Consider the following 144,179-nt stretch of genomic DNA (forward strand, 5'->3'; position numbering starts at 1 on the left):
TAAAACTTTCATATAAATATTTTAATTACTCTCCATGTCTAAAAGAACTTTCAGTTAAGAGGCTGGTATCTGCAGTTTATTGGGCTACCACAGAATCTTTGGGAAGGTTTTCCAAAGAGCAAATCTAAATTATGAGCAAACAGGGAACTCACATAAACAATCTCTTTCTACTTTTATTTCCAGAGCAAAAATCTTGAAGTGGTGGACAGGGGTTTCATGGTTATATTTTATGATGATTATGAAAATAATTAATTGAGTCAAGAGTGGAATATACGTGGTTTGGCATGAAAAATGTAATGTCTCTCCCAGCCGAAAGAGTGATTGGGGACAGAAAAAGAGGAAGAATCGCTTTCTCTGTAATTCGAGACTTTTTACTGCAAAAGACAAAACTGAGAAAACTTTTTATATAAATTTACATATATTTTTAATATCAATATTTACCTCAGTCCAATTTGATTAACAGGAGTTAAGGGGAAATGAGCAAAAGTAATTGGATTTGCATAGAATTTAAATTTATAGTTACTGGTTGCTGGCAATGCTATTTTTAGTGACACTTACTTAGCCTTATTCATGCCTATCCACTGCATTCTATGCTTTCTTAAATCCACTATATGTTCAGAATTGCCATAAGAAGGAAAGAATGAAAATCCAAGCAATATACAACAGCCTGAGGATACATAGCTTCACTCAGAGGGCCATTCAGTGGAATATGGTGGACTCTTGATTTTTTTCAATTTTATTGAGATATAATTGACATATAACATTGTATAAGTCTATGATATACAACATATGATTTGATATATGTATATACTGTGAAATGATTACCACCATAAGGTTAGTTAACATCTGTCACTTCATATAGTTACAGACTTTTTTCTTGTGATGAGAACTTTAAGATCAACTCTCTTAGCAACTTTCAAATACACAATACAGTATTGTTAACTATAGTCACCCCACTGTATGTTACATCCCAAAACTTACTTATCTTATACCTTTGACCATCTTCATCCAATTTTCCTACCCCCCACCCCCCGAAACCCATAATTTTTTAGGGGAAAGAACTTGTAGGGGAAGTTAGGTAGTGTGTGAAAAAAACTTTCAACACTTTTTGTCTGTATTTACATCATATGTTGAACTTTATCACTTTAATGAGATTGACATTGAAGGAGTAGAAGGTGATGCCATATAATAGGTATCGACCAATCTACTGACCGAAGTTAGCACTCCAGATATTAGCAGGCTCCAATACTGACTAGGATAAGGAGGCTTGCTAGTGTCCATATGTGTCAGAGGGGAAATAGCACTGTGGTCGTGGCTCAGAGCACCCAGAAGACATGATTCCTTAGCCACAGATGTCCCTGTTCCTTACTGACAACATGGAAAACTTGGCAAGGATGCTTGGATTTGTAATTAAATTTTAGGAAATTAACTTGCTTCCTGATAAATGTTCCTGTAATCAGGAAACATGTTGATTTTCTAAAATTAGCTTTTTTCTTCCTTTGAAGAAAAGAGATTTTGGATGTTGTGGGTTTTTTGGTCTGTCTCCTCCATTCCTTACATCTGTAGTCAAATGAAGTAGACTGTTTGAATTCTTCAATAAATTAATATAAATTCTTTATCTGGTTGTAACAAAAGTGACTATTATTAAGAGATCATCTGGGCTGTTAAGAGATGTCTTTTTGTTATATAATAAAGTCTTGCTTTAACTAGATAGGTGGGGTTTTTTAAAAGTCAAGATTAAAAAGCAGAGTGGCATTATTTGAGGTTCTTCATGGTTTGCTGCCTGATGGACTTATGCATCCAGTTGGCAATAGAGATCTGAAGTCACAATACAAATCTATCCTGGTCCCAACCGCGGTTTGGCACCATCTGGTGGCACTTATCCACCACAGCTTAAATATGGAGTGGTGGGCATTCCAGGAGAGGCCCAACGATTTCCAGGAATCTTCTGGTTGTTTGGCTCCTTTTTCACTGGCTCTAACTTGGAGAGACTGGGCTAGGAAGATACTGACTATGCAGGGAGCCACTCTTCACCTTATCACCTACTTTGCCAGACAATGTTGCCTGTCATTTCCAAGGTAAGAATTTTTACCTGTTCTTTGAGAAAATAATAGGAACCAAGTATCCATTGCACAATCTTGGCGCCATTGTGTGAAAGGATTTTACTTTAATTTAAAGGTATGAAAAATAGCAGAGGACAAGAGCAAAATCCTGAGGCATGGTTCCAGATGATTCTTCCATGTATTCCCAGGTTTGATATAATGGTAAGGGAATGGGCAGCCAGCAGGATAAGAAGTGTACTGTGTCCTTGGGCATGGATTCCTCATAGAAGGGGAATGCGTCCCCACTTCTCTTTTGGTGTGAAATAATTGGGTTAACACCACAACTCAACGCCTGGAAAGACTGAGCAAAGGGTCCCTTGTATTGTTTGAACTGACCCTTATTTTGAACACCTTCTATAGTACCTAACTTTTCTGACTGTTAGAGTCATTGTTTTTTAAAGGCACTATTATACTTTAATACATAAAATTTTACAGAGAATTTTTTAAATTCCTAATCTCACCACCCCCCAAAAAGTGATTCTTTAAAAGAATAAATAAATGTGTTTCAAAAATTCAAATAGTGCTAAGAATAATAAGATGAAAATTAATCAGCCTTTTTCTTTTCACCTTCTCCCTCAAATAACCACTGTCAGTTATTACTAAGCTTCTTTTATACTCTTGCAGTTATATACACATACCTGAACAGTTCTGCATTTTACTTTTTTCACTTAATAATATATTTTGGAAATCTTTCTGTATCAACACAGGTACATACAGATCCACCTCGCTGAAGAAAACTACATAGAGACAATCATTCGCTGCCTTAGCCTAGTTTCCACCCAAGAGCAGAGCCTGAGATAAAGCTTTTTGTTCAAGTAGTTTATTGGAAGTGACTCCAGGATCATGAATGAGTGGTAGAGGAAGTATGGTAGCCAACTCCCAAGACCGCCCAATGTTCCCCACCCCTTGGTACTCACACTCCTGTGGAGTCTCCTCCCATATTGCACCAGAGTTGATCTATGTCGCTGACAGCGTACAGCAGACGTGATGACAGGTCCCTTCTAAAGCTAAGTGATAAAACACACTGTAGCTTCCTGCTTGCACTCTCCCTTGTCCTCTCTCTTGGATCACTCGCTCTGGGGAAAGCCAGCTGCCATAAGGTGAGCCGCAGTCCACATGGGGAAAAACTCCTGCTCACAACCACGTGAGTAAGTTCAGAGGTGGATCCTCCAGCCCCAGTCGAGCCTTCTGATGGATACGGCCCTGGCTGACATTTGAACTAAATCCTCATGAGAGATCCTGAGCTGGAAACAGCCAGCTGAAGCGGATTCTGATTTGTTGACTGTGGAAACTGTGAGAACAAAAATTTGTTATTTTAAGTCACTAAGTTTTGAGGTAACTTTTAACACAGCAGTAGATAACTAATACAGGAAGTCAACCAGAGAGGGAGGGAAAGTCAATGTAAGGATATGTTCATTGCTGCTATGGTCAATGGATGCTCCATTCAGCAGGACTTTCTGAGGAACCTTATGAACTGCATGTCAAGCATTCCATCAGCCCCATCCTTCACTGGTCAAGTGTGCTCCATGGGTGTTGACTCTCCAGCATTTCCAGGATACACACGTGTGAGTGCCAAGTGGGTTCTTACAGGCTTCCCATGCCACATTGTGAGACACATGACGTGGCTCAAAGCAAGACTGGCGGGTTGTGCCTGTGCAAACCTGCTTGAAAACTGCTCGAAACTGCAGGCTTCACAGCTAGAGGAGTGGACAAGATACAACTACACACTTATAACCATACACATCAAAGATACGTCCCCTCCCCTTTCTTTCTGCAATCTATGCTACATGGCTCATTTTTAACAGAACATTCTTTTTTGGTGTTTTTTTAAAAAAATACTGAAACTGAATACATTTGCCACACTTTTTCCTTCATGTGAAAAGTCAAGGTTTTATTGTTAATGTGTCTATGCTTAACTCTATATGAATTTATAAAGTAACTATTTTTCCCTTCAATTTGCAATCCATTAAATTAATAAAGGGTCACGTATGCTAATGGATAGGACTAAAACGAATCAAAAGAATTTCAAGCCTCCACATTGTTCATCCACTTCTCTGAGATCCCTTTGGAGTCTGTGACTAACTAAAGCAAGAGAAATTTTGCACTTTGGGTGCCCATTATGAGCTGAGATGAATCACCACTTCCTTTGACACATCAGAAATTGCAGTTCAATTCAACTGTGAGAGATGTTGAAATGTTGATATTTTTCTCTTAGTTTGAATTTTGTATGAACTTTCTTTGATCATATGGCTTCTCAAAACCACCTTTCTATTTTTTGGAGGTCAATCTTAAACATAGGAAGACATTTACCTGCACCAGGGAAAACAAGGTCCTTCTTCTTCAATGGGGCACTCTGAGCTTGTGAATCTTTCTCGTCTGAAATTGGATGGAGAGATCTGTTGGCAGAAACAGCCTTTAAAATAAAGGTAACAGTGACTCAACTTCTGAAGTAGAGCCAGGTTCTCAGGCTGCAGGGTGCTGGGGTTAGCAGAGAGAGAACTCATTTCAGGAGAGCACAGGAAGCTACTTAATGTTGCTTATGAGTCAGAAGAGAGTTGGATCCGTGATGACTGAACTCTTATGTAGTTACATATATTCGCAGATACCTTAATATGTGTGTGTAAAACATGTATGTGTGTATTTTTATTCATCTGTGTTCTATGGTTTGCTTTGATAGGAACCCCTCATCCCCATCCTTCCTCAGCTTTTTGAAGACCGTAGTAATGAGTCACTGCTGTCTATTGCTTTCAAACTAAGGACTTTCTAGGTCAGAGATTTTTTTTTAACCTTCTCCTTAATTCACTCCCCTCGGTGGGATTTTATATAAGTGTATGTAGTTCAGAGACTTCTTGAATGAGGAAAGAAAAGTTAATCTATATTCACAATACATCTGCTATGTGCTTGGAACTTTATACACTATTTTATTTAGTCCATAAACAGGCATAATACTTCGCTCTGAAAAATGTGAAAATGGCAACAGGGGCTTAGTTATGCTAAGAGACTTCTCCAACATAAACTAGGATGTGGCAGGCTGGAAGTGAAGTCAGGGATTTCCTGTTCACATAACCCGTGGTCTTCCCACCACAACGTACTCTCTCTAATTCTTTGTAATCATGGCCTTTGCCAAGGTTCAATGCTGTGCCAGGTCACTACTTCTCTGTATAATTGTTTCTTCTGAAAAATGAGATATTTAACGCTGAGAGCCAGTCCAGTTCCAACACTATTTAACTTCATTTTGTTTTCCATCAGGGGCTTTTAAGGTCCGGCCATTCATAACAAAAATGCTGAATAACACACATAATAATACACATTATTCACATGTGTATGTGAATAATACACATACACATACACAAGCCATGCTTGGGACTACTAGATCTGCCATTATTGAGACATTGATTACTGCCCTATTTTTCAGAGACTTGTCCATTTGTTTGGACTTTTAGAAATAGTTTTGCAAACAGAGAAGCCTCATATAATCTGTGCTCAGCTGGGAATCAATATAGGTTTTCTTTATCTGACTGTGGGCCTTCAGGCCAGATGTCTTGGGAAAATTTTAGGGAATTCTGCTTGATAAACCAATTCCACTAGTGAGAACAGAGCCTTCTCTTTGGGGCCTCTAGCCCCCTCTTTCCATCTTTGGAAGCAAAGAGGAATAGGCAAACAGCTGGAAAAAGCAGGATCTCATCCCAACACTCTTACAGTCATCACTATATCTATATATTGTGCCCTCTTAATTCTAATAGGTGCCCCCCACATGCGGAAGTTAGGTGATATTTCTGGCAGTTTCAAGATAAGTTATTTTGTTGGAGATGATCTTTGAAGTAGTACTAAAAGGTAATATTTCCAGGGGTCATTACTACTTTAATAGGACTTTAATAATCCTACTTATTTTCCTGGAAGAGAAAGAACCCATCTTCCCATCTTACAAGAGGCACTGGGGTGTCTTCTGGCCAATTGTTGGCATGAAGAGCTGTCTTGAAAAAGAATTTTGATCAACTCCATCCCTTTTGCTCTATTAGCCAATCCACATGTTTTTAAAGATACATTTTGAAAATCAAAGAAATAGAAAATGTTATCACTGCCAATTTCTCTTTGATAAGCCAGTGAAGAAAGTTAAAAGAGCAAATGACAATGAAGTGAAAACTCACGTAGATTAACTGAATGCAAAGATTATTTCTTAAGGTTCTGTACATGATACTCTTAGCCTTGTTTGGCTTGAACAAGATAAATTAAGTATCAGGCTTTGCATATATCTTTGCTTTGCAGTTACATTTCTCTCCTTGGAATTAGAAGCCAAAATTCTGTGTTCAGGTTATGAGGGTAATCTGGCTGAAAACATACTGGAATCAAAGATAACTTTTTGCTAAATAGAATCAGTTAGATTCTAACAACAAAAAACTCTTCTTTCTAAGTAAAATCGAGACAATTCTTGAGACAACAGTAATTAACTGTCTCATAACTGGATTTTTAAGATCTTAATTTGGTCAAATAAAGGAGGAATTGAATAGGTTCACTTTATTAAAATTAGCTCCCAAATAATTCTGTGATACAGACGAAAGAGCCACAAAATAAACAATCACTACTAGTAACAACTACTACTATTTTTACTACTAATAATTACAATTTATTGTGCCCGACCATGTATCAGACACCATGTATAATGAAGCACTGTTTCTCAGCAGTGCTGTGTCTTTTTTTTTCTACTCTTTGTGTTCTAATTTGTGCTTCTGGAGGTATTTACAAATTAGCCTGATGTTTTTTTCGATAGTGGCACATAACTGGTGATTAACATTGTGCAATATTAAACAATTCATATTCATGTGGGAAATTCAATTACTGATATCTTACATCAGCAACTAGCTGAACATTGAACTCTAGAATTGTGTTCTTTTAATATTAGGAAATTTAATTTTATTTTCAAACAACCAAATAAAAAGTTCAGCCTGATTTAAATACTTTTGATTCAAATGCTGGATATCACTACTTTTAATTTGCATTTGAATTCTCATAGTTATGAATATTTAGAAGACAACTTGAAACATTTATGAAAATGATTTTTTTTTCATTTTTTGCATTTACTGTAATTTATATTTGTATAAAATACATTAACATTTTGTACATTTTGAATATGATTATATTTATTTTTAAATCTTTTAGATCCCATAAGTAGAACACAAATTATGAGGAAGTGTTGATGACAACACAGCTAGTAACCTTACAGAATTAAAGGCCAAAAAAATTGGAATTAATATAAAATGATTTATATGTGCTTTTATTTATATATACTCATCCAAATATTGTCAAAGCAACACTCATACATGAGCAATCATGATTAAATTCATACGTCTTTGACATGTTGCCACTAAACTATAGTTTGATGAATATTTTAAAACTTTGGTTGTGATGAGGCATATTTGTCAGGGTAGACATATAGGACTCATTTTATTTGTTTGTTTCTGTTATTTGTAACTTCTAAATATTTAGGGCTCTGTTGAATTGACCTTCATTTGTATTCTTGCTCAGGGCCCTACAAATGTTAAGGGTGGGCTTGGGGAGAGGCACTTCCACTCCTGTAACATTCTCCAGGTCCCTGCCCTTAGTGCTGGACTTAGAGATCCCCTAATCAGACCCCTGTATTTTACAGATGGAGGAACCCTGACGGTTGGCTTCAAGCCTAAGCCAAACCATCACGTCGTCTGCATAGACCAGGAAATGGAGGCCCCTGAAGCAGGCGGAGTGGCATGTTCCTTGCGCTTAGCTGGAGGACTGCCAGGTCCTCTCTTGCAAACAGTTCACTCATCTTAGACTGAAAGCATGGGCCGCGATAGCCAATTGTATGAGGTTAGCTTATTCCTCAGGCTCGCAGGCAGCTCACATGGGCAGCAGGCCCCTAACCAGGAGCCCTCTCCAATTGCCGACCCTCTCTCTCTAACTTATGTATCTTTTAACAAAGCATTGTGTTGAGGCCACCCCTAGGAATAGTGCAGTATCCTGGGGCTAGAAGCAGCTAAAATGGTATCACTGAGAAGGTGGTGACCAGAGTCTAGGAGAGAGATGAGTGTGGAGATGGCTGCCTGAGAGTGGCCTTTAATGGATGGACACATTCAAAGTGACCTCAGAAGGAAGGAACGGGGAGAAAAATTCCATATCTTCCACCTATTTTCCTCCATCTCTGGCCAGGGCTCCCCATTGGTCAAACCTAGCTGGAGGTGAGAAGGCACAGAAACCCTGAAGATGTAATACTTACCAGTCAAGACAGAGCATATGAAAAGGGGTGGCATGCATTTGCAGGGGCAAATGGGTGAGATTTGGTACAGCAAGTGAGTCTTTTTATCATATATTTTGGATCTTTTGATTGTCTTGCTAAGCAGAATAAGTAGTGGCTGGAGGGACCAGAGCACTCTAATACCTGAGCAAACAGGGCCCCTGTGCAGGTTGGAGTGACTTCCTCCACAATATCTGAGACCCTTCCAGTGCTTGGGACCAGCTGGGACCAGCAGAGCCACCCAGGAAGGGTGCTCTGAGAGCAGATCGAGACCTGTGTGGGCCTGGTCTTTGTTTCTTTCCATCAGGGCACTTTTTTTTTTTTTTTTTTTTTTTTTTTTACATTTTTACATAGCTACTTTTATTCTTAAACCTATCTAATTTCTCCAAAAAATCTTCTCTGATTTCACAGTGTATGTTAGTCTTCACTTTTACCAGCCTAGCACCCTATAGTATGTTTTTACTTTATAGTCTTTTTTTTTTGTGTGTGTGTTAGTTTCTGCTTTATAACAAAGTGAATCAGTTATACATATACATATGTTCCCATATCTCTTCCCTCTTGCGTCTCCCTCCCTCCCACCCTCCCATTCCCACCCCTCCAGGCTGTCACATAGCACCGAGCCAATATCCCGTGCCATGTGGCTACTTCCCACTAGCTATCTACCTTACTACGTTTGTTAATGTGTATATGTCCATGACTCTCTCTCGCCCCGTCACAGCTCACTCTTCACCCTCCCCATAACCTCAAGTCTGTTCTCTAGGAGGTCTGCGTCTTTATTCCTGCCTTACCCCTAGGTTCTTCATGACATTTTTTTTTCTTAAATTCCATATATGTGTGTTAGCATACGGTATTTGTCTTTTTCTTTCTGACTTACTTCACTGTGTATGACAGACTCTAGGTCTATCCACCTCATTACAAATAGCTCAATTTCGTTTCTTTTTATGGCTGAGTAATATTCCATTGTATACATGTGCCACATCTTCTTTATCCATTCATCCGATGATGGGCACTTAGGTTGTTTCCATCTCCGGGCTATTGTAAATAGAGCTGCAATGAACATTTTGGTACATGACTCTTTTTGAATTTCGGTTTTCTCAGGGTATATGCCCAGTAGTGGGATTGCTGGGTCATATGGTAGTTCTATTTGTAGTTTTTTAAGGAACCTCCATACTGTTCTCCATAGTGGCTGAACCAATTCACATTCCCACCAGCAGTGCAAGAGGGTTCCCTTTTCTCCACACCCTCTCCAGCATTTATTGTTTCTAGATTTTTTGATGATGGCCATTCTGACTGGTGTGAGATGATATCTCATTGTAGTTTTGATTTGCATTTCTCTAATGATTAATGATGTTGAGCATTCTTTCATGTGTTTGTTGGCAGTCTGTATATCTTCTTTGGAGAAATGTCTATTTAGGTCTTCTGCCCATTTTTGGATTGGGTTGTTTGTTTTTCTGTTATTGAGCTGCATGAGCTGCTTGTAAATTTTGGAGATTAATCCTTTGTCGGTTGCTTCATTTGCAAATATTTTCTCCCATTCTGAGGGTTGTCTTTTGGTCTTGTTTATGGTTTCCTTTGCTGTGCAAAAACTTTTAAGTTTCATTAGGTCCCATTTGTTTATTTTTGTTTTTATTTCCATTACTCTAGGAGGTGGGTCAGAAAGAATCTTGCTGTGATTTATGTCATAGACTGTTCTGCCTATGTTTTCCTCTAAGAGTTTGATAGTTTCTGGCCTTATATTTAGGTCTTTAATCCATTTTGAGCTTATTTTTGTGTATGGTGTTAGGGAGTGATCTAATCTCATACTTTTACATGTACCTGTCCAGTTTTCCCAGCACCACTTATTGAAGAGGCTGTCCTTTCTCCACTGTACATTCCTGCCACCTTTATCAAAGATAAGGTGTCCATATGTGCATGGGTTTATCTCTGGGCTTTCTATCCTGTTCCATTGATCTATATTTCTGTTTTTGTGCCAGTACCATACCGTCTTGATAACTGTAGCTTTGTAGTATAGTCTGAAGTCAGGGAGCCTGATTCCTCCAGTTCCTTTTTTTGTTCTCAAGATTGCTTTGGCTATTCGGGGTCTTTTGTGTTTCCATACAAATTGCGAAATTTTTTGTTCTAGTTCTGTGAAAAATGCCAGTGGTAGTTTGATAGGGATTGCATTGAATCTATAGATTGCTTTGGGTAGTAGAGTCATTTTCACAATGTTGATTCTTCCAATCCAAGAACATGGTATATCTCTCCATCTATTTGTATCATCTTTAGTTTCTTTCATCAGTGTCTCATAGTTTTCTGCATACAGGTCTTTTGTCTCCTTAGGTAGGTTTATTCCTAGATATTTTATTCTTTTTGTTGCAATGGTAAATGGGAGTGTTTTCTTGATTTCACTTTCAGATTTTTCATCATTAGTATATAGGAATGCCAGAGACTTCTGTGCATTAATTTTGTATCCTGCCACTTTACCAAATTCATTGATTAGCTCTAGTAGTTTTCTGGTAGCATCTTTAGGATTCTCTATGTATAGGATCATGTCATCTGCAAACAGTGACAGCTTTACTTCTTCTTTTCCGATTTGGATTCCTTTTATTTCCTTCTCTTCTCTGATTGCTGTGGCTAAAACTTCCAAAACTATGTTGAATAAGAGTGGTGAGAGTGGGCACCCTTGTCTTGTTCCTGATCTTAGTGGAAATGCTTTCAGTTTTTCGCCATTGAGGATGATGTTTGCTGTGGGCTTGTCGTATATGGCCTTTATTATGTTGAGGAAAGTTCCATCAGGGCACTTTTTGATGTTCTATTCCACACACAAACAGGCATCAGAAGCTCGGAGTAGCTCTGGGACTTGTGCTGTGGGATTGTCGCTAGTGATCCTTGCCAGACCCCAGTTCCAGGGTGGGGGCCGGACAAGTGGCTCACTCTGCTGACTCGTGTAGTTCTTTTACGGGATCACGTGAAATTGGGCCACCAGCATGGTGGTGACAGACTGACTTGATGTGACTCTCACTCAGGTTAGACACAGGATGAGTTCAGGACTCTATTTTACTGCTGACCCTTGGCTCAAGCAGCATGTGTGGCCTCTCAATTGTCAAGGTTCCAATCAGGGTGCCACCTTCATCTCTAGAACTCATGAGTGGTGGGCATGGCAGAAGGCATCCTTTGGCTTGTGTATCCCCCACCTCTGGTACCCAGAGCAGTCTCCCACCCCCTCTGAAGGCTCCATGCCATATATTGGTCAGTGCCCCAGACCAGGCCACACCTGTCTGGCTAATAGACTTCAAGACCAATGCACTACAAGCCAATGGGTCCATGTCCGCTCTTATCTCTGGAACTGTGATGTGCTCTCAGGTCTGTCTGAGACTATGCCAGGTAAGGATGACAATCCTTGCACAATGGGACCACTCTTCTCATTTCAATCACTGGCCTCTTGCCTGTCCTTCTCACTGGCGACACTGTGTGGAAGGCAAGGGTACAGGTGACACTGAAAGAGAGAACATTCTAAGAATACATTAAGGACTAAAGAGTTCAAGAGAAGATATGGTTGGAAAACGTTTTGCTCTATATTTAAGCTATAAAGCTCTGGATGGTAAATTTAACATCATCGTGAATAAATTATTGTTCTAATTTTCCTGCATAGATGGGGTAAGACTTACATTTGTGGGCTTCTCCAACAAAGCACAGAAACACTTTCTAAGTCACTGGAAGCCAACATTCACAGGCAGCACAATAGATAGCACAGTATTTAAAGTAATGATATAACCAGCATTAAATAAAAGGTATTGAACAACTGCAGAGGCAAGAAGAGCTTTTGTTTCCCACATATAAAGAACCAGCATTACAACAGCACTGCTACCATATGCTTGTGGTAAGAGATATGAAATTGTCCAGAAACTTTGTCAATAAAAAACAGGAAAAGATGGTTCCCAGATCTGAACAGAAGAAACGGTGCCTGGATACCACAAAGCATCTTTATTGAACCGATTAAACAATAAGAAATTACATAAGTACTTCTTCTCTCCCGTTTATTCTAAATCTTCATCAATAAAATACTATTCCTCCCACCGACCCATGACTTTTATAATGCATTTTAGTCTAGATGTGGATATAGACAAAGGATCCAAAAAAAATTATTTGCCTAGAAGGAGCTCTGTGGAGGACCCTAAGGAGCTTTCTCCCTTAGTGACCGGGAACAGGGGGCAAGGTTAATACTGATTACAAAGGGAGTAGATATAATGTTGATGTAATGAGATCACTGACCCAAAAGACTGAAAGCTGGGTTCAAGTCTGGGCTCTACTTCTTACTAGCTGTGTGGCCTTTTTTTTTTTTTTTTAAATAAATTTATTTATTTTTGGCTGTGTTGGGGCTTCGTTGCTTTGTGCGGGCTTTCTCTAGTTGCGGTGAGCGGGGGTTACTCTTCATTGCGGTGCACGGGCTTCTCATTGCGGGGACTTCTCTTGTTGCGGAGCATGGGCTCTAGGCACGCAGGTTCAGTAGTTGTGGCTTGCGGGCTCTAGTTCAGGCTCAGTAATTGTGGCGCGTGGGCTTAGTTGCTCAGCGGCATGTGGGATCTTCCCGGGCCGGGGCTCGAACCCGTGTCCCTTGCATTGGCAGGCAGATTCTTAACTACTGCGCCACCAGGGGAGCCCTGTGTGGCCTTATTTTTTTCTTTTCTTTTTTGCAGTACGCGGGCCTCTCACTGTTGTGGCCTCTCCCGTTGCGGAGCACAGGCTCCGGACGCGCAGGCTCAGCGGCCATGGCTCACGGGCCCAGCCGCTCCGCGGCATGTGGGATCTTCCCGGACCGGGGCACGAAGCCGTGTCCCCTGCATCGGCAGGCGGACCCTCAACCACTGCGCCACCAGGGAAGCCCTGTGTGGCCTTTCAAAGTGAACTGGACATCACAAATTCTCAGCTTATTCATATATAGAACTGTAGTAATAATATGTGCCCTCCTTACCAAATAGGTTTAGTTTACTGACAACAGAAATTCATGTTTAAGAACAAACTTTGTAAACTTTACAGTGATTTGAAATAGGTATTTTGAAATAGCAAATTTTGTATAAAAACAACGAAAATTCTTTTCTCTTTAAAGTAATTCAACACTCTGTATGCACATTCTGTTTATTTTATTCTAATTAGTGAAAAAATAGTCTCTCTAAGGTCACCTTTTCCTTTCAGTGGTTCAAAGCAGCATTCATTAGGCCTCTTTATGTAATGGAACAGTCAAAATTGCATTAAAATTATTAAAAAGCCATTTCCCATCAAAGGCTATTTGATTTGGGCTTTCCAAACCACTGACAATTTCACTGTTGTGTGTTTTCAGCAGAACTATGCATTTAAAGCTTATATATAAGCTGAAATTCTCCCCCAGGATATCAAGAACACCACAACTTTCCTTTGGTGTCATTTGTGTTATGATTTTAATTATTTCTTGACATTTCAGAAGTGAAAGCTTTGGCCTCCACTCTCTATGACTTCAAAAGATGGATCCCATTAGATCAATAAGTGGGCCAAGGGACCGAGGGGGTAATTTATACTGCCATTGCCATTTAATTTTCTTTTAGCCTGGGGTCTCTTTTAAGCAGGAGAACGCAAAGATGAAGTGCTGCTGTCTAAGCAGAAAGCCAAGTGGAGAAAAGACTGGGCTCTATTTTCATTATTTGGCTGAGAAAAATAAACCTCTCTTTGTCTATCTATGTCTCTAATTTATTACAGTTCTTCATTGCAAAGTATTTCCAAAGATTAAAGTCCACAGTCCATTTGTCATTGTAGAGTTAGTGTCTTAGCCCTTGTCTCCTTGCAACAAGTTTACCTGGTTTAGACCTCATGTCAAAAGTCATGAACACACAGCCATGAACTCTGGAAGGGAAGTCAAGGGGTATTGATTTTGGGGATCCTAACCAACTTACCCCTAAGTTCTTGCATACTGTGAAATCAGCACGTGATATAAATGAGGGTGATGTACTACCACAATATCACAGATGTAAACAAACACACTACTGTGGTTTACTAATAGAAATAAAGTTCTCTCTGTTTCTGACCTCAGTCAGACCATTATTAGAAGGTTGTGAAATAGACTCATTTGGAGATACTGTAATTAAAAGTAAGAAAACCTAAGAAGTATTCAGAAGTCAAAAATGACTATAAGATTAGGAAGATCCTTTGATGAAGGCCTGAAGGTCTACTTTGGGTTAATGGAGACATATGAAAGGGATTTAATAGTAGCCTTTGGGCTTCCCTGGTGGTGCAGTTGTTGGGAGTCCGCCTGCCGATGCAGGGGACACGGGTTCGTGCCCTGGCGTGGGAGGATCCCATGTGCTGCGGAGCGGCTGGGTCCGTGAGCCATGGCTGCTGGGTGTGCGCGTCTGGAGCCTGTGCTCCGGAGCACGAGAGGCCACAACAGTGAGAGGTCCACGTACCGCAAAAAAAAAAAAAGAAAAAAAATAGTAGCCTTCAAATAAGAGAAGGTTTTTAACAGGAGGCAATAAGTTTTTTCCTTATCTTCCTGATAGGCCTTTATTACTTTGCTTGAATATATTCTTTCCATCTTCTCGCCAACTCTGTTTTTTGCAACCTTAAAAGTCAGTTTCTTCTTAACCCTGAAGACATTCATTTCAAATTTATAACAAATTTAACTTGCCACCATGACATACGTAGGGCCTTATATATACAACTCCATCCCCAGAATCTGTAATTTCTGTCCACTCAACCCACCTTTCAGTCACTGCTTCCTTCCACTCACTATCCTGTCCTTTCCTCTCAACTACTTAACATGACTCCTACCCCAGGGTCAATCATCTTGCCACAAGGACTTCCAGGCCCAACTGGCCCTCTAGTCTCTGTATCTCTGCTCTCCCACAGCTGGAGATATTTAATCCTTGCCTGAAGACCGTCTTAGTTGAACCTCCAGGTCTTCCTCACCAATTTATCCAGTTAGTAACAAGTTAGTCGCGCTTTCATCCAAATACTTCTTGTTCCTTCCTCATTATGCTTAACTCTGGTTCGGGTCGTGGTAAGCATTTTTCTGCAGCAAGAGTCAGCATACCAGAGTGGTGAAAATGTTCACACCCTGAATTTAAACAGTTTGCCCCTTGCTAGCTCTGTGACCTGGGACAAATTACTTAATCTCTCTAAATCTCTCTAAAGGAAAGATATTGGTAGCATCAATCTACAGAGGCAGACTTAACATGAAACTATCAAAGCTTAAGCTTTAGGGTTCTTCTCTTGCACAGGTTCCCTTCAAAGTCTTGGGAGGAAGAGCACTAGTAATGTGTTTTACTTAGTCATATCTTCTTGAAAATTTTGCAACAGTATGATATGTTTGATGTCTGTCTTCCTTCGTTGTAATTCCTGTCATTGTATGGTATACAGACTGGCCACAGACATTTCTGGGATCCAGGTACAGGGAAGTTTAGTTGGTCATATATTTAACTTGAGTGTAGAAAGATATAAGTACGTGTTTCACAATCACTTTGTCATGTATGATTAAATTTTACTTGCTTCCAGAAATATTCTTACTTTACTGCAGAGTATGGCATCAGAAGTATGTGGATACAGGAGAAAAATCAAGTTGTGAAATGTACAAATCCAGAAGATAATTTGCATAAAACTCTTCCAATTAGATTTATAAAATTTATATTAGAGGGTTCCAATCCTGTAGAGGGCTATTCAAAGGAGCATAGGAATATAGTCAGTAAGATGGCAAATACCAATATGAATGTACCATATGCTTTTTGCTAAATATCATTCAAAAAAGATATTTTGATATATATCATTCAACATAGATATTTCCAGAATTCCCGTGTCTGTAGGACACAAACCAATAGTAGCAGTATTAATACAGAAAGCAATTATATCTGTAACAAATATTAAAGAAATTTGATAGGGCTTTTCCCAAATTTTACAACCATCTTAAAAAGTTATATTACCAAGATCAATTTTCAGCTTAATAAAAATTGATAATGAGTGTCTAACTCATTATCAATAATGAGTTATGAAGTTGAACGAAGCTTTTCTAAGTAAGCAATAGTTTAAAAAAGAAAACAAACTTTGACAAACGCTGCTAGAGAAAATTTTCTGTTCTCTGTATCTGTTATCTATTGCCTGGATAATGCTGTGTGCCAACTGCAAAATCTCAGTGGCATTCACGGATAAGCATTATTGTTCATGAGACTGGAGGAAGATGGGGGTTGACCAGATGGCTCTCTTGATCTTAGCTTCATTTCTTCATACGTTTGGGGATCAGCTAACTGTAGGCTGATCTAGGCTGGCTCTTGGCTATGACAACCACGGTGATGAGGCTCTGCTTCACGTCTCTCATCCTCCAGCAGGCTGGTCTCATTGTAAAGGTAGAGGTGCAAGACAAAGGAAGCTCAATTGTGCAAGTGCTTTTCAAGTCTTTTCCTGCTTCCAATTTGTTAACATCCCACTGACCAAATCAAGTTACATGGTTAAGCCCAAAGTCAAAGTGGTAGGGCATTACAAAGTTACGTGACAAGGGTGTGAATATAAGCAGTAGTGAAAATGGGGGTCCTTTTAAAAATTGATTCATTTAAATATAAACATTATAAAATGCTTCAAAGGTATGGTGCAATCACTTCTGACATTCCCAGATTTATTTTGCAAAGTACTAATTACATAGAGTCACAGTAGAAAATGATTATAGATATGAAATTTTAAAATTAGGATTTAGAAATAATATACATTGACTTTTAAACATTAGATATTACACAAATTACCCCCTTCCTGATAAAAATTTACCATCAAAATTTACCATTCTGTTTTATTTATTGTGTTACTTACAGTCTTACCTTTAAACTGAAGAGATAGTACCTGTGTAGAGGCATTTGAGGGATGTACAGATTTCATCAATGTTATTAACAGAACTTTATTATTATTTATTATTAGTGGTTGGCATTATTGTGGTAATTATTTTTCATTTCTTACTATTTAATAGCAGAAAGTAGAATGAGCTAAAAGGTGGAAGGGGGAAGATGAATAGCTGAACTGATATGTTAGGGCTGGGATGTTGAGAAAGGTGCTTGCCTCAACAAGCAGCCAAAGTGTGGCATGATGTTACTAGACTGAACACAGAAGCCACGATCACCCTTTACTCCAGGACTTGAGGGGGAGCTAGTTGCACTGAGGGAATTACCAGAGGCAGCTCTCCTTCTCACCGGCATGTAACCAATAGCTCTCCATTTGAATCCAGCCCCTTCTAACCTGATCTCCAAGGTGCAAAAAGAGTGTATTTTCCTAAGGCACAAATATGATTATATTACTCCCTAGTTTTTATGGTTATTGCAGTGGCCTCCACATTGAAACTCATTAGTGCTCCCTGTTCAGACAGGGACTCACATCTCTAGTCTCAACTCTTAGTACACCTCTTTATTCTATTTTTAAAACAAACAAAAGCCAACAGATCAAACAAGGAGAGAAAAGGTGTTTTCCAACCCCTAATTGTCCTGCAGTGTCTTCTTCTGATCACTTGGGCATACCATGCCCTCTGCATGAAAAAGTTTCCCTCTGACCCCCCTCCCCCTACCCAGCCCTGCACCCAACATAAGCATATATTTCCTTCCCTCTCCTGCCTTTCCTATTCTTCCTTCAGGGCTGAACTCAGATCATACTTTCTCCAGAAAGTCTTCCTGGAAAGCAGCCTTCCTCAAACTTGCTTATTGTCTACCCTCTGGGAGCTCATAGACCTGTGCATTTAACCCATCGTAGCCTTTATCACTCTGCACTGAAATTGTCTCTATATGTGCCTGTTTCTCTTCTAGATGCAAGACTCTTATGGCCAGGGATTGTGCCCTGCTCAGGATGGTAACCCAAACCCAAGCTTGGCATAGTGCCTGACACAAGAGAGGGACCAAATATTTGTTGTTTTAAACTAAGCATCAGTGGAGAAAAATAGGGATAATTACATTCTTATATTATTGTAACCAGAGATCTTCTGAATGTAGTCAAAAGAATCAGCGCTACTCTCAACCCTTCTTGCTTAGTCATCTGTTCTTTCAGTTTTGTCAAATAAGGACAAAATGCCTCCAATATTCTAAAGATAAGGGAACAGACATTGTGCCTTTTCATGCCTGAGGACACAGTGACTCATAACAGGATGCTAGTGTATGCTGGAAACACCATCTCTCTGTACTGTTAAACCCACTGTCCTTTACAATCAGCTGTGTTTATCTCCAGATGTGTTCTTTTGCTATAAGTCATCAATGTATAGCCTGAGCTGGGAAGCACATTTATTCTCTCAGGCTACCTGCTACTGGAATAGATCATGTTCAGGGAATTCTTCTGTAGCTGATCTCAGTATTTGTCTAGATCTAGGCTTTAAATAATTAAAAAAATCAGAACATGTGTGTGTGTGTAGGAAAAAGAGGGTGTGTGTGTGAGTGAGTAAGAGAGATGTAAAGAGGAAAAAAATAAAAAAAAATATGCCTTCTATCATAGCAATAGGAAAAAATCTATTATCTTGGATTTAAGGTTAGGAGTGTGTCCCATTTTCCATTGCTGGGTAAGGAATCACCTCAAAACAAGTATCTCCCTGATTGCAAATGGGGCTGCACATTTTTCTATTGTTATGCTAACTAGCTGTATTTCTTACAGTACTCAACTTTTGGTTTCAGGACCCATTTACACATTTAAAAATATTGAGGACCTCAAAGCTTTTGTTTATGTGGATCTATCTTTTGATATTTTTACCATATTACAAATTAAAACTAAGAAGTCTTAAAATATGCACTTATTAATGAATTGAAAAAACCTATTATATGTTTTCAAATATAAAATTTTAATGAAAAATAATTGCTTCTAAAACCAAAAATAATTTGAGAGGAGTGGCATTGTTTCATATTTTTACAGCTTTAATCTGAAACTTGTTAGAGGACAACTGGATTCTCGTATTTGCTTTGGTACGCAAACGACTACAACGTGTTGTTTTAGTTGAATTATAAGAAGAAAATTCACTATCTCACAGATGTGTAGCTGGAAAAGGAAGAATATTTTAATAGCCCTTTCTGAAAATTGTAGGTTTTTTTTTTTTTTTTTTTGATACTGCACAAAACTCACCAAGTGGCTACTTCTTAAAGGTTACTTTGAAAACAGAATCTGAAACCATAGTAATGAAATTTTGGTGTTCTTTTCAGTAAAATCCATTGGCATTTCTAGGACTTTCAATATATTTTTCTACCCATGCATGATTTTAAAATATCATGCCTAGGGCTTCCCTGGTGGTGCAGTTGTTGAGAGTCCGCCTGCCGATGCAGGGGACACGGGTTTGTGCCCCGGTCCAGGAGGATCCCACATGCCGCGGAGCAGCTGGGCCCGTGAGCCATGGTCGCTGCACCTGCCTGTCCGGAGCCTGTGCTCTGCAATGGGAGAGGCCACAACAGTGAGAGGTCTGCGTACCACAAAAAAAAAAAAAAAAAAAAAATCATGCCTAAGCCACTTAGAAAATATTAACTCGCTGAGTTATTTAAAACTTCCAAACATTATCACATTTCATTACAAAGTATCAAAAACTCAAATTTGTTAATATTATCACCAACCTCATCAGAAAAGTGTTGAAGAACTGGCAAGCAGTCAAGTTTACCATAGTAGTTACACATTTTCCAATATTCTGATTTTTCACTTGAAAACTCAGATTTTTGGTCACTGGCAACAAATATAATTGTTTTCATTAAAGTGAGAGCTTACTCAGTTCAGTTTCAAGAAAATGTCTTCCAAATACCTAAGTTCGAATAACCATAATTTGTCAATTCCTTCAAGTATAATGTTGTTCCATGAAAAAAAATGGCGAGTTCCTCTTGCAGTTTAAACAATCACAAAGTGCTTTCTCGAGATACTATTATACTTCAGTATTCAGCAAAAGTGCTTTTTTGTTTTTGTTTTTGTTTTGCGGTACGCAGACCTCTCACTGTTGTGGCCTCTCCCGTTGCGGAGCACAGGCTCCGGACGCGCAGGCTCAGCGGCCATGGCTCACGGGCCCAGCCGCTCTGCGGCATGTGGGATCTTCCCAGACTGGGACACGAACCTGTGTCCCCTGCATCGGCAGGCGGACTCTCAACCACTGTACCACCAGGGAAGCCCAAGTGCTTTGTTCATACTTCTTATTTTGTCACACAGCAAACTAACAAGGTGTGTCCTCAAGGACTGAGATTTAGTAAAATTGATAACATAATGTTACTGCTTCATCGAGAATATTCTTCATTAAAATTGGCCTTTTTGTTTTGTGTTGTTTTATTTTGTTTTGTTTACCATGAGTGCACAGTGGTGAAAAACACAGTGATCACAAGTTTGGTGCTGCTGTTTTGGTTTACGCTAAAGCGCCAGTAGTTTGCTCACCATTGCTTTTGTACAATGTCAACACAGAGGGGTTAGTATCCAAAAATATAAACAACTCATACAACTCAATAGCGAAAAAGCAATCCAATTAAAAAATGGGCAGAAAATCTGAATAGACATTTTTTCAAAGAAGACATACAGATGGCCAATGGGCACATGGAAAATGCTCACCATCACTAATCATCAGGGAAATGCAAATCAAAACCACAAAAAGATATCACCTTATACCTGTCAGAATGGCTATCATTAAGAGGACAGGAACTAACAAGTGTTGGCAAGGACTGGAGGACATTATGCACTGTTGGTGGGAAGGGAAGTTAGTACAGCCACTATGGAAAACCGTATGGAAGTTCCTCAAAAAATTAAAAGTAGAACTATCATATGATCCAGCAATTACACTTCTGGGTATTTCATTCAAAAAAATGGAAACACTAATTGGAAAAGATATATGTACTCCCATGTTTATTGCAGCATTATTTACAATAGCCAATATATGGAAACAACCTAAGTGTCCATTGATGAATGAATGGATAAAGATGTGATAGATACACACACACACACACACACACACAGGAATATTATTCAACCATAAAAAAAGAATGAAGTCTTGCCATTTGTGCAAACTTAGATGGACCTCAAGGGCATTATGCTAAGTGCAATAAGTCAGACATGGAAAGACAAATACTGTATGATCTCTCTTGTATGTGGAGTCTAAAAAATATATTAAAATTTTTACATAAAACAAGTTTGTAGATACAGAGTAGAGAACAGATTGGTGTTTGCCATAGTCAGGGGATGAGAGATGGGAGAAACGGGTGAAGAGAGGGAAAAAAGGATTTGATTCTAGAGACATTGCTTTATTAAACTTTGTCTACCTTCTCCATACTTCTAAATAGAAAACAAATATGAGTTAATGCCTGACCCTGAGATTCCATCACAACTCTCACTGAAAATGTCATCTTAGAGTTTGGCACTTGTGTAGTTTTATTTATTACTTCTGATTTGGATTCCTTGCTAAAAATTTATTTTAACAATATGTCATTTTACCAATATGTTTCACCATATAATAATTAAAATATGCTCCCTAATGATGGAGAGTACAATTTTTTAAATCCTAAAAAGTGAAAATGAAAACTCACTGCCAGTGTTTATAAAGAACAGAGTAGTTTTAAGTGCATTATTGCCATACTACACATGAGAGAGAAATATGTCGATGATACAATTGTAAGTAATGAGATCTTCAACTGTCAACCAGTCTGACCTAGCAAGGTACTTCTATTTGTCATAACTAAAAATTCCTGATGGTAGAGCTTGATCTTGGGTCTTGCCAAAGCCTTATTCGGACTTGGGAGAAGTGCATTTACCCCACTCCAGCTGTGGTTAGCTTCCCTGTCTCACTTAAAAAGGTAAAAAAAAAAAAAAATTGAAGAAGCACTTAAGGTCACAGCCTGAAGCACTGGCTCACTAAAAAACTGAGATTTAATCATAAGATTATAGAACACTTCCCCTTACCAGTATCTTATCATCACATCAACAGGGCTCCAGAATAATAACAACTGGAAGAGCTGCAAGGCTCGGACTTGATTTAAGAAGGAATTTCTAGGAGAGCCCAAAAAAACAGGGGGACAAAAACAAATACACTAGAGGAATTTAAACCCTCTGCCACCTACAGTTACAGAAAACATTAAATATAACCCAAGTCCTAACTGTATTATGAAACCACACAACAAAGGCCTTTAGCTCAGTTCTTATTGCCCAGTGAATCACTACTCTAAGCATGTCTTTCAACAAAAAATAAAAAGGCAAGTTAAAAGGCACAGTCTAAAGAGACAAAGGAATCATCAGAACCAGACTCAGATATGACACAGATGTTGTAATTATCAGAGAGAGAATTTAACTAATTATTAATATGTTAAGCATTCTAATGGAAAATGTAGACAACATTCAAGAATAGATGGCTAATGTAAGTAGACAGGCAGAAACTCTAAGAAAGAATCAAAAGGATATGCTAGAAAAAAAACTGTAACAGAAACAAAGAATGGATTTGATGGGTTCATCATTAGACTGGACCTGGCCATGGGAAGAATCAGTGAGTTTCAAGACATATCAATTGAAACTTGCTAAAGTGAAATGCAGAGAAAAAAGATTGGGGAAAAAAACCTATACAAACAAACCCTGGAACATTCAAGAACAGTGGGACAATTTTTGAAGATGTAATACGTTTATAATTGGAATACCAAAAAGAAAAGAGTGAACAGAAGAAGTATTTGAAATAAAAATGGTCAATAATTTTCCAAAATGAATGACAGACACCAAACCATAGACCCAGGAAGCTCAGAGAATATCAAGCAGGATAAATACCAAAAAGAAACAAAACCCAAAACAAACCTCACATAAGCATATCATATTCAAATAGCAGACAGCCAAAGCCAAAGAGAAAGCCTTGAAAAAACCAGAGGAGAGAATCGGGAAGACGGTGGAAGAGTAAGACGCGGAGTTCACCTTCCTCCCCACAGATACACCAGAAATACAACTACACGTGGAACAACTCCTACAGAACACCTACTGAACGCTGGCAGAAGACCTCAGACCTCCCCAAAGGCAAGAAACCCCCCACGTACCTGGGTAGGGCAAAAGAAAAAAGAATAAACAGAGACAAAAGGATAGGGACGGGACCTGCACCAGTGGGAGGGAGCTGTGAAGGAGGAAAGGTTCCCACACACTAGGAAGCCCCTTCACAGGCTGAGACCGCGGGTGGCGGAGGGGGAAGCTTCGGGGCCGCGGAGGAGAGCACAGCAACAGGGGTGCGGAGGGCAAGGCGGAGAGATTCCCGCACAGAGGATCAGGGCCGACCGGCACTCACCAGCCCGAGAGCCTTGTCTGCTCACCCGCTGGGGCGGGCGGGGCTGGGAGCTGAGGCTCGGGCTTCGGTCGGAGCACAGGGGGAGGACTGGGGTTGGCGGCGTGAACACAGCCTGCAGGAGGTTAGTGTGCTACGGCCAGCTGGGAGGGAGTCCGGGGAAAAGTCTGGAGCTGCCGAAGAGGCAAGAGACTTTTTCTTCCCTCTTTATTTCTTGGTGCGTGAGGAGAGGGGATTAAGAGCGCTGCTTAAAGGAGCTCCAGAGACGGGCGCGAGCCACGGCTAACAGCGCAGACTCCAGAGACGGGCATGAGACACTAAGGCTGCTGCTGCCGCCACCAAGAAGCCTGTGTGCGAGCACAGGTCACTATCCACACCCCCCTTCCGGGGAGCCTCTGCAGCCCGCCACTGCCAGGGTCCCGTGATCCAGGGACAACTCCCCCGGGAGAACACACGGCGCGCCTCAGGCTGGTGCAACGTCACGCTGGCCTCTGCCACTGCAGGCCCGCCCTGCATCCGTGCCCCTCCCTCCCCCCCGGGCCTGAGTGAGCCAGAGCCCCCGAAGCCGCGGCTCCTTTAACTCCGTCCTGTCTGAGCAAAGAACAGACGCCCTCCGGCGACCTACTCGCAGGGGCGGGGCCAAATCCAAAGCTGAGCCCCGGGAGCTGTGCGAACAAAGAAGAGAAAGGGAAATCTCTCTCAGCAGCCTCAGAAGCAGCAGATTAAAGCTCCACAATCAACTTGATGTACCCTGCATCTGTGGAATACATGAATAGACAACGAGTCATCCCAAATTGAGGAGGTGGACTTTGAGGGCAAGATTTATGATTTTTTCCCCTTTTCCTCTTTTTGTGAGTGTGTATGTGTATGCTTCTGTGTGAGATTTTGTCTGTATAGCTTTGCTTTCACCATCTGTCCTAGGGTTCTATCCGTCTGTCTTTTTTTTTTTAAAACTTTTTTCTTAATAATTATTTTTTATTTTAATAACTTTATTTTATTTTATCTTACTTTATTTGATTTTATCCCCTTCCTCCCTTCCTTTCCTCCTTCCTTTCTTTCTTTCTTTTACTTTTGCTCCCTTTTATTCTGAGCCGTGTGGATGAAAGGCTCTTGGTGCTGCAGCCAGGAGTCAGTGCTGTGCCTCTGAGGTGGGAGAGCCAAATTCAGGACACTGGTCCACAAGAGACCTCCCAGCTCCACATATCAAACGACGAAAATCTCCCAGAGATCTCCATCTCAACACCAGCACCCAGCTTCACTCAACGACCAGCAAGCTACAGTGCTGGACATCCTATGCCAAACAACTAGCAAGACAGGAACACAGCCCCGTCCATTAGCAGAGAGGCTGCCTAAAATCATAGTAAGTCCACAGACACCCCAAAATACACCACCAGACGTGGACCTGCCCACCAGAAAGACAAGATCTAGCCTCATCCACCAGAAGACAGGCACTAGTCCCCTTAACCAGGAAACCTACACAACCCACTGAACCAACTTTAGCCACTGGGGACAGACACCAAAAACAATGGGAACTGTGAACCTGCAGCCTGCAAAAAGGAGACCCCAAACAGAGTAAGATAAGCAAAATGAGAAGACAGAAAAACACACAGCAGATGAAGGAGCTAGATAAAACCCCACAAGACCTAACAAATGAAGAGGAAATAGGCAATCTACCTGAAAAAGAATTCAGAATAATGATAGTAAAGATGATCCAAAATCTTGGAAATAGAATAGAGAAAATGCAAGAAACATTTAACAAGGACCTAGAAGAACTAAAGGTGAAATAAGCAATGAAGAACAACACAATAAATGAAATTAAAAATACTCTTGATGGGATCAATAACAGAATAACTGAGGCAGAAGAACGGATAATTGACCTAGAAGATAAAATAGTGGAAATAACTACTGCAGAGCAGAATAAAGGAAAGAGAATGAAAAGAACTGAGGACAGTCTCAGAGAACTCTGGGACAACATTAAACACATCAACATTCGAATTATAGGGGTTCCAGAAGAAGAAGACAAAAAGAAAGGGACTGAGAAAATATTTGAAGAGGTTATAGTTGAAAATTTCCCTAATATGGGAAAGAAAATAGTTAATCAAGTCCAGGAAGCACAGAGAGTCCCATACAGGATAAATCCAAGGAGAAACATGCCAAGACACATATTAATCAAACTGTCACAAATTAAATACAAAGAAGACATATTAAAAGCAGCAAGGGGAAAACAACAAATAACACACAAGGGAATCCCCATAAGGTTAATGGCTGATCTTTCAGCAGAAACTCTGCAAGCCAGAAGGGACTGGTAGGACATATTTAAAGTGATGAAGGAGAAAAACCTGCAACCAAGGTTACTCTACCCAGCAAGGATCTCATTCAGATTTGATGGAGAAATTAAAACCTTTACAGACAAGCAAAAGCTGAGAGAGTTCAGCACCACCAAACCAGCTTTACAACAAATGCTAAAGGAACTTCTCTAGGCAAGAAACATAAGAGAAGGAAAAGATCTACAATAACAAACCCAAAACAATTAAGAAAATGGGAATAGGAACATACATATCGATAATTACCTTAAATGTAAATGGATTAAATACTCCCAACAAGAGACACAGACTGACTGAATGGATACAAAAACAAGACCCATATATATGTTGTCTACAAGAGACCCACTTAAGACCTAGAGACACATACAGACTGAAAGTAAGGGGATGGAAAAAGATATTCCATGCAAATGGAAACCAAAAGAAAGCTGGAGTAGTAATTCTCATAACCGATAAAATAGACTTTAAAATAAAGACTATTAGGAGAGACAAAGAAGGAAACTACATAATGATCAAGGGATTGATCAAAGAAGAAGATATAACAATTGTAAATATTTACGCACCCAACATAGGAGCATCTCAATACATAAGGCAAATACTAAGAGCCATAAAAGGGGAAATCGACAGTAACACAATCATAGTAGGGGACTTTAACACCCCACTTTCACCAATGGACAGATCATCCAAAATGAAAATAAATAAAGAAACACAAGCTTTAAATGATACATTAAAAAAGATGGACTTAATTTATATTTATAGGACATTCCATCGAAAAATAACAGAATACATATTTTTCTCAAGTGCTCATGGAGCATTCTCCAGGATAGATCATATCTTGGGTCACAAATCAAGACTTGGTAAATTTAAGAAAATTGAAATTGTATCAAGTAATTTTCCGACCACAACGCTATGAGACTAGATATCAATTACAGGAAAAGATCTGTAAAAAATACAAATACATGGAGGCTAAACAATACACTACCTAATAGCAAAGTGATCACTGAAGAAATCAAAGAGGAAATCAAAAAATACCTAGAAACAAATGACAATGGAGACACTACGACCCAAAACCTATGGAATGCAGCAAAAGCAGTTCTAAGAGGGAGGTTTATAGCAATACAATCCTACCTTAAGAAACAGGAAACATCTCGAATAAACAACCTTAACTTGCACCTAAAGCAATTAGAGAAAGAAGAACAAAAAAACCCCAAAGTTAGCAGAAGGAAAGAAATCATAAAGATCAGATCAGAAATAAATGAAAAAGAAATGAAGGAAATAATAGCAAAGATCAATAAAACTAAAAGCTGGTTCCTTGAGAAGATAAACAAAGTTGATAAACCATTAGCCAGACTCATCAAGAAAAAAAAGGAGAAGACTCAAATCAATAGAATTAGAAATGAAAAAGGAGAAGTAACAACTGACACTGCAGAAATACAAAAGATCATAAGAGATTACTACAGGCAACTCTATGCCAATAAAATGGACAACCTGGAAGAAATGGACAAATTCTTAGAAATGCACAACCTGCCAAGACTGAATCAGGAAGAAATAGAAAATATGAACAGACCAATCACAAGCACTGAAATTGAAACTGTGATTAAAAATCTTCCAACAAAGAAAAGCCCAGGACCAGATGGCTTCACAGGCGAATTCTATCAAACATTTAGAGAAGAGCTAACACCTATCCTTCTCAAACTCTTCCAAACTATAGCAGAGGGAGGAACACTCCCAAACTCATTCTACGAGGCCACCATCACCCTGATACCAAAACCAGACAAGGATGTCACAAAGAAAGAAAACTACAGGCCAATATCACTGATGAGCATAGATGCAAAAATCCTCAACAAAATACTAGCAAACAGAATCCAACAGCACATTAAAAGGATAATACACCATGATCAAGTGGGGTTTATTCTAGGAACACAAGGATTCTTCAGTATATGCAAATCAATCAACGTGATACACCATATTAACAAATTGAAGAAGAAAAACCATACGATCATCTCAATAGATGCAGAGAAAGCATTTGACAAAATTCAACATCCATTTGTGATAAAAACCCTGCAGAAAGTAGATATAGAGGGAACTTTCCTCAACATAACTATTTAAGGTAATAACATTAACAAAGTATTTGATGATTATAACATATAGATAAGAAAATTAATGACACCAATGTCATAAGAGATGGAAGGTAAGAATTGGGAATAACCTGTTATAAGATACCTTCCCTACCTGTGAAGTGGTATAGTGTTTTTACACTGAGAATATTTGTAAATGCATATTGCAAACTCCAAGGCAACCACTGAAATTTTTAGAAAGAACTATAATTGATATACCATGACATTAAATACAATGGAATTATGTAAAATGCTCAATTAAAACCAGAAAAGGCAGAAAAAGGAGGAAAGGAAAAAAACAAAGAACAAGTACAATGAAATAAAAAATAATTACAAACATGATAGGTATTTATCCAACTATATCAATACTCACTTTAAATGTGAATGGTCTAAATTTACCAATTAAAAGTCAGAGATTCTCGTAATGGATAAAAAAATAAAACTCAATTATATGTTGTCTACAAGAAACTCACTTAATATAAGGACTCAGGTAGGTTAAGAGTAAAAGCATGGATAAGGCTATTCAGACTAAATCAAGACATTAGTCTTACATTTAATTAATTAATTAATTAATAATTTTGAAAAGTTTCTCTTCCTCCTTCCCCTCTCCATTTCAGGATCATGAAGGAAAAGGAATATGGTCATGTCTTTTATTTCCTGGTGCTCTATCTGCTTTTCTCTTCCATCATCTGAGTCTTCCAGAGTTGGGACGGGAGAAGAGAGGCTTAAAGGAATAGGGCCAAGATGCAGATATTCAAATACTGGCTGTTTCCCAGGCATAGATGTAGGTTCCTTGGGAACCTCTGAACTGCAGTTTCTCAACACGGGCAATACACTCCCTGGCTGAAATCTTGTGACCCCTACTCAGCTCCTGTCTCTAGTGGTTTACCCCTGTAGTCACCTTGTCCTTGCAGGAGATCCCCACTGGGAGGAGTGGTTTCAAGAAGCTTGAGACTCTCTACCTTGGGAGGTACCTACTTGGCTAATGGGAGCTATGTTCTTGCCATAAAATTTTCTGTAAATGGGGCTGCTCTCACCACTTCCCTGGCTCATTGCCTTGCTATTACAAGCTATTCCCACTAGCCCCCTGCCTTTAGAGTTCTTCAGGTAGAAGAAGGGACCAGTTCTATGCCTACATTTCCTATCCCTGGGGAACATGCATCATGTTCTCCTCAGAGCTGTTCAACTGAGTTCACTCCTCACCTGGTGGTTGAATAGAGATGGTCTGCAAATTTCCAGAGTTTAGGTAATTCTTCTTTAGGAGGTCCCCAAAGGCTTAAGGCGGGAAAGGGAGAAAAATGTTAAGTGTTCTCCACTTCCATGTAAGCTCTTTACTGAATTCTCTCAAAGAATCTCCAGTCTTCTCTTACAAAGGCTGGAGGTATACATTGCAGTAGAGAGGCAAAGGATGGTTTAGCTACTTCTCAGTGGGTCCATAGAAATAAGGTCTTGCAGTTTTCTTTAGAAACAGGTTAATTGTCACCCATTCTCCATAGCTTTAGAGATATAGAAGTATTCTAGGACAACAGAATAAATTTCATTTCTACTGAGTTTTCTCTCCCTGAGTAATGCCTACAACTGCTAAATAAGTAACTACATATAATCTATATTGCTAGGCAATATTCTAAGACCTTAACATGTGTGAACCTATTTAATCTTCACTGTAACTCTATGAAGTGTGGCTGTTTGCCATTTTACAAATGCATACAATAAGATACAAATGAATTAAGCAAGTTGCTCAACATTAGCCAGGTAGTAGTTGCCAGAGCTGGAACCCAAAGCCCTCTAGTCTGCCTCAAAATTCACGCTCTTAACCCATAAGCCATCCTGCCACATCAGCATATCATCCAGTAGTTCCCAGGATTTCTTAGTCCATAAATAATTATGGAATTTTTGCACTGCTGACAGGAAGTGTGAATTGATAGTAAAGATCACAAGAGAACTGAAGAGTTACTTAATAAACAGCAGCAATGTATTGAGTGCTCCTGTGCACTGCAAAGTTACAGGACTATAGGGGAAGACCCAAACAGACATGGGTTCTACCTTGATGGAAGTTATATTTTGAAGCAGTCTTTCTCAAACTGTTGGTTATAACCATTACTAGGTAGCAAAATCAGTTTTGTGCAACAAGACCTACATTAGTTTTTTTTTTTTTAACTAATATAGAATGGAATAGAAATTATTAGAGGCTATCACATGTAGTAAGGGTGAGTTTTGTTTCAGTCATATATTTGTGTATGTGTACTGGATAATAATATTGGAAAACTATATATTATTTCTTATTGTAATTGTGTGTCAGAAAAAGGCATTGGACTTCACAGGGCAGTCTTGAAGATTAAATGAGATCATTATATATATATATGTATATATATATGTATATATATACATATATATATATACATACACACACATACACACACACACACACACACACACACACACACACACACACATAAAGTTGATGCCTTATCCTTCCAGAATATAAGGATTCAGGTCATTTTATAGAGAGATATATAAACAGAAAGATAATATCAATTCAAAAATGATGTAAAGAGACAAGAAAATAGTGACATGTATCAGAGCCAGAAATGTCTTCCTCAGATGCATTCCATGAAGTTCTAAATACTTGTAAACTGGGGAACTCAATTTTGGCTTTAATTTTTGTAGTTAAAAAAAAAAAGAACAAGAAAGGGAACCATGATCAGCTCCATCATATCAGTTACCTAAAAGATCAATGCTCAGGGTTACTTGTAGCACCCACAAGAAGGCCAGAGAGAAGTTTTTCTCCAGGATTCTCATTAGGAAGAGACTCTACAATGCAATACACAGTTTCACTACAAGAAGTAAACACTTAGCTCCATGACAAACTACAGGTAATTAATTAAGGCTATTCGTTTCCTTCCTGTCCTATAATACTCTCTAGGCTCAGATACACAAAGGAGAGAAATGGCATATAACTCTTAAGAAAAGCCAGGGAGAATGCCATTTGAATATAACTTAAAATCGACACAGAACCTACACTCCGGAATTGTCAAGGCTAAATAAACTTTCTTAGGAATTTGTTCTTCAGGCAATAACAATTATACAAATTTTGACAGGAATTCATACAATTTTAATATGTAAATACAACTTTGTTTCTTAAACTTAGCAAAATTTATACTCATAAGAAATAAAACTTCCTTAAAACACATTCACCATAAGTTGAATAGAAACAAAAACTTACTACTTAGTAAGTATGCAAAAATGTGGCACTCTTCAAGTAGCAAAAAATGAGCTATTTTTATCTCTTGTTATGAGTATTTCTTAAACCCAGTTCCACAGATAAAATGTCAAATGACTAACCTAGGTTACTCATAATCATAATTAAATAATGATGAAAACCAATTTCCCTAGAGGAGAAAATGTTTGAAAGTTTTACAGGATGCAGAACCAGTCTATTGGAATGGGCTGCTCTGGGGTTGGTTGGTAGGTTGTCATGATCTAGAGAAAGGATTTGGCAGGATTTTCACTTTCAAATCTTTATCCTGTTGCCTACAAATATACCAGCTTCCTGAGAAGTAGTACATGGTTAGAATATATGCTAAACAAATGCCCTTGCTTGATTACTAGCTGGCATGGGTCCTTAATCACTATCTTCATGCCAGTCCTAGTGACACGTTCCTGTGCGAGCATGGGGACAGCGCCAGGTTACTCAGTCCGTGGCTGCATTTCCCCGATTCCATCTTAGGCCCCTCTTGGTCTTCCAAAGACCAAGCCAGCAACATAGTGGAGCTATCTGAAGGAGCATAAGTCCCTGTGCATGGAAGGAATTTCCAAAGGAGTGGGATTTGTCTTAGTCCAGTTTCATAAAACAACAAGTTCTGTCTCCTTATGTGGTTATCTAATTGAGAGTCCCTGAAAATTCTATTTTCTTTCACTTGGTTTTAGAGAGCATCCAACTGTGTGACGTGGACAGGTTTGGAAGGCTAAAGTGTGCCTCACACATGCCTCCAGAAGAACCTGGTTACAGCATCTGCCAGCTCGTCTGTTTACAGCATGACCCTGATAAGGGTAAGTAACAATAATGTTTAGATTCCTTATGTAACTGGTGAATTGAATGGGTTTATCTTGGGGAACAGTTGGGAATTGACTGCATTTTCCTCTCATCATGGCCTGTAGGCATCTCCATTGTCAGACATTCCTTCGAAATCATCTTAGGTCCTGTAGCTTTTAGTTATGCCTCTTTCCAGTAATTAGGACTTGCTTTCAGGCTTTAATCCAGCCCAGTCCAAAGTAAAACTTCAATCTTTTACTCTTACAGTCAATATAATAATCTTACAATGGCTTGGGAACTGCAGTGAGGAGGAGGGATGGCCCGTTTTTCCTACTGCCTTTCCATCTCTGCTATTTGCTTGTCTTGCTTCTTTCTCTGGTGTGATGCAGCCAGAAGGTAGGAGTAGGGGAAAGACACAAACCCGAGTTTCTTCTGACTGGTGCAGTCATGGTCCGACGGCAGGTGCCTATGTGAGGCAGGAGAGCTAGATGCCCCTTGAGCACATTGTGAGTGTCTATGGGAGGCTCCCTGTGTAGTTTTCTGAAATGGTGAATGACTCTTGGTTAATTTCCAAACATGGCAAGGCATTGGGTTGGCTAGAAACTTCTTTCAGGTTTTTCCGTAAGATGTTACGGAAAAACCTGAGTGAACTTTCTGACCAATCCAATACAATTCTTCCCTTTATTTATTCAGTAGCTGCATTCCTGAAATATCAGAGTATGTTAAAAAGGCACCAAAAATACTGGGTGTTTATGTGTGCAATGGAGTTAAGTTCTGGGTTCAGAGAAGTATAAAGAGGCTTTTCCCCAGTGGGACATTTGAAGGTTATGGGGGAAGTGGAACAATTCTCTGCTGTGTGGGATAGTCCGATGCATTGCAGAATGTCGGGCATCCCTACCTCCACCCACTAAGTATCAAAGGCAGCACCCAGCCCCCCAGCATTGTGACAGACAAAACTACCTCTTCAAATTTCCAGAAACACCCCAACGGGGAATTGCATTGCCCTCATTGAGACGTCTAGCAGCTACTTTTTGAGCATGGGGACATATTACTGCCTGTTCTCCACTCTGAGCCTTTAGCTGAATCTTGAAGACAAAGGTCCTGATTCAGGAAACCAGTACTAGGAGTTTGAGATTAAACTACACATACTGTGCTATGCACTGAGAATACTGATTCTCACAAAATTGTGATAGATTAAACTTTTGCAAGTGAGAAAACTCAGGGGAGTTCAATAATTTATCTGAGGTCGTTCAGCTAACAAATGGCAACATCAGAATTTGAATCACAGTCTCCTTTTTTTTTTTAAACAGCTTTATGGGAGTATAATTGCTTTAAAACGGCATGCTAGCTTCTGCTGTGTAACAAAGTGAATCAGCTATACATATACTTATATGAATCACAGTCTTCTGACTCCAATGCATTAAAATAACTAAATTGGACTTACGTGAGAAAGAGCAAAGAAAAAACACAAATCACACTATAAAATGGAGCCAGGGATAAAGTTTATATTCATAAAATGCCTGCCGTAAAGTTCAATAGACTGCCTAAGGATGGACCACAAATTTTGCCCTGAAATAAAACGAGGGAAACATTTTCAGCTACATGATTCACAAAATCTAAAAGATAAACTAAAGAGAATCAGTATCCTTAATTTTCCTCTTACTTTTCTTTCTAACTTTTGTGGTCCTAATTATCTACTGCCCTCACTGAGCATTTAGTATGTTGTAGTTTGTACAGTTATTTACCTCTCTATGCATGTTTTCTCTCCCCACCTAATAATTGTAGACTCTTCAGAGCAGAGACTATTCCTTACTGCTTTGTATATTTTAGTGCACACATCATACAAGGTCTGTAATCCAATGAGTCTTTTTTTTTCATTTTGTTGTTGTTATAAGAAACTCTAATATAGAGCATAGAAAATAGAGCTGTCCTAATTGAAGCAGAGGTAGAGGTCCAAGCCCTTTTTCTTACCTTCCCCTCCACCTACCTGCACACACATGCACACACAGGCACACACACGTCCCTTCCCCAGCCCACCCCTGCTGCAAACGCACCAAGCTCCATGGAGCACACTTTTAGGAGGGGAGAACTGGCAGTTTTAGCAGGATGAAGAGCAGTGGCGTTCCTTGGGCAGCCTCTCTTCCTGAACCCCAGGAATTCCTCCCTCCCCTGTCTTTTCTGGCTACAGTGGAAAAGCATTTTTCTTGTCTCTTGCTGTTTCATCAGACCTTGTTGGTTTGAACTCAGCCAGCTCCTCTCTAAATTGTCCCTTCATTAACTTCCCAACAGTCTTACCCCATGAGTGTGCTATCTGCTTCCTGAGGGGCTCCATCTGACAAACAGCAATTCACCAAAAATCAATGAAAACCCGTTTGCCAAAAGCTAACTTGCTGACTTATAGAGGTTGTTATCTGCAAGATTTTCTCTTTGCTGTAGTTCCCCTACCTCTCCTCCCCAGTCCCCACTCCAACCCCTGCATCTGCCCAGCCTCTCTCTCTTCTGCATCTTCACACTGTCTTAGACTCACTTTACATTATCATCTGGTAGTTTGGGAGGAAACTAACTTTTAGTCAGCTGGCTTTAAATTTGCCTTTGGCTAATTGATTTTCAGTGAACTGGTAATTTGGAGGCTTGCTCTTTCTGAAAATTAGCTGTCTGTAAATTTGACTTTTTGAGGACTTCCTCTGAGCTCGTTTTGAAAAGTATTGTAGAAGGTTGATTTTGTGAAGAGCGATGGTGCTGTTGATGGCACTCTTAACTTCCTAACTTCTCTAGAGCCTGCATTCTCCTCTCCATCCTCAGCATTGCTCACTGGTATCCTGACCTATCTCTTGCCTGGCGCCAAACCATCTGCCACATGCTGCTAACTTCTTTCTAAATGCAGATCTAACTATATCTCCTATCTGCTTAGACTAGTCCAACAGGTTCTTAATACCTAGAGGATCGATGCTAAATGCTCATATTTGGCAATAAACTCTTTTTTGACACTCTGGTTCCTGATTACTCCAGTCTAATCCCGTGCCGCACTCACACCCTGCATTACCATCTATTGAGCAACTTGCAGTGCACAGCAACCCTTCTAGGCTTGGAGGAACTTGTTCATGCTGTTCTTCCTGCTTGGAATACCCTTTATACCCCATCCTCCTGTTAACGTATGTCTTCCTTGTTTTGATCAGGGATCATTGCATTAGCGAGGTTTCAGTTGCTATAGGCTAGGTGATAAATGATCCCCAAATTTTGGTTGATAACAGCCATCATCCCTTATCTCATGCTCTCAAGTCTGCAGGTCAGCTGGGGCAGCTCTGTTTCAGGCTGTGGCTTAAGTTTACATCCATTCCTCCTGTCTCTCATGATGGGACCTATGGCTACCCGGGGCCTATTTTTCTCCTGGTGGATCGCAGGTCAAGAGAAGCACTCAATCAGTAAAGTACATTTAAAGGTCTTTAACATTCCAGTTTTCAGTGTGAGGCATATTGCCAAGCACAAAGTCAATGGAATGGAAAAGTTTACTTTGCCTGTTTGACAGTCAGAGTCACAGTTACGTCTCATGGAAAATTTTGTAGATGCATAATTCTGTTATAGAGAGGTAGTGAAGACCTGGGAACTATAATTCAATTGGTCCTAATCATCTTCTCCACGGAGCTTCCCCTAACTACCCCAGGCCCTCAATGAAAGAGCTGCTTCTTTCTCTGTGGATCCACTCCACAACAGACATAATTCTATGATAGCATCTTAACAGTAAATATCTGTCCTCTTCTATCGGATGGTAAATTCTTGCTTTATTCATCTTTGTGTTTTTAAGGTTTATCACAAACACTGGCAGACATTAATAAATCATTGTTGAATCAGTTATCTAATTTTGTCACTAGGTACATTGAGCAAAAGAGCACAAGTGAGTGTAAAGACTCTAAATGAACCATGTAAACCTTTGACCACAGAGAGAAAAACAAGCTGTAGGTCATTTAATCAAGTTCATAAAGAGAGGAGGGCCTCTTTTTACCCATCTGTCTTTGAGTACATGCAATGAAGATAGCCAAAGCAAAGAGGAGACTTTGGGGACAATGTACGTGGTTTCTTGTGAGCACGTGGGGCAAATGCTCAAGACTGGTTTAATCCAGACATGGGTGGACATGGTGGGAGAGAGGGACAGGGGAAGTGTGGTGAGGGGCTGTCAGGAGGAGGAAACCTCAGCTGAGAAAATAGTCTTGAGACCGTATTTATGAGAACACTTTGTGGAGCTCTTTAAATGGGGAAGTAGCTACTTTATAAGCAAAAATCAGGCCTCTGAAAAAAGAAAAAGGTTCATTGGTTATACGTTTTTTGTAGTTAGTGCAACAAACAAAAATATCTCGGAAATATTGTATAGTGTTTATTTGTAAGATGAGATTAAATAAATTTGTGAAACCTCATTTTAATTAATATAATTTATTATGTTTTAGAGAGGCCATAACATATATTCACATGAATGCAATTTCCAATGTTTACTCAAGCTCTTTTCTATGAGTATCGATTATAATTTCTGGTTTTTTACCAAGTAATCACTTATTATGTTTCATTTAGTTAAAGTGGATTGTGCAAGATGGGGGAAAGATGATTGAATCAAAAAGAAACTAAAAATTTTAAAATGAAAATATCAAACTCTTCTAATTACTTTATTCTCCACGATACTATTTTTTCACTCTCTGCCCCCCAGGTCCAGGAAAGGAGGCATAAGAGTGGGGAGAAATAACTTACTGTAATTCTCTGGATTTGGGTTTATTTTTCATCATTTTTAAACTTGCAAGTTTTCTCTGTGGAGTTAGGTTGCCTAGAAGCCAAGAAAGACCTCAAAGTAAGTGTTCAGATTGCCTAACAAAAATCTATTTTCCTTTGGGCATTAGTTTTTCATCTTTTCTATTGGAAGACAAAAGCTCTCTTAACTTGCCCTAAAGTCCCAAACTTCTGGGAAGAGTTTGCTTGCTTTTAGTGTCTTTTCTTCCTGGCCTCAACCCATCTGGATCCAATTTCCACCACCTTCACTTGGCTGAATCTGCTGTCATCAGAATCACCACAAACCTCCTTGTCACTCTCTGGGGTCAGCACTTAAAAATCAGCGTTCCTCATCCACCTGGCTTAGCGTTGTTTTCTCCTCTCCAGACTGTTTTTTCCATGACTTATCTGGACTCCCAACCCTACCGGCATGGCTTCAGTTTCCATGAAGACACCCTCACCCCTGGCTGCCCAGTCTCCCAGCCCCCCAGCTCCAGGTCAGTGTAGTCACAGGCAACCAGTCATATTCACGTAGTGGTTTTCAATGAGACTCAAATTCAGTTTGTTCCACACATAGTGATATCACCATCCACACAGCTGACCAAATCAGAAATGTGGAAACCTTTCTTGACTCCTTTTTCTCCTTTGTCCATTACTTCCAATCAGTGATTAATGGATTTTCTTTCCTTAACATCTCTTGAATCAACCTGTATCTTTTTGTCTTAACTGCCTTTGCCTAAGGTCAGACTCTCATTATGTCTCACCTGACTTACTGCTACAGGCTTGTAACTGATCAGCTCACCCCCAGTCTCAGCAGCCCTCAAACCATGGTCTATGCTGCAACTAGGATTTTTTTTCTTTAATACAAACATGATTTTATTACATCCCTGCTTTAAGCCTTTCCATAGTTCCCTACTGTCCTCATAATAATTCTTAACTTCGTATAAAAGACCCTCATGGGCTCCCCTGGTGGCGCAGTGGTTGAGAGTCCGCCTGCCGATGCAGGGGACACGGGTTCATGCCCCGGTCCGGGAGGATCCCACATGCCGTGGAGCGGCTGGGCCCGTGAGCCATGGCCGCTGAGCCTGCATGTCCGGAGCCTGTGCTCTGCAACGGGAGAGGCCACAACAGGGAGAGGCCCGCATACCGCAAAAAAAAAAAAAAAAAAGACCCTCATGATAACAACTCAAATATGTCCCTGGTCCCATCAGGTATTATGCCCTCCAAGCCATTTCCCACAAAAAATTAACTTCTCCAGACATCCTGAATGGCTTCCATTTCCTAAAATGCATCATACTTTCTCTTGCCAGGCGTTAAATGTGCTGCTTCCTTTGTCCTCCACACACACCCCTCCCTGCATCAACTCAAACATCGCCTCCTTAGGTTCTCCTTCCTGACTCCCACCCCCAAGGACAGCCCACCCTGAGCACCCTGCCTGATTATTTGTTATTATTCCTGTTACTCTGTAATTTCGGACGAGGCAAGGAGGGTATCTTATTCATCACTGAATCTCTGGTGCTTGTTAAATATTTGATGAGTGAACATAAACATGAGGATAGAAGAACAAGTTCGATATGAAGCTAGATGTATGAGGATGAAGTTAAGCTATTTTGATTATCCTTTGAGAAGGAGAACATAGTGTTCAACAGCTTGATGGCTTCTATAGAAGCTCTTTACCTTACCACTTCCAAAAGGTAGCTTAAAGAAGTCAATCTACCATTGCTTAAACAACACACGTGGTAAGCTGCTCTTAATGCATCCCTTTACTTTGTCTGGTTCTCTGTAAAATTTTTGCTTTCATTCCAGAGGTTAGATTAATCTTGTGCATTTATCTGTAGTACCTAAGTTTTGCTGTTGTCCACTCTGAACTCCTGTGGTCCTCATGCATAATGGCTGTACGACGTAGTTAGTTAGGAGCACAGACCCTGGAATGGGGGTCTTGCCTTCTCCACTTATTGCTGTGTGACTTTTACCAAGTTACTTAAATTCCTGTGCCTAGTGTCCTCACCTGTGAAATGGAGATAATAGGATTGTTTGAGAGGTTTAAGTGAGTTACTAGATGTAAAGTACTAAGAATAGGATCTGGTACCTAGTAACACTATACACGCATTATTATTATTTATGTACAATTAATGCTGTCAATACAGTCTCTTATTCTTTAACTGTATTGCCTCTCTCATATTCAGCAGTAACTCCTTGTGGACAGGTACCATGGTTTAAACTTCTTTATACTCCTGAAAGCACCTAGACTAGGACGAGGTTCATAGTAGTTCACTAAATTTTGATTATGCTTTGATTAGTAACCTGGGTATACTCATTCACCAACTCAGGATACAAGTCTATTCCCACTTCTTAGCTGCATGCAGTTAATCCAGGCTCTTCTGTTTGCCCTCCGGGACTTATGTTATCCCAAAAGAGTCAGCTCCACTTCTAAACACAAGGCAGTGGCTACCCTGTGTCTACTCAGATCCTGTACACTCTGGCGGCTGGAATTGCATTAGCACAGGATGTCCTCGCTGGCCCAGATCCCTAGGCAAGCCTTGGTGGAGCCCATGCTGTGCCCCAAGGTCAGGCCTGCACGCTCAGTTATTGTTCCCAAGGACTACGCTCTGGACAAGTCCGCAAGGGCTTCCTATGATGAACAAGCCTTGTTTAAGAATCAGCCCCAGGCCATGACCTTTGGTCCTCAGCTTAAATCATTCCTCTTTCCCTTAAGGACTCATAGATTTTTTTTTTTTTTCTGCCCTCAGGTTCTGGTTAGGGCCACCTTGTTCCATCGTGGCCTATTTCCCTAACTTCAGTTTTTAAGGGAGTCAGGGTGATGGGACAGGGGAGGGAAGTTGACGCTGTCCTTTCCTTCCCCAAAGATTTTTGGGCTCATTATGCAAATTCATTCACCCCTTCCCTAAACTTTGCACACAGAAGGTCAGGGCCATATTAAAAAATCAAATAAACAAAAAATCAGAACCTGCAAAAAACCAAAATTACTCAAAAGTTGAAAGAATCTGAATCATACACTCGAGGGGCAAGGCATGTCTCTAGGCCATTCAGAATCTTCTCAACTCTCCCTCCCAGCAACCCTCCATCAGAGAAGTTCTGGTCAAGGTGACTTGGTAGACTCTGGAGTCAGTGAATGAATAGGTGGCTGCTAGACCTCCATTCAAGGTTATTTTTAACAGCCACCTTTTGAAAGACATAATCGTTCTGATTCTTTCCTTCTTTTTCCTCATTTAGTCTTTAATGCAACACAAAAGCAAGAGAATTAGAAGACTCTATAAAATGCTAAAAAGCAAAACGGTAAAACCCTGTTAGGACAAGTTGGACCTAGCAGGGACCATTCTAGTTTTAACAGTGTGAAATTAAAATGTAATTTTATTTCAGTTCTGGGTTTTTTTGTTTTTTTTTTTTGCGGTACACGGGCCTCTCACTGTTGTGGCCTCTCCCATTGCAGAGCACAGGCTCACGGGCCCAGCAGCTCCGTGGCATGTGGGATCTTCCCGGACCGAGGCACGAACCCGTGTCCCCTGCATCGGCAGGCAGACTCTCAACCACTGTGCCACCAGGGAAGCCCCTGTTCTGGGTTTTGAATTAGTCATGATGTATACAAATGAGTATTGTGGGGAAAATATGCAAAGCAAGGATGCTGCCTCAAGCAGCTCTTCATCTGGGAGAGTCAGTGCCATCTTTCACCAAGAAAAGATACTGAACTACATTCACTCTATTCACTTAGGAGAATTGTAATTATTATCATTATTATTATTATTTGTATATCACTCACCTCTATCGAGCTGCACAGAAAACACTGGAATGTCTGAATATCAGTAAGAAATGAGTTTACAATATCAAGTTCCAGATTTGATGACAGAGGTAAGAAAAGTATGGAAAGGCTCTGTTGCCTGTTTCCACTTGCATGCAAGAAAAAGCAGGAAGTTTTCCTACTAGAGAAAGAAGGGCTTATAAGACAGTGCTGTGTGTGTATGCCTTTCCCCCTGTTAGTCACAGTTACGATGCTTCTGAGGTTGTCTCTGGAAAACCACATCATCATTTATTCTTCCCACTCACATGCTCATCTCCTCACTCCTGGAATTAATGTTGAAGCCAGGTTTTATGGGGGCCTTGTAAGTCCCCTGAGGAAGCCAGGGAAAGAGGAGGGGGGTGTCTGTGGACCCTGAGAGGGCCTGACTGAGCCTGGAGAGAGTGAAGGAGGGCACAGAGGAGATATCGGCAGTTACGTCCCACTCTTAGAACTGGGATAGTATTTTTAGAAAAATAGAATGATGTATTTCATTTCCTCCTTTGAATCCTGTTCCCTTGAAGTCCCTCAACTGAGTTCTGAAGCTCTGTAGGAAAGGAGAGGACAGATCCCTCCAAGAGCAGGAGGTCTGCCATCAGCCTTGCCTCTTAAAGGTGGATTCCTTCTGGCTAGAGCAAGACAACAGCGCTGAAGCACAGTCTTTATGAAAATGCAAAAAGATACTTTAACTCATTCACCTTATTTATTAAACATTTCAAAATCCTGGCCTGGTAGATCTGATCCTCCAGTTTTGGGGAAGGGAATTCTTCACCTGAGAGGAAGAGTGGGAACGTCTGACCCTTCCAGGGAAAGTCTGGCTTGTGGGAGAAAGATGAACAGAGAAGACTAGAAACGGGTAAAATGACACCATTTCCAGGTGTCCTGTCTCTGAGCAAAAGTCCTGGGTGTAGAAAGAATGCTGAATAATTTAAAGGCAGTGCAACACACACACAGGCGCGCGCACACACACACACACACACACACACACCACCACCACCACCACCACCACCACCACCACCAACAACAACAACAAATAGAGACTTTTGCACCTCTCTTCTTTGAGGAGCCACAACTGGGTGACCATAGGGTCGGAGTGGAGGGTCTGAGTCCAACTTGCCAGAGTCCGCATCAAACTCATGGCATGGATGTATTTAAATCACCTTGAGTTCCCTGGGAGGGATGGGGAAGGTAGGCAGTGGTCCTGGTCGACCAGCTCAGGTGAAGGAGGGGTGTCACTGCGGGACAGGCAAAATGCTGCTGGATCCAAGGCCACAAACTTCACTCAAGTGGGAGTTACCGCCCGACCTCAGGAACAGAAATGGAACCAGTAAGAGTTGAGATAGGGCCCAGTGAGCAGGGAGAGGCGCTGAGGAAGCTCGGTTCATTACCTGAAGAATTTAGCTTCCTATTCCCGTAGGTTGTACAGTAATCAGGCGGAAGGGACATCATGTGGAAACCAGAAGAGCTGAGGGCCTTGCTAGTGTCTGTGCAAAGACCCTCCCATAACCCCCTTATCTGTTGCTATAAGGTTATGCAAGCTTTCCGTTGCCCACTGTACGGGGTGGGGGTTCTGTCTGTCTGGTGGGGTCCATCTGTCTAGAGCCCTCGAGTGGGGGAGGAGGCCATTCCTGAAAGACAGTTATGTAAGAAAATATTGGTATTGTTAGATCAAGTTTGGCTTTCCAAGTGGGGCTCAACGTTTTTCCCTACAGCTCCGATAAGTAGGAGCTCATGAGAAAGATCCGATGAGTTCTAGAAAAGGAAGAGATTCTATTGTGCTTGACTATCTGAATGAACCTGCATCTCTGCTACACGTCTCTGAAATACCCAGAAGGCAGTTTCTACGCTCTCTTAAAGTGATTGACTCTCCGCAGGTAACGGAATTTGCCTCCAAAAATGTCAGCCGGTGGATGGGTGTGCACAGTTTCCTCCAGGGAAGGTAACTTCCTGATTGGCTGCTTTTCACTTCATATGCTCTAAATGTTTTTCCCTCTCAGACGCATCCTGTTTGCTAAAGGAGCTAGCTGTACTAGGGAGAAAAGGATTGCTACTAGTTCCACTGTTTCTTCAGTCAAAACAATGCAAAAGTCTTTAAAAAAATAGTCTTTGGCCACTTCTCTGGCGGGAACTGATCGTGCTGGCAGGGAGGTAGCCCGGGTGGGGCTGGGGAGTCAGCGGCCCAGGCTTGTGCAGTCTGTGCTGGCTGCAGCCCGCCTGCAGCTCTGCTACTTGGGGAACTTTAGGGCTGTGGCTCGATTCCTCCTTAGTGACACCTGCTTCCTGCTGCTGTGACTTAATAACTTCTGCAGTTTAGTTACATTGCCCGTGTGTGCTTTCCTTTTAGATTTTTATTTTGTTTCATTAAGATTCAGCTCCTTCAGGCAGGTTTCATTTGACTTTGGTTAGTTGAGGAGTGAAACAAGATCAAGGGAATAGATTAAATACAGACCTATAATGGTCTTCATTTCTGGTTTTTTTTTTTTTTTTTTTTTTTGCGGTACGCGGGCCTCTCACTGCTGTGGCCTCTCCCATTGCAGAGCACAAGCTCCGGACGCGCAGGCTCAGCGGCCATGGCTCACGGGCCCAGCCGCTCTGCGGCATGTGGGATCTTCCCGGACCAGGGCACGAACCCGTGTCCCCTGCATTGGCAGGCGGACTCTCAACCACTGCGCCACCAGGGAAGCCCTCTGTATTTGGTTTTTACAAAGTGTAGAGAAGTTGGGTCATGAAAAAAGCTCACGTTTGGAAAATTATTTGGGGGTAGGACATGCCCCAGTAATTGCCTGGTTATCACACTTTATCAGGGCTTGTTGTATGTGTAAAATTGTGTGTATAAACGGTAATATGTCACTTTCTTTCCCTTCCTCGTCCCAATAATAAATAACAAGTTCTCCTTTGAATAAGATGCTCTAAGCGATTCAGCATACTAAGTCATGTATGAGTGACTGCTATTCACTCACCCCTCCCTCATGGACTCAAAAAGCATTTACTGAGCACCCACTGTGTTCCAGGTATGTCATAGGTAATGGACCTGCAGAGGTCAGCGAAATCTAATTCTAGGCTTCAAAGAGTTCACAGTCTCATTAAGGAGAAAAGTGTTCCAGGAAAGATAATGAACATCGTGACTATCTCGCTACAGCCAAATGGTAAGACACATGTAAGCAATACAGCAGCCTACGTTACGTGCCATCTGCGTCTGTGAGCTGGAAATTTTCATTCTGGACAAGTTGTACATAAAATACAGAGGCCAGATCTGGATCCATGTCATGATGCCACTCCCTAACTTACGGACACCAAGACAAACCTTTTTGACTAATCTACAAGACGTTTTTAGATTACACAAAAGAAAAAGTTGTAGGTGCCGGGGAGCAAAGAATGTCAGGGAAGTTCCTCTAAAATATCATTGTCCAGGAAACGATCCAGGTGACCGTAGCGCATGGCAAGAGTGACCCTAGTTGGTGACAAGTGACATGTGTTTGTTGCCTTTAGAGCTTCTTCTCAATTTTGTCCCCCTAATCCTCACTGTTGTCTGCCCCTTCCTTCCTATCTGTCTTTACTTCCTAATGACATGCTTTCTTCTTCCACTTCTAAACTTTCATCTAACTCCATTTTCCAAATTTGAAAATACATTTTTTATCTACCTCACTATCACCCACTTTTTAAATACCAGATTAATTTTTCCCCTAAACACTTCTGCCTCACCCTCCCTCCACTGCCTTGAATAGGGAGTCAGGAGAATTGAGTTTTAACATCAGTTCTGCTGCTGCCTAGCAATGCGACAGCTTTGGATAACTTCCTAACCTTGTGTGGTCTCATTAGCCCAATCTGTCAAAGAAGGGGACCTGCATCACTGGTCTCTAGGCTCTTTTCTGGGTCTATGATCTCATGGTTTCATGAATTTTCCTAGAAAAGTCCCAGAAGCTTTGTTAATGTTTTTTCAGTCATTCTTTGAAGTCCCTAAGCACATTTTCCTCTCTTTCTTTGGGTAAAACTTGCAAACACAGAACCACGTGGATCTCTATGACCATTAATCTTTTGGGGATGTTGGCGCCCCAGAGCTAAAAAAGAGGAATGAGGGGTTTCCTAGATATTTTCAGACACACGGAAATATTCAGTACTGAAGTCTATGCTTTTTTTCACGGTCATACTTACTGCCATTCTCTCTGGCATTTTCTTTCTTTTTTTTTTTTAACATCTTTATTGGAGTATAATTGCTTTACAGTGGTGTGTTAGTTTCTGCTTTATAACAAAGTGAATCAGTTATACATATGTCCCCATATCTCTTCCCTCTTGCATCTTCCTCCCACCCTCCCTATCCCACCCCTCCAGGCGGTCACAAAGCACCGAGCTGATCTCCCTGTGCTATGCAGCTGCTTCCCACTAGCTATCTATTTTACTTTTGGTAGTGTATGTATGTCGATGCCACTCTCTCACTTTGTCCCAGCTTACCCTTCCCCCTCATGTTTTGTTTGCAAAAGAACACAACGATGTCATGAAAGATATGGCCATGTATTGTATTGGAAAAATCCTTGCCATCATATTGATAATGATAATAATAAAGCTAAAATTGATTAAGTTTCCTGAGCGCAGGGCATCACACTAAGCACTTTATGTGTAGTACTTCAATTAATCCCACAGCAGCCCTGCATCAGATGTGCTAGAGGGACATTGTAGGATCATATTTGTGGGAGGTCTCAATCTATCTACCAATGATACATTCTAATGATTTTTTCATGAATTTTCCAGTGATATACTTGAATGAGTCTCTGTTTCAGTGCTAGAAAATATTCTCATGAGTGTGGGTTACTGTATGTGGAGATTATAAATTATTGGTGTCAGTCAGAAGGTAGATAGATGGAGTGATAATAGGTAGGAGATATTAAAGACTCTCTCTATAAACCCTGAAAGATAAAGAGGAAAGGTTGCTAATTAAAAATGTTGTGAATCTTAATCTGATGACTGAAATATCAATCAGAGGAAAACTGTGTATAGTGTTAAATGAGAATTATATGTCAAGGCAGGGAACCAGAGTTTAAGAAGGTGAGTGGGTATTACTGGAAACCATTGGAAAAATCCCCTACATGGGTCTGAGGCCCTCTTGGCACTACCGTGTCCAATTTTTCCTTCTAAAGTAACAAGTTGGTTTCAAAAGGCTATGACTTTATCTATTATTAAACAAGTTGTGCCAAAGGTATCCATATTATTTCAAGAGCAAAGCTAAACCAAACCAACCTTCTTTCATTACATATAAGTTTTATATTTATATAATATATATATATATTATATTTTTCCCTGTGTAGTCCAAATATGACAGAAAACAATTGCTTGGCTATCACTGTGGGTTCACAACATGGCAAAGGTAATAAGAGGGTTAGAAGACTACCATCTCCAACCATGTGTAAGAACAGATCCCTGGGACTTCCCTGGTGGTGCCGTGGTTGGGAATCTGCCTGCCAATGCAGGGGACATGAGTTCGAGCCCTGGTCTGGGAAGATCCCACATGCTGCGGAGCAACTAAGCCCGTGTGCCATAGCTACTGAGCCTGCGCTCTAGAGCCCATGAGCCACAACTACTGAGCCTGTGTGCCACAACCACTGAAGCCCATGTGCCTAGAGGCCGTGCTCTGCAGCAAGAGAAGCCACTACAATGAGAAGCCCACGTACCACAACTAGAGAAAGCCTGCGCGCAGCAACAAAAACCCAACCTAACCAAAAATAAATAAATGAATGAATGAATTAAAAAAAAAAGAACAGATCCCCAGTTATTCTCACAGTGGATTGCCCTCAGTCTGTATTAGGGTGAAGGACCCATCTAGGTTCACACCTCCTGACAAATGAGTGATGCCACCTGAGGGCCTAGAAATGTTAGCATCAAAAAAGAATCCTCTCCATTTGTATGGCATTACATACAAAGGAGTAATGTAGGAATAAAAGGAAAATGAAACCTTTTTTTTAAAGATTTTTTTTGATGTGGACAATTTTAGAAATCTTTATTGAATTTGTTACAATATTGCTTCTGTTTTACGTTTTAGTTTTTTGGCTGCGAGGTGTGTGGGATCTTAGCTCCCCAACCAGGGATTGAACCTGCATCCCCTGCATTGGAAGGCAAAGTCTTAACCACTGGACCGCCAGGGAAGTCCCAAGAATCAAACCTTTTAACGAACCCCTTGGTATCTTACATTTTCTAAAATATGGCAATTAAAAAGATCGACAGCCAATATAGCCAATAGGGTAGAGGCATCCTTAATTTTGGCAGTCTCTAAAACTGTGGGGCAGCTCCACAGCCCAGACAGAAGGTAAGACCCATCCTAGCCTAAGAGTCTAACACCTGGGATACAAGGTAGATACTATAAGCTACCACTATTTGACAATCTGACTGCACCCAATTGCGAGGCTAAATGTTTTGTGCAACACTTCACAATGGAAGAGTCCAATTACAACTTTTATCCTGAAATCCCAAGAATTTTCTCTGTCATCTTCTTATTCATGGATCTCAGAGATGGCCATAGACTCATTTCTCACCAAAGCATAAATGAGTATAGATAGCCCTCTCCCTCCTCTATACCTTTGGTTCTCTGGGTTCAAATGGACACCGAAGGAATAGGAAGAGGATATAATCAAGTCACTTAGAAATGAAAAACCCCAGTCCATTTTTCTTTTAGGTTTTCACCTTGACTAAGTTCTAGGTACAAATCAAAATTAAGGAGGAATTCTAGGGAAATGTAATAAATACTGGTAGCTTAAAGTATCTACCTTGTATCCCAGGTGTTAGACTCGGGCTAGGATGGGTCCTACCTTCTGTCAGGGCTGTGGAACTGCCCCACTGTTTTAGAGACTGCCAAAATTAAGGATGCCTCCACCCTATGGGCTATATTGGCTGTTGATCTTCAGTTGACTAAAGCTCTATTCAAATTCAATGTAAAAAAAGATGATCAGTCCTATTTTAGTTATGAGAAATCTGAAGCTTATAATTAAATTAATTTGCTAATCCAGACTTTAACCAAGGGTCTGTATTTATTCTCAAGTGAGTCCTCCAAACCACCCAAGTTTTTGGCTCTTTTAGGGTGTATTTATCGCTTCAGCCTTGAGGGTGGTTTTGGCACAGAGTAAACATGGCAAATCGCTCTTTCATGGCCTCATCTACAGAACCGGGATAACACTCCATGTACAAGCTAAAGGCTGGGATTTGGCAAGTCCTTTTCTTGAGCACAAAGGCTAATATCACGAAGGATACCTTTTCCAGGACTTAGCTCCTAGATGCTAATCATCTAAAAGGCTCATCATCGAAAGCAAATTTATATTAGTACATATAACCTAAAAGGGCTGTAAAGAATAAATAAATCTGGGGTTATCATCTCCTGGAAGTTGAAAAGAATACTTATAGAAGAGAGGGTGCCTGTATAGTGAAGGCATATTCCTTTATGAGTCATTCCTAATAGTAAAGGTTTCATAAAATATGATGGAAACAGAGAAAATGAATTGATTTTAAAATGTATGAGGCTGGTTTAAAATGGGTTCCAGTATTGCACTCTCTTGAATACTTTAGATTTATCTCCCTTTCTGCCCTAGAATTAAGATCGCCTCAGTGTTTGATTGAGGCCCTTCAAGTACAAAGCACATGTAACATATTCCTGTTTCCGAAGGAAATTCAGCTCATAGCTAAATAACCGTTCTGGCATCAGCCTATAAATAAATAATATTGGTGTATCTCATATGGCTATGAAGTAGTTAAATAATAAAAAGTTATACTTGCAACAGAAGAAGTGGAGTTGATAAATTTGGGAAGAAAAGTATTCTATGTGAGCTATAATTTTTTGAGAGAAAATTAGAATCCTTTTCATGTTGGAACAAATCTAGAAGCTTTTCTTCCCTTTTTTGAAAGTACACAGTAAAATAAATACTCTTCTTGCCACTAGTAATAATAACGTCACAGAGAGAAATGTAGGCATGGATAGATGAAGCTACTCCTGACTAATAAGCTGCAGACAGCATTTGCAGGATATATTAAGCAAGAACAATCCTTAGATTCCAGCATTTCATCTTCCATGCAGTGGCCAGACACAGAAATACAGTGTCTTAAAACACTATTCTTAAGGTGTGACTTTTCGTCAACTTTCTAATACAAAGAACTTAGAATTCTCTGCAATTGGTATTGAAAGCTATGTTACAAAAAGAAGTTTTCTTCCAACACAGACCTCATAAGAAACAAACGGTATAGGAAGCAAAAGAGAACCCAAAATACTATAAAAAACACAAAATAAAGTGGTGGATCCAAAATAGACATGAGATAAAGTAGCCAGTAGACACAAGCTTTAAAATAATCCAGAGGTTGTAGTTAGCAGGTAAAACTTTAAGTAAATATGCTTAATAAGTTAAAAAACAGAATGTAGAGGGAAATATGAACAAAATGGATGAAAAGATGGAGGGTTACAATAGAGAATTAGAATCCATGAAAAACAATAAAAAAAATTCTAGAAATGCAAAATACAGAGCAGGCTGAACATAGAAGACAGTATTTATACTGTCAAAATGGGTCAATATTCAAGAAGCACAGACAGAAGAAAGAAGGAAGGAACAAAATAAAACATATAGGAGATATGAGACATGATTAAAATGCTAACTGACATATAACTGGAGTCTCAAAAGGAGAGGAGAGAGATTGGGACAAAAGAACTACTTGAAGACATTTTGGCCGAAAGCTTTTCAAATCTGACAAAAAATTACCCACAGATTCAAGAAATTCAGTGGACTCCAAGCAAGATAAATACAAAGAAAACTTCAGCTCTTATTATTTTAAAAAATAATGATGAGAAAATCTTTAAAACATAGGAAAAAACACACCACCATCAGAAAAATAACAGTAAGAAATACCACTGATCAAATCTAAATACTAGAAGATTTTATTAAAGAACTGAAAACCTAAACAAAATAATGCCTTCTAACCCAGGATTCTACACAGAGTGAAAACATCCTTCAAAAAAATGAAGAAGAAACTTTTTCAGATAACCAAAACTGAGAGAATCGTTGCTAGTAGATCTACAATAGAAGAAATACTGAAGAACATTTTTGACGTCGAAGGATAATGGTCCCAGATGATGGAATGGATGTTCAAGTGTTTATGACTTGGGTAGAAGAAAAAAATGTGACAGCAATAGCAAAAAATGATAGTAAGGGGATAAAAGCAGTTAAACTATTATCATCTCCTTGTAGTATTTAGGAAATAGTAAAAGTAGCCTGCAGTCATGGTTGCATTTTGTAATTGCAGGGTAATCTCTAAAATAGTGTTACAAAAATGTATAGCAAAAAAAGCTAATAAAGAAGATAAAATTCAATAATAAAATGTAATTTATTAATGCAGAAAGTAGTATCCTTAGTCAGGAAAGAATGAAAGAATCATATGACTCTGACTTTTTTTAAAATACAAGATTGAACTATTTGAACTAAGAGCTTTCGCTTTGGATGTTTTTATGTTATTTTAATACTGTTAGAAGCAACACTTACTTATTGCAGTGTTTATTTTCTGTCCCACTCCATACCAGTATGCACACAACCTGGGACTATTGTTCTCTTTCAGTCAGTTTAAATTATACACTCATGTGCATTTAGCTTCCACCACCTTCTCAATTCACTTGACACTTTATGTATTACCTAGTTTACAACACCAAGATGCATAAGTATGCAACACCTCCAATAGCCAGAGACAAGCTCATAAAGAATCTGGCCAGCACAAAATTTACTATTTGTTTTACCAAAATTATATCCTATTCCTCTACTAAATATCATCAGAAGGTGAGTATTATTCCTCTCTTAATATATTAAAAAGAACTTGAGAAAGTAATGTTGATCGAGGGACCATCGGAAGGCAGTAAAAGGATTTAAATTCCAGAGCTTTGAAATCCAAATCTCTACTTCTCACCCTAGCTTTTCCTTTTATTCATTTCCAAGTTTGTAAATGCAGAGGTTTTTAAATTGTATCATAAATACTGGGAGTGTAGCCATGCTCTTTCTGGTTTCTAGCATCAATTTTCTTATTCCTTTTGTACAGGCCAAGACTTACCGAATTCTTGGAGGGATTTATAGAGCATTTATGAATATAGATTTTTCAAGTCTTGTCTCAGAGCTAACTGCATCATAATCTTTGTGGGTGTGTTCAGTAATTTTTGTTTTGAGATACAGAAATCACTCTTTCAGGCTATGTTGTTTTTTTAAAAAAACACAAACAAGCAAATGTTTCTACCTACTGAAAATGTACTTGTGCTGTACAAACAATTTTCTTTGAAGCACATAGCAGATCATACTGTTGGAAAGACAATAGACTTCCCGCCCATAGAGTCATCACTGGGTGAATCTCTACTAAGCGTGTCTGTTTGATAGGCCCAGTTATCTATCTATCTGAGTATGTTATTAAGGTGACTGCATACTTTCACAAATATGTGACTCAAACTGATTTCTAAGTTACTGGGGTTTTCTAGGAATTACTATTCTTGTACCTATTTTCAAATTTGCTGGAGGATTTGAAGAGTTGAAAGGAATGCAGTTACATTGGCTGGCTTTCTGAATAGGTCAACGAGTCTCAGAATTTATCTTTATTTGGGCTTTATTGCTCACATTCATAATCTAATTTTTCTTCCAAAAATAAAGTTTGGAGGGAATAATTTATTCCATGAAGCAAAAGTCAGAAAGTAACAAAACAATGTTTTGTTACTAAGGTGAGAAAGGTCATCTGGGGCTTCCCTGGTGGCGCAGTGGTTGAGAGTTCGCCTGCCGATGCAGGGGACGCGGGTTCGTGCCCCGGTCCGGGAAGATCCCACATGCCGCGGAGCGGCTGGGCCCGTGAGCCATGGCTGCTGAGCCTGCGCGTCCGGAGCCTGTGCTCCGCAACGGGAGAGACCACAACAGTGAGAGGCCCGCGTACCGCAAAAAAAAAAAAAAAAAAAGAAAGGTCACTTGGACAAGAGGAAGAAAGATGATGAGTTTTTATGAAAATGAAAAACATCTCCTTCACTGTCCAGTCTTCCTTTCTCAGGCAGCTGTCCTCGCCCACCTTCCCACAGGTGAAGATAGACTCTTGAGTAGGGTGGCATGTTTTTATACCAGCCCAGGTGAGCCCTGAAAGGAGTGAAACAAGACATGAACTGGGCTGTCACGAGTATCCCACTGAACTGCACCGTGTCTCTTGCTAAAAAATCCACTTGTGGATCGTGACCTCCAAGCTTGTTTTAACCTTTACTTCCCAGACAGCAGAGGCAACTTGCCGACATCTAAGCACAGACCAAACTTGAAAATACTTAGCTCTGACCCAGCCATAAGCCAGAGTTCCAGAGGGATCCTTAAAATTATACAACTGACCTGGCGCTGTGAAGCAATGGCGCCATCTACAGAGAAATGTGTGAAAAAAACCCCACAGAGCTGCAAGTCTGATTGAGCGGGGAGGGAGAGGTATAATAATTTTTTTTTTAAGTGTAACACTTTACAGTATATTTTATATGTGCATTTGGTAAGCTAATGTTACCATTACATTTAAAGGGCAGCTGTGTATTTTTCATCATTGATAGTGTATTTTAAAATGTGAAAAAGAGGTGTACAAAAATAAAATAGAAAAGATAATGAAGTTGGAATGAACACATCACAGTCCATGTAGCACATGGATCATGGTAAATGAAATGGGGTCCTGAAGCCAGCAGTGGTGTTGTTGGTCTCCTGAGTCCTCATCTTCCAGATTGTAGCAGAGGAAGCAGTTTCTAGTCAGGCCGTTTATATCTTATGAGAGTAATCCCTGCAAATTCAGGCCACAGCCTCTTCCTCCAGCCTTTCCAAAATTGTTGGGAGTCACCCCAGAACTTCTAATTGACCTCTTTTTTACATAAGCTGACTAGAGGCTGTTTTGTTGCCTTCAACCTTACCCTAACTCTGTGTGACGACACACAGAGGTGAAATAGGTTACTGATGGAGTGAGGCCCGGGTCAAGGGGGCCTCTGCTGTAGCTACCACAGAAAACCAAATGCTCCCATGGCCCAGAATCCCTGAAGAGGCAGCAGCACTTTCCTGCAAAGGCAGCACAAGCAGCAGAAGTAGGGCCTCCTCTTCGGTTTCATTTATGCTCTTAGATGATTATAAAGTGACAGGAAGGTAGATAAATAGGTGTGATAGATGTGTCTCCCACATCCCAGGCTGATGCGAGATCACGATGGGGCCTGACCTCAAAGGTGTGTGGGAAATGTAGTCTTTAGCTTCCAGACTACAGTGTGCAGTAAGGTCTATTCCCTGTCGGTGGGAATGCAGGTAGTGAGCCAGTCTTCAGTGCTGGCCTCATGTGGTTTCTCTTTAGGCTTCACCAAACTCCTCTTTGTTCTCATTTCAGAGGCAGTTTTGTTTAGCAAGGGCAGCTGGTGATGTACCCTGTTTTCCAAGCTTCACTCATTCTTGCACCACAGTCAGGCCTAATACTTGTTTAATATTTTTAAAAGTCTCTGAATATTTTAACTTAAGCATTTTCCTACGCAAGTATTCTGAGAAATCACGAGCTTGATGTACCCATTATATTTTTTCTAGGACCCATTAAGATAAACCACCACAGATTCATCTTGTGTGCCACTGCTGAGCACCCTGGTGCGTGGAAAGAGTGCAGACTCTGGAGCTAGGGCTTATCCTGCTCTACCTCTGTTAACCTCTCTAAGCTTTGGCCTCCACCTTCCCAGGAGGATCCAGTCAGAACACTTGTAAATGCTTGCCAGATCAGTCAGCCAGTGGCTCTGAAAATGATACTGTTAGGCATTTTCTAATTTTTCAAAGGCTCTAATATAGTCATTGATCGCTCCAGAAATGCAAAAAATAATCAAGTTTTGAGGTATTTAAATATATGCTATTTGACAGTTATTTTCTATATGCTATCGTAGGATTTCACTCAGTAAGGAAACGTGGGGCGTAGTTTATAATAAAGCCAACATGGTGTCAGAATAAAACATGCTAAGGGCTTCTCTTGTGGTGAAGTGGTTAAGAATCCGCCTGCCAATGTAGGGGACACAGGTTCAAGCCCTGGTCGGGGAAGATCCCACATGCCACGGAGCAACTAAGTCCGTGCGCCACAGCTACTGAGCCTGCGCTGTAGGGCCTGCGAGCCGCAACTACTGAAGCCCATGCACTACAACTACTGCAGCCCGTGCTCTGCAACAAGAGAAGCCGCTTCAATGAGAAGTTCATGCACCACAATGAAGGGTAGCCCCCGTTCGCTGCAACTAGAGAAAGCCCACGCAGCAACGAAGACCCAACACAGCCAAAAATAAATAAATTAAAAACAAACAAACAAACAAAAAACACGCTAAAATCACTTTCATTCATCTAGCTTCATGTTTACAGCTGTGTACATTTTTCTATGTATCTTGGACACCGAAAAGAGTTTATAATAAAAGGAGAGAACTGACAAGACATTTCATACTTGGACATAGGTGGATTAAGCTAGAGAAATGACATACTTTACTGAAAGAATGCACAACAAATGCAGAGTAGATATCTAGGTAGAATGAAGAGAGCAAGAAAAAGATTTATACAATACTGTGTTCTGTGAATCTCCTTATAGAATATTATCTTCCAAATTCAAGAGTCTTTTATTTTGTACCATAACACAAATGGAAAATTACCCTTCATTCAAGGTTCTCAGTTGGCAGTTTTCCCCACTGATTTAAGTAAAGATTATAGTTTTTGATTATAGATTTTTCCCCTTGTCACATGATTTTTTTTCTTTCCTTTTGGCTTCATGTAAATATTTGCTTCTCTAACATTATATCATCATAGACACAGACATTTTAAATGTAGACATTCTTCTTTCAAATACCTGGAAAATGTAAGTACTTTGCATCTCAGAAATATGTAATGATGATGTAGAGAGGGAATTGAAGTAAAATTTAACTCAAGAAAGAAAATATGCAAACATTAGCAGTTATGTATACAAGAGTTATGTGAAAAGGAGTACAATAGAAAGTCTCTAAAAATACATAAAAGCTGAAAGAAACAAAGGACACATTTAAAAAGGTACCACTGGAGACAGATCTTTCCATCTAAAGAGAAACTTACTCTTAAAGTTTGTTTACATTTCTAAGTGGCTCAAAGTGGTGACTAAATAAATTATAATGAAAACACTAAGAAACCTGAGTGTGTCCCAGCAGTATCGCCTTGAGAATGAATAAAGGTAGGGTGGGCAAAAACCTGGATCCTGCTGGTAAAGATAGTCACAGAGGCATTTGGCTTTTCTGTGGCACCTCTTACAGGGGTCCCACAGCTGAGTTCCTCATTCTCCAGTGTTAAACATAGGACATCCATTTTCATGGAATGGATCATGGTGGAAGTGGTGTGCTCCTGGAGCCAGCAGTGGGGGTTGGCTTCCCAATTCCCTACCCATCAATGTTAGGTGCCAAATATCTGGCTTTAAAAAAAAAAGACTTATTTTGCTTAAACATACTAGGCTAGAGTCTATGTGTTCTGTATCTGGTAACTGAATCCCAACTGATACAGGATGACAGTGCAATAGATCAGATTAATAATAGAAAATGTGAGTAATTTTTAAAAAATTTTCTTGAGGAAGAATTGTGGTTCATTTCCAGAAAATTTAGAATAAAATCAACAACGATGTGCTTTTATGTTTTAGTGGATTCCTGCCTAGCACTGGGAAACTGAAGAAAATATAACTGTATTTAGTTCTAGAGGTGTATGTAGTAGAATAGACAGTGGAATATTACTGAGAATTTACAGAAATAAAAAGAATCATAAGAGAATACCATAAAAAGGGTATGCCCCAACATTAGCTAACTTGGTCAGAATTAACAAATCCCTAGAAAGACACAAACTACTGAAACTGATTTAAGAAGAAATAGAAAAATGGAATAGACCTAATATAAGTGAACAGATTGAATTAATAATCAAAGAAAAGTCCAGGCCCAGATGGCTTCGTTGGTGAGTTCTACTAAACGTTTAAAGAGAAATTAACATATTTGCAAATGCTCCTCAAAACAAAACAAAACAAAAACATAAGAGGAGGCACAACTTCCCAATGCATTCATGAGGCCAGTATTACCCTGATACCAAAAGCAGACAAAGACATCACAAGAAAAGAAAATTACAGACCAATATCTCTTATGAATGCATATGTAAAAATCTTCAACAAAACACTAGCAAACTAAATTCAGCGGCATATAAGGATTATTTGATTATGGTAAGTGAGATGTATTCCAGGAATGCAAGATTAATTCAGCACATGAAAATCATTCAATGTAAACCCTCATATTATTTGAATAAAGGACAAAAACCACATGAACATGTCAATAGATGTTACAGGAATAGAAGGGGACTTATCTAACCTGATAAAGGACATTAATGTAAAACCTACAATTAATATCATACTTTATGGTGAAATACTGAAAGCTTTCCCCCCAAATCAGGAACAAGACAAGCTGTCCATTCTTATTACTTCTATTCAACATTGTTCTAGAGGTTCTAGCCAAGACAATTAGACAAGAAAATGAAAAGTCATCTAGATGGGAAATGAAAAAGTAAAACTACTTCTATTTACAGAAAACACAATCTTATACATAAAACGTCCTAGGAATCCACAAAAAATATTTTGAGCTAATAATTCAACAAGATAGCAGGGTGCAAGATCAATATACAAAAATCAGTTGAATTTCTGTACAACAGCCATGATCAATTAGAAAAGAAATTTTTAAAAAATTTCATTTATAGTCACATCAAAAAGGATAAAATATTTAAGAATAAATTTTGTAAAAAAAATACAAGAATAGTACACTGAAAACTATAAAATGAAATAAATTAAGGAAGATATTAAATAAATAGAAAGGCATCCTGCGCTCATGAACCTGAAAGACTATTGTTAAGATGGCAATACTACCCAAGTTGATGTACATATTCAATGCAATCTTCATCAAAATTCCAATTACATTTTTTACAGACATTGACAAACAATCTAAAATTTATATGGAAATGTAAGGGACCCAGAATAGCCAAAATATCTTGAAAAGAAAGAACAAAGTAGGAGTGTTCATGCTTTCAGATATCAAAACATATTACAAAGCTACATTAATCAAGATAGTGTGGTATGGGCATTAAAATTAACACGTATATCAATGGAAGAAAATTGTGGGTCAAGAAATAAATCTAAACATCCTGGTCAGTTGATTATTGGTCAATGTGCTTAATCCATTCAATGGGGGGAAGAATTGTCTTTTCAATAAAAGGCACTGAGACAACTGTGCAATTCCTTGCACAATTCCTTGCATAATTTCTTCATGTGCAATCCATATGCAAATGAAGGAATTTGGACTCATACCTCAAAATGGATTGAAGATCTAAATGTAGGAGCTAAAACTCTAAAACTCTTGGAAGAAAACTTAGATGTAATTCTGTTACATTGGATTAGGTGATTTTTTTTTAATATTATCACATAAAACACAAAGTAACCCAAGAAAATACAGATAAATTTGACTTCATCAAATGAAAAAAGACTTTTGTCTATCAAAGGACTCTATCAAGAAAGAGAAAAGATAACCTCAAAATGAGTTGAAGATTTGTAAATCATAAATCTGTTAAGGAGCTATATCCAGAATATATAATGAATTACTTCAGCTCAAAAATAAGAAGATAAATAATCTAAGTAAAATATGGACAAAAGATTTGAATAGACGTTTCTCTAAAGGAGATATACAAGTTGACAAAAAGCATATGAAAAGATGCACAATATCATTAGTCATCAGTGAAATGCAAATCAAAAGTACAAGGAAATACCACTTCGTACTCACTAGGGTGTTTATGATAAAAAAAAATTAGAAAGTAACATGTACTGGTGAAATTATAGAGAAATTACAACTCTTGAACATTGTTGGTGGGAGTGTAAAATGGTTCAGTTACTGTAGAAAATATCAATAGTTTGGCAGTTCTTCAAAAAGTTAAATGTAAAGTTACTTTATGACCCAACAATTCCATCCTATGTATATATATCCAAGAGAATTGAAAATATATGTTCAAACAGAAACTCATATATGGATGTTCATAGCAGCATCATTCATAATAGAAGAAAACCCGAATGTCCATCAACAGATGAATTGAAAAACAAGATGTGGTATATCCAGTCAATGGAATATTGTTTATCCATAAAAAGGGATGAACTAACATGTGACAACATGATGACACTTATAAACATTATACTATGTGAAAGAAACCAGACACAAAGGCCACATATTGTACGGCTTCATTTTTATGAAATGTCCAGAAAAGGCAAACCTATAGAGACAGAATATAGATTAGAGGTTTCCAGAGGCTGGAAGAAGGTCACAGTGGAGAATGACTGCTAATAAGTACAGTATTTTTAACTCAGGGCCATGAAAATATTCTGAAATTAGTTTTTGGCAATAATTGCATAACTTTGTGAATATATTGGAAACTACTAAATTTCATACTTTTAAGTGGTAAATTTTATGGTATGTGAAATACATTGGAATAAAAAAAAAAATCCAGGTCTCCTTTAAAAGCAAAGGCAAAACTTTTTGCTAAGCATTAAGAAAAATAGTTTTTCCTTACTGAAACGGAGTTTTCTCCATTAGTCCTGTAAAGGAGATTAATGTCTGCAAGAGATTTACACATTTTCAAGTTTACAACGAATCATATTCATTACTTATTATCTCAGCATAGTAGTCCTTTCTTCTGAGGAAGTGAGAGAGCTAAATCTGCAGTATGTCCCAAGGTGCTGAACAGTCCAGCACCCTGTACGTCGAGAGGGAGGAGTTCTTTATATAAACACTAGAGGTCGCTGTACACTTGTAGAAATGATAAATTTCATCAAACCACTAGACTTCTAAGATTTTGGTGTTTTTTAAAAAAATTTATTTATTTAATTTATTTATTTTTGGCTGTGTTGGCTCTTTGTTGCTGCGCGCGGTCTTTCTCTAGTTGCTGTGAGCCGGGCTACTCTTTGTTGAGGTGCTCAGGCTTTTCATTGCAGTGGCTTCTCTTGTTGTGGAGCATGGGCTCTAGGCGCACTGGCTTCAGTAGTTGTGGCTTGTGGGCTCTAGAGCACAGGCTCAGTAGTTGTGGCTCACGGGCTTAGCTGCTCCGCAGCATGTGGGACATTCCCGGACCAGGGCTCGAACCCGCGTCCCCTGCACTGGCAGGCGGATTCTTAAACACTGTGCCACGAGGGAAGCCCCTAAGATTTTGTTTTTAATGGCCATTCAGTGTAAATTATAAAATAAACCATACGGCCCATGAGTATCATAGTAAATTGTGTTTTAAAATTTCTATTAATCAATATGATCAGAAAGTAAAGCTTTTAGGTAAAAATAAAAATATATCAATAATAATAATTTTAAATAAATAACATACTCTCATTTCCAAAGGATTTTCATACATATCATCTCAGTTTTTTTTTTTTTTTTTTTTTTTTTTTTTTTTTTTTTTGCGGTACGCGAGCCTCTCACTGTTGTGGCCTCTCCTGTTGCGGAGCACAGGCTCCGGACGCGCAGGCCCAGCGGCCATGGCTCACGGGCCCAGCCGCTCCGCAGCATGTGGGATCCTCCCGGACCGGGGCACGACCCCGCGTCCCCTGCATCGGCAGGTGGACTCTCAACCACTGCGCCACTAGGGAAGCCCCTCATCTCACATTTTTTAGCATCATCCTTGGGTGGGAGGAAGTAAGGATGGATATTATCATGCTTCCTGGTACACATGAGGAAAGCAGGGGCCTTGGGAGTAAGGAGACTTATCCACATCACGTGGCTGATGAGGAGTGGCAGAGAGAGAAGAGTGCCACAGCCATTCCTACTGCGTCATATTGACATGCAGAAGAAAATATAACGATTTTTAAAATTCCGAGTAACTATTTATAACAGTGACTTCCTCTTTGATTTGGGAGCTGGTAATCACCCTTTCTTCCTGCCATACGTAAAATCTCAAAAGTTTAAAATCAGTCCATGTGCTAAACGTGAATTACAAATGACACTTTGACCAAATTACCCAGGAATTCTGAGATCTCTGGCAATGGTCTCTTCCAGCACAACTAATTAAAATATATATATATATTTTTGATACAGCAGGTTCTTATTAGTTATCTATTTTATGCATATTTGTGTATATATATCAAACTAAAAATATTTTAAACAGAGGTGAATATTCCATTAAACAGACCTGGCAATTTTTGACATTTCTTTTCCATGAATAGTTTGAAGCACTGAGCCATCCCCCACTCTTTTCTTTATCCAAAGTTCATAGACGATCTACTGTACAGGATAAGCATCACCATAAGAGGCAGGAGGAAGAGGATGACAAGGATGAAGGTAGTATAGATTTTCTGGTGCCCAGGGCTGGTCCACTCTTCCAAGCAGCAGATGTGTTCTTTTTCATATAAGAAGTTATACTTAATCTTTAAAATAAACACGATTCAGTTAGAAGAGCCAGAGGCAGCATCAAAAGAACACAAAGCAGGACTTCCCTGGTGGCGCAGTGGTTGAGAGTCCGCCTGCTGATGCAGGGGACACGGGTTCATGCTTTCCATGAGGATCCCACATGCGGCGGAGCGGCTGGGCCCGTGAGCCATGGCCGCTGAGCCTGCACGTCCGGAGCCTGTGCTCCGCAATGGGAGAGGCCACAACGGTGAGAGGCCCGCGTACCGCAAAAAAAAAAAAAAAAGAACAAAAAGCAGCCAAATACTACTGTAATGCAGCATTTTTCAGATCCTTACATATTTACCGTGGGTACATATTTCAAATGAGAGACAATTTTGATTGTTCTTTTGTTGGGAGGTGTGGGGTTTTTTCCACTCCACTGCTTAAATTCTTAAGAGGTTCATATTTCCTTTTTTATTTTAAATGGAATTGAGGTCCATAGCCTGTTCACTTTTTTTTATCTTTCTCATCTTTTGACATGATAGTCGTTAAGTTTTTAGTTGGGTGAAAGAAAGAACACTACAATGATCAAAGTATGTATGAAAAGAATACTTTGTACTAGCATGCCAGCTAATTTACTGTTACATTATTTTGCTCCCTCAGTTGTTGAAGAGACCAATTCTGACATGGCATCAGACTTCTTCCAATTGAATTCGTACTGCAAGTCTGTATTTTATTACTGCTATTTCAGATTGCAATGATCAGGTTGCTTGCAAAGATTTCAGAGAGGCAAGTGGTAGCTTGTAGATTCTGAGATGAATGAGAAACTGGGATTCAAACTATTGCCAATGTATGAATATTCAGACCAAATTATAAGCCTTTGAGCTGTATATTTTACAGAAAGGCAATTTCTGTTTATTAATACTATTTCTAACAGACTGGTCTCATGGGTTCAAAAAATTAATAATAACAGTATTAATACAGAAACTAACACAGCATTGTAAAGCAATTATACTCCAATAAAGATGTTTAAAAAATATCAATAGTAATAGAAAATGCTAATAAGGGACAAACCAAACATTTAAAGAATATTCAAAAGTCACATATCTGGGTAATAGGAATTAAAGTTAGAGAATTTATGGAAACTGTTGTAGTTTGAGTCACTCTGGAGCTTTCCAGGTGAAGAATACTTAGGTCTTAAGACATATTTCTGCCTCCATTCCCAGAGGATTTTCACCAGTCTTCAAAGTCAATTGAATGGGGGAAACAAGCTTTCTGGTATAGTTATCAAAAGTATGAAAATTCAAGTTCTGATCTAGGTGTTATTTTTCAAATACAACTAAGAATGAAAACACTGACTGAACAATAATTTCAAGATCCACGTTCTCTGAGAAGAGGATATTATGGTGAAACTCATTCTGACTCCATGTAGGCAGAGCCCACTGGGCCAACAACCATGGGGGCCACGTATTGACACATTCTAAAGCACAAGGCGAGACTGACAGTCTCTGAACAGGTGCACGTTCCCCTGGGGACAAGCAAAGGCCTTCTGAGGGCACGCTCACGTGGTTTCATGGGAACCAATCTCAGATCTTCTATTTCCAAGCACATACTTCTCTAAAACTCCACTGCCAAAGAGAATGCCTGGGGTTGAAGTGTCATGCTGAGTGTACATTCTCAGTTCCTCTTTCATAATCACCCTTCTTTCAATTTTCACAAGTCATATCTCTCACCCAACCCCAATCTCACTATGGGCCCACCAAAGCAAGACGTGGTTCAAACCATTTGATGTCAGTGAAGCCACCTTGATCGAGGCACCATAAATCCATGATGGGGCTTTGTGCCTCTCCCTGTATTTCTATTCAGGGGAAAACTTGGCATTGGAAAAAATGTGTTTTGACAGGTGATGACGTTGTGAATTCCCATTTTCTGTACAGTGAAGGGGCTGAAGTAATGGGGCAACTTTAAGCTAACCACCTCATTGCTTCCATTCCCTGAAAGTTGTCAAATACATCACTCCGGAGAGAGAGCCAGTGAGAGCAAAGCAAAGAGAACATCAGTGGAAATGGTGAAGTTAGTGGTGCTTCATTTCATCCAACTGAGGGATTAAGGCTTTTTGTATGCTCGCACTCTCGCTAATAGGACTTAGGAATGAGAAGGTGGCTGTGGGAAAGCATGTTAATACGTTTATTTGATTTGCAAAATGAAATCGTACCTTTTCTTGACAGAAAGCAAATCTGATTAGGCTGATCTGTGACAGAGAGGACTGGCTTTGCCAATTAGATTTTATGCATTTTCTACAAATGAAATGATTTATATATTTAAAATATATAAATTTTATATATTTATATATAAAATTATTTATATATATGATAACATAATTTTATTTAAAAAATGGACACATCTCCTTGTGTTCTATGGGTCAGAAATGGACCCCACGTGGGAACTGGGTTGGGTCATTTATAAAAGGGCTTCATTGGTGTGGGTTTCCTGCTGGAGATAAGGGCAGCCTCAGAGAAAGGAGCTGGTCACGTCCAGTTGTGTGTGGAAGCTGAAAGGTCTTCACTAGCAGCTGGCTAAAGGGAGTAGCCGTTGGAAGCCTCAGGGTTGTTATTTGTGAGAAACCCATGAAGTAAAGAATCAGTCGTGGGAAACGGTCATATGCAGAATAAGGGGATAGTATCCCCTCTGCATACTGTAGGATTCTAGGCCTAAAGATGGCTCAAACTGGGGGAAGGAAGACGTTTTAAATTGATTGAGGGTATGGACTTTTGTGATTGTGACACTGGACTAGACATTTTGATAAGGGAACTAACTCTATTCAGTGACCCGTCACTGTTCTTATGACTGAAAGTGACCAGAGGAATTTTATTCTCTGAATGACCGCAAGAGTTACAGGGCCCGCTCAAGGCTTCATCCACCACATTTCATCAGAGGACTGGAAAGACTGCATTTTTGTAGGTGGCAAGGGATAGAATAGAACTGCCTTCTGCTCTTACCTGTGGAATCCAGCTCATTCAATATACCAGTTGCATCAAACGTCAAGCCACTTTTTAAATGTACCCTTGCCTGAGGGCTCATTTCATACCCTTGCCAGTGGATACTGAGTGCCCAGTAAAGTTTCACATTTGCTTATGTCAATTTAAAAGGTACAAAAGACACGTAGTTTCAAAAATTATCTTAGAGGGTATGTGAGCAACCCCCTAGTGTCCTTAATGACTACTGTCCACGCTAGATCTTCCAGGCAGGACGAATTCAAGTACACCCCAATGGAGAGACCGGGTCACCAAAAATGGTGCAGTGCTTCCTTCACTGTGAATTACCAGAAGCCTGGGCCCATCTGACAAAGATGTTGGGGAAGCAGAGAGGTTGGAACATCCTTTTACATGTTCCAGTTCAGATTTCAATTTGTCAATGAATAAGCAGGCAGGTGAGAAACGGCTTACGAAGGAGAATCAACCAATAAGTAGATAAGAGGTTACAAATTTTTCATGTGTCTTAAAAATAAAAGAAAAGTCTAGAGCGAGCATTGAACTCTTAAAACATAACAAGACACTGAAGAACACTAGGAAAGGCATGTTCTGCTGGCAGGAAAATGTAGAATGTGTCCCTGGTACATTTTATTTTAAACATTAAAGTCTTAATGATGTAAGATCTGGATAAAGCAGAAGAAAAAATCTTAAAGCAAATTATTTTATTCCACTTGAGAAACTTCCAGTGAAATAACTGAGATCATACAAATTTGCTGTAACACTCTTGCAGGAAGGAAAATGATTATAACTAAGAGGGGAGGGAAGACATTTCAATAGTGTGATTGATTACCAATCCCAGCCCTGAATCTACCTCAAGTCGTTGCACATGCCACATGGGGGAGCCTATGATGACTGCCACCAGCCAGACCATATGTGCAAAAACGTTAAAATCATCAGAATACAACTCGGCAAAGCCAAATACATCTGTGCTTAATTCTCTAACCATAAAGACTCCTTATGTTCAATGCACCCCATCACCTGTGCCCTGGAGCAGTGCAATGGTTTCCTCATACATTCTCACCTCCACTCCTTCACTACCCTCAATATTGCTGCTGGAATAGTCTTCCTGAAATACGTTTTAAATGTTAAAACGTGCCTAAAAGATAAAGCCCAAGTGCCTTAAAATGGTCCCCGAGGTTCTCTGCACTCTCACTTGCCTGTCTGTCTTTGACATTTCTGTCCGTGTTCTTCATGCCCGAGTCCTCTGCTGAGGAATTTACAGAGTTGCTTTTGGTTCCCATTTTCCAGAATACATTGTGCTGCTCCACGCCTGGATGCTGTCACCCTGGATTGGCACCCTATCCCCACTATCGAACTGTGGACCCATTTTCTAGGACTTGACTCAGAAGTCATCTTCTTTTGGAAACCTTTGAAGGCCACCACCATTTTCAGATAGAACTGACCACTGTTGTCTCCATGTGCCCTCCAGAGTAGCACCTTTGTTGCCCTTACTGGTTTCTTCTCAACTTCCTCTGAGCAAGGACAATGCCATTTGTTTTTTTGTGTTTGTTTCCCCAGATAAAATTCCCAGGGAAATTCCTGGCCCTCAGTAGCTGTGGATCAAGCACCTACTGCTTCTTTGTTGAATGGATGAATAACTTAAACATGATATAGAGAACCTTCTACAACATCTTAAAATTGAAAGCACATTCATCTTAAGCATAATTATGGGAGCATTATTTTATTGTTTACAAAACAAACACTTGTAACATCAGAAACCAGGGTGCTCTTTCCAGATTTCCTGTCTTCCATGAGTTTGTTGAGAGGATTACTTTAATGATGCATCCCTGAGCAAGGAACAAAAGAGAATCTCAATGGATTAGGGAAAGGCCAGAACCAAGAGCCCCAACATGGATTTTGAAGAAAATTTCCCAGCTCAAGCACTGCTTGTTCTTTCTATTTTGAGTGGAAGCATTAAGAAAACACTGTATTATAAAAGAACAGGGCTTCCCTGGTGGCGCAGCGGTTGAGAGTCCGCCTGCTGATGCAGGGGACATGGGTTCGTGCCCCGGTCCGGGAAGATCCCACATGCCGTGGAGCAGCTGGGCCAGTGAGCCATGGCCGCTCAGCCTGCGCGTCCGGAGCCCGTGCTCTGCAACGGGAGAGGCCACAGCAGTGAGAGGCCCACGTAACTCAAAAAATAAATAAATAAAATAAAAAGAACAAAATAATGCCATTTGCAGCAGCATGGATGGACCTAGAGATTGTCATACTGAGTGAAGTAAGTCAGAGAAAGACAAATATCATATATCACTTATATGTGGTATCTAAAAAAAAGGGTACAGATGAACTTATCTACAAAACAGAAATAGAGTTACAGATGTAGAAAACAAACTTATGGTAACCACGGGGTAAGAGGGGGAGAGATATATACAATGGAATATTACTCAGCCATAAAAAAGAACAAAATAATGCCATTTGTGGCAACATGGATGGACCTAGAGATTGTCATACTAAGTGAAGTAAGTCAGACAGAGAAAGACAAATATATGATATCACTTATACACAGAATCTAAAAAAATGGTACAAATGGACTTATTTAACAGAAATAGAGTCACAGATGTAGAAAACAAACTTATGGTTACCACAGGGAAAGGCGGGGGGATGGATAAATTGGGAGATTGGTACTGACATATACACGCTACTATATATAAAATAGATAACTAATAAGGACCTACTGTATAGCACAGGGAACTCTACTCAGTACTCTGTAATGACCTATATGGGAAAAGAATCTAAAAAAGAGTGGATATATGTATATGTATAACTGATTCACTTTGCTGTACACCTGAAACTAACACAACATTGTAAATCAACTATACTCCAATAAAAATTAAAACAAAGAAACGAAAACACTGTACTGCCATGGGTTTCAAGGAACTGAGACTCAATCCGAAATTGAGGTTTATGAGAAAGATACACATGAACTGACACCACCTCTAGAAAGTCATTATGAATCAATAATTCAAGATAGTACTACGGCTCACAAATCAATGTCTCTGTCTCTGTCCCTCTCTCTCTCTTCATCGCTATACACATCTATTCTCTTCTAGTCCAATCGTTATTTTATTGTATTATCTCATATCCAATCATTTTTCCAATCTTTAGTAGAAATTCTGGAGGAATTGAGTCCAGTTGGCTTAGCTCATTGCCAGAAGGAACCTTAACTCCTGCAGAGTGGAGGGACAGGGAGAAGATTCTTACAGTTTCCAAGTGCCAAGAAGAAGACTCAATAGAGAGACTGCAAGAGGAAACTGACAGCAAAGAAGATGAGCCATTTTTCTCCAGAATTCTTGTTAGACTTAGGGAAGGAGATGGAAGCTGCCCAGCTGGCTCTGAGAGGAGGCATGTCCATTTGGGCTGCTATAACAACGTGCCATGGATGGGGTGACTTATAAACAACAGAGATTTATTTCTCACGGTTCTGGGAGTTGGAAGCCCGAGATCAGAGTGCCAGCATGGTTTGGTGAGGACCCTCCTCCGGGTTGCAGACTTCTCACTGTATTCTCACTTGGCAGAAAGGGCGAGAGAGCTCTGTGGCATCTCTTTTACAAGAAGACAAATCCCATTCATGAAGGCTATACCCTCCTGACCTCTCATTTTTTCTTTCTCTTTATCAATTGAAAATTTTATGAGATAATTATAGATTCACATGCAGTTGTAAGAAATAATACAGAAAGATCCCTTGTATACTTTGCCCAGTTTCCCCCAATGGTAACATTTTGTAAAACTACAGTAAACTATCACAACCAAGATATTGACGTTAATACAATCCACTGATTTTATTCAGGTTTTCCAACTTTACCTGTACTCATCTCAGTGTGCGTGTGTTCTATAGATTTTATTAATAGGTTCAAGTACCTGCCATCACAGCCAAGATACTGAACACTTCCAACACCACAAAAGTCCCTCCTGTTGCCCTTTTATAACCACACCAATATGCCCCTCCCACCTCTGTCCCTCCCTGCCCCAACCACTGGCAACCACTAGTCTGTTTTCCATTTCTAAAATTTTCTCATTTCAAAAATGGCATATAAATTGAGCAATATAGTAAATAATCTTTTGGGATAGGCTCTTTTCTTTTTTTTAATTAATTAATTAATTCATTTATTTTTGGCTGCGTTGGGTCTTCATTGCTGGGTGTGGGCTTTCTCTAGTTGCGACGAGCAGGGGCTACTCTTCATGTGGTGCGCAGGCTTCTCATTACAGTGGCTTCCCTGGTGGCGCAGTGGTTAAGAATCTGCCTGCCATTGCAGGGGACACGGACTCCATCCCTGATCTGGGAAGATCCCACATGCCATGGAGCAACTAAGCCCATGCACCACAACTACTGAGCCCACGTGCCACAACTACTGAAGCCCGTGCGCCTACAGCCTGGCTCTTTTCTTTTAGCAGAGTCCCCTGGACATGCATCCAAGTTGTTGCATTTTTCAAGTTTGTTCCTTTGTATTGCTGACTAATACTCCACAGAATATATGTACCACAGTTTGGTTAATCATTCATCTACTGAAGACCATCTGGGGTATTCCAGTTTTTGACTATTACCGAAAAAGCAGTTATGAATATTCACATATAGGTTTGGGTGTGAACACAACTTTTAATTTTTCTGGGATAAATACGCAAGAATGGAATCCCCTGGCTGCATGGTAATTGCATATTTAGTTTTATAAGAAATTGCCACATTATTTTCCAGAACGGCTGTGTCATTTGATATTCCTGCTGGCAATGTATAAGTGATCCAGTTTCTCCACATCCTTGCCAACATTGTGTTGTCACTATTTTTTCTTTTAGCCATTCTGATAGATGTGTATTGATATCATGGTTTCAGTTTTCATTCTCCTGATTTCTAACAATGCTGAACATCTTTTCATGTGTTCGTTTCCCATCTGTATATCCTCTTTGATGAAATTTCTCTTCATGTGATTTGTCCATTTTCTAATTGGACTGTTTGTCTTTGCGCTGCTGAGTTTTGAGAGTTTATATATTCTATTGATAGATACTAGTTTTTTGTCAGATATATACTTTGTACATATTTTCTCCCTGTCCGTAGCTGGTCTTTTCATCTCTCTACATGGGCTTTAACAGAGCAAGTGTTTAATTTTTTTTTATTTTTTTACATCTTTATTGGGGTATAATTGCTTTACAATGGTGTGTTAGTTTCTGTTTTATAACAAAGTGAATCAGTCATACATAAACATATGTTCCCATATGTCTTCCCTGTTGCGTCTCCCTCCCTCCCACCCTCCCCATCCCACCCCTCCAGGCTGTCACAAAGCACCGAGCCAATATCCCTGTGCCATGCAGCTGCTTCCCACTAGCTATCTACCTTACTGCGTTTGTTAGTGTGTATATGCCCATGACTCTCTCTCGCCCTGTCACAGCTCACCCTTCCCCCTCCCCATAACCTCAAGTCCGTTCTCTAAGAGGTCTGCGTCTTTATTCCTGCTTTACCCCTAGGTTTTTCATGACTTTTTTTTTCTTAAATTCCATATATATGTGTTAGCATACGGTATTTGTCTCTCTCTTTCTGACTTACTTCACTCTGTATGACAGACTCTAGGTCTATCCACCTCATTACAAATAGCTCAATTTCGTTTCTTTTTATGGCTGAGTAATATTCCATTGTATATATGTGCCACATCTTCTTTATCCATTCATCCGATGACGGGCATTTAGGTTGTTTCCATCTCCGGGCTATTGTAAATAGAGCTGCAATGAACATTTTGGTACATGTCTCTTTTTGAATTATGGTTTTCTCAGGGTATATGCCCAGTAGTGGGATTGCTGGGTCATATGGTAGTTCTATTTGTAGCTTTTTAAGGAACCTCCATACTGTTCTCCACAGTGGCTGTATCAATTTACATTCCCACCAACAGTGTAAGAGGGTTCCCTTTTCTCCACACCCTCTCCAGCATTTATTGTTTCTAGATTTTTTGATGATGGCCATTCTGACTGGTGTGAGATGATATCTCATTGTAGTTTTGATTTGCATTTCTCTAATGATTAGTGATGTTGAGCATTCTTTCATGTGTTTGTTGGCAGTCTGTATATCTTCTTTGGAGAAATGTCTATTTAGGTCTTCTGCCCATTTTTGGATTGGGTTGTTTGTTTTCTTGTTATTGAGCTGCATGAGCTGCTTGTAAATTTTGGAGATTAATCCTTTGTCGGTTGCTTCATTTGCAAATATTTTCTCCCATTCTGAGGGTTGTCTTTTGGTCTTGTTTATGGTTTCCTTTGCTGTGCAAAAGCTTTGAAGTTTCATTAGGTCCCATTTGTTTATTTTTGTTTTTATTCCCATTACTCTAGGAGGTGGGTCAGAAAGGATCTTGCTTTGATTTATGTCATAGAGTGTTCTGCCTATGTTTTCCTCTAAGAGTTTGATAGTTTCTGGCCTTACATTTAGGTCTTTAATCCATTTTGAGCTTATTTTTGTGTATGGTGTTAGGGAGTGATCTAATCTCATACTTTTACATGTACCTGTCCAGTTTTCCCAGCACCACTTATTGAAGAGGCTGTCCTTTCTCCATTGTACATTACTGCCACCTTTATCAAAGATAAGGTGTCCATATGTGCGTGGGTTTATCTCTGGGCTTTCTATCCTGTTCCATTGATCTATATTTCTGTTTTTGTGCCAGTACCATACCGTCTTGATGACTGTAGCTTTGTAGTATAGTCTGAAGTCAGGGAGCCTGATTCCTCCAGTTCCTTCTTTCGTTCTCAAGATTGCTTTGGCTATTCGGGGTCTTTTGTGTTTCCATACAAATTGTGAAATTTTTTGTTCTAGTTCTGTGAAAAATGCCAGTGGTAGTTTGATAGGGATTCCATTGAATCTATAGATTGCTTTGGGTAGTAGAGTCATTTTCACAATGTTGATTCTTCCAATCCAAGAACATGGTATATCTCTCCATCTATTTGTATCATCTTTAATTTCTTTCATCAGTGTCTTATAATTTTCTGCATACAGGTCTTTTGTCTCCTTAGGTAGGTTTATTCCTAGATATTTTATTCTTTTTGTTGTAATGGTAAATGGGAGTGTTTTCTTGATTTCACTTTCAGATTTTTCATCATTAGTATATAGGAATGCCAGAGATTTCTGTGCATTAATTTTGTATCCTGCCACTTTACCAAATTCATTGATTAGCTCTAGTAGTTTTCTGGTAGCATCTTAAAAGGATCATACACCATGATCAAGTGGGGTTTATTCCAGGAATGCAAGGATTCTTCAATATACGCAAATCTATCAATGTGATAAACCATATTAACAGATTGAAGGAGAAAAACCATATGATCATCTCAATAGATGCAGAGAAAGCTTTTGACAAAATTCAACACCCATTTATGATAAAAACCCTGCAGAAAGTAGGCATAGAGGGAACTTTCCTCAACATAATAAAGGCCATATATGACAAGCCCACAGCAAACATCATCCTCAATGGTGAAAAACTGAAAGCATTTCCACTAAGATCAGGAACAAGACAAGGTTGCCCACTCTCACCACTATTATTCAACATTGTTTTGGAAGTTTTAGCCACAGCAATCAGAGAAGAAAAGGAAATAAAAGGAATCCAAATTGGAAAAGAAGAAGTAAAGCTGTCACTGTTTGCAGATGACATGATCCTATACATAGAGAACCCTAAAGATGCTACAAGTGTTTAATTTTGATGAGGTCCAAATTATCAATTTTTCCTTTTATGCATTGAGCTTTTGGTGTCAGTTAAGGACTCTAAGAATTCTGTGCTCAGCCCTGATAATTTTCTATGCTTTTTCCCCAAAGTTGCATAGCTTTACATTTACTTTTAAGTCTACAATCCAGTTTGAATAAATTTTTGTATAAAGGGTGAGATTTAAGTTTTTGTTTGTTTTGTTTGCTTATTTTCACCTATAAATGTCAATTGCTCCAGCACTATTTGTGGAACAGGCAATCCTTCCTCCATTGAATCACACCTTTGTCAAAAATCCTTTGAGCATATTGTGCAGATCTATTTCTAAATTCTCTATTCTGCTTCATTCATCTGTGTTTATCCCTCTGGCAATACCACACTGTTTTGATTACTTTATCTACATAGAAGCTTTGATATCAGGCAGAGGAATTCCTCCCACTTCTTCTTTGTCAAGATTATTTTAGCTATTTTAGGCCCTGTGCCTATTATAAAGTTTTGAATAAGCTTGTCTATGTCTTCAAAAATCCTTGCTGGGATTTTGATAGGAATTACATTAAACCTATTGATCAATTTTGGGAGAACAGACATCTTTAATATATTGAGATTTCCAATCCATTACCACAGTATGTCTCACCATTTCTTTATGTATTCTTTGATTTTCTTCATCTGCATTTTGTAATTTTCAGCGCACAGAACTGAAAACTATGTTTTGTTTACTGTATACCTAAGTATTTCACTTTCTTTGGAGTAATTATAAGTAGTATGGTATTTTTCATTTCATTTTCTGCATGTTACTTGTTAATATAAAAATACCACTGAGTTTTGTGTGTTGATCTTATATACTTTGACTTTGCTGAATTCACTTATTCTAGGAGATTTTGTAGATTCTTGGGATTTTCTATGCAGAAAATAATGTCTTCTGCAAATAGAGGTAGTTTTATTTTTCCTTTCCAAACTTTATATCTTTTATTTCTTTTCTTTGCCTCCTTGCAGTGGCTTGAACTTCAAGCACTATGCTACATAAGAGTGGTGAGAGCAGACATCCATGCTCTGTTCCCAATTTGAGAAAAAAAGCACTGTCTTTCACCATTAAATATGATGTTAGCTGTAGGTTTTTGTACATGCTCTTTATAAAGCTGAGAAAGTTTCTCTCTATTACTAACTTGCTGAGAACTTTTATCATGAATGGGTGTTGGATTTTGTCAAATGTTATTTGTGTGTCAATTGCTATGATATGAGTTTTCTTCTTTAGCTTGTTGCTCTGGTGGATTACATTGATTTTTTTTTTTTTTTTTTTTTTTTGCGGTACGCGGGCCTCTCACTGTTGTGGCCTCTCCCGTTGCAGAGCACAGGCTCCAGACGCGCAGGCTCAGCGGCCATGGCTCACGGGCCAAGCCGCTCCATGGCATGCAGGATCTTCCCGGACCGGGGCACGAACCCGTGTCCCCTGCATCGGCAGGCGGACTCTCAACAACTGCGCCACCAGGGAAGTCTTTACATTGATATCTGAATATTGAGCCAGACTTACATACCTAGGATAAATCCCACTTGATCATGTGTATAATCCTTTTTATACATTGTTGGATTCCGTCTGCTAATACACTGAGAATTTTTATGTCTAAGTTTGCAGTTGAGAGACATTGGTTTGCAGTTTTCTTTTTATTGTACTGTCTTTGTCTACTTTGTCAGAGTAAAAATGGCCTCATGAAGTGGTTTAGGAAGTGTTCCCTTCTCTTCTATTTTCTGGAAGAATTTGTGTAAAAGTAGTGTTAATTCTTCTTTAAGTGTTTGGCAGCACTCTCCAGTGAAACCATCTGGCTAGGAGATGTTTTTGGGGGGGCAGCTTTTCAGTTACAAATTTAATTTGTCTCTTCCTTTTAAAAATGTCTTTTTAATCAAAGACTTATGAGCAAATCGTTCAAAATCAGAAGGGCTACGATAAAAAAAGAATGGGTCTCTGCCCACCCCCTCTCACCTGCTGTCCTACTCCCCGACATCTACTTGTGCTTAATTCTTCTGCCAGGTACCGTCACATTGCTAAACAAGTTGCTTTATATTCTTGATTTACTGATTTTAGATGGTCTATATTGACTTTCTTCTCGGATAGATAGGCTTTTAGTTCACTTTTATTACCTCCCACCTCTGCTTCTCCCCACATCTTTTAGTTTTCTTATAGTTATAACAATTTCTTCAATTATTTCTTTGAAAAGCTTTAGAGAAGTGTGTTTACTAAATTCTTGCACGTGGTTTCCTCTATCTTTGACTCATAAAGTAATATACTTAACACCCTTTTCCTTGGTCTATCAGCTTCCAACAGTTTATCTTGTCCCTCACTTTGTAAGATGATGATACCTCACCTCCTCATGTCACCTCCTTCCTCCTTTTCTTCCTCTCTTCTTCCTTCCAACTTCTATCAGCTATACCTCTATATTTACTTTATCAAGACTGATAGCTTTGCATTCTGTTCCACTGCCATGTTAAGTCTTCTGTACTTGGCCTACATTTTAATTATAAAAGATTAAAACTATAAGCAGCATTTTCATTATTATGACTATTTAAACATTATAACTACAAAACCAATATACATGTTCCAAATACATTTCTCTTTCTCTGAATTTATAGTAATGATCCTTGTGAATTTACTCATTTCTCTAAAGTGTGCCATATTTTAATGTGCTTTGTATCCGGGCCATGACCTTTTGTAGAGTATTTTCATTTATTTAATTTTTCCTGGAGTTTTAGTTTGCATTTCTTTTTTTTTCCAGTTTGAAGAAGAAACAGGTACCTTCTTCAACACAGTATAGCAGTTTAGAGTATAAGCTCTGGAATAGACTGCCTGGGTTTGGATCTTGGGTTAACCACTAGTTAATAGTGTGACCTAGAGACAATTACCTGACTTCACTGTGTCTTGGGGTTTCTTATCTATAAAATGTAGATGATGAAACAATACTTGTCTCATAGGACTCTTGGAGGATTAAATGAAATCATAAATGCCATGTGTTTAGGACAGAGCCTGGCACTATGTGAAAGTGCATTCATGAGTGTTAGCTACATTTATTGCTGCCATAATCATCATCATCATCATTATTTTTACTATTACATCTCAACTTTTCACATAACATATACACAACTTGGAATCAATTCTAGTATTTGTTCTTTTAAGACTTTCTTCTGGAAGACTACTGACTTCTAAGTTTGATGACTGTGTTTATTTATTTATTTAAAGATTGTTCTATAGCCATGTTCTTGAAATTCATTTAGAATGGATTCCTTCTCCACTGTTCCTTTTATTTCATGGCTTCTTATTTCTTGTATTTCACCCTTGTTTTGCATGAATCTTTTTCAAGTAAGTTCTTCAAATTAATGAGTTTAAAGTAAGCTCCTTAAGTTCTTGCTTATCTGAAAGTGGCTATAATTTGACTTTAAATTCAACATTATCTTCCTTTGGAATCTTGAAGATCTTGCCTTGTTGACCTCTAGCATCCACTTTTGGTGCTAACACATCTATACTGTCCGACTGATTTTTGCTCTCTTATGAGTATCCTGGTTTACTATTTGGAAGCTTTTATTGATCTCTTTGTAATTGTACTTCTGAAATGTTATGGGGATATGAGTTGCAGCCTAGACCATTTTTTATTCTTTTGCTCTTTGTGTGCCTTTTGAATTTGGAGACCTCTGACTCTCTTATCTCTGTGTTTTATCTCTGTGTTTTGTGCATTGTTTTGGTGGAACTCTTATTAATCAGATTTTGGAATTCCTGGTTGTATCCCTCATGTTTCTATCTTTTGTTTATACATATTTTTTGCTTTATAAATTCTCTTTGTCTTTTTTGGTCCACATTACAGAGATCTTCTTCTCTTTATCTTCTAGCTCTTATAATTTATATATAAGTTCAGCAATCATATTTTCACTTTTAAGAACTTTTTCTTATTCTCAAATGTTCCTTTTCAGAGATGCTTACTCTTGATTTATGAAGTCAATATCTTCTTAAATGAAGACATCTCCCACTTACCATTAGTAACTCATTCATGAAAATGAGACATTCTGTGTGAAAATGTGCACTAGTAGCCTATTCCCCATTATTTAAAATGCCAAATCAAACTCCCAACAGAATTCCTGAAGTGTAACTAAAATATAGTTAAGTCATCATTTAGTATGCAAAATGTTTAAAATATTGCTCTCAATTTCCAGAACAAGAATGGTTTTTATCAAATGGTTGTGTGCATGTTGCTCTGTATGTAGCATTTTCATGGTGCATCATGAATATTTTTTTCCAACAAGGCATAACAACCAGCACACAGAAATTAATAAATATGTTAGAAAATTTCAAATATAATTTGCAACAAAAACAGGACAATTACCTTGGATGACCTGATACCCATGAAGAAAGGAACAGCCTGGAAACTTGAAGAAAGTTGAAAGGCGAGGAGGGCTGAAATGTAATCATTGTCACTGGCTGTGGAAAGTGATATCATGAGTAAGTTGGCTTGCAAAGGTGCAATTTCAGGCAAACTATAAAACTCAGAAGCTTTCAGTTTTGTTTTGTTTTTTTAATCACTTTTGTGCTCAGGTAGGGACTCCTGAATGAATCTTCAAGGGATGTAGTTGACTCTTTAGGATGAAACACTACAGAATAAAGCTTTACTTACTCTCCTGTAGTATGTTTATAGAAGTATTTGCATGGTGATATAAGAGATATCTGGCAGTAATATCTCCACTAAGTTCAAAGATAATGATTATCATTGTATCAGCAGAGCCCACAAATAATTTTCAGCAAGCAATGTCTAGTGGTTTAATTGAATACCTTCTGGTTATCACTGTGATTAACTTTTTCAGACTGATATCCTGAACAACTTTAGTACTTGCTAATTTCTCATCATGCATTTAAATAATTCTTCAACATCTTTTTCATTGACCTCTTTGCAAAGCTACTCTTCTTTTCAAGAGTAACAATTGCAAAGAATGGTTCAGTCGCAAAGAATGTGTAAAATGATGTGATGCTTCTCTTAGTGTCAGCAACATTCAGTACACGCATCCCATTGTGAACACTAGGCATGCTTTTCAAAATATCTATTTGTGATTTTGATGTTCTACCAAATGTATTTGGAATATAGCTGGATAATTTTTATTTATAGATAAATCATTTGGTTTAAAATGTTTTCTTAAGTTTTGGGACATACATTTTTCTTATGTAAAATCATCTTAAAAAGTGTTGTATTGAATGATACATTTATTGTAGAAGTTTGAGACTAAAAACCAATAGGAATTCCACTATGAAAATATCAAATGAGGAGACATTCTTCAGAATATGTCCATAGATATGAAAATACCACTTAGAAGTTTTTCTAAAGAAATCTATAAATCACCCATTTATGCTAGTTTCATTTATCTGTTTGTTTGTATTCCCTTTATTCTACAAACTTTCTTCAACTGCCTAACAATCCTTGATTGCCTTTACATAGTTAAGAATGGGGCAACGTGAAAGACTTCTGGCTTCTCTGTGTACATGGGCTGGAGCTGTCCTCAGAAAGATTTTGATTTAGGATGAGTGGCCCTCCACAAGGGGCCATACAAATTGCGAGACCCTGAGGTTTTTCTTTGTGGAGCCAAGCTGATACTAACTGTAGTTCTGCTCAGAGTGCTTCCTTCAACTACTTTACAAGAAGAACCTTCTGGCTGCATATTTGTGTCAGAAAACAAGTTCACCAAAGTAAAATTATGTCTCTTCTGGTATTTCTCTTCCTATTTTCATTACTCTAATAGCTACAAATACCATTTTAGAAAAGTAACTGAATTGTTTTTTTACTTTCCACTAATGGCAATAATTAGACTTTCAAATAATAGAGTAAAATAAGCCCAGGTTAAACATTAGGGTAATAAAGCAGAAACAAGGTGGTTTCATTGTGCTGAAAATCTTAAAATAACTCACTGTCAAATAATATAGGAGGGATTTTTCTTTCTTTTCTTTTTTTTTTTTTTTTGTATACAAGGAAAGAAATGGAGAAGGTCAGGTTAGCCATTAGGAAAAAATTCTTGAATGTGAAGGTTATCAGGCAACAAAATGCATTATAAAGTGTTCTTCCCCAGAAATGCTTAATAAAAATTTTTAAATATTCATGTAATTTATGTACTCAGTTGCTCACCAAACATAAAATAACCTCAAATTAGTGTAAACTAATGCCAAAAATAGCGGGATGGCTAAATAAAATATATGTCAATATAATATAAATTATTAAATCATCTTTCAATGGACGTTTTAAAATGAAAACTAACTGAAACAAGCGGTAAACAAGTGATATATACATGTACACACACATACACTCAAACACTAAAGCGTTTCTATTTTGCTAAAAATATATTCAGGAGAAAACTAACTACTAAATGTTACTAATTTTAGTAACACACTAAAATTCTCATCATAATTACCCCTGGATTTGGAATACATAATTTTTATTTTCTTTGTATTTGTTTGTTCTATATATTAATTAGATGTTTTGGACGCAAATAAAAGAAAATTCAGCTCAACTGGCCGAAACAATAAGGGAAATGTACTATTTCATATAAAAGTGATTCCAGAGGCAGAGCAATAATGGGGCAGTAAATTCTACAGCTGAATGATTTCAGCATGGATTGACATTCTCTCCTTTGGATTACTTCATCCTCCTCAGCATGCTTTTGTTCTTAGGATTCGAAAGGAAAATATACACTTTTCTCAGTCCCTTTATGAAAGTGAGGAAAACCTCAGACTCTATGGCCAAAATGGGCTGCATGCCCATTTTAAAACTCATCGACAAGGAGAATGAAATTTAAAATATTGACCTACATTAATGAAATCCAACTCCTAGAGCTAAGAAGGATCCTAACCTCCCCTGAAGAACATGCCCACCCAATACGTTAACACACCAGGTTTCTGTCTGGAAGGAATAACATCCAACAAGACCTAATTAAACAGAGTCATTCTATGTGTAAGAGGTGATTGTATTAGTTCTCTACTGCTGCTCTAACAAATTACTACAATCTTAGTGGTTCAAAAGAACACACATTTATATCTTATAGTTCTGGAAGTCAGGTGTTTAAAATGGGCCTGCAGAGCTGCATTCCTTCTGAAGGCTCTAGAGAAGAATCTGTTTCCTGGCCTTTTCCAGTTTCCAGAGACTGCCTGCCTTCCTTAGCTCAAGGCGCTGCGTCACTCTGACTTCTGGCACGGTTGCCACATCTCCATCTCTGCTCCTGACACTCCTGACTCCCTTTGTAAGTACCCTTGCGATTAATAGGGTCCAGCCAGATAATACAGGATGGTCTCCCCATCCCTAGATCCTTAACTTAGTCACATCAGCAAAATCTCTTTTGCCATGTAAAGCAACGTAGTCAGAGGTTGTAAGGATTAGGTTATGGACATCTTTGAAGGACCACTGTTCTGTCTTATCACATAGGATTAACATGACAATATTGCACAGTGACTTATCATTAAAATGTCAATTATCTCCAAAACAGCAGATAAATTGAATACAACACCAATCAAAATTCCAGGGGGACAAACTTATTTTTAAATGCTTATGGAAAACTAAATGTCCATACATAACTAAATCAACTCTGAAAGAGAAGGTCAAAGAAATGGGGGACTTTCCCAATGCAATATTTAGATATGCTAAAAAGCCTTTGCAATAAACACTATAGCACTGGTGTGGACTTAGACAACTAAGCAATGTTTCAAAATAGACAGAAAAGAAGATGGGAAATGGATTTATAATTAAAATTGCACCACAAATCAAGGGAGAAATTATAAGTTGTTTATAGGAAGTGTAAAAAAGACTAGCTCTCTACATGGAGAAAAATAAACCAATCTGCCTATCTTGTATCACATACAAAGGTGGACTCTAAATACATAAATTATCTGTTAAAAATAAAAGCATTAGATAAACACAGCAACATGGAAAGATGTTGGAAACAGCACTGAGCAAAGTAACAACGCATATTTATGCAACATATGTAAGAAGAATACAAACAAATTTAAAGGTACATATCAAACACATTATTGTAGCCACCTTTTCAGGGGGAGATGAATTATAGCAGGGAATGGGGATTTAAGGGAAAAAAAGAATATAAACATAATAAAACAAGAGAAGGTTATTGTCCAGGATGATAATAATATCATATTATTAACTCAACGCTATGAACCTGAGATCCCAAAAGAGAGCAGAAAAGCAAGAATGAGAGAGAGTTGTAGGATGGAAGGTGAAAGAGAGAGAAATCTACAAACGTTTTTTACAAGATGGAGAAGGTGAAATGGGAATTTTTGTTTGCTTGTTTCAAGCTATAACTAAAACTTTAGGCCAGTCATATCTGAAGATGGAAGCAGTAACCATCAGTTACAATTCTCAGCAGTTGCTCCTAGGTGGATATTCAGACACCCTTCCCAACAACAGAAATGTGTACACTGGGAATTCCAAGACCTACCCCAGATTCCAAGCCCTAGAAAGCACTGGTTCTCAAACCTGGCTACATGTTGTAATAAGCTGAGGATCTTTAAAGGAAATTGATACCTAGATCTCACTCTGAGAGATTCTGAATTGTGGGGAGTGAGTGGGGCCTTAGGGTTTTAAAAAGTACCCAGGTAATTTTAATATGCAGCAAAGTTTGAGAACCACTGGGTGAGAGAATGGATTTGAGAGTGAGCCTTCTCTTCAGGGTCTACTTTCTAACATTGCTTCCAACTGTGGGGGGTTGGGGAGGGCTTAGGAGGATATCTTAGTCTATCTCACTAATTTTTCATGCTATAGTCTGTCTTCTCATTCATTCATTTGTTCATTCGCTCACCTATGGATCATATACTACTGAAGGCTCTGACTACAGACCGAGACAAACATAAACACTCTCAGCTGTTCTTCACGGAAGGAGAGCAGGAGTTAAACAATATCCCACAAATAAATGTATAATTACAAAGCAGTATTCCAAGAAATTCTGTGTGAATGCATACAAGGATAAAGTTTAAAAAAACAAAAGTAAAATGCTGGATTAAAGTTGGTTGAGAAAATGACAATATACATTAAAGCAATGGTGGTGAGTAATACCTAGAATGTTGATGATTGATTATCTTGTACATTACAAGGGATGCAAGCAGTGGTATGCTAATAAATGTTAACAACCAGCTCCCCAGGTTAAAAAAAAAGTTTCTGATCATTAATTGTTTGCTAATTTCCCTGGTATAAATATGGTCACCATGGCCAATCCCAAACTACCAAAAGGATATCAATAAGTGTGGAGCCTGGAATAGATGTATACACAGTTGGTTATCATGAGTTGGTACAAATTAGCTCTAACACACCATTGGATACCTAATTATGTTCAAAAAAATGATAGCTAAAAAGAATGCCAATCTATATATGTTTTATGACTTCTTTTATTTTTTGGTTTTGTTTTCTTCTTCTCTGTTCTTTCTCTCTGTGTATCTAAAACACTATTCCTGAACAGACTAGTTGTAAAAGAAAGTTTGTGTTTTAGATATGACTTCTTATGATAATTTTTTTCTTCTTTTTTCCAGTTGTATTGAGATATAATTGACATACAACCTTGTATTAGTTTAAGGTATAAAATATGACTTGATACAAGTATATATTACAAAATGATTACCACAATAAATGTAGTTAACATCCCATCACCCCACATGGACCTACTGTATAGCACAGGGAACACTACTCACTACTCAATACTCTGTGATAGCTAATTTTATGTGTCAACTTGTATTGATAATGGGGTGCCCAGATGTCTGGTTAAACATTACTTCTGGTTGTGTCTGTAAGGGTGTTTCCAGAGGAGGTTAGTATTTGAATCGGTGAACTGAGTAAAGCAGATGGCCCTTCCCAGTGTGGGTGCGCATCACCTAACCTGTTGAGAGCCCAAATAGAACAAAAGGGTGGAGGAAGGTGGGAATTTGTTCTCTGCCTGACTGCTTTGAGCTGAGAAACTGATCTTCTCCAGCCCTTGAGGCCCCTAGTTTTCAGGCCTTCAGACTCAGACTGGAATCTACAACGTTGGTTCTTTGACTCTCAGGCTTTTGAACGACCACTGCCAACTGCTTTCTGGGGTCTCCAGTTTGCAGACAACAGATTGTGGGACTTCTCAGCCTCCATAATTGTGTAAGCCAATTCTTCACAGCACATCATACATATACACACATACTATTGGTTCTCTTTCCTGGGAGAACCCTGACTAATAAATATGTTTATCTTTCATCTCTTCCCCTGAGCTGCTCTCATTGACTTCTGTGGTTCTGCAGCATCATGAAAGTCTATCTCTGCTCTCCTCTGTTCTCTCTTTTCTTTTGTCCCTGTTTATGCCTTATACCTGCCAGAAGTGTCCTTTGTCCTGACTGAGCCACAATGATGATAATGTTCAAAGTTAAAAGACTAACTTCCAATCTAGAACACTTTTTACCATTTACTGTGTTATAATCAGCATTAACTCCATAAACTCATAAAATCTGCTTGGCAGCAACACCATAAAATATTTATTGTTATGACCTCCATCTGTAGAAAGAGATAAGAAATAAAGCAACTTACCCAAGGTTGTTCCTATATCCCATAAAATGATGGCTCCAGAGTCTATGCTCTCAGCCACTGTGAAAAACAGTCCCCAAACCACAGGTTTTCCATAATTAGTGAGGAGAAGAGGCCTTACAAAATAAGTAAGTATTTAGGGTATTCAGTGGTTTGGAAGCATCAATCCTATTTCTTTTAAATTACGTTTCTACTTGCCAAATTAGTATAACTCTATTCTCTACCTGTCTCTATATTATGACTTGGAAGACAGCTGATTATCACTGTTTTCCTTCTTTTCTACATCTCATCTCTTTATCTTTCACATTTCCCTGCTTCCTTCCCACCCTGTTTCTCTGAACACCACTTTGCAAATCTTGTCGGGATAACATTTTTCTAAAATTTATTTGAGTAGTGGGTCTCCTACAATTTTGTAATCTCTACACTTAATACAGTTCGAGGATTAAAATATATTATTCTGAGAGACTACACCATATATTTTTCAAGAACAGCTCTGATTTTACTGCAGTAATAAAAATAGTCAGAGGGCTAGGTGGCCCTAGGCAAAAATCATGTGTATAGCTGTTCTTCCACTCACCATGACTTGCATCTTTTTGTATAATCTCATCTAAACAGTCTGCCTTTGTCACAGTCTCATCTACACCCACACATTCCAAGATGAATAAAAACTTCTGCTTTATTAGCAACCAACCACAGGTAAATCAATTTTTTAATTATCTGTGTTCCTTAAAATTGCATCATCAATTCCACCACTTTAGTAATCGAATTCAGAGAGTTGGCTGTAACAAAGTACTGCCACAGGGTAGCAATGGAACATAACCATGGCTGATGAATTCTGACGGGTTTAATTTGCTTATGGTCAACCATACTTGCTCTAACTTGACTCCCTTTATACTAGTGGTTTTAACCATGATCCACAATAGGAAATACCTTTACATTACACAAACACACACACACACACACACACACACACACACGTAATTTAAAGATATTTCTTATTGCATGTGTAGATACATATATATACACACACAACCAAACTTTTACTATGTAAATGCTCTCTGAAATTCTCTATTCTAATATATATCATTTTTTTAAAAATTGCTAATCCTGACTCACCCAATGACTCATGACTAATTAATAGGTTGCAACTCCTAGTTTGAAATTCGTTGCTTCAGATTAGTGATGCATCTGCTTCAGAATAAAATTCAAACTCCTTAACATAGCACTAGAAGGCTCTTTATGATTTCTCTTCTTTTCTCTCCAGCTTCATCTCTCACCACTTCCCCTTTGAATGCTAAACTCCAGGCCTACAGAACTACTCACATTCTCCAGGAAAACTGCTGTCTTTCCTCAAAATCTTTACACGACATACATTGTGTACTATTCACCCTTGTATTTGAGTTCAGCATAACGACTAGCATATATTAGTCATTCAATAAATAGTTGAATCAGTAAAGGAATGAATAAATAAACAAATGAAAAATATTATATCAAAGTCTATGCAAAGAATGTACTTTGTCAATAACATCCCATAGATTTCACTCTGAAAATGCAGGTATAGGCTACAGAAAGGAGAAAAAACACCCAATAACCTAGAGATTTATTAAGGAAAATTGTAATTTCTGGAAACCGGAGTAAACAGCTTCATAATAGCTTATTTACTTTGAGGAAATTTTTACCCATTTAATTTGGTTCAGCTGGATTTTGGTCATCAACAAATCAGGCAGACAAGTAAAGTTGATTGTGTATTAAATTCCACACCCTCCTTGGTATAATTATGACTTGGAAAAATAAGCTCTAATGGGAAAAGTCCTAGTTATTGTAGTAACGGCCTCTATGGTATAACAGACAGTCAGAGAGAAATATTTAGCCTGTCTATTTGCTAACAAAAAGCGCTCAGTGGTGGCCTATTACCATTGGTCAAAATAACCTGTCCCCAAAGTGGAACACAGCAATGGTGTTTTAGAGACCAATGAATCTCAAACTTCCTTGTGAATTTGGACCACATAGGGAATTTTGTTAAAATGCATATTCTGATTCAATAGGTCTGGAATGGGGACTGAGACTGCATTTCTAACAAGGTTCCAGGTGATGCTCATGCTGTGGGCCCATGGCCTAGACTCTAAATAGAAAGAAAAGTGCACAATTTATTGAAGACATTCTGTTTTGCTCCTAGGAAGCATTATTTCCTAACTCAAATATTTTTGTTACCAAGGTAACTGGGCCACAAGCAGGTCCTATGACCACTTGACCTAATGACTTGTGCTGGAGGAACAGTTTTAGCCAAGCAGCAGCCTCTCCTCCCTCCACAGAATTTCAAATTAAAAGGAATAAGTACTATTTGTCCCAGAATAAGATATCTTCTAGTTACCAGTGAAGCAGCCCTTTCTTATTTACCTCTTTACATCAGGAACTTCATTGCCGACAACATTCTACATTGCCACTACCTAGAACTGAAGCATGTTGAAAAGATGTATAAAAGCCATGCCGAAACCAAATAGCTCAGTATATTATTTTGGCGCTTATGCCCCTCACTTAACAATTGTTTTTCTGTTAGATTTCCTTCAGGTTTTCAGTGGAAGATAATCACATCCCATTCTCATATAGTCAGCTTCCCATCTGTCAGTAACATCTGTAAGTCAAGAGTTTCTGACAATAATAGAAAAATGTGGGTGGTTTTTCCCCCAGTTCTTCCTTTTTTAAACAAATTTTTTTTTTTTGCTATATACCTTTTTCCAAGAAGAGAAAAAAAGGGGGACATGTACAGAGTTGCTTTAATTAAAGGGAACGATCCTGTGCCTTTTTCTCAAAAAATAAGCCATATGTACTGGTCAAAAGTTTTTCCATTAGTTCTGTGGCGTTAGTTGCACTGGGCAACTTTAAAATGCCCAAGTATAATGATTTCATCAGAGTGCATAAAAAAGTCAATAATCCATAAGTCAATTTATGACTGCATTATGTGTCACTTTCAAGCTAATACTATGTACTCTAATGTTTAGTGTATTGGGGGAAATATATATATCATAGATGGGATGGGAATCAAAGATTTTAGCAACCTGATCCACTAACAATAAACCCGGCGCAAATTAATGAAAAAAAGCAATGCCAGGGACTTAATTTGAGGATCTCAAGTTGGTAATGGTAGGATGAAAGAAACACCCGCCGTGAGAATAAAAGGAATTAGGTAAGGAAGGGGTGGAAATAGCAGAGTTTGAAAGCACAATGATTCATTTCTCTCACATTCTCCCTATATTTCCAATCACTTTCTATGAATTTTGAGATGGTCACAAGAGTACATCCACCCATGAAAACACAGGTACAATCAATGTTTCCTCGTCCCCAAGGCACTCCATAAGCACTGGTGAGAATACAACCCACTACTATTTATGGGTTACAAAACACGCTCTCTAGTCATGTCTCTTTGGAAAGACTGCATCATTTAGAGAAGTGCAGTGTCTTATTTTTTTTCCCACACACTGCTCCCAACAAAGGCTCCAAATGGTTCTCTGCCATTTCTGCTCCCATTCTAAGGAAGAGAAATTAATCTCTCTTCCTTTATCAGTCAAGAGGACATATATTTTCTGTGTTCCTTCTCCAAGTGTGACTCTGTTCATGTATTTTTTAAAAAGAAGGACTAGATTTTTTTTCTGCAAATGCATTATATTTGTTTTAAAGTTTTAAGTCCATATATATACTTGCAGTACAAATACCTGTCTGGAAGCCCCACGGGCAACTGGGGAGTGAGGCTGGAGGTTAGAGGAATGAGGGAATGTTGGGGTTTTTATTATTTGAATTATTTTATCTTACTTTTATTTTAAAAATAGGAAAAAGTCTTGGTAATTGTGGAAAAGGGAGCTGAACTAACTGGTGCCACTTCCCACCCCACTGCGGTGAGACTCTCCTAAGCATTTCCCTAACTTGTGTCTCTAAGCGACACGGAGAAAAATGCTGGAACGGAATCAAAAGGAGCAAAAACTTATCTCCAAGTGAGGGCAGGCGAGGAAGTTCTAAGAAAGGGTACTGGATTCATTTGGTAAAGAGAAAAATGGAAGAAAGTCAGAAGAGTAGAGTGTGTGTTGTGGAGGGGGTCCCCTGGAAGGCTGGGGATTAGGGGAGAAGGAAAGCGCGCGGACTCACCCCCCAGCCAGTTGTTGAAGATGTTCTCGAGCATAGTGACCGGGATGCAGAAGGAGATGGGCAGGTCGCTGAGCGCCAAGGAGCAGGTGAAGATGTTGGTGACGGTGCGCATGGCCTCGCTGAGGGTCACCACGTAGACCACCAGCGCGTTGCCAAAGAGCGCCAGGACGAAGATGAGCACGCCGGTGAGCACGAAGGCCAGCTTGGCGCGCCCAGGCTGCTGCGTGGTGTAGACCAGCGGCCGCAGCCCGTACAGCGCGATGAACTGCGCCCGTGTCGGGTTGTGGTCCCGCAGCAGCCGGGAGAACTGCTCCGGGGTGATGTTGAGCGACTGCATGCTGCGCGCGCCCCGCGTGCCATCCACCTCCCGGGGCTCGGACTCCCGCGCGGCGGGGCGTGGGCTACCGGGGGACCCGCGCGGCGGCCGCCTACCTCCCCTGCAGGCCGGGACAGCCTCTGCTCTGGACTCGGGCACACGAGAGGGCTCCCGCCAGCACCTCGTGAGGTTCTGGAGAAGGAAAGCAGTGCAGGGTTTTAACTCACAGTCAACAGGCAGGAAGCCAAAGCGAGGGAGACGATCCCGTTGACCAAAAATGTTCGTAGTTCAAAGTCTTCTGCTCCTCTCTGAGGCCCGGCGCTGTGGCCGTCCGGAATGCCGGAGCGACAGTGCCCGTGCTTCTCACTCCCCAGCCTCTGGCCACGCGGTGAAGACACCGCACCGGCTCCGGGGGCGACGGAGGGTGGGTCTGGAGCTCGGCTGCGCGCCCCTCACTCCCGGCTTCAGCAGCGGGGACCCCGCCTCCGAACCCTCTGCGCAAGGGAAACTCCTCCCGGGCTCCCCAGTTTCTGCCACCGAGCCCCTTTCTCGTGCCTCAGATCACGCTTATGTGTAAAATTGAGTATTGGGGTTTTCCACAGTCTCACGGTTTCTCCTCTTAAGAAATAATGTGGGCCACAGCTAGCCAAGGCAAAAGAAGATTTATTTTTAATTATTTTTCTGTATTAAAAATTAATTACAGCGCCTAGGAAATGACACAGATAGTACAGAGAGGTCCAGTGCACCCTTCGTCTGGTTTCTCCAGTTGATTACATCTTATTTAACTATGGTACGATACAAAACCAGGAATTGGCTATGTGTGTGATATGTGTGTGTGTAGGTCTGTGTCATTTTTTTTTTGTTACTTTTAAGATTTGTTCTTTGTGTTTAGTTTTTTTTTTTTAACATCTTTATTGGAGTATAATTGCTTTACAATGGTATGTTAGCTTCAACTTCACAACAAAATGAATCAGTTATATACATACATATATTCCCATATCTCTTCCCGCTTGCGTCTCCCTCCCTCCCACCCTCCCTATCCCACCCCTCCAGGCGGTCACAAAGCACCGAGCTGATCTCCCTGTGCTATGCGGCTGCTTTCCACTAGCTATCTACCTTACGTTTGGTAGTGTATATATGTCCATGCCTCTTTATCGCTTTGTCACCGTTTACCCTTCCCCCTCCCCATAACCTCAAGTCCATTCTCTAGTAAGTCTGTGGGGTGAAACAGGTCTGTGTCATTTTATACCAAGTGTAGATTCCTGTAACCGCCACCAAAATCAAGATAGAAAACTCTTCTATCACCACAAGGGCCTCAGTGCAGCTACCCCTTTACTGTCACACCCAGCCTGTCCTCCCACCTCTAACCCCTGCTGATAACTCATCTATTCTCCATCTCTATATTTTGAGAGGTTGTATAAACAGAATCTTACCGTATATAACCTTTTTTTAAAACATCTTTATTGGAGTGTAGTTGCTTTACAATGTTGTGTTAGTTTCTGCTTTATAACAAAGTGAATCAGCTATACGTATACATATATCCCCATATCCCCTCCCTCTTGCGTCTCCCTCCCACCCTCCCTATCCCACTCCTCTAGGTGGTCACAAAGCACCACTGGGCTGATCTCCCTGTGCTATGCTGCTGCTTCCCACTAGCTGTCTATTTTACATTTGGTAGTGTATATATGTCCATGCTACTCTCTCACTTTGTCCCAGCTTACCCTTCCCCCTCCCCGTGTCCTCAAATCCATTCTCTATGTCTCCGTCTTTATTCCTGTCCTGCCCCTAAGTTCATCAGAACTTTTTTTTTTAGATTCTATATATATGTGTTAGCATACGGTATTTGTTTTTCTCTTTCTGACTTACTTCACTCTGTAGGACAGACTCTAGGTCCACCCACCTCACTACAAATAACTGAATTTCGTTTCCTTTTATGGCTGAGTAATATTCCATTTATATATGTGCCACATCTTCTTTATCCATTCATCTGATGATGGACACTTAGGTTGCTTCCATGTCCTAGCTATTGTAAATCGTGCTGCAACGAACACTGTGGTACACGTATCTTTTTGAATTATGGTTTTCTCAGGGTATATGCCCAGCAGTGGGATTGCGGGGTCATATGGTAGTTCTACTTTTAGTTTTTTAAGGAACCTCCGTACTTCTCTCCATAGTGGCTGTATCAATTTACATTCGATACTAATTCTTTTTCTAGTCAGCATCATGCTCTGCAGATTCATCCAAGTTGTTAGGTATATCCGTAGTTCCTTTTTATTGCTGAGGATGTATCACAGTTTAACCAGTCACCCATAGTAAGATGTTTTGGTTGTTTCCAGTTTGGGGCTATTACAGATAAAGCTGCTATGAAGAACCAGGTACAGATTTTTGTGTGGACATGTTTTCATTTCTTTGGGAAATGCCAAGAAGTTTGGTTGTTGAGTCTATGGTCTGTATGTTTAGGTTTTTAAGAAATTGCCAAACTACTCTTCAGAGTGGTTGTTCCATTTTACGTTGCCATCAGCAATACATTGGAGATTCAGTTTCTCCACAACCTTGCCAGCATTTGGTAGTTTCATTACTTTTATTTTAGCTGTTTTAATAAGTGTGCAGTGCAGTGATATCTTATTGAGTCTTAATTTGCATTTCCCTAATAGCAGATGATGAATATCTTCCCATGTGTTTATTTGCCATCCCAATATCTTCAGTGAATTTTTTTTTTTTGCGGTATGCGGGCCTCTCACTGCTGTGGCCTCTCCCGTTGTGGAGCACAGGCTCCGGACGCACAGGCTCAGCGACCATGGCTCACGGGCCCAGCTGCTCAGCGGCATGTGGGATCTTCCCAGACCGGGGCACAAACCCATGTCCCCTGCATCGGCAGGCGGGCTCTCAACCACTGCGCCACCAGGGAAGCCCTTCAGTGAAATTTTTAAAAATATAGTTTACCCACTTTCTAATTCAACTGTTTGGCCTAACTGCTGTTGAGTTTTGAGGGTACTTTTTATATGCTAGATGCCAGTCCTTTGTCAAATAAGTGGTGTGTAAATATTTTTCTTCTGTCTGTACCTTGTTATTTATCCTCTTAACAGAGTCTCTCACAGATCAAAGTTTTTAATTTTGATGAAGTTCTATTAATTTTTTTATAGGTTATACTTTTGATTTTTTTTATAGGTTATACTTTTGATGTCCAGTCTAAGAACTCTTCACCAAATGTTGTGTCCCCAGATTTTTCTCCCATGTCTTTTTCTAAAAGTTCTATGGCTTTACATTTGACATTTTGAGCTCTCTATTTTGTTCCATTGACCTAGTGTTTCTTTGTCCTCCAGTACCTCACAGGCTTGAATACTGCAGCTATGTAAGTCTTGAAACCAGGTAGAGTGATTTCTGCCACTTAATACTTTTTGTAAAATAAAATATTTTTGTACAAATTATTTTAGATATTCTAGGGCCAGTGCCTATTCAAATAAATTTTAGAATATATTTGTGTATCTCTACAAAATGCCTTGCTGGGATTTTGATAGGAATTGAGACCTTTCCTATGTTGAGTTTTCCAATCTGTGAATAGAGTAGGTCTCACTGTATAGTTAGATCTTCTTTGATTTCTTTCATCAGTGTTTTGCAGCTTTCAGCATATAGGTCCTGTATATATTTTGTTAGATTTGCAGTTAAGTTTCTTTTTAAGCATTTGTGCTTGGTATAGTATTTCTAATTTTCAGTTCCACATATTCATTGCTAGTACATTGAAATGTGATTATTTTGTATGTTGATCTTGAAACCTACAATGTTGGTGAATTCACTTATTAGTTTTGGGCAGTTTTTTTTTGTTGTTGCTTTCTTGGGATTTTCTATGTAGACAATCATGTCACTTGAGAAGACAGGAAGTTTTATTTCTTCCTTTGTGACCTGTATGCATTATATATCCTTTTCTTGCCTTATTGCAATGACTAGAGCTTCCAGTAGTATGATAAATGGCAGTAATGAGAATGGATATCATTGTCTTACCACCAGTCTTAGGGGATTAGGTCTTGTTGGTTGATGGTGTGGTTGAGTTCTATTTCCTTGCTGATTTTTTCTCTACTTATTCTATTAATTGTTGAGAGAGGAACTCCAACTATAATTGTGGATTTGTCTATTTATCATTTCAGCTTTATTAGTGTTTATCCCACATATATTGTAGCTCTATTTCTTAATGAATGCACATTTAGGACTGATATGTCTTCTTGATGCATTAACTCCCTTATCATTATACAATGTCCCTTTCTGTACCAGGTAGTTTTCTTTGCTCTGAAGTTGATTTTATGCTATAATAATATAACCACTCCTGCTTTCTTTTGATTAATGTTTGTATGATATTTCTTTGTCCGTCCTTGTACTTTAAACCTATCTATATCATTACATTTAAGTTGAGGTTGTTATAGAAATAAATCTTTGGGTCAATTAAAAAAAATCCACTCTCCAGTCTCTTTTAATTTGTATATTTAGACCATTTATATTAAATGCAATTGTTGCTATGTTAGGATTCAAGTCAACCATTCTATTTATTTATTTGTTTGTTTTCTGTTTGTTCTTAGTTTCTCTAATTTGTTTTTCCTGCCTGTGGGTTATATAAACATCTTTTAGCATCTCATTTAGATTTAACTGTAGTGGTTTTGACTGTATCTCTTTACGTATCCATTTTCTATGACTGCTGTATGTAAGTCACACTGCTTATGGTATTTTGTTATGGCAGCCCAAGTAGACTAAGATACCTACATTTTTCTAATTTTGCCCCAGCTCTTTCCTTAATTTGACATGAATCCTGTAGCCATTGTTCTCTATCACTAACTTTCATGATAATAAAAAGCTGAGAAACATAAAAAACTCAGAATATAAATATTCAGAAATAGACCTGCTGACCTATATCTGGTATTGGAAATGAAGTAGTTATCCAAATCTAATGTTGGCATCTACCCACATGTTACTGCAAACATCTAGGAATGTTTTTATGGTAATTTTTAAAAACAATGCAACAGTGTTGTTCTATTATATTTTAAAGAATCTGGCATTCCAAAAAAGCAATGATAAATGAAGTTCAACATTATAACTATTGATGGAAGCCTAAGAAAAGGAAGATGTTCTAATGGTTGCAGCCCACTGAAATCTCCTTGTAGAATTGATAGCCCACATCTGTGAGCCTGATTTTCTGGACTGTGGGTTGTAGATTTGGGTCACAGAGGGTAGCCCTCAAATAGTGCAGAAGTCACAGAAATTTAAGACCTGCCCCACCTCTCCTGGGGCCTTGGTACTGGGACCAAAGAAGGCTAGTAGTACAGCTGCACACCAATCCAGGGAAGAAATCTCAGGATCTGTTAGAAGCTGGAGTGAGTCTGGTGTCACCATATTCAATCGCCTGTGCTATGTGGACCCATGTTACTGTGTATAGCGGTGGTGCTGACCTGGATGCCTCAGCCCTAGGTCTACTCAGCAGTCTTCAAACAGATAAGGAGTATTAGAAATTAGGGAGGTGTGAGAAGGAAAGATTAGCTTTCAGTGGCTCCCTGAGATATATTCAAAACCCTGTGGAGCTAGAGTAGGAGAATTTTAATTGAAATAATACATGATTCATGTTAGGGTTGGACTAGAGCTAAATATGAAAAAAGATGAAAATCATCTTCAAAGTTTCAAATTCTGTGTTTGTTCTTATTCTCCCTACTGATACTGTACAAATACTCATTTCCACCACTTATTCACACCTCTTCGACCATTACTCCCCCATCCTCCCAACCCACTCCATCTCACCCATCTACTCCCAATCCCCACCCAAGTGAAAATATCCCTATGAAGACAGCCCAAATCTGATCTCACAAGGCACTCCTGACCTTCTCCTCACCCAAACCCTGAAAACCCTTAGTGATCCAGTTCTTCAGATCTCTGCTTACTGCTAGAAAGCTGAAAAATTAAATGAACACTTACCTCTCTATCCAATACCTTTTTTGGATGGCAGTAGCAAACCATGCATTATGTTCATAATTAAGTGTGATGAAGAAACAGACACATCCCCCGCCTTTAAGAGGTAACTTCTGATGGACAAAGCACCATGGCATGCACACAACGGCATAAAACATAGCTCGGATTTTAGGCAGTTCATACTCTAGTTTAGGGGGTCTGCGAACTACAGCCTGGGCCAAAGATGGCCCACTAATTGTTTTTATACTGCCCATGAACAAAGAATGGTTTTTACATTTTCAAATGGCTGAAAATAATCTTAAAAAGAACATATTTCATGACACATGGACATTGTATGAAATTCAAATTTCAGTGACTATAAACACAGAAAAATTTGTTCAGAACACAACCATGCTCGTTGGTTTACATATTGTCTATGGCTGCTTTCATACTACAATGGCAGAGTTGAATATTTGCAACGGAGACTGTTTGGACCTCAAAGCAGAAAATATTTACTATCTGACCCTTTACAGAAAATGTTTGCCAACCTCTCATCTTCTTGGAGAGGCAAGATGGACACAAGTATTCATAGCCCAGAGCAAGGTGATATGTGCCACATCCACACACAAAAAAGACATGTTCCAAAAAATGCAAGCAAATCCACAAATGCTGCATAGAGAAAGTAGAGTGTGACCCAGGCCTAGAAGGAAGGGTAGAGATGAAAGAAAGGCCACCTATTTCACACTGAGGGAACAGCCTCCCTAAAGGTGCTGAGGTGGAAATGATTATGCTAGAGATAGGGGAAGCTGGAAAAGGTAAGGCAGGGAAGGTAGGATTAGCTTCTGATATTTGTTGCCAATAAAAATGACTAGAAGAGGACTTCTCTGGCTGTCCAGTGGTGAAGACTCCACACTTCCAATGCAGGGGGCATGGGTTCAACCCCTGGTTGGCGAACTAAGATCCCACATGCCCCATGGTATGGCCAAAAAACAAAAATGACTAGAAGAGGACTTCTCTGGCTGTTCAGTGGTGAAGACTCCACACTTCCAATGCAGGGGGCAAGGGTTCAATCCCTGGTTGGGGAAATAAGATCCCACATGCCCCATGGCATGGCCAAAAAAAAAAAAAAATGACTAGAAGACAGTAGTGAAAGAGGGTTCCTTTTCCAAAAGAAACAAGCTGACCAAGTGAAGGAGAAGCAATGAAGAACTTCTACTCCTGAAGGTAGAAACATGGGAGAAATTATTTCAATAAAGGTAAAAGAAAAGGCAAAAGCAATTATACTCCAATAAAGATGTTAAAATAAATAAAAATTAAAAAAAAAGAAAAGAAAAGGCAAAGGTACTTTATGGGAATGTTCTAGAGTTTATCTTGCCAGTCAGAGGGTGTAATAATCAAGTCTTTCCCAGAAAAGATTACAAAATTGTCTGAGATGGGGGATTAACTAGACACTGACTGAAAGTATAAGTAGTCTAAAAACATAGTATATGGTGAATGTTTTCTTCACTTTGCTGAGAATCTTGTCACTCAGAAGGAAGAAGTAGATTCCATATATACATAGGGGCAGGACAGGAATAAAGACGCTGATGTAGAGAATGGACTTGAGGACACGGGGAGGGGCAAGGGGAAGCTGGGATGAAGTGAGAGAGTTGCACTGACATATATACACCACCAAATGTAAAATAGCTAGTGGGAAGCAGCCACATTGCACAGGGAGATCAGCTCGGTGCTTTGTGACCACCTAGAGGGGTGGGATAGGGAGGGTGGGAGGAAGATGCAAGAGGGAGGGGATATGGGGATATATGTATACATATAGCTGATTTACTTTGTTATACAGCAGAAACTAACACAACATTGTAAAGCAAGTATACTCCAATAAAGATGTTAAAAAAAAAAAGAAGAAGTATCTGGTAGAACTGGTGTTTTGTTTTTAACTCTGACCAATGTGGAAAGAGTTGATGGTATGATGGGAGTGACAGAAAGTTTGGGATGATTTTTGCTGTCAACTCTGGGTGTGAGGTGAGGTAGAACATATATATGTGTGTGTATATATATATATATATATATATATATACACACACACACACAAAACAGACACAAAAACTTCTAAGAAGAGAATAAACTAATGTTTGTGATCATGGTAAAAAAGAAAACAAAAGAAACAGAGACAGAGAGCCAGAGAGAGAGAGAAAGGCTTTTTTTCTGTTTGAGAGCAAGAAGTTGAACAAATAAGAGCTAGGTTCCACTAATTTGGGTACAAGATCATATAATTTTATATATTGGATATTTTATATCCATATTAATTACCATAAAAGAGGATTAGCAATAACTTATATTTTAAAAATTGCACTTAATGATCCCACAAAAAATTGTAAAAATAAACAATTTAGCAAAGTTGCAGGATACAAACACAACCCACAAAACCAGTTGTGTTATGTTTTTATACACTAACAATGAACAGTCTGAAAAGGAAATTAAGAAAAACTTCACATATATGGTCAAACAATTTTCAATATGGGTGCCAAGACCATTCAATGAGGAAAGGACAGTCTTTTCAACAAATGGTATTGGGGAAACTGGATATCACATGCAAAAAACAATGGACCTTACTTAGATACAAAAATTAACTCAAAATGAATCAAAGACTGAAACATCAGAGCTAAAAGTAAACAACTCTTAGAAGAAAACATAGAGAAAAAGCTACAAAACATTGGATTTGGCAATAATTTCTTGGATTTGACATGAAAAGCACAGGCAACAAAAGTAAAAATAGATAAACTGAGCTACATTAAAATTTAAAACTTCTGAGCATCAAAGGATATAATCAACAGAGTGAAAGCAGCCTATAGAATGGGAGAAAATATTTGCAAGTCATATTTCTGGTAAGTGGTTAATATCCAGAATATATTAAAAACTCCTACAACTCAACAACAACAAAAAAGCGACCTGATGAAAAAATAGGCAAAATACTTGAATAAACATTTCTACAAAGAAGACATACAAATGGCCAACAAGTACATGAAAAGATGCTCAACATCACTAATCACTAGGGGAATGCAACTGAAAATCACAGTGAGATGCCAGCTCACACCCATGAGGATGTCTACTATTTAAAAAACAAAAACAAGATAACAAGTGTTGGTGAGAATGCAAATAAATTGGAACCCTTGTGCACTGTTGGTAGGAATGTAAAATTCCAGTCACAAAAGGACAAATACTGTATGGTTTCACTTATCTGAGGTACCTAGAGTAGTCAAATTCATTGAGACAGAAAGTAGAAAGGTGGTTGCCAGGAGTTAGGGGTAGGAGGGGATGGGGAGCTGTTGGGATATACAGCATTTCAGTTTTGCAAGCTGTGAAGAGTTCTGGAGATTGGTTGCACAACAATGTGGATGCACTTAACACTACTAAACTGCACACCTCACAATGGTTAAGATAGTAAATGTTATGCTATGTGTATTTGAACACATTTTTTATTTATTTATTTTTTGTGGTACACAGGCCTCTCACTGTTGTGGCCTCTCCCGTTGCGGAGCACAGGCTCCGGACGCGCAGGCTCAGCGGCCATGGCTCACGGGCCCAGCCGCTCCGTGGCATGTGGGATCTTCCTGGACCAGGGCATGAACCTGTGTCCCCTGCATCAGCAGGCTGACTCCCAACAACTGCGCCACCAGGGAAGCCCCCTGAACACAGTTTTTAATAAAAGGAAAAATGCATTAATAATATCATTTGAACTATACTTTACCTGCATTATTTTATTTTCACAACAACCATATGAGGCAGGTGCTTTTATTATTTTCATTTTATAAATGAAAAAGGGAGGCATAGAGAATATTACGAAACTCAAGTTCACACAGCTAAAAACTGTTAGTCTGTTTCTCAAAATTCCAGTGAGTCAGGCTTTTAAGCCCATGCTGTCTTTACTATTCAGCAAAAAGCTATAAACTTATCAGGACAAAACAAAAAAAATGGTGAGGCAGGGGCTTGAGGCATGAAGTTGGTAATGAAGGAAGCCAAGCAGGTATTTATACTAGTGAACCTAGATTACAGGAACTACAGCAACTGAGTGGAATATTTAGATACCAGCTTCCTGACCAGAAGGGAGTCAGGGCCAGGAGAAAAATATAAAGTACTGCAATCCTCATTACTCAGAAAAGAAAGGAAGCATGCTGGTATGTCAGAAGAGACCAAGCTCTTTCTGGCTCTGAACTCTTGGGGGCGGTGGCGGGGGGTAGTAATTTACCACATCAGCCTTTATAGAAGAAACATTGAAGTACATAATGGATGGTGTCTTCAGTACTGGTGGACATTCTGCATGTAGCCATAGCAAACGATGCCAGCTGATGGCATAATTCAAGTCATAGTTCTATAAGATTATGTGTATGAAAAACCAAAATAATAAAATGCAGGTATGGTGCTTTCTGGTGATTTGATTCCATAGGAAAAAGCTTAGGGAATGTATTACTATTCATGTCTCATAAACTACCAGCCCTGAATATCAATTCTATCTGTCAGGCTTTGGACAGGAGCTGTATAGGAAATGGCTCTAAATTGAGATAAATGAGGTAATCTCTGCTGTTGATTGAAAAGAGATCCAATTGCTCTAGACACAGCATAACCACTGTTAGTGGATTTGCTAGGAAAGTTAAGGGGCTCAGCTGCGTTGTCCTACTGTTCAAGTGGACCCCTCCGATTCTGCACGGAAGTTGGCAACAGATTGTACAGCCGGAAAGCAAGAGGATGACTAACTTAACCATTAAGGGTTAAGGGGCCGAAGAACCACTGCTGAGAATCTTTAGAAAATCAGAAAACCAAGAAAAACAGTGTAGACTAGACATGGGTAAATTCTCCATTTCTCCAAGAAAGAAAATGGGGATTTTTAAACCATAAGTTTGAGGCCAGCTCCAGTAAAACTCTAGAGTAACTTAATAAAGGGAGGGAGATTATAAGCACAGGTTTTTATTAAGAACAAGTTTTGTCAAAGTACTACATTATTTTAAGTGTTGCTAGACTAATGGTAAAACACTGTGGACAGGGGATACCCTGTTCATGAATGAATCCCAGCTCTGTCACTCACAAACTGCAGAACCCAGATGACTTTTTGTTTTGTTTTTTGGCTGCATTGGGTCTTCACTGCTACGCAGGCTTTCTCTAGTTGTGGCGAGCGGGGGCTACTCTTCATTGCGGTGTGTGGGCTTCTCACTGCCGTGGCTTCTCCTGTTGCGGAGCACGGGCTCTAGGCACGCAGGCTTCAGTAGTTGTGGCATGTGGGCTCAGTAGTTGTGGGCTCGAGCGCAGGCTCAGTAGCTGTGGTGCATGGGCTTAGTTTCTCCGTGGCATGTGGGATCTTCCCAGACCAGGGATCAAACCCGTGTCCCCTGCATCGGTAGGCGGATCCTTATCCACTGTGTCACTGAGGAAGTTCCAGATGACTTTTTTTTAATCTGTCTAGGCCTCAGTTTCCTTGATTATAACCTGGGGATTGCAGTACCTACTTAACAGTTCTATTGTGAGCAGTAAGCAAAATAATTCATGTAAATCGTTTAGCATGGTGCCTAACAAAAAGTGGTTGATAAACATTAGTTATTGTGATTTTCTAGTGTGAAAATGAAAAAGCAAGCGTAGGTTTAAAATAATGAGTTTAAGACTCAAAACCCTCGGGAAATGCTTTCATTTTTATTAAAATGCTTTTCTTTGTGCCTATATGTAGGGTAACTTTCTCTATCTCACAGTCTCCTACGGTTCATTTTTTTCAAACACAAATGTCATTAAAGGCTTTGACTAACAATAGAACACAAGAAAGATATTGTAGCTGAGTGTTAGAAAGGTCTTAGGGTCCTTCTAGGGGGCTTTTACATTTAAGTTTTAACCTCCCTAATGTTTAGCTGACTTGTCTACAAGTTACTTTTTAATAAGACTAAGATTTTACACAATATATTGCTGAAGGAATAAGGTACGATTCAATTTAATATATGCAATAATGTGTGGTCATAGTAAATGGAGAGATGATAAAGGTTAGCGGTGGTGGTATAAATACAGATGCTTTTTAGTTACTTTGTTTTGATTAGAAGTATTTTCCATTTTTTCCTACAATGAGTATATATAAAAACAGGGGAAATATTTTGAATTTTAAGATTAGAGTGATCAGGAATGTCAAAATCTAAAATTTTTATAATAGGATGAGAACATGCTTGGAATGTATTTGTTTAAATTTTCTAGCCAGTTGAGTTTAGTGGATAGAAATCATAGCGTCCAGCCTTAGGAAAAATTTGTAAACACATTTCAGAATGTCCATTTATTTATTCATCAAGCACACATTCTCCCCAAGATATGCCACATGCTGTGTTATATATTAGGAGTAAAATGATAAGTTAGATAGAGCATAATTCTGGGTGGCAGAGCCTCTTGCCCTTCCTAGAAAAGAGCAAAGCCTAAATTTTCCTAAGTCAGAAGTTCTCAGGTTTGGAGGCACATTAAAATCATCTGAGGAGACTTTAACATCACCAATGCCCAGGCCCCACCTGAAGAGACTCTAGTTTAATTTAAAAGTGACTCAGGTGACTCTAATATGAAGCCACAGCCTGAAGAATGGGTATTGAAACCGACCATTGAGGGATATGAGGAGGGGCGTGCAGGGATGGAGGGAAGAAAGAGACCGGGTAGAGGCTGGTCAGTGATGGCAGAAGTGGATGAGGGATGCGGAGGACATGGGAAAGAATGATGCCCAGTGATACCCTAAGAAACTTCTGTGCACCTGCTTACAGGTATGCCCTGTGTAAATGTGTTTTTTAAATGTTTTACTAAAAAGGACCTGGCCCCTTTAATAAAGGAAAAATCTGCGCCAGCCATCCTGAGACAGGTGGGGAAAACTGCTAGAAGCCTGTGACATAGCTCAGTAAAAACAAAATTCCATGTGCATATAAAGAATTTATCATAAACCCCAGCTCCAGTGGAGCGAAGGCTGTCAAACCTCAGCTCAAATGGCACTTGCGGTGGGTCAGACTAGAAAAAACCAATAATCAGAAACACATCAAAACCGCAGGCGCAGAGAAGGTCACTGGGACAAGTCTCAGCAGTTATTGACAGTAAAGCAAAGAACATACGGGGAGATTGACAAACGGATTTCAAGAGGCCTGGCAACAGTCCTAAGGCCATGAAATCAGACTGTGGATATCAGCAAGATACAGCAGCAGGTGGCCGGCTTAGGCTGGGCAGATACTTGGAGCTTGAACTACAGACCCCAGAGGGATGAAAGGGAATAAGAAAGGGTGATTATCTCAGGTCGGGGCCTGCATCAGAGGCTGCAAGGTGAAGGTGAGCGTGACAAGAGAAAAACAGAGACACATTCTTAAAACTAAGATATAAAGAAGGATATGACCACAGAAGTAAGTCAACAGCCTATTTGAGAGTGGACTAAAAGTCAGACTATATCAACGGCTATGTATGGGCCAACTTAAGCGTGACGTGGCGCCTTTCATGAAGGAAGAGTTCAGGGCCCCCAGCCAGGCTCAGCTGGCGGCAGCTACAGTTAAGTGGCTCCGGCTGAGGACCTCTTATGCGCAAGCCCCGCCGGTTATCGCGAGGCAGACTGGAACTAGAGCCAAGGAGAAGGGGGCAAGCAGAGGTCCCCCTTCCTAAGGCCTAAGGCTGGAAGAGCCCCTCTCTCCCTCCCACTGCACATCAGAGAAGGGTGAGTTCTCCCTGGATCTTGCGGGCCCCTGAGCTATTTTTTTCTGTGCTGAACTTGGCTGTCAGAAACGCTGAAAGGGGGTAAACAAGGAATGTTGGGAAGGCAGTTAGCGTGGGGTAAGAATGCCTTCAACACAGGAGAGGGCTACCAGGGAGGACTTTACACGTTCTGTAATGATGCGGCTGCAGGCGGGAGCAAAAGAGGTGTGTTTGTTCATTTGTTTGGGGAGGGGAGAATCACTTTTTTAAGAGAATGAAGGGAAGACAATTACATTGAGACTTTCATAGCACATCGTTAACAAAGGGTTTTAAGCTTAAGTTCCTGGTACATAGTATATGGCTTAATTTCAGTTGTATAACATTGGAAAAGAGGTTCGTCTGAATGCGGAACAATTCAAAAGAGAATTAGATTAAGCAGTTACAAATAGGAGCTGGCATTTAGGAAGTTTTGCATTATTATCAACGTATTACTTCATACAAAGCACTTAAAAGTGCCTCTGAGTGCCTGCTGCCACCGCTGCTACAGCTACTCTGTTTAAAAGCATGAACATTTCATAGGCAGAATAATGGTTATGAGCCAAACTGATGGCACAAAAAGCATGTTCCATCAACGAGAGTGACTTTGGATAAGTCACTTAATTTCTGTCCCTTATTTCCATCAGCTGTAACATGGAGATAACAATAGTACCGTAGGGTCATAGGGAAAATTAGGTGAGTTTATAGTCATAAAATGCTTACAGCAGTGCCTGGTACGTAGCAGGTACAATATCACAAGTGTTTTCAATTATTATAAGTCTAATTAAATAATATAAAAAATGTTAAATCTCCCTGTAAATCAGTAGTTCCCAAACTTAGCTAAATGTTGGAATCTCCTGGGGCACTTTAAGATGTATGACACCTGGATCCCACCCCGAGTTATTATATAATGGAAGCTCCCTAGATGATTGTAATGGATAATTACGTTTGAGAATCATTAATGTAAATAATGACTCCCTTGCTTTAAGTAATGAGTTTCATTTAATTAAATAGGTCATTTTATAATAAATGAGTCTAATGACAGCTAACCAAACTGCAGATATAAAACCAACTGAAAAGAATCAGCTTTGTGACCCAATTTGGGAGGTACTTGCACTGAGTTCATAATACTTGTTTTATGTATTACATAATTCTAGTACTATGAGAAACGCCGTAAACACTGTGAAAAACAATAAATAATTGCCAAATCAATGGAGCAAGGGATCATTTGAGCAGGTGCTTTATCAAGGGAGCCGCAAGGGGAAAAAGGCCTCTGTCCTCAGGATGGTGTATGAACTCATGCAAAGACTATACTCAGAAGCTTTTATTATTCCTGTGGATTTGTTTATGATGAGGGTAACACAGAATTGCTGATGTTCCCAGGATAGTGTAGCCCACATGCTACTGGTTTAAACAGGGATTTTCCCCCAGGGCCACTTCTGGGGCACTAGTACAAAAATGGTAACTGATGCTACATTTTCCAGGAAATGCCAGAGTATCATAGAATGAGAAATCAGTTTTTATTTCAGAGTCTGAGTAGCAGATAGTTCTTTGGGCCGAAGGGAGGTTAAAGTGTGTGTCGCCTGTTAGAAAGGCAGAATCCGGTGATTGCAGAAAGACCACAGCCACAAGATCACTGCAGACCCGGGGGTATTCAGATTAGAGAGTTTGGGAGCTGTAAAATTCCTGAGGTTGGTAAGCAAGGCAGGCAGCCAGAATTTTGTGCAGTGTTTTGGAAGGAAACAACATTTTCTGAAGAAATTAATTGCATGCTGCTTAAAGACTAAATTTGGAGCAATAAACAAAGGCATAGAAGTTCTCTATGATTTGTATCAGGAACTCTGAACTGCATAGGATGTAAGGGAAGAGTCCTTTAGCTGCACTGGTCAAAGGCAATGGATAGTTTTTGAGTGAAGACACAGAGACCATCCACACCTACCATAGACCCTTCTTATATAGCCCATGTATGCTTAAATGTGTATAATTCCCATCACAGAATAAATTTACAGTCAGTCTCAGCAAGTCCATGTGAGAGGTAGCACGGCATAGCACAGCACAACACGACTGATTCAGACTTCCCAGGTTTGAATCCTGGCTCTGCCATGTACTCACAGGGGAAGCTTGGGCAGTTTTTTCATCTGTAAAATAGAGTCCATAAAATACCTTCTCTCAAAAAGCTGTTATGTAGATTAAAAGAATTCATATTTGTAAACCACCTAGAAGAGTGCCTTCACACTGCTATAGAAATGCTTCCGAAATAAGTAAAGCTTCATCAAATCTCAAATTAGAAATTCCCTTCTGACTTTATTATGTGTAGTCATGTTCCTGGATCAGGTGTCTATCTGATAATCAAAGTCCCAACTCTGGCATACAGATGTGCAGAAAATAAGATAAGCCATACTTCTTTTGGAAACGTGTTTTTCTGGGATTATCTCTACCTGAATGAGCACTGTGTTATAACACCCACTTAGAGGGTATCAGGATGACAGACAGGATGCAATTTAAGAATCTGAGGGCAACATTTGTCTATTACTCTCATATCAGGAAATAGGATGTAAATAAACTTCCTTGGATGTCAAGAATACCAAACAGCGCATGAGATTCAACCGTTCATCCTCAAAACTCTGCCCAGTGTTTGTATTTGTTTGGCTGGTTGGTTGGTTTGCTAGTTTGTTTGTTTGGTTTTTATGTTTATTATTCAGCTTTTTTACAGTCTGGAGAAGAGACATGAAATTGCAGAAGCCTATGCTTCTCGGATTTTCTGGGGTTGGGAACGCTCAGGGCAGAGACAGCTCTTTCAATTATGGGTCTCGGTCAGTGTCGGCCACAAGGAAAAATGAATGGCCACACAGTCCTAAGGGGCCAGTATTTCTTTTTTTTAGTTTTATTTGCATTTATTTTTTTGTGGCATTTATTCCCAGGCCATAAGTTTTTTGTTTCTTCAGTTTCTTCTGGGTTATCCTTTTCTTCTGTGCAACCCCCTTTTCTGGTTTAGGAACAATCTGTTCTTTTTCAGTAAAGATCATCTCACTGTGGCAGGGAGAGCTCCTGTATGGGTTGATCTGACCACGAGCTCTGTAAGTCCTGTGCTGCATCTTGGGGATTCTGTTCACCTGGGTACGCTCCGCTCAATGACCAGAGAATCTACATCTAAGCCCTTAAGTTCAGCATTACTCTCTGCATCTTTGAGCATGTGCAGTAAAAATTCAGGAATTTTTTGGGTCACCGACCCTGCATCCAGCCCCACTGTTTGGCCTGGGCACACCTACCAACTCGACCACTGTGACAAAGGAATGGCACACACTGCTTCTGTAAAGTGACATCCTTCAGACACTTGGTAGCTTTTCTGCTCTGCATACCCTTAATGGCCTGGGCAGTTTCACGAGTGTTCTTAAAGTGAACATGAAGATTTGAACCTCTTGACTTGCATGATTTTGTGGGGTTTTCTGGGTCAAGTGAATAGCAAACCATTTTTAGAGGTCAACCTCAGGCCACTTACCAGAAAAGCAGGGGCTAGTATTTCTATATCACATAGAAGCTGAAGCCCAAATTCACCGTATCTGCAGCATGGACTCAAAGAAGCTACCCAGTGACACTCTGCCCCCAAAGTGCTCTGGCTAACTGGTTACAAGCTCTATCTTTGACGGGCCAGTGACTCTCTCAGCTGGTTTAGTGGCAAAACACTGTTGACCCTCAGCCAGTTTCTACATGGCATCATCATGGTAAAAGGATGACTCTAAGGAGCTCCTCTGGCCATACCTGCGCAGAGCGGGAAAAAAGGAATGGATGCCAGCACCGTGCATCCTGAGTGGCATAAACAGCTGACACCCTCCCACTTGGGATTTTAAGTTTTTATCCTTTCTAATGTGTGCAAGTGTCATAAGACTTTGACACCTCTCCCAGGATTTCTCGGGATCTTTCCCGAAGAGCATTTGGCCTAGAACCCTGTTGCTACAGACTGTACCTCCTCTCTCTTCCTCTGCTGTTCTCTTTACAGCTAGACTTGCAAAGTAGATTTGTGTTAAAACACTTAAAAATGAAGATCATATATATATATATATATTTTTTTTTTTTTCTTTTTTTGCGGTATGCGGGCCTCTCACTGTTGTGGCCTCTCCCGTTGCGGAGCACAGGCTCCGGACGCGCAGGCTCAGCGGCCACGGCTCACGGGCCCAGCCGCTCCGCAGCATGTGGGATCCTCCCGGACTGGGGCACGAACCCGTGTTCCCTGCGTCGGCAGGCAGACTCTCAACCACTGCGCCACCAGGGAAGCCCGGAGATCATATTAATACAGCTCAAAATTTACCTTATTTTGTTCAAAAACAAAAAACAAAAAAAAAACACAGAGTGAATTGTCGAGTTTGAGCTATGAATGAAGCTTTGGGTAGATTTCAAGGCAATAATGCCAATCGACCTACTGAGTTTATCCCAAAGTGGACTGAAAGTTTGAGGAATCTGGCTGTGCTACTTAGATTGCCTAACCCATCCCATTAAATATTATTTTCTAGACCCCAAATTTCCCTTTTAGATCATTATCCATTGTCTGTTTTCTTGCCTGTGGTAATTACTGGGCTCCTGCACAACTGGAAGTACAGCAGAAACATGCAACACAATCTGTTTTCTATTATGCTCCTAACCCTGTTTCTAAGTTCCAAGCAAACTCTCATCGTCCTAAATTTACACACTCCTCTTCTTCCTTAGAGAATGGTATGCATTTCTATTACTAAAATAAAACAGTGGGAAAATATTTGCAATAGAACTTGTTTTTTTCTCTTATTTTTAATTTTTATACAATTTTTAAAGGTTTCACTCCATTTACAGTTATTACAAAATATTGACCGTATTCCCCATGTTGTACAGTACATCCTTGTAGCCTATCTTACTCCCAATAGTTTAAACTTCCCACTCCTCCACTCCTATTTTGCCCACCCCGTTCTCCCCAAGGGTAACCACTAGTTTGTTCTCTATATCTGTGAGTCTGCTTCTTTTTTGCTATATTCACTAGTTTGTTGTATTTTTTAGATTCCACATGTAAGTGATATCATACAGTAGTTGTCTTTTCTGTTTGACTTATTTCACTTAGCATAATACCCTCCAAATTCATCCATTTTGCTGCAAATGGCAAAATTTCATTCTTTTTAAAGGATGAATAGTATTCCGTTGTGTGTGTGTGATATATATCACATCCTCTTTATCCTTTCATCTGTTGATGGAAACTTAGGCTGCTTCCACATTTTAACAATTTGTAAATAATGCTGCTATGAACATTGGGGTGCATATATATTTTTGAATTAGTGTTTTCATTTTTTTGGACATATATACATAGGAGTAGAATTGCTGGGTCATAAGGTAGTTTTATTTTTGGTTGTTTTTTTTTTGACACCTTTATTGGAGTCTAATTGCTTTACATGGTTGTGTTAGTTTCTGCTGTATAACAAAGTGAATCAGCTATATGTATACATATATCCCCATATCCCCTCCCACTTGCATCTCCCTCCCACCCTCCCTATCCCACCACTCTAAGTGGTCACAAAGCACTGAGATGACCTCGCTGTGATATGTGGCTTCTTCCCAATAACTATCTATTTTACATTTGGTAGTGTATATATGTCAATGCCACTCTCTCACTTCTTCCCAGCTTCCCCTTCCCCGTGTCCTCAAGTCCATTCTCTAAGTCTGCGTCTTTATTCCTGTCCTGCCCCTAGGTTCTTCAGAACTTTTTTTTTTTTATTCCGTATATATGTGTTAGCATACGGTATTTGTTTTTCTCTTTCTGACTTACTTCACTCTGTATGACAGACTCTAGGTCCATCCACCTCACTACAAATAACTCAATTTCATTTCCTTTTATGGCTGAGTAATATTCCATTGTATATATGTGCCACATCTTCTTTATCCATTCATCTGTAGATGGACACTTAAGTTGCTTCCATATCCCAGCTATTGTAAATAGTGCTGCAATGAACATTGTGGTACATGACTCTTTTTTAATTATAGTTTTCTCAGGGTATATGCCCAGCAGTGGGATTGTGGGGTCATATGGTAGTTCTATTTTTAGCTTTTTAAGGAACATCCATACTGTTCTCCATAGTGGCTGTATCAATTTACATTCCCACCAACAGTGCAAGAGGGTTCCCTTTTCTCTACACCCTCTCCAGCATTTATTGTTTGTAGATTTTTTGGTGATGGCCATTCTGAGCAGTGTGAGGTGATACCTCATTGCAGTTTTGACTTGCATTTCTCTAATAATTAGTGATGTTGAGCATCCTTTCATGTGTTTGTTGGCAATCTGTATATCTTCTTTGGACAAATGTCTATTTAGGCCCTCTGCCCATTTTTTGATTGGGTTTTCTGTTTTTTTGATATTGAGCTGCATGTGCTGCTTGTCTATTTTGGAGATTAATCCTTTGACAGTTGCTTTGTTTGCAAATATTTTCTCCCATTCTGAGGGTTGTCTTTTAGTCTGGTTTATGGTTTCCTTTGCTGTGCAAAAGCTTTTAAGTTCCATTAGGTCCCATTTGTTTATTTTTGTTTTTATTTCCATTCCTCTAGGAGTTGGGTCAAAAAAGATCCTGCTGTGAGTTTTGTCAGAGTGTTCTTCTATGTTTTCCTGTAAGAGTTTTTATAGTATCCAGTCTTACATTTAGGTCGATAATCCATTTTGAGTTTATTTTTGTGTATGGTGTTAGGGAGTGTTCTAATTTCATTCTTTTACATGTAGCTGTCCAGTTTTCCCAGCACCACTTATTGAAGAGGCTGTCTTTTCTTCACTGTATATTCTTGCCTCCTTTATCAAAGATAAAGTGACCATATGTGTATGGGTTTATCTCTGGGCTTTCTATCCTGTTCCATTGATCTACATTTCCGTTTTGTGCCAATACCATACTGTCTTGATTACTATAGCTTTGTAGTATAGTCTGAAGTCAGGGAGTCTGATTCCTCCAGCTCCATTTTTCTTTCTCAATTGTGTTGACTATGCGGGGTCTTTTGTGTTTCCATACAAATTGTGAAATTTTTTGTTATAGTTCTGTGAAAATTGTCATTGGTAGTTTGATAGGAATTGCATTGAATCTCTAAATTGCTTTGGGTAGTATAGTCATTTTCACAATATTGATTCCTCCAATCCAAGAACATGGTATATTTCTCCATCTGTTTGTATCATTTTTAATTTCTTTCATTTCTTTTGTTGCAGTGGTAAATGGGAGTGTATCCTTAATTTCTCTTTCACATATTTCATCATTAGTGTATAGGAATGCATGAGATTTCTGTGCATTAATTTTGTGTCCTGCTACTTTACCAAATTCATTGATTAGCCCTAGTAGTTTTCTGGTAGCATCTTAGGATTCTCCATGTATAATGTCATGTCATCTGCAAACAGTGACAGTTTTACTTCTTCTTTTCTGATTCAGATTCATTTTACTTCTTTTTCTTCTCTGATTGCTGTGGCTAAAACTTCCAAAACTATGTTAAATAATTGTGGTGAGAGTGGGCAACCTTGTCTTGTCTTGTTCCTGATCTTAGTGGAAATGGTTTGTTTTTCATCATTGAGAATGATGTTGGCTGTGGGTTTGTCATATATGTCATTATTATGCTGAGGTAAGTTCCCTCTATGCCTACTTCTGAAGAGTTTTTATCATAAATTGGTGTTGAATTCTGTCGAAAGCTTTTTCTGCATCTATTGAGACTATCATATGTTTTTTATCCTTCAATTTGTTAATATGGTGTATCACATTGGTTGATTTGCATATACTGAATAATCCTTGAATTCCTGGGGTAAACCCCACTTGATCATAGTGTATGATCCTTTTAATGTGCTGCTGGATTCTGTTTGCTTCTATTTTTTTGAGGATTTTCACAACTATGTTCATTAGTGATATTGGCCTATAGTTTTCTTTTTGTCACATCTTTGTCTGGTTTTGGTATCAGGATGATGGTGGCCTCATAGAATGAGTTTGGGAGTGTTCCTCCCTCTGCTATATTTTGGAAGAATTTGAGAAGGATAGGTGTTAGCTCTTCTCTAAATGTTTGATACAATTTGCTTCTGAAGCCATCTGGTCCTTTGTTTTTGTTTGTTGCAAGATTTTTAATCACAATTTCAATTTCAGTGCTTGTGATTTGTCTGTTTATATTTTCTATTTCTTCCTGGTTCAGTCTTGGGAGGTTGTGCTTTTCTAAGAATTAGTCCATTTCTTCCTGGTTGTCCATTTTATTGGCATATAGTGGCTTGTAGTAACCTTTCATGATCCTTTGTATTTCTGCAGTGTCAGTTTTTACTCTACTTTTTTATTTATAATTCTGTTGATTTGAGTCTTCTCCATTTTTTTTCTTGATGAGTCTGGCTAATGGTTTATCAATTTTGTTTATCTTCTCAAAGAACCAGCATTTAGTTTAATTCATCTTTGCTATCATTTTCTTCATTTCTTTTTCATTTATTTCTGATCTGATCTTTATGATTTCTTTCCTTCTGTTAACTTTGTGGTTTTTTTTTTCTTTCTCTAATTGCTTTAGGTGTAAGGTTAGGTTGTTTACGTGAGACTTTTCTTGTTTCTTGAGGTAGGATTGTATTGCTATAAACTTCCCTCTTAGAACTGCTTCTGCTGCATCCAGTAGGTTTTGGGCCGTCGTGTTTTCATTGTCATTTGTTTCTAGGTGTTTTTTGATTTCCTATTTGATTTCTTCAGTGATCTCTTGGTTATTTAGTAGTGTATTGTTTAGCCTCCATGTGTTTGTATTTTTTTTTACAGTTTTTTTCCTGTAATTGATATCTAGTCTCATAACATTGTGGTCAGAAATGGTACTTGATATGATTTTAATTTTCTTAAATTTACCAAGTCTTGATTTGTGACCCAAGATATGATCTAGTCTGGAGAATGTTAATGAGCACTTGAGAAGAAAGCATATTCTCTTTTTGGATGGAATGTCCTATAAATATCAATTAAGTCCATCTTGTTTAATGTGTCATTTAAAGCTTGTGTTTCCTTATTTATTTTCATTTTGGATGGTTGGTCCATTGATGGAAGTGGGGTGTTAAAGTCCCCTACTATGATTGTGTTACTGTCAATTTCCACTTTTATGGCTATTAGCATTTGCCTTATGTATTGAGGTGCTCCTATGTTGGGTGCATATTTACAATTGTTATACTTTCTTCTTGGATTGATCCCTTGATCGTTATGTAGTGTCTTCCTTTGTCTCTTGTAACAGTATTTTAAAGTCTATTTTGTCTGATAAGAGAATTGCTACTCCAGCTTTCTTTTGATTTCCATTTGCATGGACTATTTTTCTCTATCCCCTCACTTTCAGTCTGTATGTGTCCCTAGATCTGAATTGGTCTCTTGTAGACAGCATATATACTGGTCTTGTTTTTGTATCTATTCAGCCAGTCTGTGTCTTTTGGTTGGAGCATTTAATCCATTTACATTTAAGATAATTATCAATATATCTGTTCCTATTACCATTTTCTTAATTGTTTTGGGTTTGTTATTTTATGTCTTTTCCTTCTCTTGTGTTTCCTGCCTAGAGAAGTTCCTTTAGCATTTATTGTAAAGCTGGTTTGGTGGTGCTGAATTCTCTTAGCTTTTGGTTTTAATTTCTCTGTCGAATCTGAATGAGACTCTTGCTGGGTAGAATAATCCTGGTTGTAGGTTTTTCCCTTTCATCACTTTAAATATGTCCTGCCACACCCTTGTGGCTTGCAGAGTTTCTGCTGAAAGATCAGCTGTTAACCTTATGGGGATTCCCTTGTATGTTATTTTTTGCTTTTCCCTTGCTGCTTTTAATGTTTTTTCTTTGTATTTAACTTTTGATAGTTTGATTAATATGCATCTTGGCTTTTTCTCCTTGAATTTATCCTGCATGGGACTCTCTGTGCTTCCTGGACTTGATTGACAATTTCCTTTCCCATATTAGGGAAGTTTTCAACTATAATCTCTTCAGATATTTTCTCAGTCACTTTCTTTTTCTCTTATTCTTCTGGGACCCCTGTAATTCGAATGTTGGTATGTTTAATGTTGTCCCAGGCATCTCTGAAACTGTCCTCAATTCTTTTCATTTTTTTTTTCTTTATTCTGCTCTGCAGTAGTTTTCCATTCTTTTATCTTCCAGGTCACTTATCTGTTCTTCTGCCTTAGTTATTCTGCTATTGATTCCTTCTAGAGAATTTTTAATTTCATTTATTGTGTTGTTCATCATTGTTTGTTTGCTTTTTAGTTCTTCTAGGTAGCTTTTAAACATTTCTTGTATTTTCTTCATTCTGTTTCCAAGATTTTGGATCTTCTTTACTATCATTACTCTGAATTCTTATTCAGGTAGACTGCCTATTTCCTCTTCATTTGTTTGGTCTGGTAGGTTTTTCTTGCTCCTTCATCTGCTGCATATTTCTCTGTCTTCCCATTTTGCTTAACTTACTGTGTTTGGGGTCTCCTTTTCGCAGGCTGCAGGTTCATAGTTCCTGTTGTTTTTGGTGTCTGCTCCCAGTGGGTAAAGTTGGTTCAGTGGGTTGTGTATGCTTCCTGGTGCAGGGGACTGGTGCCTGTGTTCTGGTGGGTGGGGCTGGACCTTTTCTTTCTGCTGGGCAGATCAGTGTCTGGTGGTGTGTTTTGGGGTGGCTGTGAACTTCTTGTGATTTTAGGCAGCCTCTCTGCTAATAGGTGTAGTTGTGTTCCTGTCTTGCTAGTTGTTTTTCATGGGGTGTCCAGCACTGGAGCTTGCTGGTCATTGAGTGGAGTTGGGTCTTAGCGTCGAGACGGAGATCTCTGGGAGAACTCTCGCTGATTGATATTACGTGGGGCCTGGAGATCTCTCGTGGTCCAGTGTCCTGAACTCGGCTCTCCCACCTCTGAGGCTCAGGCCTGACACCCAGCCAGAGCACCAAGATCCTGTCACCCACACAGTGCAGTGGACTGGTTCTCAGAGACAGAAATATTCAATGGAAGATACCGTGCAGCTCGTTCAGTCCACCAAGGACTTCCTGCCAATCAACAAGGCCCACTTCAGCAAGTTCAAGTTCGAGCCACTCAGGGAAGTTTAGACAGGGTGTGATCTCCTCAGCCCAGTATTCCAAGAGCTTCCTGTACCTGCCTGCTGGGGAGAATTTCCAGAACATCTTCGATGAGCTGCTGGAGCTTGTGCACCTGGACTTTGGTGGCTTCAAACAGCGTCCCCACATCACCACCAGTAAGAACAAGAAGAGTGCATGGCAGTCCAGCAGCCAGCAGGTGGCCTAGACTTCAGGACCCACTGGTGGGCAGGTGTGCTCCAGCAGCAAAGTCAGCAGCCACCAGGTGCTGCATGTAGCCACTCCCAGGAGTCTCAAGTAGTGCTCCCCACTTTGGGCAGGGGCTGCCACACCTGTGAGCCTCCATCCTCCTTCCTCCTTCCTCCTTCTCCTGGGCTGCCAGGCAGCTGGGTGAGGCCCTGGGGAGGCCTCCCACTCAGGCTCCTCACCACTGGCCGCCTGGGTGTCTTGTGTTTTTTGTTATTGAGTTGTATGAGCTGTCTGTATAATTGGGAGATTAACCCCTTGTCAGTTGCATCATTTGCAGATATTTTCTCCCAGTCTGTAGGTTGTGTTTTCATTTTGTTTGTGGCTTCCCTTGCTGTACAAAAGCTTGTAAGTTTGATGAGGTCCCATTTGTTTATTATTATTTTTTATTTCTATAGCCTTGCGAGACTTAAGAAAACATTGGTATGATTTATATGAGAGAATGTTTTGACTATGTTCTCTTCTAGGAGTTTTATGGTGTCATATCTTATATTTAAGTTTTTAAGCCATTTTGAGTTTATTTTTTTGTATGGTGTGATGGTGTGTTGTAAATTCATTGATTTACATGTGTCTTTCCAACTTTCCTAGCACTACTTGCTGAAGAGACTGTCTTTCCTCCATTGTATATTGTTGCCTCCTTTGTCAAAGATTAATTGACCATAGATGCATGGGTTTATTTCTGAGCTTTCTATTCTGTTCCATTGATCCATATCTCTCTTTTTGTGCCAATACCATGCTATTTTGATTACTGTAGCTTTGTAGTATTGTTTGAAGTCTGGGAGGGTTATGCCTCCTGCTTCATTCTATTTCTCAGGATTATTTTGGCAATTCTGAGTCTTTTATGTTTCCACATAAATTTTAGAATTTTTGTTCTATTTCTGTGAAAAATGTCATGGGTAACTTGATAGGGATTGCATTAAATCTGTAGATTACTTTGAGTAGTATGGCCATTTTGACAATATTATTTCTTCCAATCCAAGAGCACGGATGTCTTTCCATTTCTATGAATCATCTTCAGTTTCCTTTATTGATGTTTTGTAGTTCTCAGCATATAAGTCTTTTACCTCCTTGGTCAGGATTATTCCTAAGTGTTTTACTTTTTTGCATGTGGTTTTAAAAGGGATTTTTTTTTTACATTCCCTTTCTGGTATTTTATTGTTAGTATAAAGAAATGCAACTGATGTCTGTATGTTAATCTTGTATCCTGCTACCTTGCTGAACCCACTTATCAGTTCTAATAGTTTTTGTGTTGAGTCTTTAGAGTTTTTTATATATAGTATCATGTCATCTGCATATAATGACAATTTTACTTCTTCCCTTCCAATTTGGATACCTTTTATTTCTTGTCTGATGACTGTGACTAGGACTTCCAATTCCATATTGAATAGAAGTGGTGAGAGTGGGCATCCTTCTCTTGTTCCAGATTTTAGCAGGAAGGCTTTCAGCTTTTCACCTTTGAGTATTATATTGGCTTCTCATAAATAGCTTATATTATATTGAGTTATGTTCCCTCTCTATCCAATTTGGTAATAGTTTTTAGCATGAAAAAATGTTGAATTTTAGCAAATGCTTTTTCTGCATCTATTGAGATGATCATGTGGATTTTGTCTCTTCTTTTGTTGATACGGTGCATCACATTGATTGATTTGCATATGTTGAACCATCCTCATGACCCTGGGATGAATCTAACTTGGTCGTGGTGTATGATCTTTTTATGTATTGTTGGATTCAGTTTGCTAATATTTTGTTGAGAATTTTTGCATCTATATTCATCAAAGATATTGGCCTATAATTACTTTTTTGGTAGTATCTTTGTCTGGTTTTGGTATCAGGGTCTTGGTGGCTTCAAAGAATGTCTTTGAGAGTGTTCCCCTCCTCTTCAATCATTTGAAAGAGTTTGAGAAGGATCGGTATAAATTCTTCTTTGTTTGGTAGAATTTCCTGTGAAGCCATTGGGTTCTGTACTTTTGTTTGTAGAGGTTTTTTTAAATTACAGATTCTATTTCACTTCAGGTCATTGGTCTGTTCATATCTATTTCTTTTTTTTAATATAAATTTACTTATTTTTATTTTTGGCTGTGTTGGGTCTTCATTGCTGCACACGGGCTTTCTCTAGTTGCAGCGAGTGGGGGCTACTCTTCGTTGTGATGCATGGGCTTCCCATTGCAGTGGCTTCTCTTGTTGCGGAGCACAGGCTCTAGATGTACAGGCTTCAGTAGTTGCGGCTCGCAGGCTCTAGATCACAGGCTCAGCAGTTGTGGTGCACAGGCTTATGTCCCCTGCACTGGCAGGCAGATTCTTAACCACTGCGCCACCAGGGAAGCCCTCTATTTCTTCTTTTTTTTTTTTTTGAACTTCTGAAACAAGGTTTTAATGTTGAAAAAAGATCTTATTTTACAAGGTTATATATTCTTTTTTTTTAACATCTTTATTGGGATATAATTGCTTTACAATGGTGTGTTAGTTTCTGCTTTATAACAAAGTGAATCAGTTATACATATACATATGTTCCCATATCTCTTCCCTCTTGCGTCTCCCTCCCTCCCACCCTCCCCATCCCACCCCTCCAGGCTGTCACAAAGCACCGAGCCAATATCCCTGTGCCATGCGGCTGCTTCCCACTAGCTATCTATCTTACTACGTTTGTTAGTGTGTACATGTCCATGACTCTCCCTCACCCCACCACTGCTCACCCTTCCCCCTCCCCATAACCCCAAGTCCGTTCTCTAGGAGGTCTGCGTCTTTATTCCTGCCTTACCCCTAGGTTCTTCATGACATTTTTTTTTCTTAAATTCCATATGTATGTGTTAGCATACGGTATTTGTCTTTCTCTTTCTGACTTACTTCACTGTGTATGACAGACTCTAGGTCTTCTATTTCTTCTTGATTCAGTTTTGGTGGGCTCTATGTTTCTAGAAACTTGTTCATTTTTTCCAGGTTGTCAAATTTGTTGACATATAGCTGTTCATAGTATTCTCTTATGGATTTTTGGTATTTCTGCAGTATCAGTTATTATTTCTCATTTTTCATTTCTTATTTTGTTTATTTGGGTCCTCTCTCTTTTCTTCCTGGTGAGGCTGGCCAGAGGTTTGTCAATCTTGTTTAATCTTTCAAAGAACCAGTTCCTGATTATGTTGATTTTTACTATTTTTAATCTCTATCTTATTTATTTACTCTCTGATCTTTATTATCCTTCCTTCTGCTGACTTTAAGTTTTGTTTGTTCTTCTTTTTCTAATTATTTAGGTTGTAGTTTAGGTTGTTTATTTGAGATTTTTCTTGTTTTTTGAGGAAGGCCTGTATTACTATGAACTTCCTTCTAAGAACTTCTTTTGCTGCATCCCTATATTTTGTATGGTTGTGTTTACATTGTCATTTGTCTCAAGGTATTTTTAAATTTCCTGTGATTTCTTTGTTGATGCATTGGTTTTTCAGTAATCCCTTTTTTCTTATTTCTTTTTCTGTGGTTGATTTCTAGTTTCATGCCTTTGTGGTCAGAAAAGATGCTTGAAATAATTTCTATATTCTTAAATTTGTTGAGGCTTGTTCTGTGCCCTAGTTATGTGGTCAATCCTAGAGAATGTTTCATATGCACTTGAAAAGAATGTGTATTCTGGTTTTTTTGGATGTAATGTCCTGAAAATATCAATTAAACCTAACTATCTATTATATCATCTAGGATCCCTATTACCTTACTGATTTTCTGTCTAAAAGATCTGTCCATTGATATGAGTGAGGTGTTAATGTATTCTAGTATTTTTTTATTCCCATCCATTTCTCCCTTTATGTCTGTTAGTATTTGTTTTATGCATTTGGGTGCTCCTATATTGGGTGCATATATATTGGCAATTGTAATATCCTCTTCTTGTATTGATTCTTTTATCATTATATAGTGTCCTTCTTTATGTTTCTTTATAGACGTTGTTTTAAAGTCCATTTTGTCTGATGTGAGTACTGTGACCCCCTCTTTCTTTTCATTTCCATTTGCATGAAATACCTTTTTCCATCCACTCACTTTCAGTCTATGTGTGTTCTTTGCCCTAAAGTGGGTCTCTTGTAGGCAGCATATTGTAGGCTCTTTTTTTTTTTAATCCAATCTGCCACTCTATGCCTTTGGATTGAAGCATTTAGCCCATTATCATTTAATGTAATTATTGATACATATGTGTGTATTACCATTTTAAACCTTTTTTCCACTTGATATTTTATTTCTTTCTTGTTCCTTTCTTTTTGTTTTTCCTTTTGTGGTTTGATGATTTTCTTTTTTTATGCCCTTGTTCTCTTCTTTTTGGTTTTTGTGAATCTATTGTATGTTCCTGATTTGCAGTTACCCTGTTTTTGAAGTATGTTAACCCCTTCCTGTATCTATTTGCTTTAGACTGATAGTCATATGGGTTCAAACACATTCTAAAAAAAAATCTACATTTTCTTACTTTTTCCCCCAAATTTTATGATTTTGATGACCTCTTTTACATCTTCATGTTTACCCTTTTCCTATTCATTGTGGTTATCATTACTTTCACAAAAATTTTTTTTGATTTAAAAAAAAATCTGTATATGGGCTTTTTTAAGTGATTTACTTTCCAATTGTGATTTTCTCTTTCCTATGGATTCTTCTTTTTTATTTAGGGAAGACCTTTCAATATTTCTTTTAGGATAGGTTTATTATTGCTGTATTCTTTTAGTTTTTGCTTGCTTCCTGAGAAATCCTTTATCTCTCCTTCTATTCTAAATGATAATGATGCTGGGTAGAGAATTCTAGGTTGCAGAATTTTCCCTTTCAGGACTTTGAATATATCTTGCCACTCCCTTCTGCCTTCAATATTTCTGTAGAGAAATTAGCTGATAGCCTTATGGGGGTTTCCTTGTAATTAACTTTTTGTTTTTTCTCTTGCTGCCTTTAGAATCCTCTCTAACTTCTGTCATTTAAATTATAATATGTCTTGGTGTAGGTCTGTTTGGGTTCATCTTGATTGGGACCCTCTATGTTTTCTGTTTCCTTCTGTAGGTTTGGGAGGTTTTCAGCCATAATTTCTTCAAATACATTTTCAATCTCCTTTTCTCTCTCCTCTCCTTTGGGAATCCCTATTATGCATAGATTGGCACATGTTATATTACCCCATATGTCTCTTATATTGCTTTAATTTTTTTTCATTTGTCTTTCTGTCTGCTGTTCTGATTGGGTGCTTACCATTATTCTATCTTACAGATTATTATTTGTTCTTCTGCATTATCCAATATGCTATTTATTGCCTTTATCTCTGCTTTTGTCTTGGCAAAAGAGTTTCCTAATTTTTCTTAGTTTCTAATTCCTTTTTACAGTAATCTGCATTTGCTTTTTTTAATTTTTAAAAATTTTTTACTTTTTAAGGCCTAAAAATTTAATTTCTGCACTTTCTAGTGGAAAATTTACAGAAAAAGAAATACTTATCAGTTCAGCTAGAAGTCCTGTTATTTAGAAGATATCCAAAAATATTAAAAGTGGTTTAGTGTAAAATCTTCAAAAATATTTCAAAACTACAAAAAATTTCAACAAACCCATAAGCCCATATTTTCTATACTGTTTTCTTGTTGTTTTTTAATTTTTATTTTATATTGGAGTATAGTTGATGAACAATGTTGTGTTAGTTTCAGGTGTACAACAAAATGATCCAGTTATACATATACATATATCCATTCTTTTTCAGGTTCTTTTCCCATTTAGGTTATTACACATTATACTGCAGAGTTCCCTGTGCTATACATTAGGTCCTAGATGGTTATATATTTCAAATATAGCAGTGTGTACATGTCAATCCCAAACTCTCATTCAAACACTCCCTCTCCACTCTTCCCCCCTGGTAGTCATAAGTTTGTACTCTAAGTCTGTGAGTCAGTTTCTGTTTTATGTAAGTTCATTTGTATCATTTTTTTTAGATTCTGCATCTAAGAAATATGATATGATATTTGTTTTTCTCTATCTGACTTACTTCACTTAGTATGACAATCTCTAGGTCTATCCATGTCGCTGCAAATGGCATTATTTCATTCTTTTTAAAGGCTGAGTAATATTCCATTGTATATATGTACCACATCTTCTTTATTCATTCATCTGTCAGTGGACATTTAGATTACTTCCACATCTTGGCTCTTGTAAACAGAGCTGCAATGAACAATGGGGTGCATGTATCCTTTGAAACTATGTTTTTCTCTGGATGTATGCCCAGGAGTGGGATTGCAGGATCATATGGTAGCTCTGTTTTTAGTTTTTTAGGAAACTTCATGCTATTCTCCATAGTGGCTGTACCAGTTTGCATTCCCACCAACAGTGTAGGAGGGTGCCCTTTTCTCCACACCCTCTCCAGCATTTATTATTTGTAGTTTTTATGATGGTCATTCTGACTGGTGTGAGATTATACCTCATTGAAGTTTTGATTTGCATTTCTCTAATAATTAGTGGTGTAGAGAATCTTTTCATGGCTTTTGGCCATCTGTATGTCTTCTTTGAAGAAACGTCTATTTAGATCTACTGCCCTTTTTTTTTTTTTTTTTTTTTTTTTTTTTTTTTTTTGGTGGTACGCAGGCCCCTCACTGCTGCAGCCTCTCCCATTGTGGAACACAGGCTCCGGACGCACAGGCCCAGTGGCCATGACTCACGAGCCCAGCCGCTCTGCAGCATGTGGGGCCCTCCTGGACCGGGGCACAAACCTGTGTTCCCCACATTGGCAGGCGGACTCTCAACCACTGCGCCACCAGGGAAGCCCTGCCCATTTTTTTGATTTTTTTTTTTTGATATTGAGCTACATGAACAATTTGTATATTTTGTAAATATTTTCTCCCATTCTGTGGGTTGTCTTTTTGGTTTGTTTATGGTTTCCTTTGCTGTGCAAAAGCTTTTAAGTTTAATTAAGTCCCATTTGTTTATCTTTGTTTTTATTTTCATTTCTCCAGGAGGTGGATCCAAAAGGATATTGTTGCAATTTACATCAGAGTGTTCTGCATATGTTTTCCTTTAAGAGTTTTATAGTATTGGGTCTTACACTTAGGTCTTTAATCCATTTTGAGTTTATTTTTGTATATGGTGTTAGAGTATGTTCTAATTTCATTCTTTCACATTTAGCTGTCCCATTTTCCCAGCACCATTTATTGAAGAGACTGTCTTTTCTCCATTGTACATTCTTGCCTTCTTTGTCATACATTAAGTGACCATAGGTGTTTGGCTTATATTTGGGCTTTCTAGCCTGTTCCATTGATCTATATTTCTGTTTTTGTGCCAGTACCACATGGTTTTGATAACTGTAGCTCTGTAGTATAGTTGGAAGTCAGGGAGCCTGATTCCTCCAACTATTTTTTGTTTTTTCTCAAGATTGCTTTGGATATTCAGGGTCTTTTGTGTCTCCATACAAATTTTAAGATTTTTTGTTCTGATTCTGTAGAAAATGCCATTGGTGTTTTGATAGGGATTGCATTGACTCTGTAGATTGACTTGGGGAATATAGTCATTTTGACAATATTGATTCTTCCAATCCAAGAACACGGTATAGCTTTCCATCTTTTTGTGTCATCTTCCACTTCTTTCATCAGTGTTTTAACGTTTTTGGAGTAGAGGTCTTTTGCCTCCTTAGGTAGGTTTATTCCTAGGTATTCTTTTTGATGTGGTGTTAAATGGGGTTGTTCCTTTAATTTCTCTTTCTGATCTTTCCTTGTTAGTGTATAGAAAAGCAACAGATTTCTGTGCATTTAATTTGTATCCTGCAAATTTACCAAATTTATTGATGGACTCTAGTAGTTTTCTGGTAGAAATGTTAGAATTTTATGTATAGTATCATATAATCTGCAAATGGTGACAGTTTTACCACTTCTTTTCCAATTTGATTTCCCTTAATTTCTTTTTCTTCTCTGACTGCCCTGGCTAGGGCTTCCAAAAGTATGTTGAATAAGAGGGGTGACAATAAACATCCTTGCCTTGTTCCTGATCATAGAGGGAATGTTTTAAGCTTTTCACCATTGAGAATGATGTTAGCTGTGGGTTTGTCCTATACAGACTTTATTACATTGAGGTAATTCTCTCTATGCCCACTTCCTGGAGAGGTTTTATCATAAATGGGTGTTGAATTTTTTCAAAAGTTTTTTCTGCATTTATTGAGATGATCATATGTTTTTTATTTTTCATTTTGTTAATATGGTGTATCACACTGATTGATTTGTGGATATTGAAAAATCCTTGCATCTCTGGGGTAAACTCCACTTGATCACGGTGTGTTATCCTTTTAATGTATTGTTGGACTCTGTTTGCTAGTATTTTGTTGAGGATTTTTGCGTACATATTCATCAGTGGTATTGGCCTGTAATTTTCTTTTTGTGTGGTATCTTTATCTGGTTTTGGTATCAGGCTGATGGTGGCCTCATAGAATTAGTTTGGGAGTGTTCCTTTCTCATCAATTTTTTGGAAGAGTTTCAGAAGGATAGATGTTAACTCTTCACTAAATATTTGATAGAATTTGCCTGTGAAGCCATCTGGTCCTGGACTTTTGTTTGTTGGAAGTTTTTAAGTCACAGTTTCAAATTCACTACTTGTGATTGGCCTGTTAATATTTTCTCTTTCTTTCTGGTTCAATCTTAGGAGATCGTACCTTTCTAAGAATTTGCCTATTTTTTCTAGGTTGTCCATTTTATTGGCATAGAGTTGCTTGTAGTAGTCTCATGATTTTTTGTATTTCTGTGGTGTCCTTTGTAACTTCTTTTTTATTTCTAATTTTATTGATTTGAGCCCTCTTCCTCTTGATGAGTCTGGCTAAATGTTTACCAATTATGTTTATCTTTTCAAAGAACCAGCTTTTAGTTTCCTTTATCTCTTAAATTGTTTTTATTGTCTCTATTTCATTTATTTCTGCTCTGCTCTTTACTGTTTCTTTCCTTTTACTAACTTTGGGGATTTTTTGTTGTTGTTATTGTTCTTCTTCATCTTCCTTCTCTAGTTGCTTTAAGTGTAGGTGTAGGTTGTATGTATGAGATTTTTTGTTTCCTGAGGTAAGTTTGTATTGCTATAAACTTCCCTCTTAGGACTGCTTTTGCCACATCCTATAGTTTTTGGATCATTGTGCTTTTGTTTTCATTTGTCTCTAGGTATTTTTTGATTTCCTCTCTGATTTCTTCAGTGATCCACTGATTGTTTAGTAGCATATTGTTTAACCTCCATGTGTTTGGTTTTTTACAGGTCTTTTTTCTTTTAGTTGATTTCTAATCTCATAACCTTGTGGCCAGAAAAGATTCTTGATATGATTTCATATTTCTTTAATTTACCAGGGCTCACTTTATGGCCCATCATGTGATCAATGCTGGAGAATGTTCCATGTACACTTGAGAAGAATGTGTATTCTTCTGCTTTTGGATAGAATGCTCTATAAATATCAATTAAGTCTATCTGGTCTAATGTGTCATTTATGGCCTGTTTTTCCTTTTTGATTTTATGTGGATGATCTGTCCATTGATGAAAGGGGTTTTATAAAGTCCCCCACAATTATGTCACTGTCAGTGTTTCCTTTTATGACTCTTAGCATTTGCCTTATATATTGGGGTGCTCCTATGCTGGGTGCATATATATTTACAATTGTTATATCTTCTTCTTGGATTGAGCCTTTGATTATTCTGTAGTGTCCTTCTTTGTTTCTTGTAACAGTCTTTATTCTAATTCTAGTTTTGTCTGATATGATTATTGTTACTCCAGCTTTCTTTTGATTTCCATTTGCATGGAATACCATTTTCCATCTCCTCACTTTTAGTCTTTGACCCTAGATTTGAAGTGGGTCTCTTGTAGACAGCATATATATGGCTCTTGTTTTGGTATCCATTCCACCAGTCTAGGTCTTTTGGTTGAAGCATTTAATCCGTTTATGTTAAGGTGCTTATCAATATGTATTTCTTATTGCCATTTTCTTAATTGTTTTGGATTTGTTTTTGTAGGTCTTTTTTCTTCCCTTCCTCTTTTATTCTCTTCTATTGTGATTTGATGAGTAACTTATCATTTTGTCTGGAGTTTTTCTTTTGTGTGTGTGTATCTTTGTAGATTTTCAGTTTGCCCTTACCATGAGGTTTTGATATAGCAGTCTATATATAAACAAGATTGTTTTAAGTTGCTGGTCTTTTAATTTCAAATGCACTTCCAATGTCCTGAATTTGTACTCTCCTCACAGTTGCTGGTTTTGATATCATATTTGTGTTCAGATGTTTTCCTATTTATATTTGCCTTTACTGGTGAGCTTTTCCATTCATAATTTTCTTGTTCTTTAGTAGCCTTTTCTGCTTAGAGAAGTTCCTTTGGTCTTTGTTCTAGATCTTGTCTGGTGGTGCTGAATTCTCTTAGCTTTTACTTGTCTGTAAAGCTTTTAATTTATCTGTCAAATCTGAATGTGAGCCTTGCTGGGTAGAATATTCTTGGCTGAAGGTTCTTCTCTTTCATTACTTTAAATATATCATGCTACTCCCTTCTGGCCTGCAGACTTTCTGCTGAGGAATCAACTGATAACCTTATGGGAGTTCCCTTGTATGTTATTAGTTGCTTTTCCCTTATTGCTATTAATAGTTTGTCTTTCATTTTTGACAATTTGATTACTATGTGTCTTGGCATGTTCCTCCTTGGATTTATCCTGCCTGGGACTCTCTGTGTTTCTTGGACTTGGGTGATTGTTTCCTTTTCCACTTTAAGGAAGTTTTCAGCTATTGTCTCTTCAAATAGTGTTCCAGGTCTTTCTCTTTCTTCTTCTGGGACCCATATAATGTGAATGCTGGTGCATTTAATATTTTCCCACAGGTCTCTCAGACTGTCTTCATTTCTTTTGATTCTTTTTCTTTATTCTGCTCCATAGCAGTGATTTCCACCATTCTGTCTTCCAGCTCACTTATTCGTTTTTATGCTTCAGTTATTATTCTATTGAGTCCTTCTGGTGTATTTTTTTCATTTCAGTTGTTTTATTTTTCATTTCTGTTTGTTTGTTCTTTAGTTATTCTAGGTCTTTGTTAAACATTTCTTGTATGTTCTCGATCTGTACCTCCATTATTTTTCCCAGATTTGAATCATATTTACTATCATTATTCTGAATTCTGTTTTGGTTATATTGCTTATCTCCACTTCACTTAGTTATTCTGGGGTTTTATCTTGTTCCTTCATCTGGGATGTATTCCTCTGCCATCTCATCTTGTCTAACTTTCTGTGATTGCGTTCTCCATTCCGCAGGCTGAAGTATTGTATTTCTTCTTGCTTCTGCTGTCTGCTCCCTGGTGAATGAGGCTAAGAGGCTTGTCCAGCATTCCTGGTGGGATGGACTGGTCCTGCCCACTGGTGGGTGGATCTGGATCTTGTCCCTCTGTTGGGCAAGGCCGTGTCAGTGGGTGTGTTTATCAGGCAGCTGTATGCTCAGGAAGACGTTAAGCATCCTGTCTGCTGTTGATGTGGAGCTCTGTTCCCACCCTGTTAGTTGTTTGGCCTGAGGCATCCCAGCACTGGAGCCTACAGGCTGTTCGTTGGGACTAGGTCTTGTTGAGAAAATGGCAGCCTCAAGAGGGCTCACTCCAATTAGTACTTCCCAGAAACACTGCTGCCAGTGTCCTTATCCCTGCAGTGAGCCACAGCTGCCCCCCTCCTCTGCAGGAGACCCTCTAATACTAGCAGGTAAGTCTGCCTAGTCTCCCATGAGGTCACCACTTTTTTCACTGGGTTCAATGTGCATGAGACCCTGTGTGTGCCCTGTAAGAATGGAGTTTCTGTTCTCCCAGTTCTATGGAATTCCTGCAGTCAAATCCCACTGGCCTTCAAAGCCAGATTATCTGGGGGCTTTTCCTCCCGTTAGCAGACCCCTAGGCCAGGAAGCCTGACGTTGGCCTCAGACCTTTAACTCCTGTGGGAGAACCTCTGTGATATAATTATTTTCCAGTCTGTGGGTCACCCAACTGTTTTGCCAAAAGTCTGCTTTTGGTTTTAAGGTTCATTGGATTCGCTCGCAAAATAACCACTCATCTCACACAAATAAACAGCTTTAATCAATTCTCTAATGAAAGGTGATTTAGCTTAATTTTAATATACAATCATTAGAAGGAAAGGAATAATATTAGAGAAACATAATAGGGTATACATCACTGAACTGGGCCAACACATACTTTCAGATCCAAACAGCAGCTGGGAAATCCTGAGTGACAGCAATCTGGAGCCCCAATTGGGAAGAGTCCTGGGCAGTGCGTCCACCCCATGAGTGAGACTTCAGCTTGGAGTTCTAGGGGCTTCCATTTATAATTCCAGACCACAAACTGATATTATCAGTTTACATGCAAAAATGCAGCTCTCGATTCACTTTAACAATGTTGTTGGTTTCACCATGTGAGTCACAAGATTTTCTAGATCCCCAGGGGACTGGCCTGGTCCGCGGGGCTCAAGAAATTCCAAGACCCACTCCCTTTCTGATCATAAGTGCTGTTTGACTTGCTAGCAGCAATTGTTATGTGTGCAAGCAGACGTGCAGTCCAGGCAAGGTCACAGGTCGGTCAGAGGCCTGCTTCTGCCTCTGAAGCCTGAACAAGACTACTTTATTAATTTTCCCAACACCAACTGGCGTGTATGGGATTTGATTTTACTGGAATTGCACCCCTCCTATTGTCTTGTTGTGGCTTCTTCTTTGTCTTTGGGTGTAGGGTATCTTTTTGGTAGGTTCCAGAGTTTACTTGTCGATGATTGTTCAGCAGTAGTTGTGATTTTGCTGTTTCCATAAGAAGAGGTGAGCTCACAACCTTCTACTTTGTCATCGTGTCTTGGCCCTCCAATAATCTGCATTTCTATCAATAGCCTTTCTTAATTCCTTCAGTATTTTCATTATCTCCTTTTTGAACTCAGTATCTATTAGACTGAAGAGGTCTTGTTCATTGTTTGTTCTTTTAGGGGATTTCTCTTGATCTTTTAATTGGAAGTGGTTCTTCTGCTCCTTCATTTTACTTATATTTCCCTGACTCTATGAGTTTAGGAGAAACAATTACCTACTGTGGCTTTGGATGGCTATTTTTATGTGGGAGCATTTCTTTGTAGCCTGTATGGGTTTAATATTTTTGGTGCAAGGGCTGTTTTTAGTATGGATGCCTGCTTCCTCGTTCCTCACTGTGTGCTGGATGTTATCCTCTTGATGGGGGATGTTACTGGTGTTGTTGTGACCAGAGCCTGCACTGGATGTTGAGCAGGGTCTCTTCTTTGCTATACGATTGTCACAGCCCTTTCAGGGGCAGGGTCTGCTCCCTAGTTGTTGGATTAGAAGTCTCCAGATCCATTTCTGAGCTGTGGTATGAGGTAGGAGGAATTGGAGCTCTCCCACTAGGAGAGGAACCACTGTGTACTCCTCCACTGGAGCTGTCCTTTGGGGATTGTGCTCTGTGGTGTGACTTGTCACCTGTACTGTGGGCTCACAAAGTACACTGTTGTTGGCACTACCCTCAGCCCTGCCTCAACCATGACAATTCCAGAAATTGGACCTGGTGTCCCTTAGGTGTTGTTTTCATGAAGACAACAGTGTAGATCCATAGGAGCAGATCCACTGAAGTCAGGTTCCAGGACCAGAGTAGTCATGCACCTGGACCCACCATGGGAGCTATGGAATCAGCCTAGACCATGGCCCTGTCTCCATGTATGTATGCCCTCTCTAGACCTACAGCTGCTAAGGGCAGACCTGTCCCAGCCATGGGAGCACCCATTTTCCACTTGGATGTCCTGCAGATGCTAGGTTAGAAAGCCACTTGTGGTGGCATAAATCCAGGGGTTGCATAGCCACAGGAAGAAAGCTCAGATTTCAGCCCTACTTCCTTAGTTGCATGGCCCCTGGGGATAAGCTCTGATTTCAGCCCCACCTCCACATGTGGACAACTCACTGGCACTTGTGCACTCTCAGGGCTCATAGAGGTGGCTCTGAGCAGGCTGAGAGTGTGCTGGGAAAGAGGCTGTTATGGCAGGGCCTGCCCCTGCCTTCTCACACCTCTTAACAATGGTACTTCGTTTCTATGGTGGGCCCGGGCTTCTTCTGTGTACACCCCCCACTTGTGGCCATACCACACTCCAGCCCCTTCAGGCTGTCTCCATGCAGCCAGCCCCATTCCTTTCCCAAGGTCTGTCATCTAAAACCCGAGTTTCAGTGCCCAGCCCCCGCCTGCACCAGCAGACATGTGTCTCAGGCTGGGGAGTGCAGGAGAGTGGCATGGACCATCTGCAGGTCTCTTTCTGTTCTGCCTGTCACAAACTGGCTGCTGCATTCTTCTTTGAGCCTCTGAGGCTCTCTTTCTGTCCTGGCTGATCTCTCTGCTGGTGAGGGGACTTCCCAGTGTGAAGGAACATTTCCTCTTTCACAGGTCCCTCCTAGGGGTGCAGGTTGCATCCTGCTTCCTATTTTTTCTTTTGTCCTACCCAGTTTCATGGAGATCTTTCTTGCACTTTTAGGTGTCTGAGATCTTCTGCTAACTCTCAGTAGGTATTCTTTGAGAACTGTTCCACATTTAGATGTATTTTTGATGTATTTGTGGGAGGAGTTGAGTTCTACTTCCTTCTATTCTGTCATCTTGATTGGGCCCTCCCTCTGCTTTACTTTTGTTTGAATTTGTCTGATATACTTTCCATTCCTTTGCTTTTACTTTTAGCCTTTTTTACTTTAGCCTTTCTGAATCATTCCCTTTTAAGTGCATCTCCTATATATGATATAGAGTTGAGTTCCACTTTAAAGCCAACCTTATTTTTTAGCAGGTAAATTGATTCCATTTGCATTTATTAATATGACCAACATTTTTTATCTCCATATTTTTAATATTTCAAGTTATATTTACTATGTGTCTTTCATTAAATGTTCTCTATTGTTTATTTTATTTTGAACTTTTTGGTTTTTAGGAAGGTGTGTATTTTTGTTCTAGTAGTGATCTTTATTCTAATACTTTTATATAATTCCCTAGTCCCTTTTTTCTTTACTTGGGCATTTACTGTTAAGTTTATTATCTTTAAAAAATATTCTTCAACTGTCATCTGTTATTTATGGGCCAATTCATGAGGCAATTACATCCTCTTTTCTTTCCCTTATTCCATTTTTTGGTTGTCAAACATATATTTATATGCTTTTCTTCTACCTTTATTTTAGTGTTAAATGCTCACTGTTTTTTTACAGAAGTCTCCCTGATCATCTCTGAAATTCATTTTCTTATTGTTTCTTTAGAAAGGACATGTAGATAAAATATATCTTTGAGTTATCACATGTTTAAAACTATTTTTTCAATGACCTTTATACAGACTTTATTCTTTGCTTAGTATGTTGCTGTTGAAAAGCAGAGTTACACCAACCTGATTTCTTTCCTTTGTAAGTGACCTTATGTATTTGCCTGGAGGCACAGTGTATCCTTTCTTTTATTTTTTATTTCTTATCTTTAAAGTCCAATAGTTTTACTAGATTGTGAGATATAACTAAACTTCTGGGATCAATACTGTCAGGTATTTAATGGAAACATGATTTTTTCTTTAAGCATAGTTTAAAATGTTCTCTTTAACTGTATTTTCCCCTATATAAGGACTCAAATTATGTATTATATATATAATAGATCTTCTGTCCCTCTCTTTTATTTCTATTACTTACTTTCTTCTACCTTGTTCATAGTTCCTCACCTCTGTATATTTATTTATTTTTAATTCTAATTTTATTGGGATATAATTGATATACAGCACTGTATAAGTTTAAGGTGTACAGCGTAATGGTATTTTTTTAAAATAAATTTATTTATTTTTGGCTGCATTGGGTTCTCATTGCTGTGTGGGCTTTCTTTAGTTGCGGTGAGCAGGGGCTACTTTTCATTTCAGTGCATGGGCTTCTCATTGTGGTGGCTCCTCTTGCTGTGGAGCACGAGCTCTAGGTGCATGGGTTTCAGTAGTTGTGGCACGCAGACTCACTAGTTGTGGCACGTGAGCTCTAGAGCACAGGGTCATCAGTTATGACACATGGGCTTAGTTGCTTCATGGCATGTAGGATCTTCCCAGACCAGGGCTCGAACCCATGTCTTCTGCACTGGCAGGCAGATTCTTAACTACTGCACCACCAGGGAAGCCCCAGCATAATGGTTTGACTTACATATATTGCAAAAAGATTGCCACTGTATGTTTAGTTAATACCCATCGTCTAATATAGATACAAAAAAAGAAAAAAGTTTCTCTTGTGATGAGAATTTTTAGGATATTTTCTTAGCAATTTTCATATATACGATACAGCAGTATTAACTATAGTTATCATGTTGTACATTACATCCCTAGTAGCTATTTATCTTTTAACTGAAAGTTTGTAACTTTTGATTACCTGAATCAAATTCCCCAACCCCTTACCCACACCTCTGGTAACCACAAATTTTTACTTATTTTTTAGTTAGTTTGTTCGGTTTTTTTCTTTTAAATTTCACACATAAATGAGATCATTTAGTATTTGTCTTTGTCTGACTTATTTCACTTAGAATAATGCCCTCACAGTCCACCCACATTGTCCCAAACAGGAGGATTTCCTTCTTTTTTAGGGCTGAATACTATTCAATTGTGTATATATACACAAACCACATTTTTATCCATTCACTTGTCCATGGACAATTTAGGTTGTTTTCATGTCTTGGCTATTGTGAATAATGCTGCAATAAACATTGGGGTATAGATATTTCTTCAACATAGTGATTTTCTTTAGATATATACCAGAGGTTGAATTGCTGGGTCATATGGTATTTCTAGTCTTAATTTCTTGAGAGACCTCCATATTGTTTTCCATAATGGTTGCATCAGTTTACATTCCCACCAGCAGTGCACAAGGGTTCCCTTTTCTCTACATCCTTGCTACATTAGTTATCTCTTGTCTTTTTGATGATGGCCATTATAACAAGTGTAAGGTGATATCTATTGTGGTTTTAATTTGTATTCCCCTGATGATTACTAATGTTAAGCACCTTTTCATGTAACTGTTGACCATTTGAAAACCTTCTTTGGAAAATGTCTATTCAAATCCTTTGACTGTTTTTAAATTGGATTAGTTGTTTTTCTGCTATTGAGTTGTCCTAGTTTCTTATATATTTTGGATATTAACCACTTATCACATATATGATTTTCCAGTATTCTCTCCCATTTTTTAAGTTGTCTTTTCATTTTCTGGATTTTTTTTCTTTTGCTGTATAGAAGCTTTATAGTTTGCTATAGTCCTTTTGTTGCTTATGCTTTAGGTGTCATATGCAAAAACATCATTGTCAATACCCATGTCAAGGGGCTTTTTCTCTGTTTTCTTCTAGGAGATTTATGGTTTCCACTCTAATATTTAAGTATTTATTCTGAATTATTTTTTGTTAGTGGTGTGAGATAGGGGTCTAGTTTCATTCATTTACATGGAATATTTCATTTTCCCAGCACCATTTATGGAAGAGACTGTCTTTTCTCCACTGTGTATTCTTGGCTTCCTTGTCAAATATTAGTTGACTGTGTTTGCTTAGGTTTGTTTCTCAGCTCACAATTCTGTTCCATTTGTCTATGTGCCCATTTTTATACCAGTACAATACAGTTTTGATTAGCTTTATAATATACTTCGAATTCAGGAAATGCATGCCTCCAGCTTTTTTCTTTCTCAGGATGGCTTTTGGCTATTCAGAGTCTTTTGTTGTTGCATACAAACTTTAGAATTGTTCTACTTCTGTTAAAAAAAATGGTGTTGGAGTCTTAATAGAGATTGCATTAAATCTATAGATGGTTTGGGTAGTATGGAAATTTTAACAATGCTAATTATTTCAATTCATGAACATAAGATATCTTTCCATTTATTTGAGTCTTCAATTTCTTTCATCAAATTCCTGTAGTTTTTAGTGTAAGGATCTTTCACCTCCATGGTTAAATTTATTTCTAAATATTTTTATTGTTTTTGATTCTATTGTAAATGGGATCATTTATTTTTTTCAGAAAATCCCTCATTGGTATATAGAAAAACTACTGATAATTTGTATGTTAATTTTGTACCCTGCAACCATACTAAATTTATTCATTAGACCTAACAGGTTTTTAGTGGAGTCTTTAGCATTTTCTATATATAAAATCATGTTATTAACAGAGACAATTTTACTTCTTCCTTTCCAACTTGGTTACCTTTTCTTTTTCTTTTTTGCCTGATTGTTCTGGCCAGGAATTCCAATTCTATGTTGAATAAAAGTGGTAAGAGTGGTCAACCTTGTCTTGTTTCTGATCTTAAATGAAAAACTTTCAGCTTTTCACTATTGAGGTTGATGTTAGCTGTGGACTTGTCACATATGGCCTTTATTACATGGAGGTTTGTTCCCTTTCTACTCACTTTGTTGAGATATTTTATCATAAATGGATGTTGAATTTTGTGAAATCCTTATTTCTGCACCTTTTGAGATAATCATATGGTTTTCATTCTTGATTTTGTTAATGTGGTGTATCAAATTGATTTGTAGAGGTTCAACTAAACTTAAACTTGAATACCTGGAATAAATTCTACTTTATCATAGTGTAAAATCCATTTAGTGTGATGCTAAGTTGGATTTGCTAATATTTTGTTGAGGATTTTTACATCTGTACATATGATGGAGATTGGTCTGTAATTTTCTTTTCTTGTAGTGTCCTTGTCTGGTGTTGGCATCAGGGTAATTCCAACCTCATAAAATGAGTTTGAAAGTGTTCCTTCCCCATCTATTTTTTTGGAAGTGTTTAAAAATAATTGGTATTAATTTCCTTTAATGTTTGGTAGAATTCACCAGTGAGACCATTTGGTCCTGTGCTTAAATTTGTTGGGGGATTTTTGATCCCTGATTCAATATCCTTACTTGAAATTGGCCTGTTCAAATTTATTTATTTCTTCATGTTTCAATCTTGGTAGGTTTTATGTTTCTAAGAATTTATTCATGTTTTCTAGGTTGTCAAGTTTGTTGGCATATTCACAGTCACCTCTTACAATTCTTTGTATTTCTGTGGTATCACTTGTAATGTCTCCTCTTTCATTTATATTTTTTTCGTACAAATTTTAAGATTTTTTGCTCTATTTCTGTGAAAAATGTCATTGGTAATTTGATAGGGATTGCACTGAATCTGTAGATTTCCTTAGGTACTATAGTTATTTTGAAAATATTGATTCTTCCAATCCAAGAACAAGGTATATATTTCCATCTGTTTGTGTCATCTTTTTTTTGCGGTACATGGGCCTCTCACTGTTGTGGCCTCTCCCGTTGCGGAGCACAGGCTCCAGACGTGCAGGCTCAGCGGCCATGGCTCATGGGCCTAGCCACTCTGCAGCATGTGGGATCTTCTCAGACTGGGGCACAAACCCGTGTCCCCTGCATCGGCAGGCAGACTCTCATCCACTGTGCCACCAGGGAAGCCCTGTTTGTGTCATCTTTGATTTCATTCATCAGCATCTTATAGTTTTAGGAGTATCCTTAGGTAGGTTTATTCCTAGGTAATTTATTCTTTTGGATGCAATGGTAAATGGGGTTGTTTCTTGAATTTCTCTTTCTGATCTTTCACTGTTAGTGTATAGAATGCAAGATATTTCTGTGTATTAATTTTGTGTCCTGCAACTTTACCAAATTCATTGATGAGCTCTAGTAGTTTTCTGGTAGCATCTTTAGGATTTTCTATGTATAGTATCATGTCATCTGAAAACAGTGACAGTTTTACTTCTTCTTTTCCAATTTGGATTCTTTTATTTCTTTTTCATCTCTGATTTCCATGGCTAGGACTTTCAAAACTATGTTGAATAGAAGTGGCAAGACTGGCCATCTTTGTCTTGTTCCTGATCTTAGAGGAAATGCTTTCAGTTTTTCACCGTTTATTATGTTGTTAGCTGAGGGTTTGTCATATACAGCCTTTAATATGTTGAGGTAAGTTTCCCCTATACTCACTTTCTGGAGAATTTTTATCATAAATGGGTGTTAAATTTTGTCAAAAGATTTTTCTGCATCTATTGAGATGATCATATAGTTTTTATTCTTAAATTTGTTAATGTGGTATATCACACTGATTGATTTGTGGATTGAAAAATCCTTGCATCCCTGGGATAGATCCCACTTGATCCTGGTGTATGATCCTTTTAATGTATTGTTGGATGTGGTGTGCTAGATTTTTGTTGAGTATTTTTGTGTATATATTCATCAGTGACATTGACCTGTAATTTTCTTTTTTGTGGTATCTTTGTCAGGTGTTGGCATCAGGGTGATTGTGGCCTCATAGAATGAGTTTGGGAGTGTTGCATCCTTGGCAATTTTTTGGAAGAGTTTCAGATGGATAGGTGTTAGCTCTTCTCTAAAAGTTTGATAGAATTTGCCTGTGAAGCCATATGGTCCTGGGCTTTTGTTTGTTGGGAGTTTTAAAATCATATATTCAATTTCAGTGCTTGTGATTGATCTGTTCATATTTTCTGTCTCTTCCTGGTTCAGTCTTGGAAGATTGTACCTTTCTAAGAATTTGTCATTACTTCTAGGTCGTCCATTTTATTGGCATACAGTTACTTGTAGTAGTCTCTTATTATCCTCTGTATTTCTGCGGTATCTGTTGTATCTTCTTCTTTTCATTTCTAATTTTATTGATTTGAGCCCTCTCTCTTTTTTTATTGATGAGTCTGACCAAAGGTTTATCAATTTTGTTATCTTTTCAAAGAACCAACTTTTAGTTTCATTGATCTTTTCTATTGTCTTCCTCGTCTCTATTTCATTTACTTCTGATGTTTATGATTTCTTTCCTTCTACTAACTTCCGGGGTTTTCTTATTTTTTTTTAATTGTTCTTCTTTCTCTAGTTGCTTTAGGTGGAAAGCTAGCATGTTTATTTGAGATTTTTTGTTTTGTTTTGTTTCTAAGGTAAGATCGTATTACCAATAAACTTCCCTCTTAGAATGCATTTGCCACGTCCCATAGATTTTGGATCTTCGTGCTTTCGTTTTCATTTGTCTCTAGGTATTTTTTGATTTCCTCTTTGATTTCTTTGGTGATTCATTGGTTTTTTAGTAGCATTTTGTTTATACTCAATTTCTTCAGTGATCCATTGATTGTTCAGTAGCATATTATTTAGCCTCCAGGTGTTTCTGTTTTTTATAGTTATTTTCATGTAGTTGATTTCTAATCTCACTGTGTTGTGGTTGGAAAAGATGCTTGATATGATTTCAGTTTCCTTAAATCTACTGAGGCTCACTTTGTGGCCCAGCATGTGATCAGTCCTGGAGAATGCTGCATGTGCACTTGAGAAGAATGTATATTTTGCTACTTTTGGGTGGAATGCTCTATAAATATCAATTAAGTCTATCTAATCTAATGTGTCATTTAAAGCCTGTGTTTCCTTGTTGATTTGCTCTCTGGCTGATCTGTCCATTGGTGGAAGTGGGCTGTTAAAGTCTCCCACTGTTATTGTGTTACTGTCCATTTTACCTTTTATGACTGTTAGTATTTGCCTTATTTATTGAGGTGCTCCTATGTTGGGTGCATATATATTTACAATTTTTATATCTTCTCCTTGGATTGATCCCTTGATTATTCTGTAGTGTCTTTATTTATTTATTTTGTTTTTTGTGTGTGTGGTACGTGGGCCTCTCACTGCTGTGGCCTCTCCCGTTGTGGAGCACAGGCTCCGGACGCGCAGGCTTAGCGGCCATGGCTCACGGGCCCAGCTGCTCCATGGCATGTGGGATCTTCCTGGACCGGGGCATGAACCCGTGTCCCCTGCATTGGCAGGCGGACTCTCAACCACTGTGCCACCAGGGAAGCCCCAACAGTCTTTATTTTAAAATCTATTTTGTCTGGTATGAGTATTGCTACTGCAATTTTTGTTTGATTTCCATTTGCATGGATTACCTTTTTTCATCCTCTTACTTTCCATCTGTATGTGTCCCTTGATCTGAAGTGAGTCTCTTGTAGATAGCATATATATGGGTCTTGTTTTGGTATCCATTCAGCCAATCTAGCTCTTTTGGTTGGATCATTTAATCCATTTACATTTAAGGTAATTATCAATATGTATGATCCTATTGCCATTTTCTTAATTGTTTTAGATTTGTTTTTGTAGGTCTTTTTTCTTCCTTTCCTCTTTTGTTCTCTTGTGATTTGATTACTAACTTTATGTTGTGTTTGGATTCCATTTTCTTTTTTGTGTGTATACCTGTTGTAGATTTTCAATCTGTTAACATGAGAATTTGATATAGCAGTCTATATATAAACAAGATTATTTTACGTTGCTGGTCTTTTAATTTCAAATGCATTCCCAATATCCTGCATTTGTGCTCTCCTCTTCCCACAGTTGCTAGTTTTGATATCATATTTGTGTTCAGATGTTTTCCTACCTTTACTTTATATTTGCCTTTCTGGTAAGCTTTTCCATTCATAATTTTGTTTCTAGTAATGGCCTTTTCTTTTCTGCTTAGAGAAGTTCATTTAGCATTTGTTGCAAATCTGGTCTGGTGGTGCTGAATTCTCTTAGTTTTTGCCTGACTGTAAAGCTTTTTATTTCTCCATCAAATCTGAATGAGAGCCTTGCTGGGTAGAGTATTCTTAGTTGAAGATTCTTCTCTTTCATCACATCAAATTTATCATGCCTGCAGGTAAGTTTATCTTGCCTTCTGGCCTGCAGAGTTTCTGCTGAGAAATCAGCTGATAACCTTATGGGAGTTCCATTGTATGTTACTTGTTGCTTTTCCCTTGTTGATTTAATATTTTTTCTTTGTTTTTCATTTTTATCAGTTTGATTACTATGTGTCTTGGCATGTTCCTCCTTGGGTTTATCCTGCCTGGGACTCTCTGCACTTCCTGGACTTGGGTGACAGTTTCCTTTCCATCTTAGGGAATTTTTCAGCTACTATCTCTTCAAATATTTTCTCTTGTCCTTTCTCTCTCTCTTCTCCTCTGGGACCCCTATAATGTGAATTTGGTGCATTTAATATTGTCCCAGAGGTCTCTTAAATTGTCTTCATGTCTTTTCATTCTGTTTTCTTTATTCTGTTCTGTGGCAGTGATTTCCACTATTCTGTCCTCCATCTTACTTATCCATTCTTCTGCCTCAGTTACTCTGCTATTGATTCCTTCTAGTGTATTTTTTATTTCCATTATTGTATTTTTCATTTCTGTTTTTTTTTTTCCTGTAGTTCTTCTAGGTCTTAAACATTTCTTTTATCTCCACAATCTGTGCCTCTATTCTTTTACTGAGATCTTGGATCATCTTCACCATCATTACTCTGAATTATTTTTCCAGTAGATTGCCTATCTCCACTTCACTTAGTTCTTCTGGACTTTTATCTTGTTTCTTCATCTGGGACCTATTCCTATGCCATCTCATTTTGTCTATCTTTCTGTGATTGTGTTTTCCATTCTACAGCCTACAGGGTTATAGTTCTTGCTTCTGCTTTCTGCCCTCTGGTGGATAAAACTGTCTATGAGGTTTGTGCAGGCTTACTGTTGGGAAGGTCTTGCCCACTGGTGGGTGGAGCTGAGTCTTGTCACTCTGGTGGGCAGGGCTGTGTCAGGGGGTGTGTTTATTGGGCAGCTGTGGGCTCAGGAAGATTTTAAGCAGCTTGTCTGCTTTGGGGTGGGGCTGTGTTCCCGCCCTTTTGGTTGTTTGGCCTGAGGCATCCCAGCACTGAAGCCTACAGGCTGTTCTGTGAGGCTAGTTCTTGGGGGGCAGCGGGCCTCCGTGGTGTTCACTCAAATGAGTACTTGCCAGCACTCCTACTGCATGTGTCTTTTTCCCTGCAGTGAGCCACAGCCACCCCCCACCTCTGCAGGAGACTCTCCAGTACTAGTAGGTATGTCTGGCCCAGTCTCTTATGAAGTCACTGCTTTTTCCCTGGGTCCTTGTGTGCACTAGACCATGACTGTGCTCTCCAAGAGTGGAGTTTCTGTTTTCCTCAGTCCTGTGGAATTCCTGCAATCAAACCCCACTGGCCTTCAAAACCAGATTCTCTGGGGGCACCTCCTTCCATTGCCAGACCCCAAGGCTAGGAAGCCTGACATGGGGCTCAGGACTTTCACACCTGTGGGAGTACTTCTGTGGTACAATTATTTTCCAGTTTGTGGGTTGCCCACCTGGTGGGTATGGGATTTGATTTTATCATGATTGGGCCCCTTCTACTGTCATTGTGGCTTCTTCTTTTTCTTTGGGTGTAGGGTCCCTTTTTTGGCAGTTTCCAGTGTTTTTGTTTTGTTTTATCAATGGTTGTTCAGCAGTTAGTTGTGATTTTGGTGTTTTTGTAAGAAAGGGTAAGCTCACATCCTTCTACTCTGCCATCTTATAATTTTGTTTATTTGGATCCTTTGTCTTTTTGTTTGTTTGTTTAGTCTAGTTAAAGTTTTGTCAATTATATCTATCTTTTCAAAGAACAAACTCTTAAGTTTGTAAATTCTATTTCATTTTCTGTTCTCAAGGTTATTTATTTCTGCTCTAATCTTTATTATTTCTTTCCTTATGCTAACTTTGTGCATAATTTGTTCTTATTTTCTACTTACTTGAGGTATACATTTAGGCTGTTCATTTGAGAACCTTCCATTTTCTTGTATATATACTTATAGCTATAAACTTCTCTTAGAACTCCTTTTGTAGCATCCCATAAGTTTTGGTATGTTGTGTTTCTGTTTCCCTTTTGCTTAAGATACTTGATTTCTCCCTTAATTTATTTCTTTATCCATTAGTGTTCAGGAGACTGTTTTCTAATTTCCTTGTATTTGTAATTTTTATAGTTTTCCTGCTATTCTTTCTTTCCATATATTGTGGGTTTTTTTTAAATTGATGTAGTTGATTTATGATATTTTGTCAGTTTCAGGTATATAGCATAGTGATTCAGACAATTTCTTCTGATTGCATTCCATTATAGTTTATTACAAGATAATAAACATAATTCCCAGTGATGTACAGTAAATAGTTGTTGTTTATAATTTTATGTGTAATAGTTTGTATCTGTTAATCCTACACTCCCAATTTGTCCCTCTCTTTCTCACCTTTAGTAACCATACTTTTTTTTTCTATGTCTGTGAGTCTGTTTCTGTTTTGTACATAAATTCATTTGTATTATTTTTTAGATTCCACATTTAAGTGATATCATATACTATTGTTCTTTTTCTGGCAGACTTACTTCACTAAATATATCCTCTAACTCCATCCATGTTGCTGCAAATGTCAAAATTTCATTCGTTTTATGGCTGAGTAATATTCAATGGTGTATATATACCACATCTTCTTACATCAGTCATCAACTGATGGACACTTGTGTTGTTTCCATGTCTTGACTATTTTAAATAGTGCTGCTATGAACATTGGTGTGCATGTATCTTTTCCAATTAAGATATTTTTTACAGATATATACTGAGATATGTTACTACTGGATCATATGGTAGTCTGTTTTTTAGGGTTTTTTTTTTTGAACTCTCCATAATGTTTTCCATAGTGGCTATACAAATTTACATTTCCACCAACAGTATAGGAGGATGCCCTTTTATCCACAGCCTCTCCAGCATTTATTATTTATAGACTTTTTCATGACAGTCATTTTCACCAGTGTGAGGTAATACCTCATTGTGGTTTTGATTTGCATTTCTCTAATAATTAGTGATGTCAAACATCTTTCATGTGCCTGTTGGCCATCTGTGTGTCTTTGAAAAATGTTTATTTAGGTCTTCTGCCCATTTTTTTTGATTGGGTTATTTATTTTTTCAATACTGAGTTGCATGAACTGTTTGTATATTGGGTATTAACCCTTTGTTGGTCATATCATTTGCAAATATTTTCTTCCATTCCATAGGTTTTCTTTTCATTTTTTTAATGGCTTCTTTTGCTGTGCAAAAGATTTTAAGTTGGTTTAGGTCCCATTTGTTTACTTTTGCTTTTATTTATTTTGCCTTGAGAGACTGGCCTAGGAAAATATTGCTATGATTCGTGTCAGAGAATGTTTTGCCTATGCTCTCTTCTAGGAGTTTTATGATGTTATTCTTTACACTAATGTCTTTAAACCATTTTGATTTTATTTGTGTATATTGTATGAGGGAGTGTTCTAATTTCATTGATTTACATGTAACTGTCCAGCTTTTCCAATACCACTTATTGAAGAGACTGTCTTTTCTCCATTGTATATCCTTGCCTCCTTTGTCATAGACTATTTGACCATAGGTGCATGGTTTATTTCTTGGCTCTCCATTCTCTTCCATTGATCTATATGTCTGTTTTTGCACCAGTTCCACACTGTTTTGATTACTGTAGTTTTGTAGTATAGTCTGAAGTCTAAAAGGATTATTATTCCAGTTTTGTTCTTTTGACTCAGGATTGCTTTGGCATTTTTGGGTCTTTTGTTGTTCCATATAAATTTTAGGATTTTTTTTTCTAGTACTGTGAAGACTGTCATTGGTATTTTGATAGGAATTGCATTAAATCTGTAGATTGTTTGGTGGTACAGCCATTTTAGCAATATTAACTCTCCCAGTTCAAGATCTTGGGATATCTTTCTATTTCTTGGAATCATCTTCAATTTCCTTTAGCAGTGTTTGTCTTTCATCTCCTTGGTTAAGTTTATTCCTAGATATTTCATTTTTTGACACAATTTTAAATTTTTTTTAACTTTCTCTTTCTGGGTATTTCATTATAAGTGTAAAGAAATGCAACAGATGTTTGTATACTAATCTTGTATCCTGTTACCTTGCTGAATTGATTTATTAGTCCTAATACTTTTGTGTGGAGCCTTTAGGGTCTTATTTAGAGTATCATGTCATCTTCAAATAGTGACAGTTTTACCTCTTCCTTCCAATTTGTATACCTTTTATTTCTTTTTCTTTTCTGACTGCTGTGGCTAGGATTTCCAATACTGTATTGAATAAAACCACTGAGAGTGGGCATCCTTGTCCTGTTGCTGAATTTAGCAGGAAGGCTTTCAGCTTTTCACCAATGAGTATGATGTTAGGTATGGGTTTGTCATAAATGGTCTTCATTATGTTGAGATACGTTCCCTCTATACTCACTTTGGTGAAAGTTTTTTATCATAAATGGATTTTAAATTTTGTCAAATGTTTTTTCTGCACCTGTTGAGATAATCATTTGGTTATCATCTCTCCTTTTGTTAATGTGGTGTATCACATTGATTGCTTTGCATACACTGAACCATTCTAATGACACAGGAATGAGTCCAAAGTGATAATTATGTATGATACATTTTATGTATTGTTGGATTCAGTTTGCTAGAATTTTGTTGGGGATTTTGGCATCTATATTCAACAAAAATATGTCTTGTAATTTTTTTTTGTAGTATCTGACTGATTTTGGTATTAGGGTGATTAAAATGAATTTGGGCATGTTCCCTCCCCTTCAATTTTTTGGAATAGTTTGGGAAGGATAGATATGTTGTTCTTTGTATACTTGATAGAATTACCCAGTAGACATTCTGTCCTGGAATTTTGTTTGCAGGGAGTATTTTTTATTACAGATAATATTTCACTTCTAGTGAACAGACTGTTCAAACTATCTGTTTCTTTCTGACTCCGTTTTGGCAGGGAACCTCTAGCAACTCATCCATTTCTTCTAGGTTGTCCAATTTGTTGGCATATAACTGTTCATAGTATTCTATTATAATTCTTTTGTATTTCTGTGGTATCAGTTGCTATTTCCCCTCTTTCATTTCTTATTTTGTTTATTTAGGTCCTCTCTCTTTTCTTCTTGGTGGTCTAGTGAAAGGTTTGTTAATTTTGTTTATCTTTTCAAAACATCAGCTCTTGGTTTTATTCATCTTTTGACCTTGATTATTTATTTCCTCTCAGATCTTTATTATTTCCTCTCTTCTGCTGATTTTGGTTTTTGTTTTTTCTTTTTCTAATTCTTTTAGATGGTAGGTTAGGTTATTTATTTGAGATTTTTCTTGTTTCTTGAGTAAGGTCTGTAGTACTATGAACTTCCCTCTTAGGACTGCTTTTGCAGCATCCCATCGACTTTGTAAAGTTGTGTTTTCATTTTCATTTGTCTCATGGTATTTTCTGATTTCTTCTTTGATTTCATCATTGAGCCATTGGTTTTTTAGTAGCATCTTGTTTAGTCTCCATGTAATTTTTTCCCCCCATTTTTCTTTCTGTGGCTGTTTTCTAGCTTTATACCATTCTGGTCAGAAAATATCCTTGAAATAATTTCTGTACTCTTGAATTTGTGAGGCTTGCTTTTTGACCTAGTTTGTGGTCTATCCTAGAGAACATTCCATATTTGCTTGAAAGTATGTGCATTCTGATTTTAGGGGGATGTGGTGTCCTGCAGATATCAACTAAGTCCAACTGGTCTATTGTGTCATTTAAGACCACTGTTGCCTTATTGATTTTCTGTCTGGATGATCTGTCCATTGATGTCACTGTGGTGTTAAGGTCTCCTACTATTATTGTAGTATTGTCAATTTCTCATTTCATGTCTGTTAGTATTTGTTTTATATATTTAGGCACTCCTATATGGAGTGCATATATGTTAATGTGTGTAATATCCTCTTCTTATATTTATTGCTTTATCATTATATAATGCTCTTTTTGGTCTTTCTTTATAGTTATGTGTTTTAAAGTTCATTTTATCTGATATGACTATTGCTACCCCTGTTTCCTTGTCATTTCTATTTCCATGAAATACCTCTATCCATTCCTTCACTTTCACTCTGTGTGTCTTTTGCCCTTAGGTATAGGCAGCATATTGTAGGTTCTTGTTTCCAATTCAATTTGCCACTCTCTGTCTTGATTGAAGTATTTAGTCCATTGACATTTAAAAAATTATTGATAGACATGTACCTATTGCCATTTTATTCCTTATTTTTTAGTTGTTTTGTAGTTCCTCTTTCTTCATTTCTTCCTTTTGATTTTCCTTTTGTGGTTTGATGATTTTCTTTTGTAATAATTGAGTTCATTTTTGGTTTCTGTTAACCTAAGGTGTATTTTTGATTTGTGGACCATGGAGTTCAAATATGTGAACCCATTACTGTATCTGCTTGCTTTAGACTGGTAGTCATATAAGTTTAAACACATTCTAAAAGATTTATGTTTTCTTCCTCCCCTCCCCCCGTTTATGATTTTGATGTCATATTTTACATCTTCATTCTTATCCTTTTGCTGTTTTTTATAATTGCTTTTACATTTTTTATTGTTTTTAAATCTATGCACTTTTTAATTTAAGTAATCTTCAATCCTTTTATATATTTGCCTTTCCTATTGTGATTTCCCCTTTCCTATAGCTTCTTGCTTCTTTACTATTTGGAGAAGACCCTTCAATATTTCTTTTAGGGTAGGTTTAGTATTGCTGAACTCTTTTAGTTTCTGCTTATATGAAAAATTTTTTACCTCTCCTTCTATTCTAAAGGATAGTCTTGCTGTGTAGAGTATCTTAGGTTGCAGGTTTTTATGTTTCAGCACTTTGAATAGATCATGCAACTCTCTTCTGGCCTGCAAAGTTTCTGCAGAGAAGTCATCTGATAGCTTTATGGGGGTTCCCTTGTAACTGACTCTGTTTTTCTCTTTCTGCCTTTAATATTCTCTCCTTATCTTTCACTTTTGCCACTTGAATTATTATATATCTGTGTGGGTCTGTTTGCATTCATTTTGTCTGAGACCCTCTGTGCTTCCTGTACCTTGATAAGTGTTTCCTTCTTTAGGTTGGGAAGCTTTTAGCCATAATTTCTTCAAATACATTTTGATCCCCTTCTCTTTCTCTTCTCCTTCTGTGTCCCCTATTATGTATAGATTGGCATGTTTTATATTTTTCTATAGATCTCGTATGTTGTGTTCATTTTTTTTTTCATTTGTCTTTCTGTCTGATGTCTGATTGGGGAATTTCCACTAATCTATATTCCAAATCCCTTATTCTTTCTTTGTTATTTAGTTGGCTATTCATTGCTTCTAGATTTGTTTTTATCTTGGCAATCAAATTGTCACTTTTTGATTCGTTCATCTGTATTGTTTCTAGTTCCTTGTTACAGTGATCTGCATTTCTATTAATAACCTTTAATTCAGTTAGCATTTTTATTGCCACTTCTTTGAACTCACAGTCTAGTAAACTGTTGAACTCTGTTTAATATTTGTTTTAATATTTTTCTCTTGTTTTTTTTTTTTTTTTTAAACTGGGAATGGTTCTTCTGCATTTGTGTTTGGTTTTTTTTTAACATAACTTTCTCTGTCTCTGTGAATTTAGGAGAAACAGTTATCTATTCTGGTTTTGAAGGGCGCTTTATGTGGAAGCATCCCTGTGTATACTGTGTGTGTCCAATGTTTTTGGTGCAAGGGCTGGTTTTGGTATGGATTCCAGCCACGTCTTTCCTCAGGATGTGCTGGTCATTATCCCCTTGATGTGCTGTGGTTTTTTTTGGAGTATCTAGAGCTGTGCAAGTTGCCATGTGGGCCTTCTGCTTACTGCCTTTTGTTGCCCTGTCAGGTGTGGGGTCTGCTCCCCAGTTGTTGGAGTAGAAACCCTGAAGATTTGGTTTGATTTGGTTCCATTGCCCTTGAATGCATGCTCTGGCTTAAAGAAGATGATTGCTGAAGGAAGTGTGGCTTGTGCAGTAACAGAGGATATATTCACTCACCATGTAGTCATCTATAGTTCTGCTCAGTGGCAGACCAAAGTCATGTTCTTTTCTCTGTTGTGTTCATCCCAGATATAGTGCAAGTCTTTGCCCTTGAGTAGGCTGGAGCTCTGAGTTGGGGAGTTGTGCTTGCAGGAATTGAGGTGGCTGCCCTGCCATCTAATATCTATGCTGCCTCTGTGGCAGACTTCTCTCAGGACTTGTCTACTGCACTGTGGAGTGGGCAGAGCTAAGGTGCTCTCACTGGAAGACAAACCACTGCATACCTTTGAGCATGCTGACAGTGGTTGCCACAACCCAACCTGGACCACACCCTAGGCCCTCCAGGCTGTCTCTGTGTAGCCAGATTGAGCATTCTCCCAGGCACTGTCTGCCTGAGACTCAGCACTTATCCTATCATGCTCTTGTTGTACCACTCCTTGCACATGCTGACGATGGCCACATTCATCCCACCTGGATCACACCCCAGGCACCCCAGTCTGTCTCTGCACAGCTAGACCAAGTCTTTGCCCATATCTTGTACCAGGCTGTGATGTGGAATGAGTGGGGCTGTGATGTTTATGCCTTCGGATTGGGGAGTGTGACAAGGCAGCAGCCACCAGTGTAAGGCTCTTTCCCACCTGACTGTTGGCAAACCAACATAAGTGCACTCCTTGCAAGTAAAGCCTAGGCTTCTCCATCCCTTCTGTCTGTCTGAACAAATTTCCCAACAGAAAGGGGGCTTGTGTCTTCCATGCAGGACACCGGGTCTGGGATGCCTAGATTTTTGCTTGACTTGCTCTCTCTTCCCAAGGCAGAGATCCGCCTGTGTAGACCTTCTCTTCCTGATAGATCCCCCCTAGGGACTCAGGTCCTGACCTGATGCGTTTTGGGGGTTTTTTGTTGTTGTTGTTCTATCCAGTTATGTGGAGATTGTTCTTTCAGCTTTGGTTGTATAGGAGTTCTTCTGCCAGTTTCCACTTCTGCTTAATTTCCTATGAGAATTGTTCCACATGTAGATGTATTTTCAATGTGTTTGTGGGGGGAGGTGAGCTCTGTGTCATCCTACTCCACCATCTTGATTCCCCTCCTCCTCCTGTTATTGATTTCTAGTTTCATGCTATTGTGGTCAGAGTAGATACTTGGTATGAGTTCAATCTTCTTGAATTTGCCAAGGCTTTTCTGTGGCCTAATATATGGTCTATTCTAGAAAATGTTCCATGTATGCTTGAAAAGAATGAGTGTTCTGCTGTTGTTGGATAGACTGTTCTGTATATGTCTATTAGGTTCATTTGTCAATCGTGTTCAAATCTGTTGTTTCCTAACTGATTCTCTGTCTGGATAGTTTATCTATTGTTGAGAATTGGGTATTAAAATCCCCAACTATTATTGTATTGCTGGGTTTTTTCTCATTTTAGTTTTGTTTGCATTTGGTTTATATTTTTATTTAGGTGCTCTGTTTTTGGGTGCATAAATATTTGTGATATTTTTGTTTTACCCCTTTATTATTATATAATGACCTCATCTCTTTTTACCATTTTTAGTTTAAAGTCTATTTTGTCTGATATGGTTACAGCTACCCTTGCTTTTTTAGGGTTACCATTTGCTTGTAATATCTTTTTCTATTCCTTCACTTTCAATCTATGTGTCTTTAAAGCTAAAGTGGGTATTTGTAGACTGTATATCACTGGACCTTGTTTTTTTCTTTTTATCCATTCAGCTATTCTATGTCTTTTCATTGGAGAATTTAATCCATTTATGTTCAAAGTAATTTTTTTTGGTATTGCTCAAATGTTCCCAAGTGGCCTTTATTTCACAAAATTATTTTCATTCAAATTATTTCCTATACCACTTTTACTATATGATGCTATTCAAATGAAAATCAATTGGCGAATTTACAAATTATGCACTTTTAAGTCATCTACTTTAAGGCTGTACACATCAGACAGCATCAGTGCCCAAGCCTGAGTCAGTGAATTCCTAATGCCCTTCTTCCATTAACCTGGACTTGGACTTTCACATTTGGTCAGGTATCCGTTACACCAAAGCAGCCTCTGAACCATATGTTACCTGGCCCAGGTGGAAGCTTAGATTTTCTATGTTCTTGTGTGGTTTCCTCAGCCTGTTACTAAATCAATTAGCCAGTCTCTGAAGACCATGGCCTAGATGAGATGAAGTCTACTACTACTACTACATGAAGGATGATGGAACAACAACACAAAAAAAATCAAAAAATTTTAGGAAATAAGGTGAAAGTGAGAAAAACCTCTGCATGAGGCCTGTATTGATTTTCTATTGCTGCTTTAAATTACTACAGACATAGTGGCTTAAAACGTCACAATTTTACCACCTTACAGCTCTACTGGTCTGAAGTCCAGTGGGCTTACCTTCAAAATGAAGGTGTCAGCTGGGCTGTATTCCTTCTGGAGGCTCTAGGGGAGAATCAGTTTTCTTGCCTTTTCCAGCTTCTAGAGGCCACCTGCATTCCTTGGCTGGTGGTCCCTTCATCTTCAAACTAGTGACAGCTTGTTGAGTGTTTCTTGCAAGTCTCTTGACTCTTCTGTCCCCTCTTCTATTTCTAATCCTGGATTATCTGGGTAGGCCCAGTCTAATCATATTAAGGTCAGCCGATTAGCAAACTTAATTCCATCTGCTACCTTAAACTCCCTTTTGTTTTGTATCACAACAGATTAACAGGTTCCAATGATTAGGACTTGGACAGGGGGTGGGGGGTCGGGGCATGGAGGCATTATTCCAACCACAAACCTGAACAGTTCTAAGTCTACAGAGCTGAACACACAATTTTTTTTTTTTTTTTTTGCGGTATGCGGGCCTCTCACTGCTGTGGCCTCTCCCGTTGCGGAGCACAGGCTCCGGACGCGCAGGCTCAGCGGCCATGGCTCACGGGCCCAGCCGCTCCGCGGCATGTGGGATCCTCCCGGACCGGGGCACGAACCCGCGTCCCCTGCATCGGCAGGCGGACTCTCAACCACTGCGCCACCAGGGAAGCCCCTGAACACACAATTTTTAAGGGGAGAACTGTGTCTATCTGGCAAATACTTTTTTCTTTTGTGTGTGTGTGTGTGGGCCTCTCACTGCT

General features: G+C 38.8%; 1 protein-coding gene and 1 pseudogene across 1 annotated transcript; both read right to left on the bottom strand.

Moving 5' to 3' along the window:
- Positions 1–3,026: 3,026 nt before the first annotated feature.
- QRFPR (pyroglutamylated RFamide peptide receptor) lies at positions 3,027–85,686 on the bottom strand. The gene is made up of 3 exons (XM_060147424.1): positions 85,350–85,686; positions 4,413–4,498; positions 3,027–3,393 (listed from the first exon to the last, which is right to left on the bottom strand). Exons 1-2 carry the CDS (start codon positions 85,684–85,686, stop codon positions 4,443–4,445), a joined length of 393 nt encoding a protein of 130 aa, XP_060003407.1. The 3' UTR covers positions 3,027–3,393; positions 4,413–4,442.
- Positions 85,687–102,185: 16,499 nt separating this feature from the next.
- LOC132519137 (large ribosomal subunit protein uL22-like) lies at positions 102,186–102,762 on the bottom strand (annotated as a pseudogene).
- Between the last annotated feature and the right edge of the window lie 41,417 nt (positions 102,763–144,179).

The sequence above is a fragment of the Lagenorhynchus albirostris genome, chromosome 4, assembly GCF_949774975.1.
Source record: "Lagenorhynchus albirostris chromosome 4, mLagAlb1.1, whole genome shotgun sequence".
NCBI lineage: Eukaryota > Metazoa > Chordata > Mammalia > Artiodactyla > Delphinidae > Lagenorhynchus > Lagenorhynchus albirostris.

Coding starts and splice junctions, on each gene's coding strand:
- QRFPR (XM_060147424.1), bottom strand. CDS start 85,686: ATGCAGTCGCTCAACATCACCCCGGAGCAGTTCTCCCGGCTGCTGCGG. Junction 4,499..85,349: donor CTTCAACAACTGGCTGGGGG/GTGAGTCCGCGC, acceptor TTCTGCCAACAG/ATCTCTCCATCCAATTTCAG.